We start from the raw sequence: 144,179 nt of genomic DNA, 5'->3' as shown, positions 1-144,179 counted from the left end.
GTCTGTGCTCTGGAAGCCTTGGGTACTGCCTTCCAGGCATTGGGGCTGCCTCCCTCCAATCTCCATCTCCATCTTGTCCTGTTACTTCTCTTCTGCCTCTTATAAGGACACTTGCCATTGGTTTATCACCCACCTGTGATCCACGAAGATCCCTGACTTACTTACATCCACATAGCCCCTTTTTCCAAATAAGGTCACATTCACAGGTCACATCCAGCCTGTAGACATATTTTTCGGGGGGCTACCATTCAACCCACTACAATACCTAACTTTTTAAAGTGCTTTCTGTAAACTGGGGACTACACGTGCTTTATGTGATCATTTAATTAAGCTAGATCCTGAAGAAGAGAGTCCCAGGCGGTTCCTACCTGGGGCCCGACGCGGTTTTCCCAAGCGGTAAGGCTGTGCACGGCCCTGCAGCTCCAGGCTTAGTGTGCAGAGGAAGTAGCTAAACACACAGAACTTGTGGATTCTCCTGGGTTCCTCTTTCACCGTCTCCCTGTGCATTATCCTTTCCCTTCTCTGCAAATGTCTGTGGTGGATCCGATGTGCTATCCAGATCTTCCTTCAAGCAAGGACTTGTGTCCCAGCCACTGTGAGTGTTGTCATCAAACAGCCTTCAGCTGTCGGCACTATTGGGTTGGCCTCAGTGCAGAGAGCCACCTCTGTAGAGATCACCTGTCCTGATGCAGGCTGCATCCAGTGGAGGATTCTATGTCCAGCAGTACATAGAATCCAGCCATTTCAACCTAATATGGGACAAGTCAATGGACCATCTCAACTCCAGACTTCCCTGTGGGGGCCGGAGAGGCTTTGAAGGGACTGTGTCACTGCCTCCGCCCCCTCTTCCACAGGAGCTGATCTCAAGGGAGCCTCCTGCCAAACACTCCACACGATAAACTCCAAATCACAGTCTGCTTTACAGAGACACCAACCTGTGCCAGTGTCGAAGGACTATCTATCCTTGGGATCATGCAATTATATGTAAAACAGATATTTTACTCCAATTAACGTTGTATTTATGTGTGATGATTCTGTTTCCCATAGGTGTCAGTAAATTATGTCCCTTGAAGTTTTAAATTATATTTTAAATTTTTTGGAGAGCTCTATAGGGCTTCGAAATTTTTCTTTTTCCTAAGACTTAGAACATGCAATTGATTCTAAGGCAATCCTCAAACTTTGAAATACTGCGTAGGTACCTGCAAAAAAAGAGCAGCAGTTTGATAGTTGCTGAAAGCTTGTTTGCTTGAAAATAATACTTTGAGCCCAGCCAGTGTGGCTCAGTGGATTGAGCATCATCCCATGGACTGAGAGGTCCTAGTTCGATTCCCAGTCAGGGCACATACCCGGGTTTTGGGCTCAATCCCCAGTAGGGGGTGTGCAGGAGGCAGTTGATAGATGGTTCTCTCTCACATCGATGTTTCTGTCTCTCTCTCTCTCTCTTTAAAAAATCAATAAAAACAGCCCTGGCCAGTTTGGCTCAGCAGTTAGAGCGTTGGCCCTTGGATCAGAGAGTCCTGGGTTCAGTTCCTGCTAAGAGCACTTACCTCTGTTGTGGTTTGTCCCCACCCCGGGTGGTGTTGTGTGGGTGGCAACTAGTCAATGTGTCTCTCTCACATCGATGTTTCTCTCTCTCTCCCCCCTTCCCGCCCACTCTATCTGAAAATAAATGCAAAAATGTCCTCGGGTGAGGATACAAACTTAATTAAATAAATAAATAATCAATAATAACATATTTTATAAAATAAAATAATTTTAAAAATAAAAAAAGGAACTAATATTTTGAGTTTTCAACTGGATTTATATCTGTCTTTGAATTTTTTATTAAGTAATTTGATGAAATTTATCAAATACTTAGCACCATCTGTGAACAAGAAATCAGAGAAGAATATAAGACAAGGAAGACTGTTGAGAAAACAGGCTTGTGGAATAAAGCAGATCCTGGCTCGAGTCTTGTCTCTAGCCCTTGCTGTCACTGAACTCTGCACCTCAGTTTCCCCATCTATCAAATGAGAGCAATGATATCTCCTCCATAGAGACCTGTGAAAGTTAAAGTAGATTCTCTACATAAAACATGTATAACAGTAAAGACGAGAAGTGCTATTTATCATTATTAGCTACCATCGGAGGCAAAGCAAATGCATACATGTACACTAAATACATTTTAGATTATGAGTCATTGCTTATAGAAAATACATGAAAAATTTTCCAAACTTATTTAAAAAGGACCCCAGGGGCTCTTTTTTTTTTGTTTTCCTTAATAGAGATACAATTACTGAGTTTTCCAACACTGAAGGTGCCATCTGAGTGAAGACCGGAATGCAGCAGGGGCGGGTGTCCCATGCCTCTCCTGGGAAGAGCATTTCAAGCAGAAGGAACAGCCAGTGCGAAATTCTGAGAGGACAACAAGACGTGCTTGCGGGCTGGCCAAGAGGTCCCATGTGGCTGGAGGAGACTAAGCAGGGTGGATGAGGTCAGAGATATAAGGGGGTGTGGACAGGTTGTATAAGGCCTGGTAGGTCATTGGGAAGAGTCTAGCTTTTGCTAAATGATTTGGGAAGCTGTTAGGAGACCTGAGCCATGGAATGACACCGAATACTGAGTTAGGGATGGAATGGAGGTGGGCAAGGCAGAAGTGGGGAGACCACCATTGAGGGGTTGCTGCAGCATCCGCGGCTGACAACAACACTTAGATCAAGGCAGTCACAGTGGGCATGGAGCATGACCAGCACCTGCTGTATCATGAATTCTGAACTGACAGAAATCGGTAATGTCTTGAGAAGAAGAGAAGAGTCAAGGATAACTCAGTTGTTTTTGTTTTTGTTTTGTTTTGTTTGTTCTGAGCAACTGAAGGAGGAAGGTTTTTTAACTAAGAAGAGGACGATGCGGAGGGAGGCAGGTTTGGGAAGGAACAGGCGTTCATGTTGGGACCCGTTAAGTAGGAAACAGCTCTGAAGCATCCAAATGAAAGTGCTGAAGGGGCAGTGAGAAGAGTCTGGAGTTAGCGAGCAGTCTGGGCTACAAATATAAATTTAGAGCCACTGGGCATATTTGGTGCTTCAAACTATAAGACTGGATGAAATCGCTGAGGAAGTGAGCAGAGAAAGGAACAGGAGATAAAAGGACAGAGCTTGGAGGCACTTCATGTTTAGGAGATGGAGAGATAACAAGAAACCGCCAAGGAACCTGAGAAGGAGCTGCCAATAAAGGACAAGGAGAACCAGGAGAGTCTGGAAATAGAGCGATGGCATGCGAGCAGGGCTTTGACAGCTGAACAGGAGTTTGTTAGGCCAGTGCAGAATCTCAGGCCCTGACCCAGATGTACTAGATCAGAGACTCTGATGATGGAGCCCTCCAGGGAATTCTGATGCCCCAAGTTTGAGAACCACTATCCTAGGCATAAATCGCCTGCCCAACATTATAATGAGGATGGAGAAGGAAACCCCCCACAATTTTTTTTACTGGAGGAGAACAATTTTAAAGACCCACTTAGTGCTCAAAGCAAATTTATAGCACATGGTACCTCATAGTACCCCCCCCCCCATATCACATCACCCTCATGCCCCACATCCCAATTTAGAAACCGTCTGTTAATTTATCATGCTCTCTGGAGAGGAGGAATGCCCCCATTTCACTGGACAGAGGGAATGCTGAGCACCAGGCATGCCAGACATTCCACTGCTGAAAAAGGGGGGGAGGTATTTCAAGGTTAGCATTACTGGGCCACGGATGCTGAAACTCGTGAGATGTGAAGCTTATTCCACCCTCCAGTTTCCAAAATTTCCTCTAGATTTTCCCAAGAGGATTCTACCACCTTCCATCCCGGCTAGAAGTTAAAATTAAGGCCAGCCCTGCAGGGCTGGCATGCCAGATGTGGGGAGGCTGTCCCCAGAAATAAGAGGGGCAGAACGCCTCCAGTCCAACCCAGAGGAGGCCAGCCCCCTCCAAGTGTCTGCAAGGATCTGGTCCCAAACTTTAAAACCCTGCGCGGAGGCACTCCATCCTAACCTCTTGCCCAGCCACTCCTGGCTAGCCTTTCAAAAAAAAAAAAAAAGTGTGCAGTTGTCTCCTCCCCGCCCAGCCCCATCCTCGCCCAGGACCAGCTGTGCAGCCGCCGGCCTCCTTAAGGACTCGGTCAGGCCCGCGGCTGCAGCAGAGCTAGCCGCGCTCTCCATTAGGCACCTTCAGCTCTACACCCAGCTCCGGGAGCCGCTTTGCAAAGTTGAGCAGCTCTAAGTGCACGCTTGGCCTCCCGACGTCTCCCTCCCCGGTGTCAGGCGCCCCCGCCTCCCACGCTCCCTTCCATTGGAAGCAGCTTGTCCCAGCCGGCTGGCAGCTTGCACCCCCTTCCCGTCCTCCGCCCTGAAGCGCGACAATGCTGTTAAGGGGCATCCTCCTGGCATTGCAAGGTGAGGCCTGGACCCGGTGTGTGTGTGTTGGGGGGAGGGGGGCGGCAAGAGGCACTCTGGTGACCCTCTCTCTCTCCTGCCGCTCCAGTGGCAGGGCTCGCGGTCCTGGGCTGAGCCATCCCGAAGATCCTTCTCCGCAGCCGCTCTTCTTGCACCCCAAGCCAAGCCTGGGGTGGCGAGGGGAGTGCGCGGCGGGTTCGTGCAATGGAAGCGCCCCGGGGTGAGGGTGGGGAGGGGAGACTGTAGTGGTCCCCTCACCTGCCCCCTCCTGCATGCCTTGCCCTCACTTTCACCAGGTAGTTTCTCAGGGGCGCCTCGACTTGGTTCAGAGGCTCCCGGGCTCGAGCCCGAACTGAAACTCGCTTTGTGCCCGCAGCCCTGCAGCTTGTGGGGGCCTCGGACCTGCCCGCTGGGTCCTGCGCCTTTGAAGAGAACACCTGTGGCTTTGACTCAGTGTTAGCGTTCCAGCCGTGGATTTTAAATGAGGAAGGTAAGGAGACTCAGTGCACCGGGGCCCGAGGTTGGTCCTTTTCCGTCCTGCAGGTTGGCTCTTTCACGTGGGAAACGTTATCTTGGAGTTAAATCCCCTTGGGAGAAAAAGTGTGCGTCACGAATCCTCCTTCCAAACCTCTGCCGTGCTGCCTGGATGGCCAAGGAAGAGATGGGGGCAGGGCGCCCTTTGTTTACCTGGCCTGTGGGTGGAAGCTCGGAGATTTTGCCCCTCCCCCCAGCACTCCATAATGAACGGGAGAAAGGAGGGGACATAGCTGATGATTGTCACCCAGGGTCTGTGTGGCGCTGGCACATCATCATCCTCTCTGGTCCTCAGTAGACATCTCTGTGAGCTAGAAAAGTTGAATGGGGCATTCTCTTCCCACCCTGCAGAAATGGTTCCATAATTCTGTGCTGGGACCTCAGTGTTTTGTTGCATGAGTCATCCTCATACTCCTGTTGTATTAATAATCCAGCACTTGGCAAAAGAGGAAACCAAATCCATGATCTTGTGCTTGAGGTCACTCAGCTGGCATGGTGGTCTTTGTCTCACCACTACACACTATTCGGGCTCTAGAGACAAGGTATAAATGTGGGGTCTTCAGATAAATCTTCTTACCCTTCATTTAGTAAAAATAAGTAGTTCTCCCATGCCCAACAGCAGGCACTGGGTGTTTCTTCTCCTTTCCTTCCTCGCTCACTTGTGGCACCCCCTTTAGAAAAGATGCCCCAGGCCATTTGGAATGGGAAAGAGCCTCCTTTAAAAAATACTGTAGCATTAAGGGGACCAGCTAGCCTCCTTCCCCTTTTCAATTGTCCTCAGGCCTCCAATCACCCAAGCTGGCTCCCTGGAGGAGGATGGCACCCAGAACCCCTGGTTAGGATGTAGGCATTGCTATCAGTTTACTCTGCCACAGTCTTCTGTTTGGGGCTTTGCATACATTAGCTTCTCTGACCCTTACAGGTTGGTGAAGGCAGCCCCATTTGTCACAGGAGGGTATCCCAGTCTTCAAATATTCAACTGGATTGTCTATGTCACATGGCATCTTTGAGTGGCCAGCTCTGAGCTGACTAGTTGGGGGAAGAAACCAGAGGGAACTTGCTCAGTAGTAATCTGGGACTAGGGTGGAAAAAAAAGAGCCACTTGCATGACCCTGAAAGTGAAAACCTTAAATATTGTGCCCTAGACACCTCTCTAGTCCTGGCCCTGAGAAAAGGAAATGAACATCACCCCTTGGTCCAGGAGCCTCAGTCCCGGAGCCCCCAGCCCAGCCCTCTGTCAGGATGGCGGCCCCCTCTCAGCTTGCTGCTGTCTGGGTCAGTGGGCATGCCACAGCCTGCTGCACTCAGCCACCTCCCAGACCCACAGGAAGTGCTCTCCACTGAGTTGGCACCTCTGCACAGTGGCGGTTAAACAGTGCCCCTTCAGGGAAAACAGGAAGGTGCTTATAGGAAAAGGTGATTATGGTTTACAGGATAATGAAGGCACTGTTGCTTTCCTGCTTCCTTTCTTTCTAACCTCTAACAGCCACTGCTTCCTGGCTCAGGGCTAGGACTACTGGTTTGGCCGGGCGAAGATCATTCATTCCCCTCCCTGCACTCCATTCGAGCAGGCAGGTTAGGCTTCAGTGGTTCCAGATCGAGTTTTTCGAAGACTAGAACTTGGACATAAATAGTCCACTCCGGAGGGGCAGTGAGTTCATTGTGTGCCAGCTGCTGTCGTTGCCTGCTGAGAAGCCACTGCTAAGAGGTTCTGTTATAAACCCCTTCATCTTACTGCAAAAAAACCTTTGAAATTGGTCCCATCTACCTCCGTGCATAGTATCCACCACAGAAAGGTGTAGGTTTCAGAGACTTTTGCCCACAGTGTTTGGAACACAAACGATGCTTTCTGTATGTCCTTGGTCAGTAGATTAATTTACAGTGGAGAGAAAAATGTCAAAGCCTAGTGAAGGGAATAATTAGAATTTCATCACAGGAGATTCAAATCTGGGGTAATTGTCTTAAATTATCTCTCCAGCTGCCCCAAATTATATTTGAGTTCCAACCCTTTAGTTTATTTCAAGTATTAGTTCTCTAAGCATCACCAACTGCGATTCCAATGTCTCTGGTTCATTGCCTTTTTGAGATATGCTTGATCTTCACTGGGCACAGGATGGGTGAGTTTGGACTGGGCAATGTGTTGGCTTGGGTTGTGTACCACAATGGGGGGCACCCCAGGGACAGGGCGTGACACCAGTACAGGTGACCAGCCCCTGCAAATCTAGCCTCCTCTGCTTCCTACTTTTGCCAATGGGTTTTTTTTTGTTTTGTTTTTTATTTTCCTCTCTGTTTTTTTGTAGAATTTTTTTTCTCTTTCCTGACTTGCCAAGACAAGAGAGATTGTGTCAGACTCAAATGTGAACTTGCTTCGACATTTTAGTTTTGAAATAAATCCAGGAAAGAAGATATCTATTTTATCCTATAAAACTCTTCTTTATTCATTCACTTCTTTGAACAATGGTCCTCAGCTGAAATCCCGACTGTTGGCTCCATCTCCCCAGTGCCAGCTGTGGGGACAGAAGGCCGCTGGGCTGAGGATTCTTAGAGAACAGAAAGTGGGACTCGCATCCAGAGAGTCACAGTTCAAATTAGTCATCAGGTGGATGTTGGCTCCACTCGAGTCTTTCGATATTTTGGTTTAGTGCCTTTAACCTAACTCCCTCAGAGGAACTGAGGAAAGGGAGGGGTAGAATCCAAATCCAGGTACTGCTCTTAATTTGGAAATTGGAAACATTTAGCCAGTGCAGTAGGGGAAGGTAGATACTGAAATGTAGCAGGCTGACAGAAGGTAAAAAATGAAATTCAAAGCACTTTCTGCAGGGAAGGCAGTGGGGGAAGGCAGTTTTTTTTCTGTAGCAGTGGGGTTAAGGTTAAAGACATTGCCAAACACAGGAAGAGTTTGGATGGTATTTGTACCACGGAGCCAAGTGCTGGTATCTGAGGCAGGGCCCGCTACAGGTTTGGCATAACCGAGGGGTGGGGGTGGGGCCACCGTAGATGCTGAAATCCCATTGTAAGCACATGTGTGTGTCTCTTTCCGACACCCCCTTTCTTCACCCAAATCCCTTCCTTCTCTATTAAGGACTCTTCTGGTCACTTGGCCATCTGAGTTTCAGTTCTGCACTCAGTCATGTGCCAGTTATTATAAATAGTGATAAATCCCGCCTGACATTGCTGAAGCCCAGCTACAGTCAAAAGTCTGGCAAGGGTCCCAAGGGGCCTTCCTGGGACAGGAGGAGCTGTCCTCCCTTCCTGCGGATTATAGCTTTTTCTTTGACCCTGGGGGGCCCACTCATCACCCCACCCTAAAACCAGCGGTTCACAAAACAATCCCTCCCCCTTTGGCCAGCTTGAACCTGTACCTCCTCTGCTTGTTAGTCTCCTGGTGCTCTCCAAGCAGGAGCACCCCCACATTGTGTAGCAGCTGGAGAGCAGCACAAGTCCGGGGTGTTCCGTGCATGTCTCTTGGAGATGGTCAGTGCCAAGAATTAAGTTCTTGCTGCAGCATCACGTGGCATTTCCCAGCCCACCCTGGCTCTGCTGCTGTCGGGTTGAGCGGCTGTCGTGCACTGTGCCTGAACACAGCACTGGTTCTGCCCTCGCTCTTCCTGGGCTCCTAAATCCTAGGTGGGCCTTAGAGGTCATCAGTGCAACATCCTTATTTTAGGGAGGAGCACACTGGGCCCAGACAGGCTGCAAGTCTCAGTCACGGGCCCAGGCAGTGCAACCTCTCGTTGGCTCTGCTCTTCACTAGTTCTTCCCTCCAGCGCTGCTCCTCATCCCAGTCTCCATCGGGCCCCGGACCCTGGAGGTTTGGTGTATTCACAACCTCTCGTTGGCTCTGCTCTTCACTAGTTCTTCCCTCCAGCGCTGCTCCTCATCCCAGTCTCCATCGGGCCCCAGACCCTGGAGGTTTGGTGTATTCACAACTTCTCGTTGGCTCTGCTCTTCACTAGTTCTTCCCTCCAGCGCTGCTCCTCATCCCAGTCTCCATCGGGCCCCGGACCCTGGAGGTTTGGTGTATTCACAACCTCTCGTTGGCTCTGCTCTTCACTAGTTCTTCCCTCCAGCGCTGCTCCTCATCCCAGTCTCCACCGGGTCCTGGACCCTGGAGGTTTGGTGTATTCATTATAACAATTCGGAAACTCTTCATCAGAGATGTAATTCTAGTGCATACATGTAAAAGAACATGGGTTCCAAAGGTATAGGCCTACCAAAGCCATAACACTACGCTCTTGGTCATACGGTGCACTTATTCACTCTTTCAGATGTGTGGGTATCCCACCTGTCTGCAGTGTTCAGCATAGAGAAAAGGGTCTGGCATGTAGTAGATGCTTAATCAAGATTTGTTGAATGAATGAATTTGCTGAATGAATAAATGAAGTATTAGATGATTAAAAAATCCATATGCTTTTTAATTCGTGCTTCTGGTTCATTCTGTACCTTCAAAGGCAGTTCCTTATCATGAGAAGCAACTTAAGCCTAGTGGTTCGTACAAACTCTAGGCTTGGATTGAATTCAGCCTCTGCCTTTTCATGCTGTGTGGCCTTGGGCAAGTTATATGTCCTCTCTGTCTCACTTTCCTCAGCTATAAAATGAAGATAATGAAAGTACCTGCCTCATAAGATTGTTGTGAAGATTGAGTACATGAATATGTGTAAGTCATAGTGAGCACTTTAGACATGTAATCTGTTATTATTCTCACTCTCACTCCCACTATTCCTAGATTTGTATTTTATCCATCATGACTTCTAATTCAGACAGCTTGCCATCACAGCTTCTGGGTAGCGGAGGAGAGTCTTTTCCTTTGATTATAGTTTGCCATTTGCTCTTCATTCCAGCCAGAGGAAGAACTTTCATTTTTTATCATTTGCCTCTCTCGTTAGCCTCTCAGGCCATCTCACTTTTGTGGGGCTGAATGAGGTATGGAGGTCAAGTAACAAGACAAAGTTCACATTTGGCTTGTAGTCTCCCAATAACTTATAATTTTTCTCTATAAAGTCTTGGCTCGGGTCGAGAGTGCTTTGCGGTGCCCCATCGCTCCTCCCCTCTCGGGGCTCGTCCCTGTGTGACCATCCAGAGGTGGTGCCTCAGTGTCAACCAGGCTCCGTGACTGATGGTGCCTGCGCCTGCCGTGAGATGCCTGGCCAAACTCATCCCTCATCTCCTGAGCTCTTTGGCAGGTCCCTCACCCTTGGCCTCCCTGTCAGTCAGTCTAGGGTCTTGAATTCTCTTGCCTGACCCTTCACTTGGAATTTAACCTGCCTGGACTGGTCATATCTGCCTGCTGCTCCCTGCCTCGACCGACCTCTCTGGCTTTTGTTCTGTCTGGCCAAACTCCCTCCTGTCAAGGCAACTCCCTCCAGTTCCAGTCTGGGTTCCTTCCTCCTCAAATTAGAGTTGCTCAATGGGAAGCCACTACCCAGCTCCTGGCCTGATCCTCAACAAAGGTGCCTGGGGATTTTTAGGATGTTTCCTTTCTTATAACTGCAGAAGTCGGCTGTGGTCACAATGTACTGGGAGGAAAAAGTGATTTCTTGTCATAAGGCTTTCTGCCTTAATTGCCATATTCCATCTCTTAGTCTTAGTCTGCAGTCACCATGTTTTGTGGATTGCATCTTAGTATTTCTAAAAGATCCTGTTTCTAAAAATAGCAGAATCTCTTCTGTAGGTCACCCCAGCAGTAATCCTGCTTTTCTTACTAAACAATACTTGATTGGTAAGAATGTGAGTGAAACCCATTTGTTTTAATAGAGGTGATATATATCTCAATAAATAGGGCCGGCAGGTAGTTGAACGTGTCTGGGACACCTTGGCCAGTCAACCCTGATTTTCATATCTGCCAATGATCCCACTGCAGAAAGAAAGTAGTGCTTAACACAGAAAAACACATTACTAGTGATCAATGAGAAACTTATTTAAGGGTAATAGGCTTTCACAGTATATCAGAAATTCCCATTATATCCATTAGGCCATACCTAATTAAGCAAAGCATAATGTCATACCTGATATCAGCAAAGCATCCCCAACCAAAACTAAACATTTATAAACAGATTCTTATATCTATGCATTAGACCAGTGGTTCTTAACTTTGGACATTAAAAACACCTAAAAATTTCTTTAAAAATAGTCATGTCCAGGCCCTACACCAAGAGATTCTGATGTTTTTGGCCCCAGATGAGGCCAGACTTGGCATTGTTCACAAAAAAGCAAACACTACAACTAAACTCCCTAGTTTTTACTAGTATGCAGCCAGGGTTGAGCACCGTGCCTTAGATTGACTGCCAACTCCCCACCTCCAGAAGTAAGAAAGAAATACTCTCCTCTTGATAACCCCTCGATGATTATTAGCTGCCCAGAGGATAGAGTGAGAAATGCCTAGCTCGCCACTTGAGACCCTTCATGATTTGCCCCAAATCCTATTTCTTCTCCGCCTTCTCATTAATTTCTAATGTGCCATTCACTAAACACCCCCTTGACTTTATGGCCTCCTTGCTCTAGTTGCATTGTTCTCAACACCTATGTTATTCTGTCCCATCTTGGCCTGTTTCAGTCCTATCCATACTTCAGGGTCCAGCTCTTTCTTGAAGCATTCCCCGAGTTCCCAGGTAAATAAACTTCTCCCTTCCCTCCCTTCTTTTACTTCTCTCCCTTCCCATGGCTCTCCTTACTTTCTTCATTTCACTTTCCATGTTGTAAATCTGATTGGTGTCACCCCTTCACCTTATCAGAGTGTTGCATTTTTCAGAACTGGAGTCATCTCCCCACCACCACCACCACACCTGACAAACAATATGTGGTATCAACAAACACTTTGAATTTAATCAATCTCTAAAGCTCTTGAAAAGCCTTGACATTTTCCCCTGTAGTAAAAGAGGTTGTGTTTAATAATCCTCCCTAGCATGGGACTTCAAAGACTTTGGAGGCCTATGTTGTAATTACCAAATATAACAGTGAAGCAGTATTTCAGCTTTCCTCACCAATATGTGGTCTATGTCATCGCTGGCATACCATGGACAAGCAGCCCTTGGGTTGTTTAGCTGTCAAGGGCTGCCTAAGTCTCTTAATCCTCTGCCATCACAAACAGTCACAAAGCAACCTCAAGAGTGACACTGCTTGATCTGAAAAGCATTTTTGGCAAAAGATTATCAGACCTTGAACTAGCTTTTGAGAGTCGTTGTTTCCAAGAACTCAAGTGTGAGACATCAGTAGTACCCACCTTGATGGGTAAAAGCCATTAGATTTATTTGTCTGCTCCCAAAAGAATCTCTTGCACAGTGATGTGACTGATGGAGAACGCATTGGATTAGGTGTGTGATTGAGTAAGATCTGCCAGGACATTTGCTTTCTCTACTTTGTGAATAAGTTATGCGTGTTTTCTGGGATTCTGAGGCTAAGATGATAAAACAAAACAAGTGGTACCATGCCATAACTTTGTGGTATATTGAATAAATCATATGTTTTACAGAAAAAGCTCCTATTATTCATTCCATCAGCAAGCATTTGAGTGTTTGCTATCCATCAGGCACTATATTAGTAGTTGGAATGCATATAGAGCCAGGAGTACATAAAAGGTCATGATCCCTGCCCTTGGTGATAGCAGAAGACCAATAGGAGGAAACATAAATCTGTAATTATGTCAGGAGCACATGGAACTGTATACTAGTCAATGATCTTCATTGCAAACAGCATAAGTTGCCTGTTTAAGCAGAAAAGGAGTTTATGGGAAGGGTGTCAGTTAGCTTTCAGAATCACCAGGAAGTCCAGAGAGCTTATATCATGGGTAATAATAAAGAGATGCAAAGTGTAGGCAATATCCTTTTGGGGGAACCATTTGTGTGACTTTGCCACTGGACATTTGTCGCTGCACTGCTAGACCTGCCTGTTCACTGTCCTGCAGACAATGAGTAGTATGTGGCCTGCTCTCCCGTCCAGCAGCTGTGAGGAGGGTGGATGTGACAGAGATAAGATTGGCACTGGGGAGGCTAGTTGGGGGCCCATCTAGTGGTCCAGCTGAGAGATGATGAGGGCTTGAAACAGGTTGGGTGAAATAGTAGGGGTTACAGGGAGGGAGTAAATAAAATGCCAAAAGGGGACTAAATTGGTAAGACTTGGTGATTGATTGCGTGGGAGCAGTAAGTCAGTGAGTGGAGAGTGACTCCCACATTTTTAGCTTGGACACTTGTTTGGTGGGGCCAACAGTTGAGAAAATTTCAAATTTTACATTTTATTTCTATTACTAGGGTAGCTGCCAGTGAGAAATGTGAAGTGAAACCCAATGAAATAGTTGCACAGTAGCTTCCTATGCAGCCAGGGTCTGTGGCCTGCAGGTAGCATGTCAGGGTACCTGCCACATACGAGTCTTATCATCACGTTGCCCTCCACAGTGATCCTGGGGGTGGTTCTTCTCAGCATTTTACAGACGAGGAAGGATGAGACACAGAGAGAGGAAGATAATATGCCCAAGGCAACACAGACCCAGGTTTCCACCCACACCCGCCTGACTCCACAGGCTTGAGCTTCACTTGGATGTAGGCTCCCTCCCATCAGTGAGTAGCGCAACCCCTTGTACTTCCAGAGGTCAGCACCAACAGAGACAGACCTGCAAGATTTATGCTTCTCTGAGGCTGGTGGGGACCCTCTGCCAAATATTTGACGTCCCCACATTCCAGCTCTCTCCCTGGGTTCCAGGCCTCGGCCACCACGCGCGTGCCTGTCATGAGCCTTAGGAATCCGACAGGCATCAAGCACAGGCAGGGAAATGTAATTTTACGTATTTTTTTTCCATAATAGATTAAAGTTTACCCTTGGAAACATTTGAAGGATTCTCTTCTCAGTCCTCAGCATAATTTTGGCAGAGCACTTCAGGGAAAATTTACAGTTTGACCTAAAATACTTTGGCAGTCCTAAGGAATACTCCTAAACTTCAAATGCATTCGTTCCTACTATGAACGAATTAGAAGAGTACTGAGATAAATGTGTTTTTTTGCAAGCTGGTTGCCCTACTTGACAAGTATTTTGGTACTTATGTATTGTTACTCTTAACAGAATGGCAATATTGCTATACAACAAAGATATATAACTTAGCTCGCTGCCGGGAGGAATTTCCATTCCTTATTTGAAGTGCTTTGGCCTCACTGCCAAGGAGAGCCAAAGTGTTATTTGGGGCCACGCTTATAACGAAATGACTTTAATATGCTCCAACTTCACGGCGAAGCTGCCTTCTTTGCTTACTAATATTTTATGACTAAGACCATTTAGTATGAATCTATAACTTAAGAAGTTGTTTTTTTTTTTAAGCTTCTACAGATTTCTTCTATTTTGTGACCTTATTAAAAATGGATAACAGACTGCTGGGAAATTTTCTTTTTTAAGTCTGTATTGACCCTGCATTAGCCAATTAGAGATTATAAGCTTTATGGAAACTTTGGCTTTTCTATTACAAATTTTGGAAATCCAGAATTAGTCTCTGAAATCATATAGTTGCTCCTGGAAACGTTTTTTTTCCTTTTGCACAAATTCTGATGAGGAAAATGTGAGTTGAACATTGTTATCTTTTTGTTGTTGTTGTTGTTTTTAAAGAATCAATGTGGAAGAACAGACCCTTTTGACTCACATTTGATATTTAGGAAGAACTAGGGGGGAAACCAGTAACATATCCTAGATTATATAGTATTAGCCTTACAGATTTTCATCTTTGTTGTCAACATAAATACTCAGAAAACTACCTACACATGGTTCTCTACTAAATGTTGTCTAATAAAAGAGAGCTGATGTCAGAGATAACACATCGATGATGCAGAGTATTGGCATGAAGCATGATGCATTTTTAATCTTGGGCTTGTGGACTGGGACTTACTTGCTTTCCATACACATATACTTTAAAGAGTGTTCAATTCAAAAGGAAAATCTGTTAAATGTAGAACATTAATCTCACATCTTTAGATCACACCCATGAGAACATATCAATAGTTACCAACAATGTTGTGTCCAAGTTTGATCCACGTGGCCTTCTAGTCTGTCAAATAGGCTACTTAGCAACTTTTGAGAGAGGACGATGGTGGCTGTGTCGTGTGACAATTGAAACAGCTAAAGTGCTGAGAAAGTTGCTCTGTTCCTCAGAATATCCCTCAAGCCTCTTCCCTCTCCACAGCTCAGCTACTCACAGCAAAAACTGCTGGAAGATGAAAAGGACGCAAAATGGTTTATATTTTTAATTAACTCCATGTATTTCTCATTTTGGTTATCAGGAAGTCATTCATAATTTTTTGACTCTATTCTTGCCATAAAATAAATGTGGAGACATTTATGAGTGATCTCTTGCTGAGCACAATATTAGCTTAGTAGTCTAAGAATTCTTAGAAAATGTAATAGGCCTTGGGAAAATAGTAATATTCACCATCATTCTATCCAAATATGCAGTGAATCACAGTCATGCACAAAAGACGCTTCGTTTGAGGCTCAAATGATCTGAAAACTATTCCTTGGAAATGTTTGATAGAAGGGAAAGGCTGAAGAGGAAACTGCAGGGATTCAGTTTCAATCTCCTTGTGGTCTCGATCACCAGCATCCAGGTGCGTTGTACATGCCATCAGCTGGGGCTTGAGGATGATGCCCGGCATGTTTTGTTTAAATATGTGCAGAATAGACATATCAATGATCATTTTTTATGTTCATCTTTTGTTGTTGTTTTTTGAAGAATCAAGATCTCATTTCAGATCTTCATTTTAAAGATATCTTTTCAGAGTTGCTAAAACAAACCCAGGGACCAAAGAGGCATTTGCAGGCATTTATTGAGCACTGGGTGATTATGTTGGCGCTGAGCTGGAAAAACTAGTAGCAAAATGAATAGTAACAATTATTCTATGTTATTAAGCCATTATTATTTGCCAAGCACTGTGCTAGATGCCTTGCATGTATAATCTCACTGAATTCTTACAGTGACCCAGCGAGGAAGCTACTCGTTACAGATGAAGAAACGGGGGTTTAGAGATCTTTTAACATTCCCAAAATAGTGGAGCCAAGTGATTGACGGAGCCTGAATTTTAACCTGCATTTGCCTCCAAAGATTAAGAAAATAATCACTCTGTTATTTTACCTCTTTTTTCCTACTCTTCCTTAACACGGGGTCTCAAGGGACCTTTGTGATAGAAATAATAATAGCAGTTATAATAATAGATAACTTTATGGAGAGATTTCTCTCATCTGTATACTGTTCTGTGTGTTTGGCGTTATTAACTAATTTAATCCTCCCAGCAGTTTAGTGAGCTGAGCCCGGGTTTCATCCTCATTTGGGGTTAAGGAAGGTGAAGCCTACAGAGGGAGGTCACAGGGATCTCAGGTGGCAGGACCGTATTTTGTAGCAGGTTTTCCGACTCCAGTCTGTGCTCTGTGAGCACACATGGCAGTGCCTCTCCCGTGCCTGGAGCCCTCCTCCCCAGACCTTCATAGCCCGCCGTCTCCTCATTCTGGGCTCAGCTGAAATGTTACCTCCCTCCCTGAACAGTTTGACCTCCCTCGGGGCTATTACCACTTCACCCCATTGTAATTCTCTCCAGAGCACATTCCGCGCTGATGTTTTTCTTTTCCATTTAATTGTCTGTCAAACTGGAAGCTTGATGAAAGCAAGGAACCTGTCTCACTCGTGTCACTGTGGGTTCTCCCACGTGCAGCCAGTGTCTGCCACCGGAAGGACACTCGGTGAGTGTTTGAAGCATGGATTAATAAATCTTAGTCACTGTATGAAGGCCAACACCCTGTCAGCGTTAGTTAAAGGAAGGCAGACTGCGGAGGAGCTGGAGCATCCTGGAGACGCTGTGTGAGTGATGCATTTCCCCGAGGGCGTGTCTAGGCAGAAGCATCAGGCAGAAAAGGTGGAGTTTTCAGTCCTGCTTTGGTCCTGCTGCTGTGGAGCAGCCAACTCTCCCTTTGTCTGCTGGTTTGAGGGAGAGTCATTACCCAGGTGCAACATAGTGTTTCCTGCTTTTGACAAATGTAGACAGCAATTCCTGCAACAAAGAAAGGGTATATAACATTTAGAACCTAAATTCTAAGATACTTTCCAATACTGAATAAGGAAGTGTATGTGTGCATGTGCGTGCAACCTTGTGTATGCCTGTATGTCTATGTGTGTTAAGGGTAAATTTGTGATCTGAGAGCTTTTTTTTTTTGAGAAAACTGGCTAGTTTCTCCGTCCTAATGGTGTGTGGATTACTCAAGCAGTTGTTCAATTTTCTTCTCTCTGCTTAAGAGATGCCCAGCTGACTCCTGACTCCTGAAATCTATCACAGAAATCAAACCCCAGGTCATGTGAAAAGCATTGACCCTCAGACCACATGGAAAACATTCTCTACTGTCATCACAGGTTTTTAAGATCCCAATGACACAGAACTCAGTGTGGAGCCCTTGAAGCAGTTTGAAAAGAAATTGTCAAATAATGGACATCCAGCCGTATTCTTCATGCATTCTTCTAAAAATGTACATAGTGCATTGCATTTCTACACCCTTCTCTCTGTGGAGGTATTGATGACCAATGTCATGGTCGAGACTGTAGATCTGTGTTCCTGGGCCCACTTAAAACCACACCTGATCTCTGCCCTTGATCATGGGCTCCCAAATGCTTTAGATACTCTGCCCTGTTTCATCTCACAACCCTCTGAAGTGGGTGACATTCCCTCGAGTTCACAAATAAGGAAGCAGAAGTCACTAGTGGTTAGGTGGTCTGCCTGATGTCACACAGTTAGAAGTGGCTGAGCTGGGGTGTGAAGGCTTGTCATGGTATGTGTCCTTCCCCATCATTCCCAAAGCACTGTCATTGCTTTTGAACCTCTCTTAAAACACTTAGCATTCTTTGCATTCTTTCATTTTATTGGCCTTATTTAAGAACATATTTTCCCCCTCCTATTATGCTATTATGATTCTGGAAGTTAGCATCCGCATCTCTCCCTTCTTTTAATCCCTTATATGCCTTAGTGAAGTGCCTGGCACATAGTAAACCAGGGCTGGGACTAGGGTGAGGCAAGTGAGGCACTCACTTTGGGTGGAAAATTTAAGGGGGCACACACATACACACACACACACAGACCTCAGTAATCAAGATACATAATATTTTAATGCACTATTTAAAAATGCAAAACTAATGCAAAAATTTCATGATGTCGAAATATCAAAATAAAGAGGCTCCAACCCTGCACTTAGCCTCCCTGGCCTATTCCCAGCCCTGCAAGGGCACTTTCAATGTGTTGAATGAATGGACTGTAGAATTGGTGTTTAGCTTGACATGAGCCAAATGTACCATTAATGATCCAATGAAATGTTACTATTCAGACCTTTTTTTTTTTTTTTTTTTTTTTTTTGCTGTCTGTCCATGACGATGTTGATTCAGCTGTACTGGTCATGCTCACCCAAGGCTGGACAAGCCACCAGAGTCCAGCTTCCCTACCAGCCTTATCAGCAGTCTACCCAACAGAGGGTGTTTCCTTAGCAGAAGTTCAGCTTTAAATTGAAAAGTGCTCTTTGGTTGTCTAAGATTCTGAAGTTCCTGGAATTGTTCTTTCATTTTGTTATTTTCCCCCTGTCTTTATTCTTGTTATTTTAAGAAATCAGAATAGTTGTTTGGATATATTTGTCTCTCCTCCACTGTCCCCACCCCTCCACCAGGGCTAGGTAGATAATAAGACTCTGAGGAAATATTTGTAAATGTATTAATTGGATAGACTGTAGGAAAAAGAAGAGTTGAATTTTGAGCATACTAAATATATATTTGAAGTCACCGTTATGTTTTTTAGCCAATAAAAAGCTTTATACCAAGCAAAAAGATCAGTAGGTTTAAGTTAAGCTGCACTTGAGTTAAGCCTGCTTTTTCCCTGATGTTTTCATTATTTGTATGTGGAACCCCAAAGACAGCCAAGTGAGGAATCTGTAAGTGAGGTGCAGTTGGCCCGTTGTTTACAGTAACAATAAGACAGGAATCTGGGGTCTACATGTACATTGCGCAGCTCCTCCTGTCAGCAACAGGCTCAGAGCACATCACCACTGTCATGGCAACTTTGGTTTCTCTCCAAAATATGTCTCCCCAAAGTCAATAGAATTAGAATGTGAAAAATAAGCTTCCAGCTTCTTTACTTGTACTTACTGCTTTTTGTTTTGTATTGTTTTGTTTATTACTTTTGAAATGTTTGAAGTCATAGACTGGTCCAGATGGAGGGATGTTGGTGGTCATCTTTATAATCCTTCCATTTTTCTGGATAAGGAGACAAAAGCCTGGAAGAGTAGAGTTCTAGAAACAGGCTAGAATGTAGGAATCTTTTAACTATATCATATTTAGGGTTTATTACTCTTTCCCTCATCCCAAAATGTACCCAATTGAATAAGAAGTATGGTCCTAGGGGGCTTGAAGTGAAGGTGTTCTACCTTCCAGATTGCGTCTGGTCTGAGACTGTATCTGTAAGATGGAATCAGCTTTACTGATTAAGTCATTTTTTAGGATATTACAGTAGACACTATTGATAAAGTTCTGATCACTACCCACAGCCTTCATCAGTGGCACCCATACAGCCATGGTCCTCTTGCTCAGACACAGCCTCCAGCAGACTGCAGGCGCTACCAGCCATCACTTCCTGTGGTTGTGCAATGAAACCTGTTCGCCTCACATGCTTTAGAAAGAAGATGCCTGTGTCCCTAGCCTCAGCAAGCTTAGAGATACAGGGCAACAACTGTGCATAGAGCCAAAGGGTCATAGATTCAGGGGGCTTTGATCTGATAAGGTGCTCAGGTGGTCCTAGGGGCTAGTCATTGCCTGGTATGGTCTTTACATGAGTTTATTATATAAAGATAGGATCTTTTAGTTGGGAAAATAATACAAGTCCAATGGGAGCTGCAGCTCTCTTAGATAACTTAAGAAACTGAAGAAATCACCTCTTGGACTCCCTTTGTGGCTCTAGTAGACCTGCCTGGGTGTGTGACTCAGCATTGTGGTGTCACCATGGCAACAGCTCCTGACCAAGAAGCTGGTTCAGAGAACCAGATCTCCACCTATCACTGTGCGTGGCCCCATCTGGGGTCTGAATGTGCTGAACCATGTGGTCTTACACAAGGCATTTATTCTAAGTCTCCTTTTCAGCATCTGTAAAATGAGAAGCGCTCCCACAAAGAACGCCGTGAGGCTCACATGAACTGCTTGAGTGGATGTACATAATAACTGGATAGCACTACACAATTGCAAGCTGTTAGAAGACTTACACAGCAAATTCTGAGTTAAGCTTGACAGTTTAACATCTTAAAAGTATGAGAGACTATAAATGTAAGGAAAATATTTATGTTAGTTGACTTGTGAATTAGGCAAAGGGCTATTTTATGAATGTTCAGGTCACACATGCTACATCTTAAAAGGCACAGAAATGATCCTGCAGTGAGGGCAGCCTGTATTCCAAGGCCCCGCCTGGAGCTTGGGATCAAGAGAAACAGCATTTATTGTGCATCTCTTCTGTGGAGGTGGGGAGCTTTGGACTGGGTAGGATTTGGATGGAGGCAGGGATCTTTCCCTTGAAAAATTACAAGCCAATAGGGAAAAGAAGGCAAACATCCAAATCCCAGGACAGACTATGATGTGTGCAACAGGAGAGATACAGAGGTCTCACAATGTCCAAAGAGTGGAGGACATTTATTAGGGGAGGAAGGGTGGGAGAAGAGGTTTCTCAGAGAGGCAGAATTTACAATTTGCTGCGATCAATGCGTAGGCTTCTGAATGTTAGGGAGGGCGAGACAGGTGCAAGGCAAAGGCACAAAGATAGTTTGTAAAATTTATTCCAGGAAAAGAGTGGTCCAATGTGATTGGAGCAAAAGTCAAAGTGAGAAAATCATCATAACTAATGCTTATTTAGTACTTACTACCTATTAAGCACCATCCTAAGGGTATTTCTGCAGGTAATTATGATAGGGACCCAATGGGATAGACATTATTGATGCCATTGTGTGGATGGGCAAAGTGGGACGCAGAGAAGTTGAATAAATTCCCCAAGGTCACCCAGCTAGTAAAAGGCTGCGGCAAGAGTTGAACTCAGTGTCATTCACAAGTCCACACTTTAAAGCCCTGTGCTATGACGCATTCCCAGGGTCTAAGAGGTGAAGAGCTGAGATGAGGTGAATTTCTCCTTTGGGGCTACACTTCTAGGGAGGTGTTAAGGAGTAGATACTAGTGTGCTCTTAATTCAATAGACCAGTGTTCCCCCAAACTGGCTACTAGTGAGACAGTAGATATTTCAGATAATACATTGACCGCCAATTATTTATTTATTTTTCTTTATTGATTTTTAGAGAGAGAGGAAGGGAGAGGGAGAGAGATAGAAACATTGATGAGAGAGAACATTGATTGGCTGCCTCCTGCATGCCCCCCACTGGGGATTGCGCCCACAATCTGGGCATGTGCCCTGACCAGGAATTGAACCGGTGACCTCTTGGTTCATGGGTCAGCTCTCAACCACTAAGTCACACTGGTCAGGCAACCACCAATTTTTGAAGTTATATATTTATTTTCATATGTACCAGAAAATCTATATTTAGCACATCAAAACCTTGAACATGGAAATTTTAACATAAATGTTGCTATATATTTTAAAATGTGTCAAATTAATGAAAACTTTAGTTAAGAAATGTGTTAAAGAAAAAGTAAATCGTAGTACAGTTGGTATAAAGATTTGTCGAAAACCGCGACAGTGGCCGTTGAACGCCGAAGTTTTAGAATGTACCGGATGGACAATGGAAAGCAATTAAAGTTGCTAGAAAAGGAAGAGGAATGTTCAGATATACTCTTTAGGAGCATTGATCCTGTCTCAACACTTAGATGGATGAGAGGGTCCAGCAGTGAGACAGATATGCAGAGTCTGATTTTAATGGACTGTATTAGTCAATGTTCAACCCAGAAAAAAAAAAAAGTCCTTTTAAGGCTTTACAGCAAGGGGACTTAGTGGAAAAAATGAATAGGGTGCAAAGGTGATGGAAGAACTGAGGAGCCAGAGCGGAGATATGGAGGCAGCCCCGGAAGCTGCTTCTCCCCTAGGCTGCAGGGACAAAGGGAAAATGTCATGTTGGAGCCCAGGTGCCAAGTGCACTGGCAGGAGCGGAAAATGCAGTGGAGCCGTGGAGACATGCAGGTGACATTACTTAAGGCAGAGGGACAGAAAGAAATATTCAAGCTTCTCCCTCTATACTACTCTCCATACTCCTCCCCCTGCACCTCCCATGGTCTGAATCCCACCTAGGAAATGCAGCCCCCGCAATACAGAGCAGGGGAGGGGGGAGGGGCAAAGTATAGATCTGAGCCAAAGAGGCCTCCGACCAGGGCTGGGGCTCTAGCCCTGTCCGCTTACAAGTAAGTATGGAGGGGCCAGTGGAACCAGGATGCCTTCTAGAGACATCTAGAGACAGAATGGATAGGATTTGGTAACTGCTTGGAAGGGGCAGGGCCTGATGGAAGGATCGTGTGTGAGAGAGAAAGAGGAATAAGCTGAAGTAAACCCAGGATTCAGCCTTTGGTTATGAATCTCCTGGATGGTATCTTCTCTTTTTTCCACACGTACTTCATCCATCTCATATGTGACATTTCATTTCCACGCACATTGGAAACATTTTTGTTCTTGGTGTACCTGTGGAGTGTTTTTTTGTTTGTTTGTTTTTGGTTTTTTTTTTACACTATAGTTGCTATTTTACTGGTCAAGTTAAAAACCCATATAATTACTGAATTTTTTTTTTTTTTTATCCTCACCCGAGGACATTTTTTTTTTTTTTTTCCATTTTTTGTACAGATAGAGTGGGAGGGAGAGAGAGAGAGAAACATCGACGTGAAGGGACACATCGAGTGGCTGCCACCCGCACGACCAACCAGGGCCGGGGACAAACTGCAACCGAGGTACATGCCCTTAGCGGGAACCGAACCCGGGTCTCTCCGGACCGCAGGCCGACGCTCTAACCGCTGAGCCAAACTGGCCAGGGCTAATTACTGAATTTTTAATGTGATTTTCCCATTACAGCACAACTTTCTTGAGTAGCTATTATCCCAGCCTGCGTACTTGGCTCGTGTATGCTAACGTAGTCTCAGGATCCCCGGTGCTCTTGTGGGTCAAACAGCCAGGGATTGTCTTTGTAAACATTCCACAGATGATGGGGTCAGAAACAAATTGTGAATTTACACAGCCTCTGACAGTTTGTTTAGAATAGGATACCTGACCAGTTTGCAACAGAAAACTGCTTTGTTCCCTGTTGACTAGCAGAGGCTCAAGTAAATCCGAAGTTGTATTTCAAGGGAGAAAACTGTGAAGGTTTCCAGCTCCTGAGATGGGGACCTTTCTGACGGCGCGTGCAGTGAGCGTCAGCCCTAATCCGTGCGGCAGCGCAGGGAAGGGAACTGTTTTGCTTTCTGGAACTTCTTGTTCCTGTAGAGTTACAGGAAAAGTTGGAGCAGAATTGCAGCCAGAAACATTTATTCTTTTGGTTGCTCTCCCCTCCTTTCCTAGGACATCATTTTCATGTCAGCATGATCTTGGCTAAAGAAGTATTTATTCCTTTTAATATTTTGCTCAACTAAGAATAACAGTCTTCGTGTGCCTTTCCGAAGCCCTGTCTGCGACGGCTGTGATGCCCCTCGGATGGGGAATTGGGTTCAAAAAGCACAAGCTGAACTTTGGAAGTAGTGTGGGGTGAGTGAAGGCTGCTGGCATTGTGTGTGGTAGAAAAGGGCCAACTATTTGGGAGGACCCACCATCACCCAAATCCTTCCTTGTCTGGTGACCCCTTAGTTTCTTGAGGTTCCTGAGAAACATGCATGCACAAATGGACATGAGCCTCGCTGCTTCTTGGGAGGACAAAGCAAAATCTAGCCTCATCCTATGGAAGGACAGGATCTTGACCACAACAGGCAGGTGGAAGAAAGAAAAGAAAGAAGCAGCGTGTATGGGCTTCTGGACTTTGAAAAGTTCTGCTATTTTTTAAAAATGGCCTTGTCATTATCATCAATTTGAAGAGTTGCCCTCTATTTTTGGAGAGTGGTTTCTTTCTCTTAATTTGGATTAATCCTTTGGAATAAGTAAGGTAAGAGATAGGGAGGTTGAGCATCAGATAGGAAAACCCACATATTGCTAGTGTAGTATATGTAGCTGTCAGTGTTGAGCGATATACAGGACTGGTGTCACTCAAAGTACAGGGCTGAGTATATAGTAGATGTTTAGTGACTTTCTACTGGTTGAATATTTGATTCATTTGAGAGACAAGAAGATCTTAGAGAAATATATTTCATAAAGAACATGGTCTTGTGGCCCAGAACTTGAGTAAATTATATTGACCTTCTTTATAGGCATTTATTTACCATAGATTCTTGACTAATACACTCACCATGGTCATATCCCATTTCTTATTTTCCTATGTTAGCAGAATACATTATTCTGCTATTTCTACACTCAATTGCCTCACCCCAATTTTAAGGTAAATATTCTGAGATTTGATATATAATGTCAATAAAAAAGTATTTCAATAAATAGTGTTGCTATTTGCAAGGTGTACAAAAAAATCATGACCAATTAAATATTTAAATATCAGTAGTCATTTCTATTAACTACTTAATGCCAAATATGCCAAGTCTAGAACTCTATAAAACTGCAGGAAATAAAAAAGGACCGAGGGGAATCCTTCAATAAACAGTAGTTTCCACTGGTCTACTGGAGTAGAAGGGCCTATTGGCACCAGTTTTGTTAGCATTACCTTGGGTTGTGTTCAGTTAACAGTGTGTGTTCTACCATACAATTTCAGCCATGTTTCCCTGTAAAGGAGACCAACTGCGAGATGAAGGAAGACTTGAAAGGTGTACTTGATTTACCTAATATGTTATAGTTTCTTTTCATGAATCAGAAAATTGCCTATTTGAATCCATGCTACCTCCCAGGGTTCAAGAATTAAGAGGTTACTCTATTTTTCTTTCTATTCAAGTAGAAATAGTTAACAAAGGAACCTAATGTGAGTCATAAGTCTAGGGGTTTTAGTGAAAACATTCTTTTTATGATACTCAGATTTCATAAGGTCAAAATACCTGCCTGTTTGATTCCTCCAAGCTGAATCGTCATGTACCATACCTACCTCCAAGGATTACCGTGAGACTGAGACAGCGGAAACAGAAACTGTTTTGTAAACCTTGATGTTATATACACACTTAAAGTATTATTTTTATGATAATAAAATAATAAAGAAAGAATTTGCAGCATACAGCCGGTGGGTAATTTCTTGCCTTAGCTCTGCTTGAAAGAGTTTCCACTTGGAGAGTGACTCATGGGGAGAGAATCAAGAGTCAGCAATTCTAGAAAGCAAGAAAAGTGACAATATTAAAGAAACTAATAACTTGGGGAGGAGCAGAAGGGGAGCTTGATAAGATTTGGTTAGAAAGAGATGAACAACGAGGCTGAAGGAAGGGACCAAAATGAGATTGACCTTTTACTTTAATTTACCAAAAAGTTCCTGGGAATACATTACAAAGTGAATTTATGCAGTACAAAGGAGGTACATCGGGAGGCTGAATTTAAAAATATGAATGTGGAATATCTAAAAGAGCCCTCATTTTGACTGTTTTAAGAGCTCCTCTTATCAAGCGCAGGGGCTCCCTCTCTGCTCCCCAAGTTATTAGTTTCTTTACTATTGTCAACTCTGCTTTCTTTCTAGAATTGCTGACTGATAATAATTTAAGAATCACTTATCATTTGGAATTATTACTATCATTAGTTAGTGTTTTGGTAAGTTCAGGAGGGTGAAAGTTGCTGACCCTCACTTGTTCATCTTGCTTTTGATTCTCTTAAACAGAACAAGGTATCACGTTTGCCTGCCCAGCAGCACCATCTCCATTTAAAACCCAGACTCAAAGAAACGTGGTTCATGATTATACTGGTCCCACCACTGTATGACTTGCATGCATAGAGCTCAGGATACCAAGGAGTAAACGCCTAGTTCTAGCTGAGGCCCCCTTTCTTCAGCATAAGTATTTAATAAGCCACCCTGAATTTTAGTCCCTTCCAAAGTAAATTATAAATTGTCTTAATTTGAGGAGTATGATACTATGTGCTAGAATATATGTGCTAGTATATATGTGCTAGAATAATAGTAGTAGCTTCATACTCATCAAGCATTTTCTGTATACCAACCTCATTTCATTCTCACAACAAATCTATGAGCTAGATATTGGTGCTATTATTATTCCCACTTTGCAGATGAGGAAATTGAGACATAGTGAAAAAGTGTAGTATTTTGCCCAAGTTAAACTCACCTGGATTTGAATCTGAGCAATCTGGGTTCTTAACCACTAGACTGTGTTGTCTCTCTAAACACTTGCCTTTCAAAACTTTTGAAATATCAGAAGGGTAATAGATATTATCTCTATCTCTGCCATATTAAAGACAAGTCTGAGATAAAGAAGTACATCAAATGTTAAAGTCGAGAGAGGCACATTTGAAGAAGAAAGGTGAAAATATCTTTTTAGTACTTTTATTGAAGAAGCAACAGAGATTTGTGTAAGGCAATGAAAAATCGGCTGTAAAAGAGTAAAGCTCTCATTTCCATGCTTAAGTATCTACAAATATGTGGTTGAAAAGGGAGAAGGCTTTCAATTCTGACCGGCCAAGTTTATTTTATTTGTAGTACTTGTACATCCTGTACCTGAAGAGCACTGAATATTTGTAATAAAGTGTCCAAGATGGTGTAAACCAAAATAAAATCAAGAGCTAGTATAAGGGCTGATTCATCCCAAGGGGAAGGCTTCCATCCAGGCAACAGGAAGTCTCCAAATGTCAGTATGGTCTCTGCAGCTCAGATACCTCCCTTAGACCCACTGGGGGACTCTTGAACTCTGGCCCTGGACCAAGGCCATTGAAGAGACCAGTTGGAGAGAACCACTCTTCAGTGATTTATAGATGGTGTGTGCAGCTCTTGAATAATGTGAATTATATACAGGGTCCTAGCAGCTTTTGAATCATGATCAAGTATAGGTGCTTCATATTTCTGGTATCAACCATGAATCTCATCTCACCAGGACAGTGGTGGGAGTGAAGTGGTTCGAGTCTCTCTCCTGGCCTGGCCAGTCCCCTCTCGTGTCATTCCAGTCCTGTTCATGTCTTATCCACATTGTTTGCTTCGACATCCTGCGTTGCTCTGGTTAGTGCCTGTTATTACTGCAGTGGGTAAACAGCCAAGGACTCTGTCAGCAGCTGCTCGAAGCTTAGCCCTTAAACTCCTAGGGTCATGGGCCCCTTGGAGAATGTGATGAAAGCCATGGATGCTCTCCCAGCAAAATATTCAGACACATAACAGTTGGTCTACAGTGTCATGAACTCTGAAACCAGCCCTGGTCTCCAGTAAGAACCCTGGCCCTAAGAGCTTGAAAGGATGTTGTTTGTGACCCAGGCTCCATCCACCTTACTTTGCCATCCCTAGGTGTGGCCCTTACCTCATAGTCGCAGGTAGTAGCCCATACTCCAGTTATTATAAGTGGATTTCAGGCAGGAAAATGGAAGGAAAAGACCATTTTTAAGGGTGCCTTCCAAAAGTCGCACATTAAACTTGGGCTGACGTGCCCCCAGCCAGGGCATTGCCTATAGGTCTGGCATTTGGCAGGATGGGGAACCCAGCAGCCCTGTGGGCTGTCCTGTAAGTGTCTCCGCTTCCCCACAAGTATGTGTGTGCCCAGGGGGAAAACATCAAATGGCAATTAAAAATCATCATGGCAGATCAAGAGATAAATCCCCCCCCCAAATGAAAAAGCTTTACATTTAATTATTTTTAAAGCACCCCCTTTTTTTTTTTTTTTTTTGCTGGTTTTTCAACAGGAGGCTCTACATTTTCACTTTTCACCAAGCCCCACAAAACATGTAGTCAGACCTGCTATGTCCCACTGGCCAGCCACTAAGAGAGACTGATAAAGACAGTCTGGGTGGCTGTGCTCAGCCCCAAATCAGGAGTTCTGCTACCGTGCAAGACGGACACCATGGATATTGGGGTTGATAACTAGCAATTTCTACCATATAAGATAACACTTAAAAAAGAATCACCAAGGACCAAGGATTATTGAAAGTGTTTGCAACTTTTAGCTCATTTAACACTAAAAACTACAGTACTGTTAGCCCCAGCTGAGATAAAAGAGCAGCATACAGAGATGAAGTCACTTGCTGCAGAACACACATTTCACAAGATGATGAAGCCAGGGTTCAAACCGGGGCAGTCTGGATTCTGAGTCCATGATCCCTGCATGGAACCATCTTTGCAGCTCAGCCTGCAAAAACTGCCACCTGTGGTTCTAATTCTTTAAGAGAGTGCCTTACAACGTTAGGTCATGGGATCACCTGTATCAGAATGGCTGCAATATGTGTTTACAGCGCAGCCTCCTAGGCTCCAGGCCAGACTACTGACTCTGAATATCTGAGGGTGGGTCACAGAATCTTCATTCCTCCAGGTGATCTTGGAACTTTAAGAAAAATTGCTCCAAAGCTTTGAGGTCCAGTACACTTCCTGGGATGAGTCTCGTGTGAGAAGTTGTGAGGAAATAGAAACTCATATTAATGCATTGGTGGCAGGAAATCAAAATACCAGGAACCGCGTGCTCCCCGAAATGACTGTCCTTATGGACTCTATTGTGAAGGGCTGGCATGGAGCGAGGGGGCAGGGAGTCAGCTCTGGCCCCTCTTAGGAAGCCCTAGGTGGTTGAAGGCTCCCTCTCTTTAGAATTAATGGAGGCACTTGGGGCCTCTCTGCCCTAGGCTATGGGTCCTGTTCACCAATTCCAGGGCAAAGAAGAACATCCCATTGCATCTCTTTGCACACAGTAAACAAGTGCGGAACGGTTCTGAGATTGTATTAACTTCTCCATCCATTCCAACCGGAAAGGCTGCTGCCTCAGCCCTGCAAGATGTAAGAGCACTTGGCCGGCTGTGCCCCTCCTCCAGCTCTGCCCTGCCCCTCTCCTCTTGAATTTGGGGCTCTCACTCCTGGTAGGGTGTTCTCTTTAGTATCTAAGATAATGTTTACACTCCTGAGTAGAAACACGAGGGAGTTTCAATAACAGACTGTTCTCTAAAAATAGTCCCTCCCGCCTCTCCCGTTAAACTGGGTGTCAGGGCTCAGCGGAGCAGTGGTTTGCTCTAGTGAAAGCAGCACCGTCCCCTGGGAGATGGTCATATATGGCTGTGAAACCTCAGCAGAGCAGACCTTGGGATTCTTCCGAGTGAGTGGGGAGAACCCCAGATGTCTGATGGACTTCTTTTCTTCGCTTAAAAAATAAGGATGGCAAAGCACTCTGGCATCAGAAAGTCGATTAAATAGTAGGTGATCTGTTAGCACAGAAATTTTGCCACTTCCTTTTGGTCCTGGAATCATTTATTCTGGGTCTGTCATGGTCCACCGTGGTTCCAGGATGTGAGGTGGTAGGGCTTGAAGCTGTATTTCCACGGCCCTTTATGTAAGATCAAAGGAGTATAAATTGACCATTGAATGAAGGAGTAGCTAGCTGATGGACAGTAGAGGTAAACTTGTCTACCCCCTTAGGCCTCACATTGGCACTTTAATGACTCTAACTTCATAGCTGATTATCATAATAAAGGCCCGCGGTGATAGCCAGGGTTCCTCTGGACCCGTGATGTCCGATGGAACTTTCTGTGATGACGGAAATGTTGTGTACCTGTGATGTTCAGTAGCCACTGGTCAAATGTAGCTATTGAGCAGCTGAGACTGAGGAACTAAACTTGTCCTTGTATTCATTTCAACTCAGTTAAATTTAAATAGCCACACTTAAATGGCTAGCAGCTACCATTTAGAGTGCATGGCTCCCCACACTTGGAATGGGAGTCAGGAATGATGATTTACAAACCCTGTCATGTTGAATTCAGATCATGATAATGTCATATTAGTGCAGTATGCATTAAATGGCCATCTTATAGAATGAATACCATTGATCCTTGCCTCACCTTTCGATGTTCTGAGAGATGTGGGTCATCCAGACTTCCTTATTGGGTTCCATGAACCAGAGATACCAATGCTAGATGTTTACTGACTGTGTCCATATGCAGGAGCCAAACCAGGGACTCAGTCCCTAGAGAGGCAGGCTGGTATGAAAGCCCTGCCCAAACAACAGAAGGTGTGAAATCATGCCTCTGCACTGTGGATGGAAACGGGGCTGCATACTAAACCTGACCAGCTCCGGGGAAGCCTGTGTGAGGGCCTTGCAAACCAAGAGACCAAAAGTAACTACAAGGATGGTCTGAACATAAAAATTCTTAACTAAAACTGGGTCAAGGTGGGTAGTCAGGTCCTAGGCCTGTAACTTCCTTGACAAAGGTCAGTCTTTATCTTAAATAAACCTGTCTTTTTGCATCTAAGATAACATGCCTTTGGAATGTCAGGAATCTCCTTTTACAGACACCTCTGGACACAACCTTCCATCAGGGCACAGAGACCACAGAACCCGTTTGTTTGTTCTCTTGTTCCCTGAATACCATCTCTCTGTGCTAGATGTTTACTGACTGTGTCAGTAAATGTTAATTGTTAACTATCCTGTACCTAGCAATGTAAAAAGAAGTATGTGTCTCTCCATTTTACTTTTTATCCAATCTCAGAGATTTTTCCCTGCTTTGTTTTCTCCTGTCTCTAATCTACCACCAATGAAACTCCCCTTGCATCTGTCCCTCTGATTCTAATGTATAAAATAAGCTGCAAAATTGCCATTCTCTGGAGCGATTTATCAATTGGTTGAGATTTTGCTTCCTGGCAATTGTCATTAGTTTGGCTCAAATGAACTCATAAAAATTCTCTACAGGTTGCGATAGCACCTGATATTCACAAGTAAGAAAACTTCGTGTGTGTGTGTGTGTGTGTGTGTGTGTGTGTGTGTGTGTGTTTCAGAATTGATTAATTTTAGGGACTTGACTCACATAAAGCCCAACTGCTTATAATTTTTACTTGCACAATTTGTGAGATAGTGACAACTGTGGGCTAATTTATTCTTACAAAACAGTCTTGAATTCAGTACAGATACCTAAAAGCAAACACTATTCAATCTGTGTATTTTACTAACCCAAACTCAGTCTGATAATTCTCTGCTACCCTTTTCCTCCCCTTTAGAGTGTTCACATGCTACCTTAGTCCCTTCATTGCTATTTCTCAAGCCACCCCCTCCTAATGTTTTCGATGCTGTTGATTAAGAAGCAATGTGTAGTTAAGCCATCCATCAGCTATATGTATTCTCATCCCCAGCCTTCACACACTTCCATCTCTAGGTCCAGGACAGATAGCTCTGGAATTTTTAAGAAATGTGTCTAGTCCTCCTTTCCTTAGTAAATCTATCTCCTTAGGATGTGGGGAGGTTGGATGGCCCAGCCTACTCCAGGTCCCCAAATCCAGTTGATCTTTACTTTTAAGATTATCCATCAGGGAATCCCAAGACTTCCAGGGTTAGCACAGAGGGAACCATCTTCCAGAATTAGGCTTCACTCCAGCCTCCACTTAGCGGGTGTGCTTTGTGGTTAAGTCCTAAAGCTGGGTCGCCATCTCTCCACTTCGGATGCAATGCCCATTAGTACTAAACCATGTTTTATTGGACCCCCTAAGGAGAAGCCCTGATATGCTTTAGACAGGTGACTGTTGGTCCACTCACCCTCCATTGTTTGCAGAACTCCTGAAAAAGTAAATTATCTTGACATAGACTGTTTTAAGTACAACTCATGGATCTAAGATGATTTTGTAATACTGGGCCACGGAAGCTCTCCAAAGGATTTATTCAAGGAACAAATTTATAACACATTATGACTTGCTATAAGAATGACATGAACTACTCTCTCCTCCTCCTGAGTGAGCTGCCCAGCAGAGGACCATGACTATAAACAGCCCTAGAGTTTCAGATCTATTGTTTTGCTGATGAGCACACATGGTCTTTGAGCACAGTGTGGGTGGTCTGCTGGGGGGTTATGAATCAAAGCCAAAGGGTTTTGTTCTCTGGTCAGCCTTCTGTGTTATTTATGACCACTTGACTAATTGCTCCTAAACTGAACATTTAATGGCCACTTCTGGGTTTTTGACAGGAAAATGGCTACTTGTTTATTCTCACATGTCACAGTACATCTGCCCTTTACAAGCAGGAGCCCCCAGCATGGACATGTGAATGGGCTCTGGGGGGAGATTTAGAGAACCTCTCATGGATCCACAGCCCTGTGCGACCTTGAGGCAGTCCTTTGGCAGGTGTGCCTTCGGCCTGCCACCAACACAAGCAAAGCACACCTGCCCTTATCTGGCTGAGTGGGTAACGTGTGCAGCTGCAATAGATTAAAACCAATGGAAGTTTGCCTGCGAATTGAGCTTCTTGGTGGTTAGATGTAATGTAACTGCAAGTGTTACTGCTAAATTTTATTCTTATTTACTTTGTGTATGTTGAAATATTTAAAATTTATCATCCATTTTTGTAGGACATTTTCCCAGTCTTCTGTTTTTGCTTTACTTCTCTATTGACTTTGTTAAATGACCATAGCACTCATGCTTTAATGACAATTTAAGTAATACAAATGTGTATAAACTTCTAATTAAGTCTCCTTCATCTTCTTATTCCATCCTTTTGAAGTAACCAGTGTTATCAATGTGGTGCACTGCATGAACCTTCCACCATTCCTATAGGTGTGCAGAAACATAAATTATTTGTATAGTTCATAGAAGCACAGATATGCCTTTCACATGCCGTGGCCACACACACACACACACACACACATTTATAATATGTACTCAAACATATGACACATTTTCAAGTTATTTTTTTTGAGAGTTGCCTACTAGCCACTATTCTGGACCTTAGTCTATTTAATAAATTCCCTGTTGCTGGCGACTATAGTTTGTCCTCTGTTTTTAAGAGGTAACGACATAAGCAAAGGTTGTTACTTAGCTTTATGATTTCTTTTTTCATATGGTTAACCTTGACCTTCACTGTCTTTTCAATTCTTTTCAATTAGGTTTGTTGTCCTTCACATGTCAGGTGATTTGTAAAAAAAAAAAAAAAAAAAATTATATATGTGTGTGTGTGTATATATATTCATCTGAAAACCTTTATTAAGAAAACAGAAGGATAAAAGTGCCTTGCTTTATGAGGGTTGGGCTTGCAAGGGTGGTTGGTTCGGTTGCGTGAGCAATGGGAGTATTGTTTGTTTACATGGTCAGTTTCCTAGGTTTCTGAGTGTCACTGCCAATCTGTGTGACTTGGCAGCCAACAGCTCTTCCTAAACTGTGTCTTGTGGCCAAATGTAAACTGAACATCGAGGAATGGAAAATATTGCAGTTTCTAAACAGTCAGGAAAATTTGAATTCCAACATGGGTCTAGTTCGTCTTTTGTGAAAAATAGTGTGGAAACACCTAAGTTTTAAAAATTCTCTTAAGTATTTGCACACAAGGAATGAGTTTGCTTTTTTTTTTTTTTTTTTTTTTAACCTGTTATTAAATGAGGAGATTTGGGGTTACTGGCTTGATTGGGTGCCCAGTGCTGGGCCTGCCTTTTACATGGTGCTTCCACACTGGACTGTGAACTCCCTGAGCTGGGCCTCTTTAGGTGTGTTTGTATGGCTGGCAGAAAGTAGGTACTCAGTAAATGTTGGTTGAGCCAAATGGATTTACATAGGGCTGAGAAGTACTGTTTTGTTTTTGTTTTTTAAAGAGTCTTGCAGAAGAGGGACTATTGGATATTTGTTTGATGCAAAGAAGGGGGCTTGGAGAAACAGAGTAAAGGAAGGGTGGCCCAGGCCCAAGATTGAGTGAGGGAGTAGGAGGAGACCAGGACAATGAGATGATGCGGTTTGCTCTAGTAACAGATGCTAAAGCAGATCTTGAGGATGTTTATCTTGGGCTTGAGAGCAATGGAAAGCCACAAGAACCTATCTGGAGGGGGAAAGAAATGGCCAAATGGAGAAGCTGACTCAGACTTCTTGTGTGTAATTGTGATTGATGACCTGGGAGGGACTGTCCTCTCCTGCCCCTCACAGGGATAAGTTCATTATACCTTGTGTTTACAGTTTCTTCTGCCAGGTTTCTATGCATCAAAGAGTATTCAGAATAGAAACAAAACTCCAATTTTTCATAGTGGGAGTTTGTCTGTGGTATGATTTGTGTTTATGTATGCATACACTACACATTTCCACAGATCAAAAAATATATAATCAGGGAGTAATGCAAAACCCTTCAAAGACAATGAAACTTCCTTCCTAGTCCTTAGCCCTCCTGACTCCCCAGGTAGCCTCCAAGACTTCAGCTCATCTTCCAAAGGCTATAGGAGCTTGTGGAGAGACTCAGCAAATTGGAGGTCCCATATTCATCATCTGAGCAAGCCCAATCCACTGGAAGACAAAGCTTCAAAAGATCATCTTTTTTGGAGGTCTTTAGACAGCAACACCTCCTCCCGGGCAGTCTAAGTTAGTTGACCAATTAAAATTGATTAACCTAACTTGCCTATTGCTGATTATACCTGTGCTGGATAGTCTTATTTGTGATGCTCTCATTTCCAAGCAAAATAAAAGATATCCTGCCAGGAAATACCAGCCTGTCCCAGCTCCGGTGAGGCCCATGAGGTGGGTGTGGTCTAGGTCTAAGCGGCGGGAGGAAAAGCAAAGCGAAGGACACATGGCTATAGAACTTTCATCTTGCTTCTTAACAGACCATAACGTGTTAAACTATAAGTGGAGTAATAATAGCAACTTGAAACGATTATTGCAAAACTCAGATAGGATGGTGTGGGTAGCGACTCTATATAAGCTGCAGAAAGTGCTGTGAAGAGTTATTTGCTCCAGAATGCAAATTTATTAGGTAAAAAAATTATTTAAGAAACTGTTTTAGCCCTGGCCGGTTTGGCTCAGCAGTTAGAGCGTCGGCCTGCGGTCCTGAGAGACCCAGGTCCGGTTCCCGCTAAGTGCATGTACCTCGGTTGCAGTTTGTCCCTGGCCCTGGTTGGGTTGTGTGGGTGGCGACCACTCAATGTGTCCCTTTCACATTGATGTTTCTTTTTCTCTCTCTCCCTCCCACTCTATCTGAACAAAATATTGAAAAATGTCTTTGGGTGAGGATAACAACAACAAGAAAAGAAACTGTCTTAAATAGCCTAGCCCCACTTTATTGTAATTTTCCCATGGAAGTCAGTCTGTAACTCACATATTAGAAAAGTATGTTTTTTAATCTAGTTTCACTGGGATTTTTATGCTTCCCCCTCAGTTGTTTCTGATTTGAAGTGTTATTATATTTTAACCATAAAAAGTATCAGGGTATATATTTTTTTCTATATATAACCTGTCCTTTTATTTTTTTAATTGATTTTTCTTTTTTTGAGAGAGAGAGAGAGAGAGAGAGAAACATTGATATGAGAGATACATCCATCAACTGCCTCTGGCATATCACTTATGGGGGATGGAGCCTGCAACCCCGGGCATGTGCCCTGACCAGGAGTCGAACTAGGACCTCTCAGTCCATGGGACGATGCTCAATCCTCTGAGCCACACCAGACAGGCTATAACCTGTTTTTTAATCTGAGAATTCAGACTGGTGGCTGGGCTTCTCTTCATCTGAAAGGCCAGTCGACAGCTCTTGCACCTTCCATCTAAGGAGCCTGCAACAAGAGGCTTAAGCACAGGGTCTGACTCTGGCATGATTACTGTAGGAGAGCTGGAAAACAGTGCCAATCAGGGAAGTTACTTTTGTTGGAAGAGAGGCAATTCCCTATTCTTTCAGACCTGTGAGCTTAAGAAACAATTTCCTCTTCCTGTTCCACTCTTGGCACTTAATACCACACCACCTGCAAATTAGAACTTCCTAATAAATTCCAACCCCTCTCCACCAGAGGTATGTTGAAAATGTCAAATATATATATATATATATACCTTTTTTTTTTAATGTACCATAGGGATATTTTAGGGGACACTAACTATCATCAGTAAAATTTCAAAGCATGTTTATCTTAGCTCATAATATCTCCCACCGAATCTGGGTGGCTCAATTAATTGGAGCATTCTCCCATACAACAAAAGGTTGTAGGTTTAATTCTTAGTCAGGGCTCATACCTAGGTTGCAGGTTCGATTCCTGGTTGAGACACATATGAGAGGTAACCAATTGATAGTTCTCTCTCTCTCTCCCTCTCTCCACCCTCCCTTCCTCTCTGACTAAAAATTAATAAACATATCTTCAGGTAAGGATAAAAAATAAATAAATAAAAAGGAAACATAGAACATTTTATCTTATGAGTAAATTAAGAATACAAATAGTTGCCCAGCTGGTGTGGCTCAGTGGTTGATCCATGTACCAAGAGGCCACCAGTTCAATTCAAGGTCAAAGCACATGCCCAGGTTGCGGGCTCAATCTCCAGTAGGGGGTGTATAGGAGGCAGCTGGTGGATGGTTCTCTCACATCGATGTTTCTATCTCTTTCTCCCTCTCCTCCCCAAAAATCAATAAAAATATATTTAAACTTTGTAAAAAATATATATATATACAAATAGTCAACATGACCAAGCTTTGAAAACTGTGGAAGTGAGCAGTGGCTACAATGATCTTTTTCCAAGATTGAGAGCAATTTTCAGATATGAATGGGTGATTTGTCCACTGTTGCCCTCCCCTTTATAGTCATATTATACCATTGATAATTTAGTAGTAAAATATGTAATTTAATATTTCCATCTTAAAATGTATATCTAAGAGATTCTCTAAGTTTAGTTTTGCAAAGTTATATTTATTTTGGACTGAATTTTTGGAAAATAGTTCACATGTCAGTATTTTGGTTGTTGTTCGTCTTATAATTAAAGCAATAATGGGCTCCATAGTTCAGTGAACTTTTTCATGCATGGGTATAATATGTCTCCTAAGCCAAAGCAAAGTCCTGTCTGATCGATCACTGATGACAGGCTATTCTATTGGGAAGCAACAACAATCACAGGCCAGAAGGGAGCTGTAACTGAAGACGAGAATGATCTTTCTCACTGACAGAAGCCAGTGAGCTCCAGGTCGGTCAGGCCTCGCATCCCATTTCCTGGGTTTCATTTCTCTTTCCCTTCTTACCCACGATTTCCTCTCTTCTACCCCTGATCACAAGCCAAAGCCTGGCCTTTCGGGACCTGAGAAAACATCTGGGACAACTGCCCAGTAGTCCCTTGAATTTATACGTATTAATATGGATTCAGTTAATGCAGAGATTCTTGAACCAGTCACAGGGGAAATGTGGAAGTTGCACAGAGAACATCTTGCTTTTATTCCAGTAATGATGAACATGTTCTGACTTTTACACTAATTAGCTGAAAGACTCTAAGAAGAGTTGAAAGAGGAGGTTGGGCTCAATGATTTCTCAAGCCTTTCCTAGTGTTAATATTTTGTCATCTCAAAGAAACCATACAAAGAAACCCAACTAGGTATCACATAAGTTTTCTCCAATATGTCAAGTCATCCTTGGCTTCAAAATACAAACCGGAGCCCTCTTCCCTTCTTCTGGTATGCTCTCAACTTACACTAGGGGGCTGGTTTTATGAAGTGGGGGAATTTGTAACTCCTAAATCTCTTACCCAGGTCCTTCATGTCCCCCCACTGCCAGATCTGACATCCCACCACCTATCTGCCACCTCCTTATGTTACATCTTGACCATAGTCTTTGGAGAGTTACCACTCACTCATGGTGACCTGACTTAATATCACCAGACAAGGAGTAAATAATGCCATGAATATCTGCTTTGTTTATAACTCTGCCTCCAGAGCCTTAGAACAGTGCCTGAGTACAGAGAAGATGCTTAATAAATATTGTTGAACTCAGACCTAGCACTACATAATCACATCTTGGACTCCGCACAGTCACAACCACACCTGGATAGGTGTCCCCAGTCACTCTCTTCTCTGTTACTATCCCACCCCATGCCCAGCCATTACTCACAAGTTGTTTATTTTTCTTTCTTCTGCTTGATTTATTTTATAAGTTAATCTACAAACAGTTCCTATTCGCTTACTTAATAATCTAAATTTCACATTTTCACTTAATGAATAAGCCATTTGGAATGAGTTTGGTTTTCCAATTATTCTTATGATTCACTGATACCATAAGGCAAATGCAGCCAAAGAACTTTGAGATAAAGGATGTTGCTTATCTCTGAACCCAAGAAACTCTTGGCTCTATCATTGAAGAGTCAACTGAAGCAAACTTTGCTCCACTATTAATAGTACTTATAGGGAAATAAAAGCTGGTAACAGATACCTGCCTGGGAGTCACACTCGGGGATTTTTTTTTTAAATCAGGAACTCTATCTGAAGTTGTCATAATAAGAAAAATAAACTTTTTTTAAATGTAGGACTTTATTACATCTAGTAAATACATAATTTATTATATCTCACTTACAAGTATAGGTACCCAAAGGGGCAATATGAAATCATAAGTGACCATTAACACATTAAACTGAACTTGTCATTCACAGCAATGTTGATCCTGGGATGAACCTCTGTTCCCAAATTAGGAAGGCTAAGGCTTTTGAAAAACAAATTATCTAAAGTTTGGCAGGACAATACTCTCCTTGCTCTTGCCTCCCACCACCATCACCCAATAACCTAGTACCGAGGGGCATGGACAGCATTCCTAGGGCTAAGTCAAACCCTTCGGTGCAATATTGCAATTGGTTCCCATAAGCTCCAGGGACCAAGTTCATTCCATCAGGAGTGGTATCAAGTGGGAAGTCAGGGTCTTAAAGGATAGAAATCTTTTGTTTCTTGGGGTCTTAGATTTTTTCAGAACACCTCTTGCCCAGGGAGCTATCCAAGGTGCTGTCTGAAACTCCCTGTCATCCAGTAGATCTGATTCTTTTGTCCCAGTGTTGACATGTATTTCTGCCTATTTTGAGCCTCACCCTTCTGCATTTGTCTAATCCTGAAACCATCTGTTTTTCCCAGTTTGGGTTCTTTCTGACTGCTACTTGCTTCCAAATTCTGAGAGGTTTTGTGACGCATTTGTAGATTGCCCTCAACTAACCCTTTGCCTGCATCTTGTCTTGACTCTGCCTAGTCTTATTTAACTCTTGTCCTCTCTTCCCCTGCCCACATCTGGACTTTGTGTATCTGTAGGATATGTCAGCAAAGTGATAGAAATCAGAAGTTTATCAATAAGAACAACTAAACCTCAAAATACATATGATTTTATTTTGTATTAATATAAATTGCCTCTTATATACTGTTAAAAAATAGTTCTCCAATGAGAAAACCTAATTATATAGAGACTAGAAGGACACATAGAAAAGTAATTTTAATTCATAATTTATCATCTTTGTTAAATTAATCATTCAACTAATGTTGGCAAGATCAATATTATTCTTGGTACATACATCTGTTATACAGACTTTAGTTGCATTCACAATCTTTACCTGAATAAAGCAAAGAAAGTTGTTTTGAGTGTAGTAGATGACTCATTCTGGCAGTTGGTGCTAAAATGTATTTTTTAAGATGTATTTTTTTTTTAAGAATTGGAACACTCCAAATTTACATATGGTGTCAAAACTTGCCTGGAAGTTAATATATTTTTAATGCAACCATAATAATTTATGTTCCCACAAAAGTGCTTTTATGTGCTCTCATAAAAATTATCTCATCTGATTTCCACTCCAATGTGCATGTTGTCTTTGTAAGAAAGAGCAAATCCACATTAGAGCGCTGTGGATGCACATCAAGTGTTGTGCAATTGGTTGTGTAACAAGCACACCACCCTCTGCCCCCTAGCTATGAAGGGACTGCCTGCCTTGAGATTTACCAGTGCTATTTGTATTCTCATTTAAGGCAGAAGTAATGACTTTATGGAACACCCTATTCCTTTTCCCAGCCCCTTGTGTGACCAATGACCCACATCTCTAAGACAATTCTGAAGATTAGGGATGCAGATCATTGCCATTAACAATATTTTTGTCTGTGAAAGGCTAATAAACTCTTCAGGGATTGAGTTCTTGACCTTGGCTTCTGACCAACTCCTAACATAGAGGCACTATGTTCTTACTGGCCCCAGCTGAGCCTTGATTCAATTTAGACTTCAGTATAAACAGAAATGGAGTGGTAAGCTAATCCATTTTAGCAGCAGAACCCATTCTTCCAACAAAACCTTGTAAGTGGTAATGGCATATAATATAGATAAAAGGTGAGTGAGTCCCACAGAAAGGAAGTCTGGGAATCTGGATCCCCATTACCTTCCCATTGTCTGAGGCACTTCAGGGCTCCACAAAGCTCTGTTCGTTCAATTTCTTTACTTTACAGATGGGGAAACTGAGACTTGGAGAAGTTAACCCACTGTTCAAGGCCACAGTAGGGGCAAAGTTGAGGCAAGACACTGGCTTCTGACCATCTTCTACTGTCCAGTTCACATCTACCTTCTCTCCTTCCTTTTTCCTGTTTCTTCATGATTGTAACCAACACATTATGCACTCACTCTGACTTCTATATTGACAAGGCTTTTTTGTCCCCAGGTAAAATATACTCTAATTCAAACTGGCTTAAACTAAAGGACTTTATTATCTACTATAAACAAAAAGTTCAGGGATACCTGGCTTCAGGGGCAACTAGGTGCTTAAAACATGCCCTCCAGTCCAATCTCCCTCTCTTCATAGATCTTGGTTCTGGCTTCTGTTGTGCTGGCTTCGTTTTCAGAGGGCCTTCTTCACAGACTCCAGCAGGTGGAGGCATCCAACATTCTTATAGCTAATAGTTTCTATGGAAAGAAAGCTTCTTTTTTCCCAGTAGCTCTAATACAAGTCTCATACTTGAGCCTATATACCTGTGTTAAACTATGTGCTCATCCCTGAACCAATCACTGTGGCCATAGGGTTTGAATTATTTGATTGGTCAAGCCTGGATCACGTGGACACTCCTGGAAGAGGGGTGTTGGGCTCAGCCCCACTCAAACCATTTGGTCTGAAAATAAGAAAGGTCAGTTTCCCCAAGGAAAAACCAAGGTGCTGTTAACCAGAATTGTGAGGGAATGGATGCTTGGAAAGGAAAAACATACATCTACTCCAACATCCTCAACTCTCAGTTGGCTTTTGAGGCTATTACTTAGAAACGGACATGAGAAGGCTCACCCAGAGCTGCCTGCCCTCCTCTGTAGACCCCCAGACTCCTCTCTATTAGAGACTTTCATTTTATCATTGCTCAATTAGGGAGCACATAGGGATTTCTTGATTTTTTTTAAAGCGTAGAATTTAAACATATCCTATATTGTTAGAAATGGTAGAAATGTCAAGCTCAGATACATTAGAGAACTTGACACATTTGAGAGTATTTGGTTTGGAGAAGATGAACTAAGGTCAGATAACTTCCAAAAAAATCTTTAAATAGTACGTAGTGCTGAAAATCTTAAGTTTCTCTGCGTCCTTCACTTTCTTTCCCCCTGGGGCAGTATACTTTTACTTACCAAGCAAGGTTGACAACTAGGTCAGCTCAGGTGTGCACTCTCGGGCATGTTCTGGGAGGGGAAGGATGCCTGTTAGGTTTCCTAGGTGAAGAAATAACAACAGTGGTGGGAGAGCGGGATCGCCTTAGGACATCACAGTGTTACTCCTGTGGTTTTGCCAGCAGGGTTCTACTTTAGGCTTCAACTAGAGGCATTATAGGAAATGAAAATTTGAAAAATTGGGTTCTTGTCTCAATTCTGCAGTAAATTGTTTGGTTGAATTTGATCAAATTTTTCATCCTCTCTGGCCCTCAGCGTCCAAGTCTTGAAAATGAAATGTTGAAAATATAATAATAACAACATTCACATAGTGTTTCCCAAAATGTATTATGCATACCATGGTGGTTCACCAGATTATTTTATGTGGCGCATGGTCATATTTTTTATTTTAATAATTATGTATATATTTTCTCTAGTTTTACTTGGATATAATTGACATAATTTATGTATATATTTTAAAATGTACTAGATTAACCAGCACAGCAATTCCCAAGTTTTATGGATAATATTGCTAAGGAACCAGCTAAGATAAATATCATATTTTTCAAAGATGAATACAGCTAAAGGAATACATTAGATAATATTAGTACTATTGGCACATGGATATGGTAGACCCCCAAAGGTGATAACATGAATTATAGAATTTGAGAAAACTCTGATATACATGACCTCAATATAAAAATTATTTGATAGAGTAGTATAATAATGATTTGACAGATATGAAACCTAGACCATGCTTTATTGAGAACTTGAATTATACCAGGCTCTGTAGTAGGTACTTTCCATCCCTTGGTTGAAATGTTATTCAGAGAAAGAACTACCTGATTCTAAAACTACCTTCTCTCTGCCAGCCACACCATCTCCCCAAGACTTGTGGCCTAACAGCAAAGTAAAACCAGGGCAGGAACTTATTATATCTTCTGGTGTCAAATCCTGGCCAGTTTTCCTCAAATTCTCAGCGCTTCCAGTTTCAGAGAGCCCTCCGGAGGCTCTTCACACCGCAGATGAAGCTGGACCCGTGAGCAGACAGAATATGGAGCTTCCGGCTTTGTCCAACTCTGCCAGTGTTCCCTGCTCTATGTCCTATCAATTCATCACGACAGTTCCAATTTTATATATATTTGAATTTTTTGCATCTTAAAATTTTTTGGTTAGCATTGGTAATCATGTGTTCTGCTAAAAATGATCTTTTCCCTAACCTCAGTTTGCCTTATGTTTACATAAATATAAACATTTTGACAACTCAGTAAGTTCTGCATTAAAAAAAAAAAGCATAAATCAAAGAACAAATGATGAACTGGGGGAACAACACATAAGACAGATATTGGGTTAATATTCTTAATACATAAAGAATTTCTGTAAATCAATAGTGAAAAACTAACAACTCAATAGTAAGATGGGCCAAGGACAATACACAAAGGAAATATCAATGGCTTTTAAGCACAGAAAAACATGTTCAACTTGACTCGTAATAAAAGAAATTCAAATGACAACTACAGTGGCATACCACAATTTTATCAAATATCAAAAAGTTTGGTAACACGCCCTGGGTTGGTGAGGGTGGGTAAAAGACTCCCATATATTGCTGCTGGGATCCTTAACTGGTACAACTTTATGGAGGAAATGTAGCAATATTTAACCAACGTCTGAATGCATTTTCTCTTTTATTCTGCATTTCCCTTTCTTGGGGCTTTCTCCCATGTTACTCAGAAATGTGGACTTAGTGATAGGTAGAAGGAAATGTATTGTGACATTGCTTTAATAGCTAAAATTCAGAGGAAATGGAGTTGTACATCACTGGAGCACTGATTAAATTATGGTACATCTATAAAATGGAAAGCTATGCAACAGCTTAAAATATGAGGTAGCCTTAGATAGATAGATAGATAGATAGATAGATAGATAGATAGATAGATAGATAGATAGATAGATCTTACATACATTCATACATACATACATACATAGATGCATACATACATAGATGCATACATAGATAGACCATGTAACAATCTCCAAGACATATTAAGTGAAAAAACTGAAAGGCTATGTCTAGATATACATTTGTGTGTGTCAGTATATGAATAAAGTATCTCTAAAAGGATGTCTCAGAAACTCAGAGTGGGAGAGCTACTTACGTTCACTGTCTTATATCTTTCAATTATGCATCATCTATTCTAAAATAATAATAGTAAGTAAATAAACATCGAGTCCACATGGAGAGTGGTCCCGGGGCCCTGAGAGACGTCACTCGTATCCTTTGCCACTCCTTCCCCTGCTTTGGCTTGGCCCCCCGCTGTGCTGGAACAGGCATCCACGGATCCGCATGCGCAGAACCTTCAGGGAGGCCTAATCACAGAGGGTTCAAAAGGGGAGGTGGGAAAAAAAACAGGTGGCGGAGAAAGGGACCACAATCTCAGCCCATTTAATCCCTGTAGAGGGTCCACAGTGACCCTCAAATTTATTAGTTTCTTTCACAGAAAAAGAATTGGTCTGGAGCCCATGGTTACCAGATAAAATACAGGAAGCCCAGTTCAATTTGGATTTTGGATAAACAACATATTTAGTGTAACTATATCCCATGCAGTACTTAGGGCATACTTAAGTATTTTTAATTGTTTCATCTGGCCATCTGCGTGGGATCCAGCACCCAGCGCTCAGCAGACAGCGTGTATTCTCGGAGCCTGGCTGCCCTGGTCTGGGAAACGAAGCAGAACTCTCTCGCTTTATGGTGGGGCTGCTATGAGACTTAAATATGCCCCGCTGCTTTGTGAATAAACGCTCTAAAATTGTAAGGAATGAACACAGTGGCTCTCAGTGTTGTTGTGATCAAAACCCTAGTCTCTGTGGCAATTGAAATCCACTCTTTTGTTTTCTACCAACTTTGCTGCGATTTCTTATGAGCCCTAGCACATAGTCATACATTTGTGTTCTTATTTAAGGAGGATTTCTAAAATATATTAACAGGAACTTCATTGTCAGTATTTATTATTCTTGGACTTAAATTTTGTCATTTTTATTTTAAGCTAGCTTTACCTTAGGTGAATGAATAGCAGGGTATACTGCTTGATTCAGTTAGTCTATATTTATTGAACATCTAGTATGTGCCCAGGCATTGGAGATAAAGAGGTGAGTGAAATAGACACAGGTCCTGCCATCACTGAGTGTGTGGTCTGGCTGGGGTTCAGCAGTTATAGAATAAACAGATATGAGTTTTCTCAAGCCTGGCTTGACTTAGAAATCACCTGGGAAGATTCTAAAAGTTCATTGTTAGAAGGGTGACCAACCAACTCAGTTGGCCCAGAATGGGGGGGTTCCCCAGAATGTGGACTGCTGTCTAGACTGTACTGAAGACCAGCGCGTCCTTTGGTGATTCCAGTGGGATCTAAGGTTGAGAACGGCTGGATCAGGAGTGGAGAGCATGTTGCCTCTTGAACTCAATAAAGACTACTTGGCAAATGAGGACTTTGCAGTGAGTGTGAATGTGGCTACTCACATAGACATGTGGAGGGTGAATTCAGGTACTAGACCAGACACCCAGGTAACGAGGTAAACCAGATGTGGAAGCAGCAGGAGTCCGGCTGGGAGTGTGCAGGACAGGGAGTGGCTCTGATTAGTATAACAGACCGCCATGCTGGAGAGCCCCACAGCCGTCTAAGTCAGGGTTTCCAAACCATCCCGGACCACAGCACAGGCTTCAGGACACCCTGTAAAGGAGACTGACTGGGAGAGAACACACGTAGTAGGTGAAATTGCCCTGGACAACAAATGACTGTAAAAAACTAGTTAGAGAACTTGGCAATTACAGTGACTTTTTATTCCTCTGTTAATAGCTGAACTTCTGTATTTAATTATGTTTGAAAAACAAAATCAGATCATTTGTTTTACAGATATTATTAGGTTTACTTTCATTTAAACTCATCTTCTGCTTGGCTGGTGTGGCTCAGTGGATTGAGTGCTGTCCCATGGACTGAGAGGTCCTGGTTCGATTCTTGGTCAGGGCATATGCCCAGTTTGCAGGTTCGAGCCACAGTGGTGGAGTGCAGAAGGCAGCCGATCAGTATATCGCTTTCACATTAATGTTTCTATCTCTCTCTCTAAAAAAAAAAAAAAAAAAAATCAATAAAAAAACATTTAAAAAGTAAACTCATCTTCCAATTATTATGTTCATACCATTGTAAATTATATCTTCTCTGTAAAGCAACAAAATGAAATGTTTATACCTCTGCAGCTATATTTTCTTTTTAAGTTGAGTATTCTTGCTTCTACTTGCTTTTATACTTTATAATCATAAAATGCAGAATTTGAAATGAGAAAGTATGAACAAAAGTTAGTATATATCCATTTATGTATAGAAATATATATTTTAAATATATTTAAATTTAGATCTATTTACCTGTACCATGGTGACATTTTCATAGGGACTCTCATTTTGTTTTGGTTTGGATGGAGCAGAAATGTGTATAAAACTCTTTCTGTTTGACAAAATCGCCTTGTATAACGCATGAGCAAAAATCTTCAGCTGCGCTCTCGGCAGTGGTACTAGCAAAACCGGTCCTCTGGAGTTAGAGTCTCTTGGGCGTCATAATAAGGAAATTTCCTTGTAACTGAGCACCTATTCCATGGAAGAAGAATACTTCTTTCCTTCCAGGCAAATTCAGGGAACCTGAAGAGTGAATTCAGTCACCCACGGTACCTCAGTGTCCTCGCCCTCCACATTTATCTTAAATAGAAGAATGTTTCTAAGTTTCCAAAGAAGATCTTCCCCACCTAGAAAGTCATGTAGTGAAAATGTGTTCTGAGAACTGATCTTCGATAAAAATAAACACTATCAGGTAACACAGCCTTTCCTTGTATTTTCATACTTTGTTAAATACTATGGGAGGTGAAAGCGACAGGAAAAGAGGAGGAGCAACAATGAGATGGATTGACTGTGCCATACAAGAAGCCATAGGCAGGCGTCGACAGGAGCTGAGCAGGGCTGTTGAGGACAGGACCTTGTAGACATCACTCATTCATAGAGTCGGAGCCGACTCAACATCATAAAACACAGAGTGGAGCTCTCTTTCCAAACATCCCAGGATCTTTAGTGGTGGGTTCATCACTGGTTTTCTGCTGGGAGTTGCTAGGGTAAACTTCTCTTCTAAAACTGGCACTGGGGCCAGCAGGGTTTAGAGCTGCACCCTGCCCAGTCCCTGTGGAAAACGGTGGAACAAACATCTGTGGCAGTGGTTTCAAATGTTGGCAGGTTGTTTACACTGGAGATTGCTTCCTGGCTTTGTTTCACTTTTGCCAGGATTAATACTCTGTAATCCTCTGAGACTACTTTTGCAGTGTTAGGCATGAAATGAGAATAATTTCCCTGTTGTCATGGGGAACCGAAGTGGCATTCAAGACGTCTCAACAATGCTGACTTTATCACTTCTCGGTGTATCGCTGATCTCTGCACTTTGGGGCTCCTCGAAATTGGAGGCTGATAAAACTATAGCTCTTTTTAATCTAGAAATGTCACACACTGGAACATTTTCTGAATGCTTCCCACAAACTCTGCATTCCAGAAAGGCAAAGAAGTGTGCATTTTAACAATCCTGACATAATGAGAATTTCTGTTTCAGTGTTAACAGTGGGAGAATATGGGAAAATATTAAGTGTGGTGTGAGTTACCAGGGAAGTTACAGCTCTCATTAAATATATTTCCTAAAGCAAGAGCACATTGAATACTTGTATGAAATGCTAAGCTAATGAGAACTCTTCGTAGTAGAAGAGTTTTAAAGTATCCTTTATAGCAAATGTAGGATAAATCTATCATCGGGAAGAAGTCTACTCATTTATTTAAACCTATCATCGGGAAGAAGTCTACCAGGAGGCAGGTAGATGTGGTCTATGCCATTATGTGCTTAAAACCCAGGGAGGAATACTCCATGTATCCTGCCTGGAGAAGGCAGTGTCTAAACAGGACCACCATGCACAGCTGTCTAGGCTTCACACTGCACCACTGTACTCCGTGGCTGTGTTAAGCTAAGACCTTAGTGAAGTGCGGGTGTAAGCTAGAAAAGGGAGGCAGGAGGTAGGGGTGGGGCATGTGAAGGAAGGGAGATGAAAGAGTATCCTAGATCAAAGAAATAGCATGTTAGAAAGCCTGGAAGCAGGAGAGGGTATGGTGCCTTAAGTTTAGAGGAACTAAAATTCTGTGGCTGCTGATTTGACTGTGAAAAGGGTGTGGTAGTTACAAATGAGGCTGGAACACCATAGCCTTCTATTTCAAGGACAGTGGGGATCGCCTCAGTGGGGACCTCAAGTGGGTGGGGCCAGGAAGTAATAGAATCCGTTTCGCATGGTAGGTACAGTGTGGAGATCAGACGAGAGTGGGGCTAGACTGAAGCAGGGAGACCTCTTGTGAGGCTATTACAATAATTCAGACCAAAGATGGTGTTCTAAACTGGAGCACTGGAGAGAACTTGGTGGAATGGATGGCTTTGAAAGAAATTTAGGACATTAAGGTATCAAGACTGATCGGATTTTGGAGAAGGAGGGAGATGGAGGAATCGATGAAGTTGTTGAGATTCCTTGAGTGGTCATTAGATAGTGGGTTCTCCATGCACTCAGATTGGAACACAGAGGAAGAGCAGGATTTGGGGGACAGAGAATAAGTTTAAGTGTCTACAGCATGTCCAAGTGGAGATGCCCAACAGGAAGTTAGATGTATGGGTCTGGAAGTTAATAAGAGATCAGGCCTGTGATACAGACTTGGGTATCACCTGCATAAAAATGAGGCTGGAAGTCTTTGACGCCCCACCACCCCCAAGTGAATCTGTAGCAGAAAACACTGAATAACAGTGGTTTAAACTGGGATTTGTTTTTCTCTTTCATAATGAAAATTGCAGAGCTTGGAAATCCAGATTGGCCAGAGGACTTCACTACATGAGCAGGAACCCAGGTCCTTCTGTGTTTCTGCCCTGCCCACAGTGGTGGCTTCCAGTCCTCAGGATCACCTGCTCAGGTGACCAGCTGTGTCCGTTTGCTGGGCCTGAGGTGTTTCCCAGAACGTGGGACTTTCCATTTTAAAACCAAACACCCCAGGCTTACTGGGATGAGTGGGTTACCCTGTCACCTCCTGATTTTAAGATAGCCACTCCAGCCCACTGCATCCACACCTCAGAGAGGAAGAAAGAGAAAGGGAGAAGGACCAGCGGCATGCCCGCTAAGTCAGGCCATCTTTAAATAGCTTTCTTGGAATCCCCACCCAACAACTTCCTCTCACATCTCTATCTAGAACTTAGCCATCAGCCATCTCTACATGCAAGGGATGGCATGACAATGACAATATCTTGGCTGGGTATATTACACCAACCCCAATCAAAGTATGGGGTGGAGAGAGTAGGAGAGATTGGATATGGGTAGGAAATGAGCAGTTCTGTCAAAGTGAGGAAGACTCGTCAGAGTAGAGAGACCAGACCCAGACCCAGTGAAATACAAACACCAGAGAGACAAAGTAGAAAATGTCAAAGAGAAGACTGACGAGTAGCAAGTAGAAGGTTAGAACTAAACCATGAGAGTGGGTGATCAAGGTACCCAGAAGAAGAATTCATTTTAAGATCAAGGGGGTGTCAAAGAGGTTAATTTTGCTCTCATGTGACTTTATAAACAAGGGCCTCCTCTAAGGTGGAAAGTGGCATGGACTTCCTATGGAAATTTTCCTCATTCCCCAAAGGCCACACACCTCAGATGTGGGAGAAAGTGCTGAGTCAATTAGAGGAAGAAGTGGGACCCTATCTGCCTGCCATGGCCTTCTCCCAGGACCAGGGCAGTGCTGATTGATGGTGATGCTGTTCAGTGAGTTTGCTCTGGGCCTCACAGTTTTCTTCACCTTGAATCTTAACATGCTGGAGGAAAACACCTCATCTGGCACTGTTAAACATCAAGGTCCCTTCCAGCCTTGGCATGTGTCTTCGGAAGTTCTGCAGTCATAAGCAAAGCTCTGGCTCTGTTGGTGAGCGGAGCAAAGTCTTACCTGTACATGAATACAGGAGAGAAATCAGTGCCCACCTGTGTTCTGGGGTGGCGCTGAAGCTCACACATGGCCCTTTGATGCTGCTCTTTAAATGCAGGCTTTCCTTTTCCTTGAGCAAAGCAGTATTTGAAACATTCCTCCCAACTAGGATCTCTTTGCTAAACTAGGGAAAGTTTCATTCTGGGAAGGGCTTCTTACCACTTGGGACAATGATAGGACTACAAAAGCTAGCACTTCTCAATTAGAGATCATTTTGCCTATCACATTTCAGGAGTGGGGCTTGACTATGAAGCACTGCAATTTCGATTTAAACTCATAGTTCTTAAATCTCATCATGTCCTTAGCCACGGAAGCATCCAGAAGCCAAGACTTTCGTGCAGTTTTATTGTATGAGAATGAGAAATTTCTTGAACTTGTGTCGTCAACTGGCGGCCTAACATGCAAGAAAAGAAGCCATTTCTGTCAAAATGTTTATTGAAAAGGGATATGCCTTGAAAAACCCTGTAGAGAGATTCTTTCTAATCCAGCAGGGAGCCTGGGAGCCTGGTGGACTTATTTATGTTGAGAAGTACGAAGCACTCTGTTGTTTGACAGCTAGAAGTCCAAATCCAGCATAGAAATGGATTACTCATAAAATGCACACATAGTACCTTCTGCTCAGTGCGTGAGTAGATATTTATGGAGACCCTGGGCCAAAACTCTCAGCTGTGCCTTGCACGTTAGGCTGATACTCACGCGTCTCTGGGCTGCCACTGTTGCCCTCGTGCTGAGTGGCTCCATAACCCTTCAACTCCATATTGTCCCACTCCCCAGAAGTATCTTCGGGGAACAATGCCTGAGGTCCTCTGAGCCCAAAACTGGGGTGAGTCTCTCTACCCACTGTCACTGACCAAAGTGCAGGTGCAGATATCTTATTCTAAATACACTGATTCTAACCATCAATTTGTTAATGTCCTTTTCGGGATAAGGATGTGTGTACCGCTATAGATCAATTATAAGATATACCGTAATGTTAGAGAACTTGACATGTATAAAACTTTTCAGATTTGAGGCATTGTGGTAGAAAAGTTAATCTGGTTATTGTGCTGTCAGCAGGAAAGTTATCTGTAGAACAGCCTACATGCGCTTCTGTATAGAAACATGCATCCCATCAGCTTCCCAGTGTAAGCTTCCCACCTATAGGAAGGTGAATACAATTATGAAAAGATAAATTAATAAAGAGACAGACAAGGAACTATTTGGAAGTAGCATGGTACAGGGGAAATACAGAGACTTGGACCTAGACCTTGGTTTACTAGCTGAGACCTTGGGTTGCTTAATTAACCTTCCTGAGTCTCTGTTTCCCCACTTGTAACGTGGTAATTCCTACCTGATAGGAACATTTGCCAGTTTTAAGGGGGAAGAACATATGTCAAAAATCCAATGCCTGCAGCACAATGAATGTGCATTCCCTTTGAATCTTTGTTTCTTAACAGATGGTTTGAGATGAATTCTTAAACTCTATGTTGATCTTCATATGATTAACATTATATTCACCTAGATATTTATTAACTAAATTACCGAGAATAATAGTGAAGTTAGAAACTTCAAACAGAAGGTGAGAATACTTTATGTATGTCATGGGAATTTGTCATTTTTCTTAATTTCAGAACACAATATTTGTCTGCCAGAGGTAATCAGTAGATTTATAAATAATTGTGAATCTTATTGATTGAGGAAAAAAATCAGATCTGAACAATCCTAAATATTTAATACTGTTTTTGGCCCATGAGGAATGCTACATCGTTTATTCTCTAATAACGCCATCAATTATTTTTGAGAATCTCTATGCCCATTACATTTCTACACATATTTTGAAATTTGACTTTTTAATTTTTGGAAAGTCTTTGATATGCAAAGAAAGTAAGATTTTTTCAAAACACAAGCTGATGGCTTATACATAATTGATGATGCAGTTCCATGGAACCTTCCCCCCTGCACGATAGGCATCTGGTTCTTTGCAAAACAAAACAAACAAACAAAGCATTTGCTAGGTGCTTTGCATGCCTTATTGACAAGGCTGATTTGATCAAATGATTGATCCCAGAAATGATTGTCATAGCTGAAACCCCGTTGGACAATGGGATGGAACAGCCTAGAAGGAACTGGGACCTAGAAAAAGATGCGCCAATAGCAGTAAAGGAGGCACTCAGTAGAATGGATCTTCTATACAGTGGGAAGAAGTTGGTATCAGAAGGGCAGGGCCGTGGGAACAGGAAGAACAAGTGTAGCAGTTAGTATCCGGAAGGTCCAATATGTGATGATGAGATAGGCTAACCATCAGGACGAGCATGCTGATCGGCTATCTGGAAAAATAAGAGCTAACATTTATTAAGAGCTTACCCTGTGCCCTTGGGTTCTGTGAAAAGTGCTTCCTTACATTCTCTTATTTGATCTTTTTTAAAACTCTGCAGCATGAGTATTTAGCATCCCCATCTTACCAATGAAGAACGTGAGTCTCAGGTAGTATAAGTAACTTGCCCAAAATGAATGATTTGTAAATGGTGTGACTGGGATTTGAACCAACATCTGGCTGGCATGATGCACTCACTTATAACCATTCCACTGTACTGCCTCCACAGGCAGGACCCAATCCAGAGAGGCAGGCAGAAGGTATTCAGGAATTGTGGTGAGAAGGTCTCCACCTGAGTTTAGACGATGAACTTCAGCCCTGGGAAGGAAGCGGCTCCCCACACACAAAAAAGAAAGAAAGAAAAAGCAGTGCCCTTGTCTCGGACTTGCAAAGCACTAAAAGCTAAACAAAATAGAGGCATCGTTATTAGACCTGGGTTATGAGGTTTCAGCCAGAATCATACCAAGGGTAAAAATGCTGAATTCTACTTTAGATAATGATTAATCCTGGGTAAGCGCCAGGGGCTTTAACTATGAGGGGGCGAACCACTGAGGATGGGCAGCCAGGAGCCCAGCCCTAAAGAGGATAAATGTATAGATTTCAACATCAAAGGGTCAGTTAAGGTGAAAAGAAGGAAGACTATTCTCACATCAGTGCTAAAAATATGCTGCTGCTCTGCTACCTGAACAAATATCAGCTCTGAACCATATTTGGAGGGGCGAAAGAAGGTAATATAAATTTCTTACTATCTCTGGAACTACTACATGATTCTTCCACCTGATGATGAGAAATAATTAACAACTAACATTACATTATATATTAAAAGTTATATATGTATATAATTTTCATCAGGTTCTCACAATATTCCCATATATATGAAATCGTATCTCACTTGAGCGTTACCTTCTAAAGTCAGCACAGAAGGTGAAAATTGGATGCTGTCAAAAGTGCCCTTGAAAGTTCCTAATCACACACTGTACACAGTATCCATGGTTTTCTATATATTATACCATTTCTTTGTACAGCACAGCCACTTTTATTTCTTTTTTTTAAATTGTATTTCTTTTTATTAATTAATTTTTGTTACAGATGTTTCTCCTTTTTCCCCCACTGATTCTCCCCTCCTCCTCCCTCCCTGCCCTTTCCCCAGTTTGTTGTCCATGTCCATTGGTTATGCATACATGCATATAAGTTTTGTGGTTTATCTCTCCCCCACCACCCCTTATTTAGGGGATTGTCAGTCTGTAGCCCACTTCCACATCTCTGGGACTACCCCCTTCCTCAGACTGTTATGTTCATTATATTCCACAGATAAGTGAGATCATATGAAACTTGTCTTTCTCTGTTTGGCTTATTTCACTTAGGATGATACTTTCCAGGTCCCTCCATGTAGTCTCAAAGGATAAGAGATCTTTCTTTCTTACAGCTGCATAGTACTCCATTGTGTATATGTACCACAGCTTTTTTATCCATTCGTCTACTGATGGACACTTGGGCTGTTTCCAGATCTTAGCTATTGTAAATAGTGCTGCTACAAACATGGGGGTACATATATTCTTTCTGATTGGTATTTTAGGCTTCTTAGGGTATATTCCTAGAAGTGGGATCACTGGGTCAAATGGAAGTTCAATTTTAATGTTTTGAGGTAACACCATATTGTTTTCCATAGTGGCTGCACCAGTCTGCATTCCCACCAGCAGTACACTAGAGTCCCCTTTTCTCCACACCCTCGCCAACACTTGTTGTTTGATGATTTGTTGATGGCGGCCATTCTGACAGGTGTGAGGTAATACCTCATTGTTGTTTTAATTTGCATCTCTCTGATGATTAGTGATGATGAGCATTTCTTCATATCTTTCTTAGCCATTTGTATGTCGTTTGGAGAGGTATCTATTTAGTTCCTCTGCTCATTTTTTAATTGGATTCTTTGTCTTCCTTTTGTGGAGTTGTATGAGCACTCTATATGTATTAGAAATTAACCCCTTATCTGATATATCATTGGCAATTATGCTCTCCCATACAGTGGGTAGCCTTTCCGTTTTGATGATTGTATCTTTCGCTGTGCAGAAGCTTTTGAGTTTGATGTAGTCCCATGTGTTCATTTTCTCCTTTGTTTCTATTGCCTTAGGTGATGTGTCAGTAAAAATTCTGCTGCGTTTGATGTCTGAAATTTTGTTGCCTACAGTCTCTTCTAGGATTTTTATGGATTCATGAGTTACATTTAAGTCTTTTATCCATGAGTTTATTCTCATGTAGGGTGTAAGTTGATGGTCTAGTTTCATTTTTCTGCAAGTAGCTGTCCAATTTTCCCAGCACCATTTATTAAAGAGGCTGTCTTTACTCCACTGTATGCTCTTGCCACCTTTGTCAAATATTAATTGAGCATATTGCCTTGGGTCCATTTGTGGGTTCTCTGTTCTGTTCCACTGGTCTATATGCCTGTTCTTGTGCCAGTACCAGGCTGTTTTGATTATGGTGGCTTTGTAGTATAACCTGAAATCTGGTATTGTAATTCCTCCAACTTTGTTCTTCCTTTTCAAGATTGTTGTGGCTATTCGAGGCCTTTTTTGGTTCCATATGAACTTTTGAAATAATTGTTCTAATTCTGTGAAGTATGCCGTTGGTATTTTGATAGGGATTGTGTTGAATCTATAGATTGCTTTGGGTAATATGGACATTTTAATGATGTTAATTCTCCTAATCCATGAACAGGGTATGTGCTTCCACTTTTATATATCTTCCTCTATTTCTTTTTTCAATGACCTGTAGTTTTCTGCGTATGGGTCCTTTATTTCTTTGGTTAAGTTTATTCCTAGGTATCTTAATTTTTTTACCCAACGGTAAATGGGATTGTTTGCTTAGTTTCTCTTTCTGTGAGTTCATCATTGGTGTATAAGAGTGCCATCGATTTCTTGACATTAATTTTGTATCCTGCTACTTTGCCAAATTCATTTATTAAGTCTAGTAAACTTTTGATGGAGTCTTTGGGGTTTTCTATGTATAGTATCATGTCATCCGCAAATAATGACAATTTCACTTCCTCCTTTCCAATTTGGATCCCTTTTATTTTTTCTTCCTGTCTGATTGCTGTAGCTAAGACTTCCAGTACTATGTTAAATAGGAGTGGTGAAAGTGGGCATCCTTGCCTTGTTCCTGTTCTTAAGGGACATGCTTTTAGTTTTTGCCCATTGAGTATGATGTTGGCTGTAGGTCTTTTATATATGGCCTTTATTATGTCTAGATATGATCCCTCTATTCCCACACTGCTGAGCGTTTTTATCAAAAATGGATGCTGGATTTTGTCGAAGGCTTTTTCAGCATCTATTGATATTATCATGTGGTTTTTATTCTTCATTTTATTTATGTGGTGTATCACATTTATGGATTTGCGAATATTGTACCAGCCTTGCATCCTGGGATGAATCCCACTTGGTCATGGTGGATAATTTTTTTGGTGTATTGCTGGATCCGATTTGCTAGTATTTTGTTCAGGATTTTGGCATCTATGTTCATCAGGGATATTGGCTTGTAGTTTTCTTTCTTTGTTATGTCTTTTTCTGGTTTTGGAATTAGAATTATGCTGGCTTCATAAAACGAGTTTGGAAGTCTTCCTTCTTCTTGAATTTTTTGACATAGTTTGAGGAGAATGGGTATTAGTTCTTCTTTGAATGTTCGGTAAAACTCCCCCGTGAAGCCATCCGGGCCTGGGCTTTTGTTTGCTGGGAGAGTCTTGATTACATCTTCAATTTCTTCTGTTGTTATTGGTCTGTTCAAGTTTTCTATCTCTTCCTGATCCAGTTTTGGGAGACTATGTATTTCTAGAAATTTGTCCATTTTGCTTAGATTGTCAAATTTGTTGCCATATAATTGTTCATAGTAGTTGTTAATGAACTTTTGTATTTCTGTGGTGCCAGTTGTTACTTCTCCTCTTTCATTTCTGATTTTGTGTATTTGGGTTCTCTCTCTTTGTTTCTTGGTGAGTCTAGCTAAGGGTCCATCAATCTTGTTTATCTTTTCGAAAAACCAGCTTTTTGTTTTATTGATCCTTTGAGTTGTTTTTTTTTTTGTTTTTCTTTTTGGTCTCTATGTCATTTATTTCTGCTCTGATCTTTACTATTTCCTTCCTTCTACTTGCTCTGGGGTTTTCTTTTTGTTTGCTCTCTAGGTTTTAAGTTGTGAGGTTAGATAGTCTATTAGAGATTTTTCTTGTTTTTTGAGGTAGGCCTGTAGTGCTCTGAACTTCCCTCTCAGAATTGCTTTCACTGCATCCCATAGATTTTGTGTTGTTGTGTCTTCATTTTCATTGGTTTCCAGGAAGTTTTTTATTTCTTCCTTGATCTCCTTGGTGACCCATTCATTGTTTAATAACATGCTATGTAGCCTCCATGTGTTGAAATGTCTTTGCATGTTCTTGTTGCAATTGATTTCTAGTTTCATGCCATTGTGATCTGAGAAGATGCTTGATATAATTTCAATTTTCTTGAACTTGTAGAGACTTAGTTTGTGCCCTAACATGTGGTCTATCTTTGAGAATGTCCCATGTGCACTTGAGAAGAATGCAAATTCTGTAGTTTTGGGGTATAATTCTCTGTAGATATCTATTAAATCCATTTGGTCTAGTGCTTCATTTAGAGTCTCTGTTTCCTTGGTAATTTTTTGTCTAGAGGAACTATCCAGTGATGTCAGCGGGGTGTTGAAGTCCCCTGCTATGATTGTATTGCTATTGATTTCTCCTTTGAAATCCTCCAGAAGTTTTTTAATATATTTTGGTGCTCCTGTATTGGGTGCATATATGTTTATCAAGGTTATATCTTCCTGTTGGATGGATCCTTTCAATATTATGTAGTGGCCTTCTTTGTCTCTAAAAAAATTATGGCCTTCATTCTGAAATCTATTTTATCAGATATGAGTATTGCTACCCCAGCTTTTTTTTATTTTTTTCCGTTTGCTTGGAAGATTTTTTTCCATCCCTTCACTTTCAAACTATGTGAGTCTTTTGTTGAGAGGTGGGTCTCTTGTAAACAACATATAGATGAGTCATCCAATCAGCTACTTTGTGTCTTTTTATGAGAGCATTCAGTCCATTTACATTTAAGGTGATTATTGATATGTACTTATTTATTGCCATTTTTGTTTAGTGTGGTTCTATTTTTCTTCCTATTTCTCCTGCTAATTACAGCAGTCCTTTTAACATTTCTTGCAGTGCTGGTTTGGTGCTAATGTATTCCCTTAGCCTTTTTTTTTTGTCTGGGAAGCTCTTTATTTGACCTTCTATTTTGAATGATAGCCTTGCTGGGTAGACTAGTCTTGGATTCAGATCCTTGTTTTTCATGACCTTGATTACTTCATGCCATTCCCTTCTGGCCTGTAGTGTTTCTGTTGAGAAGTCAGCTGAGAGCCTTATGGGGTTTCCTTTGTAGGTAACCTGTTGCTTCTCTCTTGCTGCTTTTAGGATTCTCTCTTTGATGTTAATTTTTGGCATTTTGATTACTGTGTGTCTTGGTGTGGGTATGTTTGGGTTCTTCTTACTTGGGGCTCTCTGTGCTTCTTGAACTTGAATGCCTTCTTCTTTCACTAAATGAGGGAAGTTTTCTGTCCCTATTTCTTTAAATATATTCTCTATCCCTTGCTTATTTTCTTCTTCTTCAGGGACTCCTATGATGCGAATATTACTCCGTTTCCAGTTGTCCCACAGTTCTCTTAAGCTATCTTCCTGTTTTTTAATCATTTTTTCCTTTTGGTTTCCTGATTGGTTGATTTTTTCTAGCCTGTCTTCTAATTCACTGATCCGGTCCTCAGCTTCCCCTATTCTGCTTTTTAGACCTTCTAATGTGTTTTTCATTTCTGATATGTCATTCTTCATTTCTTCCTGTTGGTTTTTAATTTCCAACTGGTTGATTTTCAACATTTCTATGTCTTTACTCATGGTGCTCATGTCCTTACACATGCTGTTGAGCTTCCTCAACATCATGGCTCTAAATTCTAGTTCTGTTAACTTGCTTAACTACACCTCATTTAGCTCATCTTCCGTAGAGGTCTCTTGTTCTTTCATTTGGCTTTTGTTTCTGTTTTTCACCATTTTTGGCTATCGCAGTGGGCTTTGGAGTCTGCCAAATTTTCTCTGTGGGTGTTGGTGTTCTGCTGTTTGTGGCTCCCTCTCCTGGGTTTGGATGAGCCAGGGAGGACCCACTTTAAACACCACCGTCAAGTCTTAGCTTTTCTGATTAGTGTTGCTAGCCCAGGGAATGGTAGTTATCCATTCCCTGTAGCTTGTTTTTTGCCTGGAGGCTATTAGTAGAGGTCACCTGAAGACCCTTGGTTTCTGAGTTGTCTGAAAAACTCCCTCAGGTGCTCAGTGTAAGAGGATTTCCCGAGGGTGGGGCAGCTGCTGGTTGTTAATGGGCCTCAATTAGCATTTCAATGGCCACCAGGTGGGATTGAATCTCTGAGGGAGGGGCCTCTGCCTCTCCCCAGGGTCCTGGGAAGGAGTAAAATGACCACAGTCCTGCGTGGCTGCACTCAGCGAAAGCTCTTAGCACCCTCCAAAACCCGAGTGTCCCCTCACAGTTCCAGTCCAGTCTGCCTTCCCTCTGCCAGAGCCCAAGGTGAGTGGCTGCTTCCAATTTAGCCTCTGTCTAGACTCTGCTTCGTGGAGCCACCTGGGACTTTTAACCCGAGGGCGCTGCTTCCAGCCAAGGGCGGCCGCGGCTGTGGCACCCGCCAAGGGCGTTGCACTCAGCAGAGACCCCAGGACTGAGCCGCGGTAGCGGGACACTGCAGAGGTGGCAGCACCTTCCAGCAGAGTCCCCTGGTCCCAGCGAGTCCATGCCAGTCCGTGCGGCACAAGCCAAGGGCTTAGCAGGCAGCAGAGTTCACAGGACTGAGCCGGGGTCGCAGCTGAGGCAGCAGCAGCGTCCCGCCGAGCCCCCTGGTCCCCGCCCAGGCCGCTTCGGACCGTGGGCTCCCGGCCCCCTCTCGCATCCTCACAAGCCTACCAGGATTGAGTCGGTGTCCCTGGTTATGTGGTCCTCCAAGGTGTCTTTCGGTTGCCCCTTCCTGAAGATTTGCCTTTATTTTCGTTGTGACTCCAGTTTGGTCCTGGGAGATGGTCTGTGTAGCTCCATTCACTCTGCCGCCATTTTTCTTCCCACTTTTATTTCTTGTGTTGAAATATATGAAATAGATTTCATGTAGTGGCTACTTACATGAAAATTTTTTCATATACATTGAGTGACTTCTTAAATATTGAATGTACATATAACAGGACTCCACTGTTTTATTATTCCTATTTTGCTGATAAGGAAATTGATGGCACAGTTAGCTTATGCATGATGAAGTTTAAAACCAAGGTTATACTTTGCAAATTCTGGATGAGGTCTGCTGCCCCACCCAGTGACCCCAGCACTATCATCATACCTGAAGGACAGTACATTCATTAGCAAATAGAATTGCAGAGATGCCAAGAAGTCCCCCAGGACTCACACCCTGACCACGCTGCCACAGTGATGGCCTGGGATTTAGACCTATCGTGCTGTGCCTTGGCTACTGGCAGCCATAGATACATTGAGCTCTAGCTGTGCAGACATGTCCAGCAATTAAGTGTGACCTCAAAGCTGAGCTCTTTGCCTCTGCCTTCACTGAGACAGAAAAGCTGTGTCCGTTACTGTTTTCTGGTGCTTGCGTGTGACTGGAAGATATGTTCAGACCCTGTGGCACGTGGAGCCTGACCTTTTTGGCAGGATGGTTTAATTATTGGTTTTGATTGCTGACTTACTTTCAAAAATATCTGTTTGGAAGTTTATGGCCCTTTTCTGACCCCTTAACAAGTTTATATCATTTCCAATAAATGTCTCTTAAATCAGTATCTGAAGAAGATCCTTTCCTCCCCTCCTGTCATCCTGTCTCCAACACTGTGGCTAGTACATTTCCCCCACACCCTGTGCTGATGTGTCATAGTGAACAATCCAATCCACGTGTGACTTCTGCTATTCTTTGCCTTTCTTATTTGCTTGTGGTTGCTTTAACATCTCTGAACCATTGTTTTCTGTTCTTATCGATTAGAAACAAAATGGAAAGTGAGTGGTGTCAGCAAGAATGGTGAATTAAGTGCTTCAAAAAATTCTGTCCCCGTAAAAGCAATGAAAACACTGGCAACAATTGTCATAATCAGCTTTTTATAAGAACTTGAAATTAACCAAAGACTCGTAACATTTGGGAGCATTTATTCAAGAAAAAGACTGAATGTCATTGAGAACAATGAGGCTTGTGTTATTTTCACTTACCCTGTTCTCATCTTGATCTTTAAATTCACATGGAAATTAAAGGGACCCAGATAATCAAAACAATCTTGAAAAAGACAATGATGTTGGAGAGCTCACACTTCCCAATTTTAAAACTTGTTACAAAGCTTTGGTAAGCAAGACTGTGTGGTACTAGTACAAAGACAGAGTGGGAACAATGGAACAGAATTGAGAGTTCAAAAATAAACCCTTTATCTATGCTCAGATGATTTTAAACAAGGGTACCAAGAGAATTTAATGGACAAAAACTAACTCAAAATAAGCCAAAGACATAAATGAAAGAGGTAAACCTATAAAACTCTTAAAATAAAACATCGGTATAAACCTTCATGACCTTAAATTAGGTAACGATTTCTTAGCCATTATACCAAAAGCACACATAATAAAAAAAAGAAAGAAAGAAAGAAAGAAAGAAAAGATAGACAATTGGACTCCATCAAATCTAAAAACTTTTGTAATTCAGAGGACACACCATCAAGAAAGTGACAAGACAACCAACAGAATGGGGAAAAAATAATTGCTAATCATGTATCTATTAAGATCTAGTGTCCAGGTTATGTAAGATTTCTCATAACTCAACAACAAAAAGAGAAATAACCCAACTTTACTACTTAGACATTGCTTCAAGGAGCATGTAAATGGCCAATAAGCACATGAAAAAATGTCATACATCATTAGCCATTAAAGAAATGCAAATCAAAAGCACAATTAGATACCACTTCACATCTACTAGGGTGGCTCTTATTTTAAAAAGTGGACAATAACAAATATTACTGAATGTTCAGAGAAATAGGATCTCTCATACATATGGACTAGTAGACATGTAAGTGTGTTGTCACTTTGATAAAACAGTTGGGCGGCTCCTCAAAAAGTTAAATACAGAGTTACTATATGACCTAACAATTCAACTCTTAGACATATACCTAGAGGAACTGAAACTTATGCCTGCATAAAAACTTTTGCACAAACGTTTATAGTGACATTATTCATAATAACCAAAAAGTGAAAACAACCCAAATGTCCATCAACTGATGAGTGGATAAATAAAAATAAAACCTGGCATATCCATAAAATGGAATATTAAGCAGCCTCATAAAAAGAATGAAATTCTGATACATGCTACAGCATGATGAACCTTGGAAGCATTATACCCAGTGAAAGAAACCAATCACAAAGGGCCACATATTATATGATTCCATTCATATGAAAATTTCAGAACAGGCAAATTCATATTGACAGATAGTACAGTACATTCGTGGTTTCCAGAGGCCAGAGAGAAGGAAAAATGAGGAATGACTGATGTGGTGGGAATGGGATTTCTTTTTGAGACAATGACGGATTCTAGAAATAGTGTAATGGTCACACAACTTTGTAACTGTACTAAAAAGGGTGTTTTTATTGTATGTAAATTGTGTCTAAGATTAAATTCCAGATATCAGTCTCACTAGGATGGAATAAATAAAATATTCCACATACCAAGAAAACCTCATTAACTCACTCATTAATAAAATGATTCTTAGTAACAACTCACCAAAAATGTTACTGATTTGTTCTAAAATAAGAATTTTATTAGTGACAGTCTAAGGTAAGGCACCATCCCTGATCTCAATCTCTCTCATTCTTCATTTTTTAAAACTTCTTTAAAATGTACCATATTCCGCCCTGGTTGGTTTGGCTCAGTGGTTGGAGCGTCGGCCTGCGGTCCAGAGAGACCCGGGTCCAGTTCCCGCTAAGGGCACGTACCTCAGTTGCAGTTTGTCCCCGGCCCTGGTTGGGTCGTGTGGGAGGCAGCCACTGGTTGTGTCCCTTTCACATCAATGTTTCTCTCTCTCTCTTTCTCTCTATTTTCCTCTCTTTCCCTCCCACTCTATCTGAACCAAAAATGGAAAAATGTCCTTGGGTGAGTATAAAAACTAAACTTAAAATGTACCATATTCCTTCTGGTTCAATTTAGCTCTAATACGACCACAAAATATACTCTGCCACTGAAGCCACAAGCAAAGGTAACAAAGAGTTTCAACTCAACTGCCAACACAGATTGATTGGTAGTGGCTATATAGAACACTGTGTTTAGAAAGACCCCAAGGCTATCCAGACTGGGCAGAAAGAGAAATGTCATGATTAATAAAATCTGTCTTGAGCTTGGCAGTGGTAGTAGAGGGGGTACCACTTGGGCTAGTCATTTTATCTAGGAAAATGTGTTATTCTGCCAGGTAGATGCAAAATCATTTGGGTAGACAAATCTTTGGATGGGTCGTAATGCAGCTAGTAGGCACATTTACACACCATGAGCTAAGAATGAATTTGAGAACTGTAATTTACATGCAAAATTCCAAAATTTTGAAGTTGTCAACACTTATGGCTGAGATGTCAAAACACACAATGGAACAGCACTAACTTTTATACTGTATAATACCAAGGTATTTTAAATGATATGTTTTATATTATATATGCTCTCAAAGGTTTTTAACGTAAGAGCATTAGCATATCTTTATAATAAAAACTGATATAGTGAGAGAGAATGTCAAAGATTTTTTTTTTTATGACTTTCACTGAAAAGTCAAGATGATCGCCAGTAGAGACTCTATAAGCGGGTTGTTCTTCCAAGTAAAACTATCTCCCCGCCCCTTTACTTGCTATAGAAGCCCACTCTTTCTTTGACAGATAAGAGCTGTCTACAGAATGAGCCCTATTTCTTTGTCACATATGGTAAAACAGTGGGTCTCAAATTGTGGCCCCAGACCAGCAGCATCAGTATCAATCACCTTCTCAGAAATGCAGTCTGTTAGAAATGCAGCCGCACCCAGATCTACTGGGTCAGACACTGTAGGAGTGTGCCCAGCAATCTGTTTAAACAAGCTGTCCAGCTGACCCTGGGCTCTAGTTTGAGAGCCACTGCTGTGAGTTGTTGCCTTCTAGAATCGGAAAGAGAAGTTGGGGAGTGCCCTAGGGAGACATGGACCTGGATGGCAGCAAAGCTGGCCTGTGATGTGAACATTCATAGGACCCAGTGGACTTTCTTTATCCATTTCTTCTTTTATACCCCATGTACCAACTCTCTACTTACTCAGAAAAGATTTGAGGTGCTCCCAGGATCTCCCCAGTCCTCATCCCCATCCCACCCACCACCAAACTGCTTAGAATCCCTTCTTTGGGGGTGGTAACAGAGTGGGGAGAGGAGGATGGCATTTATACTTTCCCTCATGTAACAATGAAGCAGTATTTTTATTCAAAACAGGATTGGTATCATGAGCCCCAGTTTAGTATGTCAAAACCCAACAGGCCCCATTGCTAGTAAACACTTGTGAAGACAGAACAGTACCTGGTTCGTGGTGACTGTTCACTGTATGTAGGAGGTAATGATGTTGGTGAAGATTACTGCAAGGGCCAAATTTCTCACAGAGGGTGCCTGGGTGCCTGGGTTGACATCTAGAAGTAGTTGCTATTTGCACCCAGTGGGTGGTTGTTATGTTAAGAAGACTGCCAGCTGGAGGTAGATCTTGATCTTAAAACCCTTCAGAGGCAAGAAGGGCTCCCTGAGGACAATGCCTTCACTGTGCCCCAACTGTGAGGATGTTCATTAGCTGAGGAGCTGCTAGCCTGTTGGTACTCGCCACAGAGACAAGGATCCTGTCTGGGATCAGCATTTGGGGCAACAAGCATGGGAGGAAGGACTAAAGAACATCAAGCAGAGCTAAGGGGCATTTCAGGGCCTTTGTAGTAAGAGTTTAGTGTTGGGGAGCCCAAAATGCAAGGGGTGGAGTGGATTGGTCACATGACAGAAGACAGCAGTTTAGATGCTGGCCACCAAATGTGCAACCTCTGAGCAAGCTTGAGACTCTGCAGGCCAGAAAGACAGTGGGTCCCTGAGACCTACAGGCAGATCAAAGCATTGCTATAGGAAGCCTATGACCAGAGTTGGATTTGGAAGGCTCAAGTTAGGGTTCTTAGTTCCAATCCTTTTTCTTTCTTTGTTTCTTTCTTTCTTTCTTTCTTTCTTTCTTTCTTTTTCTTTCTTTCTTCTCTTCTCTTCTCTTCTCTTCTCTTCTCTTCTCTTCTCTTCTCTTCTCTTCTCTTCTCTTCTCTTTTCTTTTCTTTTCTTTCATGGAAATGCTGTTCTACATCCTGGTGTGGCCAGCAGAGCACCACTTGTCAGCATTAGAAAGATAAGGGGAGAGAGGGCAGGAGGAGGGAAGAGGGATAGAGAGAGGGAAAGGAAAGATGAAGGGGAGGAGCAGGAAGTGGGAAAGGTAAGAAGACAGAAGAGAAGATAGGGAAAGAGGAGGAAGGAGGGATAGAGGAGGAAGGAGGGAATGAGGAAGGGTTAGAAGGGATGGAGGAGAAGGAATGATGATTGCTAGTCCCAGTGTGCCCACTGCTTTCCAAGCCCTGCCCTACTTGTTTTGCATGTGCTTCTCAGTTATCAGAACTGTGAGATTGGGTCATGGAAGAGTCTGGAGACACTTAAGGAGAGTCTTATTTCTAATTTAAAAAATAGGTTACAGTGAATTTTTTTCTGCCTCAGCCCCAAGATCTGAGGGAACCAAATCAATTCCATCTACTATAATGATGCCCATTAAGTGTAGATTGAATCATTAGTATGAGAGGAAGCAATGGAAGGAGAAGGTCAAGTTTACTCCAGTCTTGGGCATTTTCCCTTACTCATGCTTATGCTGTTCCTCCAGAACCTGAAGCCCATTAGGCTAGGATCTCAAACTGATATGCTTACAGGAACCAGGAAGATGAGTGAAGTGTGCAAAGTGGGTCTGGTGTAAGATGATAACAGGAAAAAGACTCTTGGTTTCAGTATCAGGAGGTAACAGGGAGTAATAGGGATTATGACAAAATGGAGCCCATGTGGCACCCTCTGGAGAGGCAGCACTACTCAGCTCCAGCCTGTTGCTGTCATATGCCATGTATAAGTGGCCTCAGTATTTCTGGACCTTCTAATGTTTCACATAAGGCAGAGATCCAGCAATCAGGTGACATTCAGAGGGCTAACAGAATGCATCTGCGGGCTGTATCTGCCCTAGGATGGACAAGACCACAGCTGTGTGTTTTTCTGAGTTCTCAACAGAAGCTTGATCCCTTCCATTTGTTCCTTTCTCTTCCCAGGCCATTACATTTATGTGGACACCTCCTTTGCCAAGCAAGGGGAGAAAGCCCTGCTGCTAAGTTCTGACTTACAGGCTGAGGAATGGAGCTGCCTCCGACTGGTCTACCAGATAACCACATCTTCAGGGTCCTCATCAGACCCCAGTCGGCTGAACCTCTACGTGAGATATGAAGATGAAAGCTTTGATCGTTTGCTTTGGTCAGCTAATGAACCTTCGGACAGCTGGCTCATAGCCAGTCTGGATTTGCAAAACAGTTCCAAGAAATTCAAGGCAAGTGGAATTTAGGAGGGTGGTACAGATCTTTTCTGTGGACTCATGCTATTCTGAGTTCTTCTGAAACTGCTGCCATTGGAGTTAGTTATCTTCTGTGTTAGAATGTGATGTTTTATAGGAGGTGCATCAGAGAAGAATATTAGAAATGGAGATTAATATGTTGTTTATTCCTTAAAAGAGCTTCTTTCTAGATATCTTTTCTGTCTATTTAAATGGGACTTCAGTACAAACCTCAATGGGGCTTAAACCAACCTCTCCAATGGAAACTTATTTCTAATGGGCTGCAAGGGAGCATTCTCATTACTTATTTTGTTTTATTCTTCTAAATTGTATGTGGTATATGCTTATGTTTTCTTCATAATGGTTTGTTTCCTGCAATTTTTTTTCTTTATTGATTTTAGAGAGAGAGGAAGGGAGAGGGAGAGAGAGACAGAAACATCCACGAGAGAGAACATCAGTTGGCCGCCTCCTGCATGCCCCCTACTGGGGACCAGGCCCACAACCTGGGCATGTGCCTTGACCAGGAATCAAACTGGCGACCCCTTGGTGCATGGGTCGACACTCATTGAGCCATACCAGCCGGGCTGTTTCCTACAAATTTTAAACAAAATATGAACATAATAAAAAGAAAACTGAAAATACTTTGAAAGAGGATGACTACTTAAAGGGCACACTCTGATTCTTTTCAAAGACAGAAGTGGTTCCGTCAGAACAACTTGGAAAAGGAAGGTAGAGAATGTATGATGAAGTTGGATGTGCAGTAGAGTAGGGAAGAGAGATGGGATCTTGATTCACTTGGCCATCAAGTGTACTGTTTAGTGAATATATGCTTTGGAGGATACAGTGGAGTCTTCATGAAAGTGTTCTCCATTCCTAATCCCCTTTTCAATTTCCTACCCCATCCCACTTCTTCAAAGAGGTTTGAAATACTCACCTGTCCTCTATGCCTGGCCAGCTTGTAGTCGCCCCCCCATCAGGTAACAGGGTGGGTCGAGGGAAGGAGCACTGAGGGTCTCAGTTCCCTATTTCACAACATCCTCTCAACAGCATATTACACCCAAAATCTACCAACATAGTTGCAAAATATTGGGCTGAAATTGCCCAAGGAAAAGCAAGTACTTTCAGAAGCAGTACCAAATGTGAACCATAACAGTGCTTCAAATAGCTCACAAATTGTCATGCTTCTGTCTGTTCAGCAATATAGAAACTACAAGTTTATTGATTTGAGCCTCCTCTGTCTTATGCAGAGACCTCCCATCACTAGTCAGATTCTGCTTTCTGCCTCCTCCTCCAAGAGATTTTTCTCCCTCTGAAACCTCTGCCCTCTGTTCCTGGTCATTCTCAGAATGGATTTCCCCCGAGACACAAGCTCCCTCTCCATCCACAGCCTGTTGATGTTACCAATGCACTGGAGAAGGTAGTGCTTGGGATAACAACAGAAGACAGCTGACTCTAAGCTTTTACTGGACATTGTGTTCCCCTCAAAGTTCTCAGTATATATGTATACACACATGCACTGTTTTAATAAAGTCCATCATAAAATTGGTATCCAATATCAGTGAGTTAAAACAATCAATCAATTTTTGCCTTGAATTGCCGATCATTTCCCCACTAACAGCTGAAATACTGAGTCAAGGAAACATGGCATTTTGAAATCTAATTCCCTTTCCCCCATATGTTGCGCAGATTTTAATAGAAGGTGTGCTGGGACAGGGAAGCGCAACCAGCATTGCACTCTTTGAAATCAAGATGACAACCGGCTACTGTATTGGTAAGTGGGTTTCATTCTCATTGCATCAGAACGTGAATCTTTTCCTAAAATCCCCTCTTGCCAGAGGAAATTGAATTCATCTTAAAGGCTAAGTATTTTATAGAATGTGCTGCACTATGCATAGTAGTTAAAATGCTTTGCTAGCTTCACTAGAATGGCGTGTTTTGTTTCCCATCTTTAGCATGGGAAGGCTCATTAGCATTTGCCTGGACTGGCTGGATTAATGAAAGACAGGTAGATGCAGCAAATGTAACCTGAGTTGTGCCTTAACCTCAATGGTCTAATAACAATAATTTCCAGTTTGCTGTAAACTCAGCTTTTGTTGCATTTGCCAAAAAAGCAGGCATCCTGTTACCTCCCTCCCTCCCTTTACTCTTTTGCTCTCCTGCACCCCATTGCCTCTGCCTTTATCATCACAGTTGTCACCTTGACTCCACTTGAGCTGGGCTGCCTGAGTGCCTGTTATGTGCCAGGTTCTGAGAGGGTGTATAGAGAAGACATACCATGTCCTTGTGGTTGCTCACCTTCTACTTGTCTGCCACTGGAGCTATTTCTACATATGATAAATACTGCAGGGGAGGGAGGAGAGGAAATCAAAGAGGACTGAGTTCAGGAGACATATTTGAGCTGGGGTTTCAAGAAGGAGTAGAGCCCTGGCCAGTATGTCTCAATGGTTAGAGCATTGGCCTGCACAACAAAGACTCATGAGTTCAATTCCTGGTCAAGGGCATATATCTGGGTTGCAGGTTCGATCCCACAGGGGCACATGCTGGAGGTAACCAGTCGATGTGTCTCTCTCACATTGATGTTTCTCTCTCCCCCACCCCATCCCTTCTACTCTCTAAAAATCAATGGAAAAAATATCCTTGGATAAGAATTAACAAAAAACAACAATAAGCAAATAAAAGAAGGAGTAGAACTTAGTCAAGTAAAGGTACTGGATAGAAAGACTCCAGTGTGGAGGAACCACAGAGCCTGCTCAGGCAAAGGCAAGAAACTCAGCAGGGAAGAGTCTGGATCCCGGCTGTGGAGCCTGGGTTAATGGATTACGTGGTTGGGAGATGCTAAATCTCAGTCTGCAAGGGAGGGCCCTGCAACTGTGGTTTTCCGATGATGACTCGGGCTGCCTCATGGAAACTTGCATTAGAAACAAGGAAAATATGGAAGAGGCAGGAGAACCCCTATAATGTGATTATGACCTTACAGAGGGGACATAATGAGGGTCTCAAATTGGGGTTGGCAATGGAATAGGAAAAGAGTGATTTTTCAGCACTGACAGTAAGTACTTGGAGGTTGATTGGCTGTGGAGAGGAAAAGAAAGAGTCAAAGACTATTCTGAATACAAAAGAGCCTTTGCTGATTCCCTGAGGCTTACTTCTGTTTTGACTTTCCAATGATGATGCTAAGGCAACTAAAGAAAACAGACTGAGAATGTGACCATTTTCTAAAGACAGTGAGTTTAGACCTAAGATCCCTTCCTTGAACCTCCCTGAAACTCCCTGTGGTGGTTGGATGGGTCTTGGACAGCTGGCTGACCTGTCAGACACTCCTGGTGGAGGACCACCTGCTGGCTCAGTCAACTCACTGACCCCACAGCCTCTGTTTTGTCACCTGTAAAATGGGGATATAATACTTCCCTCATAAGATTATTGTGGGGACTAATCATATGCTGGATATGAAGGTAATTTATATGGTGCTGGACACTCAAGAAATGTTCATTTCCCCTTTTCAAGTCATTTGATAGCTTCTGCTTTGTTTGGAAAACAAAAGGAGAGCCAATGCTTTTATCTTGTTACTTTGCATATACGCTCACCTCTCCTTCCTTTCGGAGCACTCTCTTTGCTTCTCACAGTTCCTGATCTGCAAAATGAGGTTAATAATAGTATCTACCTCATGGGGTTGTTTTGAGGATTCATTAAGTCAATTCATATACAGTGCTCAGAATAGTGCCTGGCACATGGAGGAATATTTTGCTTTTTATTTTACTCTGAGTCAGTCTTTGGCACTGAAAGTTGAGCATTGGTTAGCAGATGCTGCAGTGGAACAGTTGCTAATGAAAATCTTGAAATGTTTCAATGCTTGCTAATGTGAAAACACATTGATAACTATATCAGTCAAGGTCGTGGCAGAAAAGTGGAAACAGAGGGTCCATTCAGCCTGAGTCATTTGAGGAAAGTTCAGCAAGGAATACAAAGGTGTGCGTGGGTCATGGAAACCGGCGAGGGAGGGTTCAGTAATCAAAGACTAGTAACAGTGGTGACTCATGACCTGTCACTATCTTTAGATCTGAAGGGGCACCAGAACCTAGAGACAGTAGCTGGGTGGCGAGACCTTCTTGACATGAGCTGTGTCCCCAGTAGAGGGACACAGCCAACCCACAGAGACCTGGCAGGCAAGGGGGTGGGGATCACTGGGGAATAAACAGTCCCAAACTCATTCTGCTCCTACCTTTCATTGGACGAATACAACAGGAAGGCATAAGTCAGGGGAACCCACAGATATAATCCATACAGGTCAACCTCTGGAGGACAGAGAGGGGTGAAAAAGGGAGGGTGAATCTGAAGGGACCAATGGAAATGACCAGCACAATCACACTTCATATTTTTAATTGATTACTGGGGTCAATGGAAGCACTGGCTTGTGAGTTTCTTCTTCCTACTAAAGGAGTCTGTTGACCAGGAACAATTTATCCATGCAAACATGTCAATGCCACTAAAAGGGGGGGAGGGGAGGTCTCTTTATCATGTATCTCTTCTCTATTCAGTAGCTTCAGAAAGACCCAGAGCCTAGGATATGCCTGCCCTGCTTATTCTAACTAGGTTCTTATTTACAAAAAAAAAAAAAAAAAAGCAGATTAGCATTAGGAAGGATGCCCCTTAGCTCTAGGTATCTTGTCCACCATCAGGAGAGAAATAGATGGAAGAATGGGCTACCAGGTGCAAAAAAAGGTGGACAATAAATTTCTGGAGCTAAGAGCATAGCCCTAAACAGTGCTTTGAAACAGGATGGCTGATAAATACGGCTGGTTTGTACTAAGCCCCAGTCGTGTGTGTGGCATTGTCCTGGGAGCTGTCCCCACCTAAACAGCCCTATGAGGTTGGAACATTCCACTCCTTTCACATGTGAAGAAACGGAGGCTAAGAGAGGTGGTGAGTCTCTCTGCATGCAAGAGGGCTTGTAGGGAGAAGAACCACAGCCCAAAGGGGCAGCGATGAATTACAGTCTTGATTCATCACAGGATCCTTCTCTCCTCTTGACCAGTACTGTCCAGGGGTCCTGGTCCCAAGGTTCCAGTGAACAAAGGGAGTAAGAAACAGATGTTGATATCTAAAAGCAAACTCTGCAAGTGTGACTATATCTCCATGAGGTATGTTTTTATTTCTCTTCTGCCAGAATGTGACTTTGAAGAAAATCATCTCTGTGGCTTTGTGAACCGCTGGAACCCCAACGTGAACTGGTTTGTTGGAGGAGGAACAGCTCGGAATTCCCACTCCGTTCTCCCGCAGGATCACACCTTCAGGAATGAACTGGGTGAGCTGGGGACCAGTGGACTCCTTTCCCCAGGGTAACTGTTTCTGCCATCTCTTCCCGCCCCTTGCATTGACCTAACTTTGGCTCTGTCAACAGGGAAGGGAGGAGAGAGGAGGGTTGTTGGATCCAGGAAACCTGGTGGTAATGTAGGGAAGCATAATTCATCCGATAAGGACAAACTGCAGACATGAGAGCTATAGAGCGAAGGGGAACATTTCCATATTATGCTTTACTTTCTTATCTATTTGTTGTTCAGTACTTATTATTTCTGAAGACCAGGCTGGAATACTCTTAGGTTACTGTTCACTAGAAATAGATCCAATGATGGGAGCAAGTCCTTAAGAACATTTAAGTGGCTGGTGAGATGAACTAAGACCCAAGATTAATCCTGAATGTGGTGTGCAGCAGGGCCCCCTAGTGGCCACGAGGACTGATCCTCTGCAGAGAAAATTCGACCTTGAGGAGAAATTTTCCACTGAAGGAAGAAGACAAGGGCAAGGCAGAACCAAAGAACAAAAAAATGCCCCAGAAACTATTTGTGTAGATATATCTCGAATCACTTACATAAAAGGAGTTAAAATGGGAAAAAGACAAAATATTTTCAATTTCTTCTTTTAAAAGTAAGGCAGGTTTAGCACTTTGGAAAATGACAAAATATCAGGGTTTCCATGTGTATATCTGTATCTTGGCCCTAAAGACCCACAGCCCATTTCCACGTATGGCCACTGGAGGAAGCACGCTATAAGTGAGTTATGTGTAGAGTGAATGGTAACCATTCATGATACGTTAATCCATGAATCTGCATGAGTATTTTAAAAGACAAGTGGGTTAACTCAAAGCAACAAAATGTTCCCACCTCGTGACATCTTTACTTAAATGAAAAAAAGCAACGAACAATCTCTTGTGGTTTCACAAAGAAACTTTCTCTTAATTTATAGGAGTAAGCTAATTTTGAGATTGTTTTTCTCTCTTATTTAGCAACCAGTACAAGGAGTACAGAGAATCTTGAAAGATTGATGCATTAAAATTGCGGTAATTCTTGGCGTCCGTGTCTCCGAGGTACAGGCTTAAGTACGGGGAAGTGTTGAAGAACTTTTTCCATTCACACAAAAATTAGTTCCAAGGTTAGATCCTGTGGGTAACCAATGTTAGGATCTAACGATTATTTATTCAATGTGTCATTTTTCATCCTTAGTGAAGGTAAGGACCAGCTGGCTGGGGAGCACACATTTCTTGGAAGAGGCAACAGACCAGTAGTGTCAAGTAATTTATTTGACTATGTTACCTGAATGTAATCCTTCCTTTGAAGAGTGTATCGCCCCTCGTCCTTGCTCATTCTCACTTGTGACCACAGATATTTTGACCATATTTGTGTCAACAAGGGATAGAGGAAGAGGACGAGCTCAGAGTCCTGACGCCTGTGCTCCAGACCCAGATATCAGAGTGCCGCATTGCTTTGGGCATTATTTTGTTTTATCCTTAACTTCCCAGCGTCTTCATTAGCCTCTTTGCAAATGAGAAATTTGAATTCCATGATCTTGAAGATGTCTTTGAGGTATAATAATTTACTGTTTTTTCTTTACCTAATACTATACATCAAAATGTCCAAATTCATCACCTCTTGAGATCTATATTAAAATGTTTTGGGTCCCTCATGAGTACTTATGAGCACACTGCATTTGGCACTAGAAAAAGGGAAGTCTAAAAGGTATCAGGGGTAAGAAAAATAAGACCTGTCTTTTCTAATATCTTAACCAGAGATTTTTAAATATCTATATCAAGAGATGGGCGTAAGATGTGGTCATCCCTGAGGAGCACTAAGACTTGTTGGTAGGACACTGTCATTCCTGCCATAGGCGTGCCTGTCTCCTGTCCCTCTCCCTCTCCCCATCCCATCTTCTCCTCTCTATTTTCTTATCTTTCATCTTCTTTCTTGACTGTCCCAAGGCAGGCAACTTTGCCCACTAGCATTACTTAGTCCCTTGCTATCAATACTGAAGCCTAAAGAAGTAGCTGACCCTGGGCCTGAAGGGAAGAAATCTACAGAGAACTTTTACCTCCCTTCCAGCAACCCACCGGACTATCTAGTCAGTCCAATCAGACCCTGAGCACCAGAATGAGTTCCTTCATTCATCACTCATTCATTCATTCAGTCAGTCATTCATTCTCCCAACAAACACATAATAAGCACTTTTTATATGTCAGACATTCTTGCGAATCCTGGTGATACAAAAACAGTCACTGACCTCAAAGAGATCACAGGAACCAACTTTTCCAACCTGCTGCTTCCTAGACCACTTATTGAGAAGAATAATGTTTATATGAGGGAAGAAGGGCTCTCTGTGAGTCAAATAAACTGGGGAACTCTGAGCTAAAGAAAAATAAACAGATTTCTTTATTTTAGGACTTCTTGATGCTTTAATATCATTCTGTATTAATATATATTATGGCATTTCTCAAATTATTTAAATACTTAATTATTAAGCATTTAATACTTAATTATTAAAATTTTGTGTAAACATGCACAGTGATACATGACTAACAGAGGTACAAAATAAATGATACGGGGCCAGAAAAGTGAAAGGCTGCCTAGGATTTGGGGCTCGGGGAAGGCTTTGGAGAGGAAGTGATATCAGAACTGGAATTTGCCAGATGGATAAGGAGCAGACACGTGCAGCATATGCAAAGTTGTGTGGGCACGAGAGTGGACAGTTTATCAGCTGGCTGGAGGGTGCTGAGGATGCCAGGATGTATGATGATGGCAGAGCAGCCCCGGATCCGAGGTTAAGTTCCTGTTGACAGTAAGTGTGATGCCTGGATGCCTGCCTCCCACTTGCTCCTCCCGACTCCTCTCTCCTCTCGCTCTTTCACTCCAGTTTCTCTTCAGCGTTCGAACTAATGTTTTGCCTAAACATTAGCCAAACAGCCCCCTCATTCCCGCCCATTGCACACACATGTGCATGCATGCACACACTCACATGCATTCATACTCTTCACACCTGGACTCCTAGGTAAAACTTTCCCCTAAATATGATGGGGCTAAAAAAGATGAGTTCCAAAGATTTTTAAATATTTTATTTGAAAAACACTCTGCCCCTATGACTCAAAGGCTTGACCAGGATCATTCTTGGGAAACACACACACACACACACACACACCCTCCAAAGCTCTAACTAGGAGAAAGGTTGCCTTCCTTATTACATCTGCCTTCCACTGGGCATATTGATTTTCCCTGAGCTCTATCAATTTGGGTAGCAAAATAAAGATTAAATGGTTCAGATGTCTGCCCGCGGCAGCAGATTTTGCTCTATATAAATTCATCTCATGTTTATTCATGTACTGGAAGCAGTTTTTACCTCTGGTTTCAGGTAAAAACTGGAGACGTGAACAGCGAGGGGCCAGGGAAGCTGTGTGCCTGCTCAGGAGGGTTGGCGCCTCAGAGAGGTCGAAGGAGTCTTCCCAGGAGGGCTCTGGCCTTTATGTTGTAGAAAAGGGAACAGTGAATGTGATCTCTGAACAATAGGATGTGGGTATGAATTTTCCTTTATTCGGCTGTGTGTTTATAACAGTGAGTCAGATTTTTCAAATGAGCACCGTGTCTCCAAATTCTTGTCTAGTGATGAAAATGGCTCAAGTGCGCAGTGGGAACTGTGGCGGGACATCCTGGGAATACTGGAGCGGATGGAATATTGTCTGCTTTTCCTTTCTCAATTCTGATTCATCACATATGGATTTTTCCTCTTTTAATATTTTGTGAAGTGAAAAAAGAATCTTTCGGGAGGTCACCTACTGACAACTCAGATCATTACTGTTTCCTCCCTGCCTGAGCAAAAAGGAGATAATTGCTAGAAAACTAACAAGGGAAATCCATTTCTTGGCTGAGATTTCTTTAAATCAAACCTGCTTATGGGGCCATTCTAGAAGGAGCTGACCAAGGTTTCCAAACCTAAAATAAGGTCAGAATTATTGTATTCCATCAAAGACCCAGAGATGGATGGACCATCCTTCCATAACTCGTGACACTCTCTTCTCATTTCAGCTCACACTGAGCTCAAGTGTCGTCTTAACAGCACCTGAGCGTCGGCTCTCTGCATTGACCCTTCCGGTTCATTGCCTAAGCACTCAGGAGGGAGGCAGCCTCATCCGTGTTCCTCCCGTTGCCTTTGTGCAAGCTCTGCTGGGTCTCCTCTCCCTGTCCTTGGATGACTTGCCATTTTGCCTGGTATTAACAGCTTCCTTTTAAAGGATCAAGTTCAGTCACATCAAATTTCGAAAATCTCACCCGAGTCAAATCTTCCCGCAGGCAGAGCATGGTAGAGTAGCCCAGAGAGCGTTTGTACTCTATTTCTTCATAGGTCTCCCCCTTTAGTCTCCCCCCACTTGCTCACTGTGCTGCTCCTGGCTCATCCAGGGTTGGGGAGGCATGACGAGGGTGGGACAGAAAGGGGAAGGAAGTAGATGAAACGTTTTATGTGGCCAGAGCTGTTTAATCTGGAGTTGATGTTCTTTATACTGCAGGAGGCCGAATACTGGCCATTTCTCTCACACTATTCCCACTCCACTCTTCCCAGACGGGCGATGCACTCTCTGGGAGACCCCTTTAGTAACGGTACACCTGGCCAGCTGCTCTCTGTTGGAATTACCACCCTGCATGCATCCTTTTGAGAAAAGTCCTTCAAGGCACCGTAGTCCAGCTGCCATCTGAGTTGTCAACTTTGGCTAAGGGAAAACTCAAATCTTTGTGTCATCAAACTTTAAAAATGGAGCTCACTAACTACAAAATCCTTTGTGTCCACTCTGCCCCTACAGGTCCTCCTACCTCTTGCCTTTAGATCTAGGCAGTCGAGAGTTAGACGCCCGCCTCAGCACCCCACAAACTCCAGTTATCAATCGTCAAGTTCTCCCATTAACTCTGACCACCCTCCTCTCAAGGCCCAAGGCGATCACAGAACTGGAAACCCGAGGATGGGTGAGGATGAGGTTACATAAGTTCCCCTCTTCCACCCTCTCCGCAAGTGGTTCCCTTAAGTGTCCTCCCTTGGATGAGGGTGAGAATGGGGAAGCATTCCCTCCCCTTCACTTGGGGGGGGGGGGGCAAGGGTCAAAAAGAAACACATGGCAGGTCAGCTCCGTGACAGCTCTCTTCAAAGAAACTGTCTCCAATCTTTCTGATCCCTCTCTGGCCTTGTCATATATACAGATTGGAGGGGAGAGATGGGCTCAGTCTGGTGGATCTGGCTTAGCTGCCAGGTCTGCCAGAGTGTAGCATGTTCTACACTGAGGGTCTGCACTGCTCTTTAGAAATGGACTTCTCACCCATTGTTCTTGGCATTGAGGTCTTAGCAGGGACTAGAAGTTGCACTTCACATTCATTTACATTTATACCATTCCTGCAAACTGTATTTAAAAAAACAAACTGGAGACTGCCTGACTGGTGTGGCTCAGTGTATTGAGCAGTATCCCATGGACTGAGGGGTCCCAGTTTGACTCCTGGTCAGGGCACATGCCCGGGTTGTGGGCTCGATCCCCAGTAGGAGTCATGCAGGAGGCAGCCGATTGATGTTTCTCACATTGATGTTTCTATCTCTCTCTCACTTCCTCCCTCTCTAAAAACTCGATGAAAACATATAAAAACATTTTTTTATTTAAATAAAAAACTAGAATCTGACTCTATTATAGTAAAATTCACCCAAACCCATAGCACTAAAGGGTCATGAAGAAAACTATTGATTCACGGGCTAGGAGAGCAGGCATGATTCCTTGCTATCTCTGGGTGCTGTCTCCTCACAATGGCAGCAGACCAGGGGGTGCTTCCAGCTGGCACATGTTTCCGCAGACCAAACTCTCCCCTTGCCCGGGAGACAGCTTCTCCAGACAGCCATGACACGGATGCAGGCGTCACAAATACAGCACAAATGTGGCCGGCCGGGCGGAATCACCGCTGAGTCAGAGGGTGCCTTGGGCCCGGCAGCCAAGCCAAGGGCAATCTTTGTGGAATGCTGGTTAGCCAGACTGTTTGAAAATAAAAATTTGGGAACTTCCTTCAAAGTTCCTTTCCTAACTCAAGGGAAAATGGAGAATTAGCAGGGGCCACTGGTTCCACGTGAAACGTTGAGCTAATCCAGGGGCTGCTACAAGAAAGGGGGAAGGTCCCCTTCAGACGTGCATGTGCGGTCCCTGCCCGCCTGTCCAGAGGGGCCTCGGCTTGGGCTGGCGTCACCAAGGGTTTTGATCTTTCAACAGAATTGGAAATTGGTTGTCCCCCCCCCCCGCCCCCTGAAACTGCAGGCTTTTAGTGTATAATCCAGAATGAGGGGGAAATAGACAGGCTCCCCGTCTGAATATGACAGAGCAGCTCCAAGCGTCGGGAAGAGGCAGCAAACTTCTCAATTTTTAATCTTATGGGGCGCCCTTTGTCCCCGTCATAGGCTCTCTCATTTCCAGTTTTAAATGTAATACTTACAAATTTTGGTGGCCTACAGAATCCCCAGTAATTTGGTTGATTAGAGGATTCTGTCCACATAGGGTCTATCGATACCTAGTTTCATCCTACTCAAACTTAAAAGGATCTGATAAAAATTGCCTCTCCCAGAAATTCTGGAGGCTCTAGAACCAGATAGGAGGGTTGGCCTCACTAAAGCAGGCAGGAAAATTCTCAAAATACAACCAGCCACTAGGCATAATTTTCTAAGAACTCCAGGCTACCTTCTTCATCCCCCTTGGAAAGGTACACAGACTGGTGCACCCACCCAGCCATGTGCTCAGAGCGGATTGTACCCAACAACGACATACGCTCATCCTGGGCAGACACCTGGTGATTCCTGAATCATCCTCACCTCTTCAGCTGAGACAGTAAAGCTGAATGATGATGAGCTACCTTAGGTTTTCCAGTGAAAAACTTAGTCTTACTCAGTAAATAGTACCCAACATTGGCAACAAATGAATGATGGGAGCGGGGCGGGGAGGGGTATGTGGTCTAGTCTAGTGGTTCCATATGAGACTTGTCAGCAGTCCTATTCTTGTTCCCAGAAGCCTCTCTGACTCACTTTGGGCAGGTCACGTTGTGTTTGCTGGATGTTTTTTTGGATCTGAAATGTGATTGTGGCTCATGTGGCCTAGTGTCTTGTGCATGTGTTGTTAATGAGGGCCCTGAACTGCAAATTCAGGGATTAAGATGTTGTTCACACAGCAGGTCAGTAACCAGACTTTAAAGAAGATGGTCAGATTTCTGTCCATTGTGAGGAAGATAATGCGTAATTTCACAGGCTCTGAGACGCTTCTCTAAGCACAGTTATTGTGCACTCTGGAAGTAGCATGAATAATTTCAAGTGGATTTGTGAGCCCCTCTCACCCAGATTCACTGAGAGTCTTTGGAGGTGTTCCTTCCCCTGGGTAGAATGACTTCCCTCCTCCTGGGTCTGTCAGTGCGGGTCCTCCAAGAAGCAGACACTAAGGCGGGATTCGGTGTGAAAGAGATTCATTGGGGGAAATGACTGTGAAGGACAAAGGGGAGAGAGCTGGAGTAGCTGAGCCAGGTCAATATATCCGTTAGGCATTGAAGTCACAGTGCCTGGGAGCCATGACATTTTTAGGGAGCCATGAGAATGTTTATATGTTACTTATTTTTAAATCAAAAGAAAAAATGAACATAATAATAACAAATACAAGTGCAGCCTAGATTATATTCATCACTACACCCATGCAGTTGTGAAGTGTAATTGTTACTAAGTTCTATGGAGAAAGGGGCCATGGTGGTGAAGGTCATGGTGCACCCTTGGTGGGAGAGCCCTCAGCCCAGGATGGAAGGCTGGTGCCTGTGGAAGAGAGGGGCCAGGCTGATGGGGCGTCGCTGCAGAGCCCCGTGTCACACAGACTGGCCCTGCTCTGGCACCCTCTGTCCCTGGCTGAGAACAGCCCGGTGTGGTGAGGCCCTGGCACAGGCGCTGCTGTGGCGCCACATGTGAGCCAGCTGGAGGCTGCCAGTCGGCTGTGGTCCTTGCAGCAAGTCCACTCGAAGGAAATGTCAGCAGCCCACCTCCATGGCCCCCACAAAGAGGTATCAACTAAGCAAACCATTATAGCTCTTCTGCCCAGTCTCCCCAGTGGCATATCTTGGAAAGAGATTGTTTCATTACAAGACATATTATGTTTTAAAGGGCATTATAAGCTTCCTCTCTGGAGAATTGCTGGTTACCCGAAGGGAGGGGGATTGGGGGACTTGGTGAAAGATGGGGAAGTTGGGGAGATGAGTGAAAAAGGTGAAGGGATTAAGAAGTGCAGATTGACAGTTACAAAATAGTCACAGGTATGTGAAATACAGCATAGGGAATATAGTCAATAATATTGTAATAACTGTGTGTAGTGTCAGGGGGGCACTAGTAGCGGGGTGATCACTTAGTAAGTTATATAATGTCCAACCACTGGGTTATACACCTGAAACCAAGACAATATCGCACACCAAGTTGAAAAATTGGAAAATAATTGAAAAATAAAAAACTATTTCAAGTCAAAAAATAATTAAATAAATTTTTTTAAACACTTCCTCTCTGCCTTTGACACTCACAGAGGTCTCAGTGACAGAGGAGAGCTACAGAGGCCAGCGGCTGCCATGCGTTCTCCATCAGCAACCTGTTCTAGTGCAGGCTGGCTGGCCGCCAGCGCGGCCTCCCTCAATACCACAGGTTCTTCGACTCTGCTCAGTCTGACGTGACTCTTCCTTTAAAATCCCTCCCCAGAGGTGGCAGATCGGTTTCCAGCCTGCAGACATGTTTATCTGGCAATACAACGTTTGAACAAAAGGATGGTGAAGGGTATTATGGGTTGAATTGTATTTCCTCCAAATTCATAGGTTGAAGTTCTAACACCCAGTATTTCAGAAGGTGAACTTATTTGGAAACAGGGTCATTGCAGATATAACTGGTGAGATGAGATCAGAGATCATACTGAAGTAGGGTGGGCCCCAAGTCCAGTATAACTTGTGTCCTTATAAAAGGGGAAAATGTGGCCCTGGCCTGTTTGGCTCAGCGGTTAGAGCTTCGGCCTGCAGACCAAAGCCTCCCGGGTTCGATTTCGGCCAAGGGCACGTGTCTTGGTTGTAGTTTGTCCCCGGCCCTGGTCAGGGTCCTATGGGGGGCAGCCAAACAATGTGTCTCTCTCACATCGATGTTTCTCTCTCTCTTTCTCTCTCTCTTTCTCTCTCTCTTTCTCTCTCTCTTTCTCTCTCTCTCTCTCTCTCTCTCTCTCTCTCTCTCTCTCTCTCTCGCCTTCTCCCATTCAATCTGATATTTGAAAAAATATCCTCAGGTGAGGATTAAAAAAAACAAACGAAAAGGGGGAAATGTGGAGACAGAGCGACATGCACAGAGAAGAGCACCATGTGGACATGAAGGCAGAGGCCGGGTGATGCCAGCAAACACCAAGCTGGGAGAGAGGCCTTGGCCTGTTCCTCCTCACAGCCCTCAGAGGGTCCAGTCCTCTCCATTCCTTGATCTTGAACTTCTAGCCTCCAGAACTGTGCAACAATCCATTTCTGTCATTTAAGCCACCTCGTGTGTGGCACTTCGCTATAGCAACCCTCGCACACTAATAGGAGGATAGCATTTGAAGTGGAGAGAGTTGCCATAAAAATCTGGATTTGAGCTTCGGTGAGCATAGCCTGCGGCACCAGGTTGGACGTCAGGGCCGAGCCGGGAGCAGAGGGAAGGGCTTCAGGATGGGCTGGAGACAAGGTGGTGTGTGGCCGGCCGCTCTCACCGAGAGGATGTGGGCCTAGGGCTATCGGATTTGCTGACTCTTTCAGAGAAGCTTAGTTTCTGTTCCTCATTGCTGGTGAAATATGATTTCAAATGTTGGCAACTAATTCAGTACCCTCTTTTTTTTTCCTCCTGACCCAATCCACTTCGATCCTATCCCTGATCTAGCTGGCTCCTCAGAGGATTCGAGTTTGTGATCTCCATTCATTCGCAGTTGCATGGCTTGGTGAGATGATCTGAGAAATTATGTTTCGACAAGGAAGGTTATTCAAGGTGGGGGTGGACAATTAGCTACCAGGAGAAAGTAAGCTTTGATTTGTCCATCTTTCTCCTCCTCGTTGAGGTGAGGACCTTTCTGAGACCATATTTGTGCTTTGAATAACCACTGGTTGAGGGCCTACATCCTGGGCAAGTGTGCTAGATGCAGAGTAAGTGTCCAGTGTATGAATGCATATATTCTTCCTAATATTCTAACTGCTGTTCTGCCCGAGATGAAAGGAATTATTATTAACCAGCCATAATGTAATAAAAACAAAGATATTCAGCTGTAATTGTTCTGAGCTCGTAAACAGAAGGGCCCTTCTGCCAAAGCTCCATTGTACAGCATCCCTCCGTCGTTGCCACGTAAATAAATTCAGACAGAATCGCTCGTAATGATAGCTCCTCTTTACAGAAAAGAGAAAATGGGGAGATCATGGTATAGTACTAGAATTATTAATGGCATTATTTTATTTCATTATAATTATGTTAGGCAATTACAATGTGCCAGGTACATGCAAAGCACTTCACATACATAATCCCATTTCATACTCATATAAACCCAGTGAAAGAAGTATTTGATTCTCATTCTAGAGATTCTGGAATTGCAACCCAGAAAGATTTAGTAACTTGCTTAAGGTCACAGGGCTGGTAAGAGGTAGAGCAGGATTCGAACTCAGTTCTCAAATCCAGGCTCTTGATTCAAACTCAAATCCAGGCTCTCCCCATTTCTCAGTTTCACCAAATACCTCCCATGGAGGTCAGCCTCTGCATCCAGAGCCCACCACGAGTGGTATCACAGGTTCCACTTTCCAAATCCTAATCCTGTCTGCAGTGTTGATTGGCCTACATGTTCTATTAAAGAGGCACAACTAGTCATCCAGTATGAATTCAAAATCCTAGTTTCATTCAAAGAATATAAAATGACATTTTGTATATATTGTAAAGATGTCTGTCTATGCCTTTTTAAGAACAGAGAGTGTGCTTGGTATGTTCTTAGAAACCTTAAAACTCAAAGAAGGCTTGGAGGAGGGAGGCTTCTGGGGTAACATTCTGTTTCTTTCCACAGCTGTGTGCAGCTTGTAAAAACCCAAGCACTTTGCAGATGATACATTCACCTTTCTATATGGATGCTTACTTCAGTCAAAAGTAAGGAAAAGAAAAAGAACGATTCTTATCTTATATTTAGCAGAGCACAGGGAACCCCATGTATTTCTCTCCCAGGGACGACATTCATCAATCCACGGCCGAACGTCTTTCTTCTGTGACGCATTTGCTTCCTCTCCACCACTGCCACTGGATAATTCCCAAGTGAATCCCGGAATCCCACCATTTCATCCGAAAGTCCCCGGCCTGTCTCACGCTGCTTTCTTTCCTCTGGTTTTCAGGCCACTACATGTACGTGGACTCGGTGTACATCAAGCACTTCCAGGAGGTGGCACAGCTCATCTCCCCAGTGACCACGGCCCCCATGTCTGGCTGCCTGTCATTTTATTACCAGCTCCAGCAGGGGAATGACAATGTCTTCTCCCTTTATACTCGGGATGTGACCGGCATTTATGAGGAGATCTGGAAAACCGACAGTCCAGAGAGTCCTGTCTGGAACCTCGCTGAAGTGGAGTTCAGTGCTCCGTACCCCATGGAGGTGGGTGTCCCAGGTGGGCCCTGACCTGGCCACTCTGCAGGGTGGCAGGGGGTCGGGAGGTGCTGCAGTCTCACACTCATGCTTTCTTTTCTGCTGTGTCTCAATCTTTTTTTTTTCTTTTCCCTTCCTCAGCGCCCTCCACTTCTCTCCCTTCCTGTGTATGCCCTTCTAATTTTTTTTCTTTATTGATTTGAGAGAGGAAGGGAGAGGGAGAGAGAGAAACATCGATGAGAGAGAACATCGATTGGGTGCCTCCTGCATGCCCCCCACTGGGGATCGGGGCCACAACCAGGAATCGAACTGGCGACCACCTGGTGCATGGGTCAACAACGCTCAGCCACTGAGCCGCACCAGCCGGGCTGTATGCCCTTCTGCCTTCCTTCTTTATCACCTTCTTCTAACAAGACTGTTTTTTCTAAGGACTAATATGGAAAAACCAGTCAACCAACTAGGTGCTTGGGGCACACTCTCCCTGGGAACCGTGCACTGTGGCCATGGAAGTTCAAAGGGAGCAAAGCCTCCTGAGTGAAAGTCACTCTGGGACTCGCACTCCTGAGAGCCATTAACATCCCATGAAGGGATGTTATTAAGAAGATTATTTTCATTCCCTTATTTGTGAGGAGAATCTTTCTAGAGGAAAAAAAATACATATATTTTTTTCTCCTTTACAGTATAAATAATGCCGAAGAAATCAGAAATAAGTTTATGATTGCAGTCCGAATTTGAAACAATGGTGCTTTAGTTTTAATACTTTCTATAGTTACATGAGTGACAAATGTCCAATGCAAAAGAATTAGAAAGTTCAGGAAATCAAAACAAACTGCAACAGCCTGGGCCTACCCTGCAGAGATAAGAACTGTAACATTTTAGATTGCATCCTTGAAAGACCATTTTTCTAAGCACAGATATGAATACATATCTATATCTATGTCCATATTATATTACTTACAATAATTAAACAAAGTAGGTGAAATATTCCCATTTTTCAGAAGAGAAAAAATAAATGAAGAGTGTAGCTCTGGCCTGTTGGGCTCAGCGGTGAGAGCTTCAACCCACGGACCAAAGAGTCGAAGGTTTGATTCCGGTCTCGTACCTCGGTTGCAGTTCATCCCCGGCCCTGGTCGGGGTAACCAGTCAGTGTGGCTCTATCACATCGATGTTTCTCTCTCTCTCTCCTTCCCTCCCACTTTATCTGATGATAAATGGGGGAAAAAATCCTCAAGTGAGGGAGTAAAAAAAGAAATGGAGAGCCTAAGAAGTTGGACGTTTTTTATCTAGGTCACACAGCTGGTGAGTGCCAGGGCACTTAGAAAAGTCCCTGAACTAAAATCTGACCTAAAGCTGAAGGAGGAGGCCCAGGTCCGTCTGAGGACCCCATAGGACCTCTCGAGTCAGTGGGGCAACAGTGTGGTTGCAGGTTCGGGGCTGTAAGTGCAGTCTTAGTCACCACAGGTTGCTACCGTCCCCTATTTTTCACTTCATGCTTTCTACACTCTCTTTCCCTGTTCCCTTTATTTTTAAAAAAGTTTTTATTAATTAATTTGTTTTTGTTACAGATGTTTCTCATTTTTTCTGCATTAAGACCCTCCTCCCCTTCCCCCCACCCCATCCCCAGCTTTGTTGTCTATGTTCATTGGTCATGCATACATGCATGTAAGTTCTATGGTTTATCTCTTCCCTTCCCCCACAACCCCCCCCCTTTGAGGCTTGTCAGTCTGTACCCCACCTCTATGTCTCTGGGTTAATTTTGTTCAGCAGTTTGTTTAGTTCATTATATTCCACAAATAAGTGAGATCATGTGATATTTGTCTTTCTCTGTTTGGCTTGTTTCTTAGCATAATATAGCCTGCCACTCCCCTGACCCTCTTCAGGTCGCTGTCTGCCCCCCACAGCCCCAGAAAGAGCACAGTGCCTTCTGCAGTGTGTGTGCTAGTTCCTATCCCGAAGGCCGACCAGGCCTCAAGCTGCCCTTGCAGCCTGGTGGAAAGTTTTCTGGGAGCCTGGGTTACAAGGAGAAAGAGAAATGCACGTACTGCCTCAGAAATTGTTTTCCTTCTAGTAAAGTCAAATGAGTCACACACACACACACACACACACACACACACACACACACCACCCCTCCCTGCCCCCCGCCACTCTCTTTGTGAACGCCTTCCCTCCAAGCATATACTACTCCTTGGGCAACATTTATATGGGTGAGACATCACCAATTTTTTTTTTTTAAATCAAAGCTGAAAAGTTACAATTCTGGGCATTACTAAACTTCAATGTATATCCTTTTGATTCGCACATGTGTGGTTTGCTCTAGTAGACTGAACTCATTATATCTGTATTATTTGCTCTCTGCAATTGCCGGGAAGAGAAACATACCCTGCAGAAATCAGCGAATTTAATGTCACCGTATTCTCCAGTGAATTTTAAGAAGGAAAACAAGCATTTGAGACCCTCTTTCTGAGCAAGAGAGTGCCACATGAGCGGTGATGAGCATATTAGCATATTCTGATCCGAAATATTCTCATTTGGCCTGCTCAGTAAGATAAGTTCTGTCACTGACTTCCTTCGTTGGCTTTTGGGGACCAGTGCTAAGTGTATAAACTTCATTTGCCCCTTCTCATGTGTCCACATCTGTTCCCTTCATCCTTGCTCTGCTCCCCTTGCCAGAGGCAAACTTCCAGGGCACCTCTTGGATTTTGCCGAGTCAGGTACCAGGCCTCTGCAGGGCCATTGTTATTAAGCTGAAAGGGACCTTAGGATCTATCTTGTCCAAACTCTTTTTTTTTCCAAAAATGGAGAAACTGAGACCCAGAGGGGAGAAGGGGCCTGCTCGAGCTCATTAGTGTGTGGAAAGGCCAAGGGCCCCAGTGGGGCTTACTCCTCTGTGAAGTGCAGGGAAACCGAACCTGCTCTCTGCAAGTAGCCTGTTGTTTCTCTCACTGAAGTTCACACTGCGAATTGTCAGTTCTGTACTCGTCAGCAAGTGACATAGGTGCTTTAGCTGACACTCAGCAGAGGAGGAAAAGTTCACCAATAAAATACAACTTAGGGCTCTTCCTAAAAGAGACTGTGGGTTGAGGAGGGAGCTGCCCAAACTCCCCTATTTGGGAACATAATTCCTTAAATGCTGATAACTTGGCCTCTCCTGGCTTATTGACACATCATTTTATTTATTTATTTATTTATTTATTTATTTATTTTTAATTTTTTTATCCTCACCCGAGGACATTTTTCCATTTTTTGTTCAGATAGAGTGGGGGTGGGGGGGAGAAGAAGAGAGAGAGAGAAACATCAACGTGAAAGGAACACATCAAGTGGCTGCCACCCACACAACCAACCAGGGCCGGGGACAAACTGCAACCAAGGTACGTGCCCTTAGCAGGAACCGAACCCGGGTCTCTCTGATGCTCTAACCACTGAGCCAAACTGGCCAGGGCAATACATCACTTTAAATCATGGTTCAGAACACGTGGGCCTAACAGAAAATAGGTGAACCTGTAGCACCGTGTCGTTTTCCTCTGCAGGTTATTTTTGAAGTTGCTTTCAATGGTCCCAAAGGAGGATATGTTGCTCTGGATGATATTTCTTTCTCTCCTGTTCACTGCCAAAATCAGACAGGTAAGTGTTCTTTTAATTCTTTTCCCTCATATTTGGAAATTTGCATCTCAATGGATGCCTATGGTCAGGACTTGCCTTAATTCTTTCCAGTTTCCTTACCTTTTCTATTAGCTCATCCTGAAAAAATTATTTAACTGAATAGTCACTTTTCTGGTATATTATTCCAGAGTAAATCTAATTTTTCTGACACCACAAGCCCTTGTCAGGTGTTAAGGAGCATTCATCTTCCCTACCTATTAGGAAATGAAAATTAAAGAATACTCATTCCTTCTCGATCTTTCTCATTAATGGATATCTTGGGGTCATAGACAGGTGATGAGTAGGCAGAAAAACATCTCAAAATCTATGAAATAGAACTATAAAAATTCTTTCTGCCTGCAGATGGTTTGGCTCAGTGGTCCAAGCTCTTTGCTCACAGAGCAAAGGGTCATGAGTTCAATTCCCAGTCAAGAGCATGTACCTCAGTTGCAGGTTCAATCCCCAACCCTGGTCAGGGTACGTGTGGAAGGCAACCAATCAATGTGTCTCTCTCACAGTGATCGATCTCTCTCTCTTTCTCTCTCTCTCTTTTCCTTCCCCCCTCCTGCTCTATCTAAAATTCAATGGAAAAAATATCCTTAGATGAGAATTAAAAAAAAAACAAAGCTCTTTTCAATTTTATGTATCCAAGACCCATATCATGTTTAAAGATATTCGTATTAGGTATATATCTCTGTGATGGTTTTTTGCTAAATAGTATGTACTCATAAATTCTCTAAGTGAGACCTCAAGTTACTTTATCATGGCTAATTTTGTAATTTTCATAAACCTGGTGTGTGGAAAAGAGAAGAAATTTTTACCTTCTGGAAAAATAGGTAAGCAATCAATTCAAAGTGAATTAGAAAACACATGTTTTAAAATAAGAAGTTTGACACTGTAGTAATGATAACCCAGGTAAATGCAATTGACCTTACCTTTTAGTGACTTTGTTTCCTTGAGGGACCCCGGGAAGACACTGTAGTCTTCCCTTTTCCTTGTTGTTAATCCTCACCCAAGGATATTTTTCCATTGATTTTTAAAGAGAGTAGCAAGGGATGGGGAAAGGGGGTGGGGGTGGGGGGGGAGAGAGAGAGATCAATGTGAGAAAGACACATCAATTGGTTGCCTCCCACAAGTGCCCTGACATGGGCTGGGGATCAAACCTGCAACCCAAGTATGTGCCTTTAACCGGGAATTGAACCTGCAGCCCTTAATGATTTTTTTTTAGCGAGGGAGTGAGAGAAAGAAACATCGATGAGAGAGAACATCGATTGGCTGCCTCCTACAAACCCTCCACTGGGGATTGGGCCCACAACCCGGGCATGTGCCCCAACCAGGAATTGAACCGGTGACCTTTGGTGCATTGAACAATGCTCAGTCACTGAGCCACTCTGACTGGGCCCGACACTCTAACCACTGAACCACAACGGCCAGGACCCCATTTTCTTCTTGAGCCTTTGGGTTCTGGAGCATGGAAAGTAAATTTTTGAACTTGGCCTTTATAGTCTGGCTTTCACTTAAGATAGAATTCATCTCTAATTTAATATGGTTTCAGGTATATTCTACAAGGGGTCCAAGGAAGATAATATTTTCTACTCAGGCTAAACTGTTACCCCAAAATTAGAGAGAAACGTACCAATTTGCTAAAAATAAATATTGTTTTTACTAATTCTAATTTTTAAATAAAAGCTAGTGAAACAGAAAGAACCAGACAGGATTTAGACGTTTTCATTAAAATTACTTAATCTAAACTATAATCAAAGACTAAAAGTGTCTTCATTTGATAGAACACAGAAACCAAAATTGTTTTTCTTCTCTAAATCTGATCACTCCCTAATTCATTTCCCAGTTAATATCTCAATTATGTTAATAGTAGTTTCTTACCTTGTTATCGTTATATTTAGAAAACTTTTCTTTGTCACTAGGCGTTTACGTTGAATGTTTATATTTCCAAGTGACACGTGTGTGAGAAGAGGTGTTTATTCAGTAGCTGTGCTTGGCAGAGGGTGGGGTGAGGAGGCAGCTGGAAGGTCACTGAATCTACTGAGCCACTTTAGAAGTAATGTTTGGAAATACTTTCCCTTTTGAAAAGATTCAGAATAGTATGGGGAAGGTCTGGGGTGGGGCAGGGTTTGGTGGAGGGGGAGTCAAAAGGGAAAAAATGGGAGACATCTGTAATACTGTCAACAATAAAGATTTTAAAAAGATACAGAATATATGTGTGCTTTTTCCTACTGACTGGTGAAAAGAAAAGAAAGATTCCAGCAACATAAGGACCAAAAAAAAAAAAGGTCCTATTCCTTTAATGAGGACCATTTATTAAAAGAGCTGATGGCCCCTCCATCTGTAAAATCCAGCCCACATAAAGACCTTTCCTCCACAAGGACCCCCAGAGATTCACTTTTTAATATAGTTAGGTCAACCAAGACTCCAAATGGGTCTTCAGAACCTCCCAACATACCAATTTTGTTTTAAAATGGTTTAAACACGTGATCATAGTGCTATGCCCGGGAGCCAGAACTTTGGATTCACATCCCTGTGCTGCCACCGACAAGCTGTGTGACCTTGGGTTTGTGAAGTAACCTCTTTGCGACTGTTTTCACATTTATACAACCGGATAGAAGAATCTATTCCATAGTGTTGTCAGGAAGATGGATGCGATAAGGCTTTAGCAGACCGTGCCACACAGAAAATGCTTGGTCATGAAACAATAGTATTTAGTTAATTTTCAAACACTCCCATCCATTCCCGGGAGAACGGGCTCAGAGGAAACGAGAGAGAACCCACTCTGCCTTGATGAATGTGGAAGCCGCAGCCCGCTTTGTGCCCTTCCTTTAGCAGCTGTGAGCCAGATTCTGAGTCTTCGAAGCTGAGCCCTTTCGTTTTCATACTTCATCTTACATTTCACAGTAGTTTATGCCCTTCTGTCTCATAGCAGGGGCCAACATTTTTCCCTTTATCTTGGTTTATTCCAGACTTGTTGTCTCTGCTTTCCCCAGCTGGATCTAGCATCTTCCCTCACCTCCCTAGAAGGCCAAGACAGGAGTTATTTCAACACATGAAGCGTCTGGTTCCCACCATCTGGTTGGGCTTAGAGTTAATCTGGTTTCCCTGACCCGAGACTCATTGCAGAGTCTCAGGGGTTAAACATCAATGTCATGTTGCTCCCCAGGTATTCCCCAGGATGCTCCAGAGCACAGTGAGACCTCCCCACTCCCCCCGCCTGGAGTTCTAGCACTTCCCTTTCTAAGCAGTTTCCACTCATAAACTCCCTCCCTTCCACCATTAGATCCAGAGTCTAGTTCATAAGAATAAGCTCTCCTTTTAGGCTGTAAATCCTTGAATGCCTAACAGGTTATTCCATTCACTTCTAGGAACCCTGCCTTAATGCTCAGCCCCGTACTGAAAACTTCACTGTTCTGCCCCGTGCAGACCCAACCTCCTCTCTGAGGTCGGCCCCACCCCTATACCTGAGCCAGTGACTGGAGGGGCCTGATACTCATAAATATACTCTCAAAGGCCTAACTCCCAATCTTGATCAATCCTGTTATTCACCAGTAACAACACACCACCTGGACCTTTTGTTAAATTGAAAACCTCGCTCCAAGTGTTGCCTGGTTACAGCTGCAGTGGCCACAGCCTTTCTTAGCTCAGAGGCCCTCAAGGGTCTCCCAAGCTTGGTCACTGGCCCAGCCTCTGCTCAGTCATGATTCCTTGGTCTGGTGCCAGGTCCCTCTCTTCCCCAAGCCAGCTTCGAGCTGCCTCAACCTGCTTTGGGGCTGGCTCGAGCTAAAATAAAACTACTGTGCAAATTCATTAGCCTAAAGAGCGCACAGTAGCCCAAATCCCACAGAGGCTAAGCCTTTTAGATCTCTAGGACTGATACTGAGTTCATCTCCATGATCTCCAAGGAGCAGAGCAAAAGATGAGAAACACTTCCACCAATTCTTCTGAAACAGCAGTACCCGCCATCTGAAAGGATTATCTTCGAAGCATTTCATTTCTAAAAAGTTCAAATGTCAGAAAACAAGGGACTAACGAAATCTTACATTATAATGCTTATTGGTACCTTGCTAGGGACTTTGTTCTCTGATCAGCTACTGCTCAGGGGCTCCCTCCTGCCTGATACCTTCCTGTGCTTCGAATGCATCGACTCTCCCAGGAGCTCAGCTTTGGCCCCTTGACCAGGTGCTTCTGAATCAAGCCTGAAGGAAAGGCTGTCCCCCCACCTCTGGGGAGCTCACGTTAGGACACAGACAGGTCCCATCTTCAGCAATTAGAGACTAAGATGTTTCTGAGGGTGAGATTATGTTCTGGGTGAAAAAGATTTAGGTTCTGAGTTATGCTTTTGAGATTTTTGTTCTATCATACCTTCTCAGGATCCTGGACAAATCCATTTCTAGGACTAGATATTTAGCCAAAGAACAAAACCTCGCCCTCCTGGTTTTCTCAGTGGTTAGAACGTCGGCCCGTGGACCAGAGAGTCCCAGGTTCAGTTCCCACTAAGGGCACATGCCTTGGTTGCAGTTTGTCCCTGGCCCTGGTTGGGGTCGTGTGGGTGACAACCAGTCAATGTGTCTCTCTCACATCGATGTTTCTCTCCCTTTCTCCTTCCCGCTCTATCTGAAGATAAATGCAAAAATGTCCTCGGGTGAAGATAAATATATATATATATGTATATATAAAATCTTATCCTCAGAAAATTATTTCCTATATGACCCAGTTTGTTACCATGGTGAGAACTGATCCTTGCTTACTTTCAAGCTTTAATACCACCTCCCACCCTCTTCTACATGCCTGATAAATGGGCTATGGTTCTCTGCGGCCGCCCAGGGGTGTATTCCTTGCTCTGTATTCCTGATGAGCAATCTCACTGACCTGCCATTCTCACTGAGCGTGGCTCTGCAGAACGCCATGCCATTTTCTGAGCTACCCGGCCATCTGTAGATTTTAAATTTTCTTCTGCTTTTTCATTACTAGGTGGCAGAGGGGTGGCTGAGTCTGGAGACCATCATGGAAAAGGGTTCCCCTGGTGTCTAACCTCCATGGGGGGACGTCAAAAAACCCTTGTTTGTATGACATTGTTTTCATGTTTGAAAGGCTGTCTTCATGACCCAAAGATGCTCCCTGATGCTGACAGTCGGGTGGAGCAGCGTGAGGCTAATCCACTGGTCTTAGGGCCGAGGCTTCTCTTCACTGCCTTTCTCCGTCTGGCTCATCTGGTGCCCTTTTTGTCCATGGTGTCATCTGAGACACACTCGAGGTCCAGTTATACAGGGATGTTGTCTTCCTGTTCTTCTCTTTGTAATGTTAGTCACTTTTTTTTTTTTCTAATTTAGTGTTTTTAAAACTGGATATTTTTGTATCATTTCAAACCCAGAGAAAATTTGCAAGAATACTATCAAGGACTCCATATACTCTTCACTCAGATCTACACATTGTTAACATTTTACCACATTTACTTTATCAAGCATTAAAGAGTAGGTGGTGGACATTATGCCCCTTGACCCCTAAATACTTCGGTGTGTGATTTCTAGAACCAAATATATTCTCCAACATAATTATTAAGTTCCAGAAATTTAACACTGATAGAATGTTATCAACTGAACTATAGCTCATATGCTCATTTTCCAGTGGCCCCAGTAATGTCACTTATAGCTGTTGGTTTTCCCTGACGAGGTTGAATCTTGGACCCTGTAGCATGGGGTTGTCACACCTCTTTTGTCCCCTTAATCTGGGCCAGCTCCTCCGCCCACTTGAATGTTCTCTCGCTTTGAAAATTGATAAACTGGGAATGTACTGAGTCTTTGTCCCTAAACAGCTTGCAGTACTCAAATGTTACTCTAGAAATGGTTTTCCAGGTATTCAAAACAAGGTCCCCTCTCTCGTGTCCTAAAGCAGGGGTGGGGGATCTTTTTTCTGCCAAGGCCCTTTGGATATTTATAACATCATTCGAGGGCCATTCAAAATTATCAGCTTAGAAATTAGCCTCCCATCTTTGGTCAGGCTAATTTGGTGAGACCTGTGATGTTAGCTGGTATTGATTTCTCAGGTCTTTTTTAGCCCGCGGGCCGGACATTCCCCACCCTGCCCTGAAGGATTAGACCGGTGGGTGTCAGCATGCAGAACAGCGTCCACCCAGCTACACTGGACGTGCCCCACACTCTGGTTCACATCCCTCTGGGCTCAGAGGGCAATCTGAACAGTGAGGTTTGCAGTCACTTGTGACTAGGACCCAGTTATTCTTTAAGAAAACAAAAATATTTTCTATTCCATTTCCTCCAGCAATCTGGGACGAGATGACATTTATAAACCGAGGTAAATGATACCGGAACTCAGCAAAAGCCCAAATAACAGCAGTATGGGTGACACAATTGTTTACCTTTTGGACAATGCGATTTATACTAAGTAATGATTTTCTCTCAGCAGATCAGCTCTTACTACGAATGTCAATTATAAATAGACGGCAGCTGTGCTTCTGGCACAGAGATTGAGCAACAAGGGGAAATTATTTCTGGAAAATATTATTTCTAAAATATCTGTCTTAAAGAGAAATTAAAATTTCCTAAAATCCCTACCTTTGCTCTCTTTTCTTTTTAAATTTGTATAAAGAACTTTTAATTGTGAACAAGTATGTGAATAAATGCTCGCAGTCCTTGCGGCATGAAAGGAAATTTCTTTTGAAGTTTGTTACTTCTTTTTTGTTTATTTGTTTGTTTTGTTAATCCTCACCTGAGGATATTTTTCCATTGGTTTGTAGACAGAGTGGAAGGGAAGGAAGGAGGGAGAGAGAAACATCGATGTGAGAGAGATACATCAATTGGTTGCCTCCTGCATGTGCCCCGACCAGGGCCGGGATTGAACCTGCAACCCAGGTACATGCCCTTGACCAGAATCGAACCTAAGACCCCTCGGTCCCTGGGCCAACACTCTAACCATTGAGCCAAACCAGCCAGGGCCATTTCTTTATTTTTGTACAGAACATTTCCATCCCTTTAGGGAGGAAAAGAACAATTTTCCTACCAGCTGATAGGCTGGTTTGATGCTAACCTGTCAGGACGCTATTAGGGTAAAAATATTTTGATGTGCTTTACTTGTCCGGTCTCCCCTGGCACAATGGGTACATCTTTGTCAATCAGTTGGTGTAGTCCTCAGAGAGCCTTGGGTCAAGCTCGCTTTAACTAGGGTTCTCCTTTGCTTAGAGCTTCCTTTCAGTGCCTTGGAAGCAAGCTGCAACTTTGAGGAAGATCTCTGCAACTTTTACCAAGATAAAGAAGGTCCGGGCTGGACTCGGGTGAAAGTGAAACCAAACATGTATCGGGCTGGCGACCACACTTCAGGCTTAGGTAAGCCGGGCATCCGCCTGCGTGGGGCTTGGGGAGGAGGGCGGTGGGGAGGTGCGGAAGACAGGGTAGTGTTCATGCCTTATTTCACACCAAGACACCAACTTTTTTTTTTTTAAGGCACCTGTAAAGAAGCAAAGATAATTGGTCATCTTGTATTTGACCATTTTTTAAAACCGGAATTCAAGTTGCTGGGCTAGCCAATTAGTTAATAGCCAAAACTTTAAAATAATCTTGCTCTTCACTTTCAATGGAGAAGTACCTTTAAAAAGCTATTAGAGTCCAATTATATGAAATATTCAGAATAGGCAAATTTATACACAAAAAGGCCAGTGGTTGCCACAGGCCGGGAGGGGGAAATGGGGAGTCACTGTTTCATGGGCATAGAATTTCCTGTGGGGGCGATGGAAATGTTCTGGAACCAAATAGTGGTAGTGGTCGGACAGCGTAGTGAATGTACTAGATGCCACTGAATTGTGCACTTGAAAATGATTGAAATGGTAAATTTTATGCTATGGGTATTTTACTGCACTAAAGTCTATATTGTGGGGAATGGAAGCTATTGGAAATGTTGAGTGGCTACTTGATGGATATACCTACAAGGATCCCTCAAAAACCAGTCTGAGCTCCCTACGTAAGGATTACCTATACTTCAGCGGCCTCCCTCGTGACGCTCACTCCAGCTGACACTGGTGGAAAGGGCTGGTTTGCAAGGGGTTAGTGTCTCGTTTATCTACTTGACAATTACGCATACACTGGACATCGGGGTGAATTTACCAAAGAGCTGACGAAGCTTAGGTTTCAGGGCCCGTCCCATGCGTGGGCCCCGGGGAAAGCCTGGAAAGGGGCCTTTGCAACAGTGTACTTGTAATTTTGTATTCTTTCCCTAGAGGTTGCTTAACCTGTAGAAATACAGGCCCTACAAAACCCTATTCTGACCTTGGCCAGGCCAACTCCTGGGGGAACAATAGTGAGCAAGTGAGATGTGAAGCTTGTCCTCTCGGGCTGACAGTCGTCTCAGTGGACAGGAGAGACATTAGACAAGTATGCACACAAATAAACTCATAATTATAACCTGTGGTAAGTGCAATAAAAGAAATGAATGAGCTCTGAGAGGGAATAGAGGAAAGAAACTAATATTGGTTGGGGACTCAGGGAATCCATTTCCGAGGGAAGTGGGCCTGAGCCAGGAGAGGGGGAGCCATCAGGCAGAGGGGGGTTATCTGTGGAGACCTCGAGTTTGGAAAGAGCTGGACGCTCCAAGGAATCGGAAGGTTCGTGTGGCTGCACCATGAGGAGGAGACCGGAGGAAGATGAAGTTGGAGAGGGAGATGGAGCATGAGGGTAGCAGGCCAGGACAAGCATTTGTGATTTTATTCTAAAGGAGATGAGAAGCCACTGGAAGATGTTAAATAGAGAAGAGAATGATTACATGTAGGTTGCAGAAAGATTGTTGGCTATTGTATGGTCACCTGGATTTGTTTGCTTGGGCTGCCATAACAGAACACCACAGACTGGTGATTTAAACAACAGAAAGATATTTTCTCCCAGTTCTGGAGGTTGGAAGTCCAAGACCAAGGTGCTGTCAGGGTTGGTTTCTTGTGAGAACTCCTTCCTGGCATGCAGATGGCATCTTCTCAGTGTGTCCTCGTGTGGTCTTTCCTCCAGGTGTACAAGCGGAGAGAGATCTCTGGTGTCTCTTCCTCTTCTTATGACATCAGTCCTATAGGATTAAGGCCCCACCTTTATAACCTCATTTACCTTAATTTCCTCCTTAAAAGTTCTTTCTCCAAATACAGTCACGTCGGGGGTTAGGGCTTCAACATATGCATATACGATTTAGTTCATAGTACCACTGCTGTGAAATAACCATAGAACTTTTTGCCAAATGGGTTAAATAATTGGGTAAAACTCAAACATGTAGCAAAGACTGAGGCACCAAAAAAAAAAAAAATTTAAAGGGGGAGGAGCAGAAAAGAAAAAATGTAGAATACAGCAGGTCCTAAAATAACCGTCATTTCATTCAAGGTCCTTTTGTTATAGTGTTGATGAGATGCCCTAGGAACCTAACTCTCCTTTACATCAATTAGCGTACAGTAAAATTGGTTTCTTAATGCGTCTTTTCACTTAAGTCACAGAACCTATTGATGACCTTAAGTGAGGACTTTCTATATTATTATTTTCTCTTCTGCCCAGGCTTTCTAACATACATAGACCTGTTTTAAGCTTACTATGGGGGTGGTAGAACAGGTGGGAGGGAGGTTCTTGATTTTATTTTTCTTTATGTTATTTAGAAGGAAGACGGGAAGAATACAGATCTTCAGCACCTGGGAAGGTCCATCTGATTTTAAACCTGCTCTTCAGGGACAGGTTTAACTTATGACCGAGAGAGTACTCGGTTCTGCTCAGACACAGACACACACCCACCCACCCGCACACCCACCACCACCCCGACACACCGCCCACCCCAGGACCACCTGTAATCTCTCCATCTCACTGGTCACTGCAGAGAGAAGGGAAAATCTGCTCTGAGCTTTATGTTCACTATGACTCAGTACTGGGTGCTCAGTCTCCCTCAGCTGGTTGACCATGGTCATGAAAATCATAAATCCTAGTTGCCGAACATAATCTGGGCATATGCAGTTGGAAATCTATACTTGTTTATGAAGCTTACTTAGAATTGGAGAAGGTTTGTTAGCAGTATGGTATAAGTATATTCTATCACTAACCCACAAATATTAGAAAATGCTTTGCCATTTAAAGCCTATGGAAATAATATTTTGGCAAATTCCACTACTTTAACCAAATTTTCCCACTTGATTATCTTGGCTAGCTTATTTAAACTTTTCATGGCTGATACACTGACTACTGTGTCCTGTTCACAGGGTATTACTTGCTTGCCAACACAAAGTATACATCTCAGCCTGGCTACATTGGAAGGCTCTACGGTCCCTCCCTGCCAGGAAACTTGCAGTATTGTCTACGTTTTTATTATGCCATCTATGGGTTTTTAAAAATGAGTGACACCCTAGCCGTTTATATCTTTGAAGAGAACCACGTGGTTCAGGAGAAGATCTGGTCTGTGCTGGAGTCTCCAAGGGGCGTTTGGATGCAAGCAGAAATAGCCTTTAAGAAGCCTATGCCTACCAAGGTACAGTGGGACCAGCACAACCCTTTGTTCATTTGCAGTTGCTGGACTGGATTAGTGAATTTCTGTCTGATTATTTTCAACTGGTGATGTGTTCTTTTTCTTCTGTTCAAGCTCAGTCCCGCACCCACATGCTGTGCCCAGCCTTACCCAATTATATTATCCTTTAGTTCTTTCCTGTTTTCTGTGTCTCAGAATCGTGGCCACCTAGTGAGTTTGCTTATTGTCCATTTCTTAGATTCCCTGAGAATAGTTGAAAGACAGGGAATATGTTAAGAGTCCAAGTTTAGCAGCTAAACTTTAGTTTGAAGCCACAATTCATTCTCTCTCTCTCTCTCTCTCTCTCTCTCTCATGCACACACACACACACACACACACACACACACTCGCACCAGATTGACGCAATCAGGGATGCAGCAGAAATTAATGGAATTTTTGTTATACTCCACACTCTGTTTGGCAAATGTTTTAAAAGGGGGTTATAATAAGCTTTTCATTCATTCATTTGGCTTTAATTTATTTTTTCATTTATCCATTTGTTTATTTATGCCTTGATTCAACCAGCATCTATTAGGTATCTGCTCAGTGCAGGGGATATAAAGATAAATGAGGCTCAAATTCACCCTTAAGGAGATCACAGATGACAGAAAATTCAGAGACAGACACATGAGCAACGAACAACATACGCTCTCACTGTCTCACAGAAAGGCTGTCTCACAGACAAATAGAGGAGTAGGTCCACCAACTGGACATATAAAAAATAATGACCGATAGAGGCCCTACTGCACTGGTATTTGTAGGGCTAAGGTTCAGACCATGCTGGATTCTAACTCCTACCCCACCCCACCCCCTCCCCTTCCTCCCCACCCCGCTTCTACTCACAAACACATGGGTTGTTTAGGAATCTGCCTGCTTCTTTAGAGTGAGTCCCTGCTCTTACCTGACTCCGTGGAATAGGAGCAAGCCCTCCGGCAAATAAGGGTGCCTCAGAGAATGTCCCCTTTTCTTCTTAGGCTGACCTTCATCCCTCCCAGCACCTGCACACCTCCTCCCCAGCTACTTAAGGAAAAATTGGATGGAGATTCCGCAGGGGCAGGGAAGTTCTCGTAGTCTTGGAAGGACCTCCCCAGTGCCTGTGAGGAGATGGTACACTAAAAGCTCTGGACAGGTGTGTGACGGTGACCCGCAGTGTCTGCAGGTCCCTGCTGAGGAGAGCCAGCCTCTCAGAGAGTGAGAGCCCATTAGAGATGCCCGCCACAGAGGCACGCAGCAAGTACGGCAGGAAACTGAAGGTCACTAATGTTAGCCTATGCAGATAGAAATCACATACAAACAGACTTTCCCTGACCGCTTCCTTCCCTTAAACTCAAATTTCAATTCCACTTCATTTTCTGATTGTTTTCTCCCTGGTGTTCTGGTGATTTCCTCTATAATTCTAAATATTGTATTTCCACCTCCGGTTCTTGATTCATGAACCTTCACAATATTTGCTGACTCCCTGCTGTGAAAGAAAAGGAAGTTAGCTTAGTTATACCATTTCTTCTCCTTTTCTCTCTCCTCCTCACAATTTTTAGTCTATATATATATATATATATAATTTTTCCTTGCGTTTCTCTCAATTTCCTTTATAGCTTTAATCCATTTAGCCATCTATCTTTGGACCCATATATTTAGACAGTGTCTCTTAGCATCCATTATGTAAGATGAATAAATTTTGGCCCCGACATTTCCCTTCACCCCTTGGCCCCCTCCGTCCTCAGCGTCTCTCCGCTACACACGTTTGCATTATCGTGGCCCATGACATTGACATTCCTCCAGTGACGCCTCTGGCTTTCCCTGCGGCTGGGTTCCCAGGGTGGGCCCCCTTGGCATTTGGAAGATGGCCTTTGGGGTTGGGGGGCGTCCCTCATGTTACTGGGTTTTTAACATCTCCAATTAATGCAGTAACCCAAATTATTTCCACACATTTCCAAATGGCCCAGAGGTGCCATACCATCCTTGGATGAAAACCATTTGTCTGTAAAAAACCCTATCCCTCCTGCAATCCACTCTCGCCCTGCTCCGATCTGGGTTCTGCGGGCAACGGAGTTCTCGTGAGAAGGCCCTCCCCTGTAGAAACCCTTAGGCTTCCCATTACCCCTGGGGAAAGGGCTCCAACATCAGTCCCCTTCCCAGCTGCCCCTTGCTCTCTCCATCGAACAGCATTGCACCATGAGTTCCTGCAACACACTCTGCCCTCTCCTACCCTGGGTCATTGCATACCATTTCCTCTGCCTAGACTCCTCTTAATTCAATCACAGCTTAAATCTCACTTCCACAGAGAATCCTTCTCTGGCTCCAGAGATGGGTTAAGGTTCCCTGAGCACCCTAAGCCTCCCATTTATCATCTAGAAACAGTATAACAGTGACTAGCAGCACAGACACAGGAGCCTCTGGATACAAATCCTCATCCCACCACTTGCTGGTTTTTCAATCTTAGTCCGTTTTTTTTTTTAATTAAGATGTAATTGACCTTAATAGAGTAACATAACAATATAATATTAATATAATAGCATATATTTATAATAGTGTAATTATAACATGAATATATTAAATAACAATAGAATTATAATATAATGTAATATAACTAATGTTTTGTTAGTTTCAGGCATATAACATAATGATTCGATATTTGTATATACTGTAAAATGATCACCACAATGAGTCTATTTAACATCCATCACTGTACATATTAACAAAAATTTATTTTATAATGAGAACTTTTAAGGTCTACTCTCTTAGCAACTTCTAAATATACAACACAGTATTAACTTGAGTCACTATGCTGTACATGACATCCCCCTGATGCACTTATTTTACAACTGGAAGTTTGTACCTTTTGACCCCTTCATCTACTTCCTCCATCCCCTTACCCCCCATGCCCCTACTTCTGGAAACCACCAAACTGTTATCTTGGGTTTTGTTCTGTTTTGTTTTGCTTTGCTTTTTTTAGATTTCATATAAATGAGATCATGCAGTGTTTCTCTTTCTCTGTCTGGCAGATTTCACTTAGCATAATGCCCTTAGCATGGTTGTTACAAATGGCAAGATTTCATTCCTTTTTAAGGCTGATTAATATTCTCTTAGTCTGTTTTTAAATCTCTTTCTTCCTCGCTTTTCTTGTGGGAACCCAAAATCTAGAAGATACTTGGCACACAGTAGATGCTCAATAAGTCTCTATGGGATGACTGTTGGGCTCTGACTTTTGACAGTGGTTATTGACGCTCATTCTAATCATCTGGGAAGCCTTTAAAATGTTGATGCACAAAATGTTCGTTGTCCATTTCTCTTCTCTCATAAAAATATAGCCTTCCTATGGACAGGAACCTCATCAGTCTTGTTCATTTCTGTACCTACATCACTGTGCCTGGTGCAAAGTAGATCATCAGTAACATTTTGTTCAATTAATTTGGTTCAGTACCTATGTGGTCAATGAATAAATAGAAGAATAATGAAAACTGGACAAAATAACAAAGGTATTCACTTCTGAGGGCTGGTAAGTGGCAGGGCTAGGATTTGAACCATGGTCTATCCAACACTGAAGATTGCCCTTTGGAGCAGTTTTTCTTTGGGTGCTCAAAGTTTTTATCCTTGGGGAGGGCTTGTTCTTGTGAGGCTGGAGAAAGTAAGACTCCCCCACTTGCCTTGGGGCATAGACACCTTCTGTTATTTTATTTAATTCTAACAACATTCCTGTAAGGAAAGCAGTGTATCTTTATTTAGTGCCTTGGGCATCCTAGAATGCAGAGTAAGACTAACCCAAGGTCATGTTCAACTCGAAATGAATGTCTAGGCTCAGAGCTTATTGCACTATTGTGGGAAGAACCTTCCTTGCCTCTGTTTTATGTCCTCACCACCCCATTCCTAATGCCAGTCAAGTGTGATTGATTAGGGCCCAACCCAGGGCTTCATTTCACACCCCTCCCCTAGCTCAAAAGCCATGTATTTAAATTTTGACCTAGCCTAATCATGATGCCAATTTTCACTAGTGGAAATGTTTAGTAGATATGTTTGCATATGCTGCATAGTCAAAGTAATAACATCAACAATCCCTTACATTTGTATTGCTTATTAGTATGACCTGCTTTTGTAAACATTGTTTTCACCTTTCAGTGAGTTGCCCTGGTGAAACCAGAGCTGAGCTGAATGAGGGGCAGCCTGGACAGAGCCGGAAAGAAGTTAAAACTTTCAGCCTCTCTTGTCTTGCTTCTCCTTCCTCACTCCTAACACCCACGTGCTATTGCTGTGCCTTCCCAGATGCCTTCACTCTGGATGTTTCTTTTCCTTCCCCCCTGTTATTTCTTACCCTGCCTGTTTGAAGCACAATGGGCTGATTCAACTAACGACTCCTTTCTGTCTCCCCTAGAGTGTCTACTGTTTGCTGGAAACAATAATATATAGCTCTCTTTAAAGAACGATAGCAGTGGTAAGGATTTCCCAGACCTTTCTAGCAAAGTAGCTATATGATGTTGTCACATCTACAGACAACAACAGTAACTTTTATTGAACACTTTCCCTGTGCCAGGCACCATACTAAACATTCATCTGATGCTATAGCACCCTAGGAAGGAAAGCATTATAGCCCCATTTAACAGATGCAAAAAGCTTGGGCAGAAAACTAAAGACCTTGTTTAACAGCACATGGCTATTAGGTGGCAAAGCTGAGAGGTAAATCCAGGTCTTTTTGACTCCAGAATTCATGCTTTTTTAAAAAATTACAGTTGATATTCAATAATAGTGTCATGTATACAGCATTGTGGTTAGACATTTGTATACCTTACAAGGTGATTTCCCCAATAAGTCTAGTACCACCTGGCACCACACATAGTTATTATAAGAATATTGACTATATTTCCTACACTGTACTTGACATCGCCGTGACTATACTGTAGCTGCCGATGTGTACTTCTTAATCCCTTCACCTCTTTAGCCATATGCTTTTTTTTTTCCTCACCCGAGGATATTTTTCCATTTTTTGTACAGATAGAGTGGGAGGGAGAGAGAGAGAAACATCGATGTGAAAGGGACACATCGAGTGGCTGCCACCCGCACGACCAACCAGGGCCGGGGACAAACTGCAACCGAAGTACGTGCCCTTAGCGGGAACCGAACCCGGGTCTCTCCGGACCGCAGGCCGACACTCTAACCGCTGAGCCAAACTGGCCAGGGCTAGCCATATGCTTTTTATACTGTGCCTGTGTGCCTCCCACGCCTCTCCTGATTGACATGGACCGTATAGGACAGGTGAGAGTGGGGGCCCAGCTCTAACTCAAGATTCCTAAAAATGCCTGGGGCTTTGGTACTGATGCTGAGTTGTTCTGTTTTAGGAATAACGTTGGCTCCTAGGAGGGGCCAGAATTCAAGGTGGTTCCGTACAGATGAGGGAGAGCTTTGTGGGGAGAGAGAAATACACAGAGTGCATCCGGGCCTAGGCTGTGGGCTCTGTGCCACTTGTGCCGTGTAGGTTGGGCTAGTTATGAAAACTCTCTGAGCCTCACCTTTCTGATGTAAAAGGGGTAATGAGTAGTACCCACCTCACAGGATTATGGTGAAGAACAAATGAGATGCATCAGGCAAAGCTCTTAGCATGTACCTGGCACCATAGTTAGCATTTATTGAATATAGCTGGAGGGAGGGAGGAAGCGATGGAGAGAAGATGGATGACAGAGAGACTAAAGAATTGTTTTTCTAGGTCCTGATCCTCATAAGCTTTCATAGGTAAAATACCTTTAGTACGTGGATATTTGTGCACGTTGATTTTGGTTGTGACGTATTCTGTAAAAAAAAAACCAAGTCAGACTTAAATCTTTATTTTAATAGTTCTAGACTGACTTAATGAAGAGCTGCTTTTACACAACCCTGGATAGCCCAAAATAATGTTTTTAATGTTTCAGAAACATTTTGACAGGCAGGAATCATGAATTGGTTTTCTTGATTGGTTTTTCTCCAGCACATTACTAAATAGCAGGTAATCAAGAATTACATGGAGACTTGAGTACACCAGAGAGGACAATGAAGAGAGGCAACAATTCACTCCAAATTGCTTTTCCTTAAAAGCCAGATGCCAGAAGAGACTAGAGAGTCATTGTCAGAAATTCCCTAACGATGGAGTAGAATCACCAGCTTCCATGTGTTTAAATCCTTTGTTCAGCATGGTGCTTGGTCCATAGTGCACATATTAGGTTCTGCAATATCTCCTGGCCTGAAGCTAGTTTTCCCTTTAACAAAGATTTTTAAGTGATCTGTTCATTGGAAGCACTGAGAGGAACTCAATGTTTTGTTCACTAAAATATTTCTTTGGAAAAAAAAAAATGTTAAGTGGCCAAAAATGAGAGAATGGCCAGGCATTCTGTTTCATCTAGGTCTGGCTTAATCATCAGCTCAGCAGTCATTAAAACCTTCATGGGAAACCCTTCTAAATCTACTTTTTTTTTTATCCTCACCTGAGGGCATTTTTGCATTTATCTTCAGATAGAGCAGGAGGGAGAGAAGGAGGAAGAGAGAAAGAGAAACATCGACGTGAGAGAGACACATCGAGTGGTTGCCACCCACACAATCCCAACCTGGGCTGGGGACAAACTGCAACTGAGGTACATGCCCTTAGCCGGAACCAAACCCAGGACTCTCCAGTCTGCAGGCTGACACTCTAACCACTGAAAACCGGCCAGGGCTTAAGTCTACATTTTACTCTGTTATGGGATTAAAAAAGAAACAAACTTCAAAAGTCATTTATGCATTTGGAGAAAAACCCCATCTGGCCAATCTGAAAAAATATAAATACTTTTTTTTTTCCATTAGGCAAGAAACTTTTGTCAGTGCTTCTCAGAGAATGTCCCATGAGGTACAAATTTCTTGAGTTTTCTATTGAAAAAGGGTTCTGTAGTCAAATGAGTTGGGGAAATTTTGCATACTAGATCTTCCAACGCACACATGAAGAGCCATAATGCAGAGTAACATATCAGAAACTCAGGTAAGGGCTACATTAAAGAATCCTGTTTAATGCCCTGGCCAGTTTGGCTCAGCGGTTAGAGTGTTGGCCTGTGGTCCAGAGAGACCCGGGTTCAGTTCCCGCTAAGGACGCATACCTCCGTTACAGTTTGTCCACGGCCCTGGTTGCTTGTGTGGGTGGCAGTCACTTGATGTGTCCCTTTCACATCGATGATTCCCTCTCTCTCTCTTCCTCTCTCTCCCTCCCACTCTATCTGAACAAAAAAAATGTCCTCGGGTTAGGATAAAAAAAAAAAAGAATCCTGTTTAAGATGTCAGTTCCCTCAAAGTATGTGACACAGAACCCTTATCTGATGTAGGTCTTTTTAGCATCATTTACTATCATAGCATTGAATGCATTATATTGAAGTTGTCTATTTACCTGCCTATCTTACACTAATCAGACTCTAAGCTTCTGGAGAACAGATATCTGTGTCTTATTTATTTTTTATTTCTAATGCAAACACAATTTCTGGAACAGAGCGACTACTCAGTAAATAAGGAAGAAAACTAAACTGTCAAAAATGATGTGTGCTCATGGCAAGGAAGAATAACATAAATCTATCAAAGGAAGAAGGAAGATTAAATGTTTCTGCCTTTGGGTCATATAAAACACAATCCCTATAGCCCAACACCTGAACAATTTGTTCTGTAAGAAATTTTTGTGTGAACACTTAAAAGCAAGAATATCCTGACAGCATGGATATAAACACACATAGACACCTACATGCCAAGTCTAGTTTGGAACTTTTTATGATTGTATTTATTAAAACCCAAAACTGACCCTTCCCTTTGGTAAAACCACCCATCCTTACATCACGCCATTCTTTTACCTGAAGACTGATGTGAGATGCTGCCAACCTTCTCAATTTTCCTGACCCTTTCCCTGTTCCCCCAACACAGCTTTCCAGCCTCGATTCTGTGCTTGTGGTCAATGGTGTGCTCACTTCCACGTGGCTCTCTCTCCACCCCCAGGCCCTTCTGGCTTCTTCTACCTTGGTCCTCTTAACCCTGGGAACCCTGAGCCGCTCCTCTCATCTTCTCCCCCCACCCCAACCCTTCTGAGCACAGCTGGAGAAAATGAGACTAATGAATCTCCTCTGTTTCCTTCATGCTGCTGAGAAAGACTTTTCATTCATCTCATCTCTAGTTGACTTCCCTTCTGATTCCCACTCAGATGTTCAGATCCATTTTTATTCACAAGTTTCCAACTTGATTCTCCCTGCCTCATTCTTAGAATGTGACCTCATCAGTTCATCTCCCAAAGGATGAAGGCATTCAGCACAAGCTCCCTCAATTCTATTCCCCTCTGAATCCTCACCTGCCTCTCTTTGTTACCTGATGAATCCGACAAAACCAGCCGATCCATCTATGCCTTTGATCTCACCCTCCTTCCTCCTCTGGGAGCTTATTTTATAAATTATTCTTTCTCTTGTAAATCTTCAATCCCCATTAGTCCTTTGCACACTGCCAACATATATGTTGGTCATACAAATGAACAACAACCCTTCCTTTCACCTTCATGCCCGTTTAAGCTGCCATCCTATTTCATTATTTTTTCTTCAAACTTCTTGAAAAATGCATCTTCAATTACTGTATAAGATCCAGTGCAGTTTCTCATTCCCCAAATCCTTGCCTCTGACCTCTGCCTTCCTCCCTCAAAGGATTGATCCCATTGATCTCGCTACAGGAATCATCATGCCTGAGACCATCCTGTCCTCTCAATGTCCATCTCTAGTGCCCTATCTCTTTGAATTGATTATCAGTCGTTAACTTGTGTTTCACTTGTTAGAAAGAGATTTGTATGATAAAAGGTCCTGTATCTGGAATAGAAAGACTTGCCTTCGAGTCTGACTCTGGCATTAGCTATGTAGGTGAGAATGTCATGTCACCTCTCTTTGAAATAAGGACCTGTTTTGTTGTTGTTGTTAATCCTCACCAGAGGATATTTTTTTCCACTGATTTTTAGAGAGAGTGGAAGGGAGGGAGGGAGGGGGAGAGAGAGAGAGAGAGAGAGAGAGAGAGAGAGAGAGAGAGAGAGATGTGAAAGAGACACATTGATTGGTTGCCTCCTGCATGCGCTCTTACTGGGGCCAGGAATGGAACCTGCAACCCAGGTACATGCCCTTGACCAGGAATCAAACCCATAACCCTTTGGTGCATGGGCTGATGCTCTAACCATTGTGCAACACCGGTCAGGGCAAGGACCTGTTTTAAGAGAGCTGCTAAGTCTCTTCTACCTCCTGTTTCATGTTTAGGCATCTTAATGTCAGGAACTGACTTTTAACATTGTGCAGCCCAGTCCTTGGGAATAGCTTTCTCTCTTTCTTTATTTCCTCTTACAATAATCTCCTTTTAGGAAAAAAAAAAAAAATCAGTGAAATTTAAGTCTTTGATTTGGATTTCTGCTTTTAAAAATATCCCTTTTAACTTTGCCCCTTAATAATAAAAATTTGACTAAATGTAAAATCTCTCGGGTTCTGAAATACATAATGGTAATACTTGGAAATTCATCAAGTAGAAGAGCAGGTCTAATAAGTTTCTGGAGAAATATAAATAGGTGGCTGTTTAATAACAAGACACCTGGCTATGGGAGGATTAAGGAACCAGAAAACCAATGCGTAGACAAGATACATGAGAATAGATAAGTTTCCTATCATGTTTCATGATGTCTGGGAACACTAGGAAGGAGTTGCTCTGGGATACGAATGCCCCAGCATAACTAAAGCAGAGCAACTGAGTACAAAGCAGAAATAGCAAGAGCATTCATTACTGACAAGATAATCAGTACATACAGAACAGAGTGGGGTGGTTCCATACACAAAGCATGGAAAATTATACTATTAAGTGGAATAGGTTTTAACATGAAAATGAATGGAAGGGCTAAGTATGGAAAAGGAGCCTACACTGGGTTTTGTACTTTTTCATTTTCTTTCAGGTGTTTGCCGAGGGCTTCTGTGTTTCATGTCAGTTTACGGGGAAATGACTGGAAAGACTGATGAGCACAACTGGTTGCTAATACAGCCTACATGGGTGTAGTGTGCATGTCACTGCATTCTTTCAGGACTTTCTCGAGGAATTGATTTCATGGGCTATTGCTGATTACCACATTTGTTCTCCTCAATACCGTGGAGATATCCGAAAGGACAGAAAGGCATTCTTTCCCCATAGTTTTATGAATAAGCTTAATTAAGCCATCATTTATTCCAAGGATTTTTTTTAAACCTGAAAACCCTACATTTCACCACACTTCTAAATTTCTAATCTTGTTATTTCACAGCCTTAAAGTGGTTACATATTTAGGGATTCTTTTTCCAAGTTTGTTGGATGAGGCAATGTTAGTTTTTGATATTCACATTGAGATTCTTTGGGGATCTTCTGGTTTTCTGAGCTTATACACTAGACAAGTGTTTCTGAGCTCAAAGACCAGGAAACTATAAACTTAAATCACTGGGAAATTGGCAGTTCACACATTAATAAAGACTCTCGGCTTTCACCTGGGGAAGAATACAGTACATTATTTCCTTTTGTCTAGATAGCCCCATCTTTTTCTCCTTTTCTTGTAGGACTTCCTCTGGCTATTTTCTGCTCTATCTTTTCAGTATCTACCTCCAGTAGAAGCTTCTCTCTATGGCATCTCCCACCATACCACTGATGGGCCGTGAGCTTCTATTTTCTGTTCAATGGCATATTACACGTGTATCTGTACAGTGCTCAAGGAGGCATTTCTCTTTGTGGCCTGCCTGGTTCATCTCAGTCTTCAAGATATTTGGTTCTCTTTCATTTATCAGTGGGGAGCCCCCTGCATCCCCATATGTTACTGGTGGAAGTGGAGTTCTTGGGGTGCCTCAGAGAAAGGAATTTCCTGAGGCCCCCATGGGAAGATGAGGTATTGTGGAAAGCTTTATTAATGATATAAAATTAAGGGGGTTCCCTTCCGTGGTCCCATGTCCCTCCGTCTCACCATGGAAAATGTCCAGTTACATGTGGGTCTGCTTAAAGCAACATGGCCATGGAGGTGAGTGTGGGTCACACTCACCCACGTGCTAGCCCACCACGTGGCCTGACAGACCCCACACGCAATGGACTGCAGCTGGAGCACAGGCTAACCTAGCCAGACGCTGGACTGGACTGTGCTTTCCTATGGAGCAGAGACTCTGGGCAGTGGCCTTCATTCTGGCCCTGCTGAAGATAAGATTGGACGTTTTCCAATCTTATGTCTCCAATGGTGAGACAGGACGGGAACCCCATTAATTTCACATCATCAATACAGCTTTCCATGAGGCCTCATCCCCACATGGGGGGCCTCAGGAAATTCTTTTCCCCATGGCACCCCAAGAACTCCACTTCCACTGGTAACAGATGGAGATGCAGAGAGCACCCCACCAATAACACTTTAGTGTCATTCTCCAAATAAGGATTGCCAAATAAACATATCTGAAAGGCAAATGTCAAAATCAAGAAAAAAATGTTTGCAACATATATGACAAACTTAATACAGCTAATATATAAATCTACTCTAATAAATCCATAAGCAAACGGTGAACTAAGCAATAGGAGAGTGGGAAATGGATATATAGAGAAATAAAAAAGAATAAAGACTGCTGGAAGATAAATGCACAGACATATCCAACCTCATTTATAATAAAAAAATTTAATAACAAAATAGCACATTTGTCTATCAAATGGATTAAAAATATTTTAAATATAATACTCTGGAGTGTGATATTTATATTAGTTGCTGTATTCAAAAATACTGTTTGTATTTTTCTTTTTATCAATTAAAAAGAAATATTCCAAGTTAGACCAAAAATATATATATAAATATATGTTATACATATAAATATGGAAATATATTATGTATATATTAAATATATATATATAATATTACCCTGGGAGGGTGAGGATGCAAGGAAATAGGTATCTTCATAATCTCTAGTGTGAGGGTAAATTGATAAAACATTTCTAGATGACAATTCAGTTACATGAAAAAAAAGAAAGCCCCCAAACATGCATACCTTTTGCTATAAGAATTGTACTTATAGGGTTTATCACAAGGAAATAATAATGGTTTAGCTACCAAAATTCATCTTAGTAATAATTGTAATATTAAGAAATTATGAACTGCTCAGTTATCTATCAGTAGGGGTTGATTAAATAAGTTGTGGCATAGCTAAAAAGGGTTTCGTGTTATGTAAGCTTTAGCCACAGCCCTTCTTCAAGACAAGAATCTATGCTTTGCCTTGGGACTCAGTAAAAATAAAGCCAACAACTTACATGACAACAGACATGAGTAAAGCATTCAGTGCTCCGGTGTGGGTATTAGCAGGGCACTGCTCAAGTGTCTGCTGTCTCTCCTGATCCTGAAGAAGTTCATCCAGGGCAGGAATGAGCTCTTGAGGGTCAAGACAAAGACTTAGAATCTTCCTTTTGTGCTGTTTATTGATTGCTGTCTGTCTGTCTTCTAGGAGGATTGACATTTTTATATCTTCATCCAAGTGAGCCACAAGAATAGTTCTGTATTATGATGTCCATCCTTGGACTTGACAATTAAATTGGTTATTACATCACATCACATCACATCACATCAATCAGGAAAGTATTTGGCCAGGGAGGTGGGCCAGAGGTAAACCCCATTAATGTCCACCCAATAGTGTCTTTTTCAGACCCCCTGCCCCCCTGAGGAGAGTATGTAAAAAGGATGAAGATATTCATATCTATTTTCCTTCCATTATGATGAAAGGTTTATGAGATCATTGGATTGAATAATGTCCTCATTATTAGGGTGTGGAATTAGACTCTAAAACACCAAAAATAATACCATCTAACCTTTGTGTCCTGTTCATTTTTTCAGAGGCTTTTCATATTTATTTTTTATTTGGATTTCTCAATATTAATTGTGTGGGATTAGGTATCTGTGCCCCACAATGAGAAGAGTGTGAACTTGGCAATCAGACAAACCGTGTTCCCAAAACAAAAGAAAGGAAGTTAAAATGGGTACAATTGTAGATAAGGTTGTAGGTGTGGATGTAGAGATTTGAGAGGATTCTTTCTTGTGGACTTAAATTTTCAGTGTGGGACGGGAGGTAAGGTCATCAGCTGAGGGAAAGAAGGACATCACTGAGGTGAAGGAACACCTGCTTCAGAAAGGAGACGTTACTGAGAGGAGAGGTTGAACTATGCTGTATATTTCATGGCTGGGTCTGTAGCTGGCTATTGTGTGACCTTGAGCTTATATCACAGGGGACTTTTCCTCATTCCTCATTCTAAAAAAAATGACTAATTCTGATGTCTCTTCTGGAAACTTCCCCCCCTTTACAGTGACCAAAAGGTTCAAGAATGAATGTAGATTTCTTAAATAAGTGAGTTGAGAGATCCAATTATTAACCACTGCAAAGTAACAATGAAAAACTTTGGCTGTATATCTGTGCGTCTACCACAGCGTGTGCACCTCAGAATGGAAGGCTCCTGTGAGCAGAAAGACTTAAGCTGGGAGAAGCTGGAAGCTGCTCAATCCTTTGTTGCCTGTCAAAGCCAAAGGCTGAATTAAGTCAGATGAAACTTAAAAAGGAAAAAACAAAACAGATGGGTCATTTAAGAAAAAAAAGAGTTGGTCAGCTAAAGACATTTAAAAACACATGTCAGTCTGCCTTTTATGGGTTCTGAAGGCTAAATATAGTTTCTGCAGGAGGCATGTTATTACAGTTCAGCAACTATTTCCCAAAACATGGCAGTGATTCTAAAAATGCTGAAGTCTCATAATCATTTTTCTAGATAGAGTTCCTCTTAGTCTGTCTTTAGGGATTTGTGAAAATTTTGTCCCTTTGGCCAAGTGTCTTAATATTTGAATTTTTGTTGTTTTGCTTTGTGTTTTTGTATTTTTTAAATTCTATTGCAACGTGTTGTCTAAGTTAAATGAGTACAATTTTATTATATAGTATATCCTGCAATTGTGTCAATAGCATCTTTATGAAAAGCTCTGGAATGTCACTGACTGGATTATAGTCATTTTGTGAATAATTATTCCATCCACTCTGTAGTGGCCATATCCAAATTTATCTATGCAAGTGATTTCAAAGGATTTTAACCTCATTCATCGAAAAGTTAAATTTAACCCAGAATCAACCTTCTGGTAAATTGTTGAGGTCCACCACTTATAATAAGAGCCTAACTAGGTTCGTTTTGCAAGCGTGGATAATTTATGGTATTGTTGGCATGGGATTGAAATGCTCCTATGTGAAGGCAGAAGGTCATTTCTGGAAACTATCATTCACATACTAATTATAGGCCTAACTGGAGCTTTTCAGTTGGTAAAGTAGGTGGTGAACTAACCCAACAACCTGGCCAACCAAGTTAACCAGCAGGCCATGGAAACTAAAATACAGTGGAGGGTGTGGGGGGCAAGGGGGAGACAGTGAAAAGCCAGTCAGTATAGCCAATGTTTAATTCTTTAACACAGATAATCCTTTCTAACTGCACAACAAAGGTTTGTGGTTGTCTATTCCACACCTCGCCTCAAAGCTTGATTTCCTCCCTCCCTCAGCAAAATCCTTAAACCATGAGATGCCATAAAGTTAAAATCAGTAACCCTAATTCTTTTAAAAATCCAGTCTGACTTGGTTTGGGAAAAGAAGTTCCTGACACATCTATTTCTCTGCGTTTTCTTTCCCAGGTGCTCCAACCAGGGGCTTTGACGGCGTTTACTGAGCTGGGGGCAGTCTAGCCCCTCTGGCTAACACAGTCTTGTGGTTGGGTTTCTATACAGACCCTCTCTTCACCCCACTGCGTCCTCCACATCCCCCAAAAAAACTTTAGAAAAGAGTTTAAAATGACATCCTCTGAGGAAACTTTGCTCAATTACTTTTTAGATTCATGTTGTTTTGAGGGAGTAGATCATTCTTTTTCAAAGGGGAGAAAGATGAAAACAAAGACAAGGTTCTATTGCCCTTCCTCAGCATGAGTTTTCTGAAGCAGGAAATTGGAGCAGTAAAGCCCTGATAATCTCAGGGACGATTATTCAGTTCAAGTGGTAGTGCATCTCCCTTGCTTTTTGACTCCTGTGGCTTTTGTTTCCAGGGCTTGAGGATATTTCATTCCTTACTCTAACCACCACCCCGTGATGTGCAGGAGAGAATACCAACTCAACCTAGTCCACTTTTAAAACAAACAACTGTTCTGTTCTGGCGCAGGAGAATAAATAGTTTAAGATTGACAGCGAATCCGAAAATGAGGTAACAGATCTGAAAGTGCCCAACACAGGGAGGACGCAGAACAGGAATTTAGTAAGTGGGATTTTATAATCTGCATAGCGGTTTTCTACCACCCTTGACCAGTGATTCTCAACCAGAGGACATTTTGCCTTCAACCCCAAGAGACATTTGGCAATGTCTGGAGACATTTTTTCTTAATTAGATAGAGTGGGAAGGAGAGAGAGAGAGAAACATTGATGTGAGAGAGACACATTAATTTGCCTCCCGCATGACCCCAACCGGGGTCTGGAATCGAACCTGCAACTGAGATGTGTGCCCTTGGCCCGGAATTAAACCTGAGGCCCTTCTGTCCACAGGTCAACACTCTAGCCACTGAGCCAAACTGGACAGGGTTGGAGACATTTTTTATTGTTATGACTTGGGGGTGATATGGTATTTAGCAATATTGCTATCAGCTTGCTACATCATGAACTACCCTTAAATAACCTGTCCACCTCAAGTAGCCCTCACAGTGTAACATGGCAGTAACAGATAGGAGCTGACATTATCAGCATTATTAATAGCAGGGTGGAAAACCCAATGTGTAAAACCAAACACACATTTGGTTGCTACTTAACATTCTACAATGCATAGGGGAATCCCCTACAACAAAGAATTGTCTGGAGCAAAATACCAAAACGGCTGACATTGGAACACCCTACTGTAGACAAATGAGCATGTACAATGTCTACTTTTAGAATAATGCAAAATAAGTTAGGAAATATTGTTGATCCTTACTTGACTATATTTAAAAGTATTTACAAATATGTTTCTGTAGCTCTCCATTCATTGCCTATTTCCAAAGTTAGTCTAGGTAAGATTCCTCAACAATGAATATTCTCTATCAAACAAAAATGTTCAAGTATCACCAGTACCTAAAACCTGGAACCTTTAGTACAATGAAAAAATTTATTTACACCAATCTAATTTGCCTTTAGATTTTAAGAAATTTTACTTTGTCTCTCTTCTTCTCCCCTCTCAAATAGATATTAATATGCACTCAAGTTGCCTAGGATTTCCCCCTCAAACCCCCACCCCCCATCTTTAGAACTATCCCACTTGCTTTGAAATACTGCCTAAGATGGAATAAACACTCTTTTTTAAAAGGATCTATAAATACACAAGAGGTTGATTCCTCAAGAATTTAGAGCATAGCCAATTCCATTCTTGTCACATTCTTAACTGGACCCAGGGACAGAGTTCTTAAGAACAGACCAAGATGTTTGGCTTTCCCTTTGTCCTGTGTCAACCAGGCCCCATCATCAGCTTGTTATGTCATGAACTACCCTAAAATAACCTCTCCACCTCAAATAGCCCTCACAGTGTAAGATATCCGCACAAGAGTCGGAGCTGACATTATCAGCAATACTAATAGCAAGGTGGAAAATCCAATGTGTCAAACCAAACAAGCTGATCTTGTGTTTCTTTTGTATGTTGGGATACTGATAGACAACTGCCAAACCAGTCTGAGGTCTGAGGCCATAGTTTAAATCTAGTCCTTAGCTGACTGACTGTGAATCTTTTATCAGACAGAACAAGTGGTATGGCTAGTAATCTACATATGGAAAGAGTTCTAAGATAAGAACAACCTAGTGGCCAATGGTTGTCCAGAACATCTTTAGCATTTTGCTTAACCCACTGTGGCAGGTCACAGATTGCTTGGAATGTTCAAAAGGAGCCAGGAAGTTCTATCCACCGGAACTTTCTGCAGTGAAAAAATGTTATGTATCTGCTGTGTCCAGTTCAGTTGGCCACTAGCACTATGTGGCTGTTGAGCACTTGACATGTGACTAGTGTAACTGAAGGAATGCATTTTTAATTTTACTTAGTCCTAGTGATATCATAATAAACGATGCCAGTCTAGGATACATCAACTCATTATTCCACATCTTAACTATAGATATTCTGATTCCTTTTCCTACTTAAAAAATTATAAATATAACAAAACTATAGAATGTTTAGAAAATAGGGGAAATTCTGTTTACTACCCCTAATTTTACAAGCCTAACATAATTGTTATGAATTTCATCAATTTTCAAGGTTTTTTCCTATGTATTTTTAGATGAGTTAGATATTTTATTTTTACTTATTATTACCAGCTTTTAAACTTAAAATTATGAAAGTTTCTATATTACTAAATAACATTTATAAGCTTTCAGAGCTAATGATTGCCTGTTTCTTAGATTATGGTAGCACAGTTTATTTCCTCTATTTTTGAAAAATTTGGATTGTTTCATTTATTTGGTTTTATGGTTATTATAAAACAAAGCCATAGTAAACATATGAAAGCATGTTAATATTTCTTCACTTTAGGATACAATTCCACGCCAAATGTTTGATTTTTATTCAGGTAATAACAAATCATTTCACTACCACAGATTCAATTTGCAAAAGTGCTTTTCACTATTCTTGTGAAAAATAGACTTTCAAGGTTCCAAAAGGATAGAAAGCCAAGACTTTTCTCTCTGCATCACAATTAATTGAATAAATTATAAGGCAATTTGTATTCCTTCCCATATAACAATAAAAACTGCTAATAAAATATAACTGCATTCAGGGTTGATGACACAGACCTTTGTTTTGCAGACAAAGTTCTCAGTCATAAATCCTGTAAGTAAAATATATCACATGTTCAGATAATTTTCACTCTAGAATTTCTAAAGATGAGAAAATTAACAGGGTTAAATATTTTTTAATTTTGTTCCCCATAAATTTATGTAGTTATATATTGTCAGATCTCTAAACTACATTTTTGTAATTTAAAGTGATATACATATAGTCCAAGTAAACTTTCCCACATCTTACAATTAGTAATTATGCTGAAGACCTTGGTTTAATTTTATATTTTGCATACTGGAAAACTGTCATGTGGTTTTTTATAAATTCATTTTAAATACTATATTCTGATGGCTATGATCATCAAAAAACAAAGGGACCATACTGATCACACAGATGAATTTAATATATAACATACTAAAATTATAAGCTAAAAAAATCAAGTGTTCTCATTATTTATCATTTTGATTTCAGCTTCTGTTCTCTCCCTTTGTCTTTATTTGAGTTAAAATTTATATTTGAGAGATTGAATGTGGATTGCATAAACTTGTGCTAATTAAACATCACATTATACCTGTGAAACAGCTTTGTAAACCACAAGGTACAGTACAGTGGAAATCTAAATGTTTTGAAAAGTGCTCTTTGTTCATCCTGTATGTGAAAAGTAGCCTTTAAAATTGGCTTAATGAAAACAAAGCTGATATTTTTTTCTCTCTTGCAAAATGAAGTTAATAATTTATGGAATAGATTTGTTTTTTCTTCACATACAATAGTAAAAAGTGTTTGGTCTGATAAAATAACTGCATTTAGGGCTTTCATTAGTGTTACCATCCCAGGGATGTAGATCTTTTTTTTTTTTTAATGGAACATAAGTCCCCAGATGGCAAATCACTGGGACTTTGTTCACAATGTGAATGAAGCCCAGTGCCAGAAAATCACTTCCAAAAAAATCAATAGTGTTTGTACTGGAAATGTTTGCAAAAATGCTTGGAATACCATCAACTCTATATGTACTTTGTGGATTTTCTGAGGAAAATATTTAAAACTTGATGGGTTTTCCTTTGCCACCCAATTAACCTCTTGCTTTCCTGTCTCAATTCTTTACACAAACTAATTTAGCATTATTATACACAATATTTCATTACAAGCTTCACTCTACTTTAAAAAATAATAGTAATTCCAAGGTTATACATACGCAGTGCACCGTTACTCAAGCCACCGTGGTCTTTTGTTCCTATGGACAATGAAGAGGTGTGTCTGTCCTTTGTTTCTGCACACCTATTGTGCTAAGTAAATCCCAGGTTGGAAGAATTTCCCATTTTTACTCAACAGAATTCATAGTTTTATTTTTCTGATTTCAGGTGGTTTTCATGAGCCTGTGCAAAAGTTTTTGGGATTGTGGACTTGTAGCCCTGGATGATATTACGGTAGAATTGGGAAGCTGCTGGTCTCCAGGTAATGATGGCCGTCAGTTCTGCTCTCTTTGTCTGCCTGGCCTATTCATGACATTGCTGGTTTCTCTAAGAACATACGACAGACGTTTAATTTGTGCTAGTCTATCCTTTGCTTTTCTTTCCGGAAATGCCTTTCTACAGAGCTGTGGAATTGAGAAATGAAGACTCAGATGCAGTGTGTGACTTTGTCCATATGACTTGACCCCTGTATCTTCATCTGTAAGAGAGGTAGTAATACCTACCTGAATATTTGGGATAATACATAGAAATTCTCCAGTGTAGGACCTGGCACAAAACGATGCTTTAAAAACAAATATCTTACCCTGGCCAGTTCGGCTCAGCGGTTGGAGTGCTAGCCTGCAGACCAGAGAGTCCCAGGTTCGGTTCCCTCTAGGGGCATGTACCAAAAAAAAAAAAAAAAAAAAAAGAAAGAAAGAAAGAAAGAAAAACAAATATCTCCTATTATATTTTTATTGTCATTGTCAAATGCAGATTTTCAAGCAATATTGATAAAATTTTTATTACACAAATAGTATACTAAACATATACAAGGTGGGGGAAAGTAGGTTTATAGATGTTCATATGGAAAATTATATAATAATTAATAGATAATAATATAAGAATAGCCCTGGCCAGTTTGGCTTAGTGGTTAGAGCATTGGCCCATGGACCAGAGAGTCCCAGGTTCAGTTTCTGCTAAGGGCACGTACCTCGGTTGCAGTTTGTCCCCAGCCCTGATTGGGGTCATGTGGGTGGCAACCACTCGATGTGTCTCTCTAACATCGGAGTTTCTCTCTCTTCCTACCTCTCTCCCTCCCACTCTATCTGAAGATAAATGCAAGAATGTCCTCAGGTGAGAATTTAAAAAAATATATGTGTGTGTGTATGTGTGTGTGTGTGTGTACGAATAAACTCTTATTCACATACTCACAACTGTAAACCTAACTTTGTCCCACCTTATAATTTTAAAATGATAATAAATTAAATATTTTCTAAGTGAATTAAATGACAACAGAACAATGGGCCAAGCATTGATGATGATAACAAAATAAAGGTGGTGGCTATGTGTTGGGCATTATGTGTAATGAGATAAAGGACAGATACCTCAACCCAGATCATTGGTCTGTATCTGCTGATTACCACAGCATTCTAAATCATGGGGTTTCCATTTGTTTAACAAACAGGCAAATTGTGGTAGCAATCTGGCACTGGAGAATAATTTCATGTTTATTTAATTAAAAGACAATTTGTTTTTAGTCCCTTGACTTGCGGGACACTGCAAAGACAAGACAAAGAACAAGATAAAAATCTCTGTCCATCCGATGTGGCTCAGTAGTTGAGCGTCAACCCATGCACCAAGAGGTCGCCAGTTCAATTCCCAGTCAGAGCACATGCCCAGGTTGTGGGCCAAATCCCCAGTGGGGGGCATGCAGCAGACTGCCAATTCATGTTCTCCCTCATCAATGTTTCTTTCTCTTTCCCTCTCCCTTCCTCGCTCTCTAAAAATCAATAAAGAAAAAAATAGATAAAAATCTCCACTCTCATGGTGTACAAAAGGGAATGAGGCCTCATTATTTTGTACCGTATACTAAAATAAAATAATTATCATGCAAGAGATATGAAGTGCAGCCTATTTGTTAGAGAAATTGCTAAGAATCTGAATGTGGAAGGTACAACCAGTTCAACCAAAAGAGAAGTCTCCCATAAGTTCGGAGGTGGCACCATTCTAACAATAATAATTATTAAAGTTATTGAAGATAGCATCCAAACACATAAAATTTGTTTATTGTTTTTTGTTAATCCTCACCCAAGGATATTTTTCCATTGATTTTTAGAGAGAGTAGAAGGGAGGAGAGTGAGAGAGAAAGAGACATTGATGTGAGAGAGACACATCAATTGGGAAACATGCTCCGCCTGGGGCTGGGGAATCGAACCTGCAACCTAGGTACATGCCCTTGACTGGGAATTGAACCCATGACCCTTCAGTGTGCGGGCCACCAGTCTATCCATTGAACCACACCAGCCAAGTCATAAAATCTGTTTTTAGAAATGGAAAATAGGGCTTCAAGTGGCAAAACTCCAAATTTTAATATTAAGTTAGCTAGTATTTATTTAGAACCCCATGTTCTAAAAACTTTACATACATCATCTCATTTAATCTTCACAACCCGGGAGGTGGATAATTAACATCCCCACATTACAGGTAAGAATGCTGATGCACAGAAAACTTGAGTAACCTGCTCCACACAAATCAAGCTGGGCCCCTAGAGCACTTTTAGTTCTCTTTCTTTCTTCTCCTCCTCCAAAGCAACTATGGAGTTGTTCTGAGGACTCCCTTTACCCATCCTGAATTTCTGAAAATAGCTCCTGCATTATGAATTTTATTATTCACCTCATTTTCATAAAGGCAGTAGACTTCCAATTTTCAGAATTTGTTAAACTCATTCACATGAATAAATTCACAAGTCAAAGAAAAGTTCTTTCTCAAAGTAGCCCAATAGTTCTGGATCCAGATTTCTATTGTTCTCTGCCTCTAATGGCAGAACCCATGGAGGAGTCCAGGCTCTAACTGGAGGCAACAGGTGGTGGGCTGCCAATGGGGGGCTGGCAAGCTCCCTCTTCATCTGCACGGCATATGGGCAGACATGCCAAGTGGGCTATCAGAGAGCCACGGAAGACGTATTCATTGAAAGTGCCTCGGCCCTGGCCGGTTTGGCTCAGCGGTTAGAGTGTCGGCCTGCGGTCCAGAGAGACCCGGGTTCGGTTACCGCTAAGGGCATGTACTTCGGTTGCAGTTTGTCCCCGGCTGGGTCGTGTGGGTGGCAGCCAGTCGATGTGTCCCTTTCACGTCGATGTTTCTCTCTCTCTCTCTTCCTCCTGCTCTGTCTGAATAAAAAATGGAAAAATGTCCTCAGTGAGGATAAAAAAATAAATAAAAATAAATAAATTAAAAAAAGAAAGTGCCCCAGAAGCTGCAACACCTGCTATTTCTTTGCAGGGAAGCTTCCACCTCCACCTGGAGAGTGTACCTTCGAACAAGATGAATGTGCATTTACTCAGGAGAGAAGAAACCGGAGCAGCTGGCATAGGAGGAGGGGAGAAACTCCCACTTCCTACACCGGACCCAAGGGAGACCACACTACTGGGGTAGGTGAGTTACGCCACATGGTGCCGTTTCCTAAGGAAACCTATAATCTCATTCTAGGGGTAGTCACTGCATTTTGTCATGTGCAAATTTGTTTTGTGTCTACAATGTACTACAAATGTAACTCTACACACATGGGATAAATAATTCAATATGTGCATTTAAAATTGTTCTTTCAATTTATTACGTTACTTATATATCTTGCGGCAAAGAGGAGTTAAATGGGCTTACAAAGATATGCACATGAAAATAATTTAATTCGTAGTCAGTTAAAAATAGAGAATGACAAAGTTTAAAAAAAAAAAATGGTGATTTAAACTGGAGCCAGGACTAAAGCCTAGTTACTGGCAGACAGGGGAGGAGACATACATGCTTGATCCACCCTTTCTAGCAGCTGAAACAAAGATGGAAGGCTCATCTATTCATACCCTTAATGATTTGCAATTCGTTAAGATGCTTTATTACCCATCATATAGTCAACGTAGGTAAATGTTTTATGTGTATTGGAAAATAATGTACATTTTGTTATTGTTGTTGCATGTAGTGGTCTGTATACATTTTGATTATATGGAGCTCCTAATTATGTTCCTATTTTCTTTCTTTTTACTGATTTTTTTATCTGTTCATTTGAGAGGTATTTTAGTTTCCCATTATGATTGTGAATTCATTTGTTTCTCCTTTTAGTTCCATCAGTTCTTGCTTGCATATACTATTTTGGACCTATGTTATTAGGCATATGCAAGTGTACAATTCTTATACCTTCTTGGTGAATAAGACATATTATTATTATGAAATGTCCCCTTATCTCTAGCCATGCTTCTTATTTTAGAGTCTACTTTGCCTAATATTAGCATTGCTTCACCAACTCTGTTACTAGTGTTTATATTTCTTTGTCTATCCTTTTACTTTCAAACTTTCTGTATACCTTTTTTTTTTTTTAATATGGCTCATATATGTGGCAATAATTGAGTTTTATAATTTATCCAGTCCCATAATCTTGTCTTTTAATTGGAGTATTTGGGTCATTCATATTTAATGTAATTACTGATACATTTGGACTTATATTTACTTTCTTATTATTCTAATTTATCCTCTATTCACCTGTTTTATTTTACAGTATTTTTTACTAGTCTTATTCTTTTAAAATTTAGTATACTATTTGTCTTGCACTTTATTTCTATATATTTTAAATCTCAGATTTAAAGTTAAAAGCTAACCATTCTTAGAAAGATTTAGTCATTTTTCTTGAATACTCATTGCATGCCTTTAGTTAATTTCCAGAGTTCCAAAAGAGTTGATTTGACTTTTTTTTTTGGCCAGTGTTCTCATTGCTTTTACAGAGAAGCAGATTTTCAGAGGTCCTTACTCTGCTATTCTGAAAACTTCCCCGATTCATTACTTTTTAATAGATTCAAGTTCTTTGGCAAAATTCTCCATCTTATCATCTACTTCTTGAATGTTTTCAAAGCTCATAACATTAAATTATTAATCATAGTTATTTTATAGCCTTTGAGTGATAACTTCATATCTGTGTCACCTGTGGTTATTTCTACTGTTTTCCCCTCTGTGGCTCTGTTTCTTAAAATATATGTTATTTTAATTGAATATCAGACATTGTGAGTAAAAAATTATGGAATTCTTGGTGATGGTTTTTTCCTCCAGAGAGGATTCAACCTGTTCTTTAACAGCCGGCCAGAGTAAGGCAGCTCACCTCAGTCCAATCAACTTGAGGTGGTGTTGCAGTTCTGTTTGCTGGGTTGACCTCTGGTTCTCCTCTGCACCTAGAGGTTTAATTAGGAGACCTTCTCGATAGTATATCCTAAACTGTAATTTGTGTCTCCAAAAATGAATGAGAGTGCTAAAAACTTATTTTGCCTTTGTTTTCTTGCCCTTTGCCCTCTGAAGCTTAAGAATTTGGCACATGCCTCAAGGGATGTCTCTGGTATTATATTTTCCATCATCATTTATTTAAGAACATGATTAGTATACGATACTCAAAATTTGAAGGCATTTACTCTTTTCTTCTGTACTACAACCAACCAGTCATAGTGTTTTGTATGAAATCTTTGTCTCTGACTTCTTTCAACTGTATTCTTTTGTTGATATTTCTGGCTGTTCTACCCAAAGTCTTGCTGTATTTGCGATTATGTTTTTATATGGTGTTCTATTCTTTGGCGAGGGGTAGTATGAGAAGGTAATAAAATTTACATTTATACTGCCTTTGGCTATAAACTGCTTGAGAGACTATGTAATTTTCTCCTTCTTTCTAACTCTCAATTTTGAGTGATAAATGTTGGGGACAACTATCATAGCAATAAAGTACTAGATATGTCTTTTTTTATTTATCATGAACACCACTTAACAATCACCTTGTATTTTTAATAAGGTTATTTATATGGTAAATGTAATGTTGCTAAGATGAATGTCACTAGAATTTCTCCTCAACAGGGAATATAGTCTACAATAATAAGAAAATTTTAATTGACTCAACAACTTAGTAACCGTTCATAGATTGATAGGATGCTGCAGGTAGACAGGATCTTATAAATCAGCTAAGGCACATACATATTTTAAATATTAAAACTCTGAAACTCATTCAAAGAATTTTGGGGTTTTGTTTTGTTTGGTTGGTTAATCCTTACCTGAGGGTATCTTTCCACTGATTTTTAGATAGAGTGGAAGGGAGAGAGGGCGAGAGCAAGAGAGAGAAACATCGATGTGACAGAGACACATCGATTGATTGCCTCCCACATGACCCGACTGGGGCCGGGGATTGAACCTGCAACTCAGGTATGTGCCCTTGACCAAGACTCAAACCTTCAACCCTTCGGTTCATGGGCCATCAATCACTCTAACCACTGAGCCAAACTGGCCAGGGCATCAAGGGAGTTTTAAGTATTCTCTGTGTGGATCCAGCTATAGCAACAGAAAGCCTGTCTGTGATTAGATGTACAATTTAAACAATAATGAGATTATATCTAAAAAAAAAAAAGAGAGAGATCTATTACCTGCTTTGTTGATTTAGTGCTATTTTTATATTTAGTCTTTAACAATCTCTTCTATATCTCGTTTTCAAATACAGGCAGTAAAATAATGGCAGGATACAAAAATGGCAGAACTTCCTATACTATACATTAGTAAAGTAATAGGTTCAAACTGGACCAGCAACATAGTATCTTTCTCCTTAATGACTGGAAGGTGTTTGTTTGGTGTTGATGATAATAGAATCCATTTGGAGTGCAATGCGTTCTGGGACTTTCTAAGGATATACCTGTACTTATAGACTGTATTTTACCTTTTCTCTCCCAAACCTTAAAGCCTATCAATTTATACTTGGAAAATACATACCAGAAGAAACTAGAAAGAGGAGAGGTATTCAAAGCTGATTTATAGACAACTTCACTAGATGGTCAGTAATATAGGCTCATTAAATAAAAAGAGAAGCTCAGAAAAGCCACCATTTAGACATGACAGTTTATTGTGTGTCTATCAAAATCAACACATTATCATATGTAGCAATTCAAAAGGAACTGTAGTTCCTGACTTACTAACTGGAGGTGCAATAATAAACCTTTCCAAATTCTAAGGTGTAGCTCAGTGTAGTCAGTGGAAAGACCAGTTGCTGAAGAGTGAGCCGACTCTACCACTTGCTGTGCCTGCATAACCTAGGGTATGGTCACATAACTTTTCTGAGCTTTGGTTTCCTCATGTGTAAAACCAAGATAACAATGGATATCCTGCTGATCTCTTAGGGTTGCTATGATGATTAACCGAGGTTACATTTGTGAAAAAACTTGATACTGTAAGAGCTCCAATCAAATGAATGGCATCACTATTTTTATAACTAGTATTTTATAAAATATCATGTTCATCTCTGGGATTCTTTCTTGGACTCATTGTTCTGTGTCAATGGTGCTTTTATGAATAGAAAATCATAGCTATGACTACAAGGAAAATGACTTAGTAGTTTGGTAGATCTTAAATTAATATTTTCCAAACTACCGCTGGGTAACTCAAGTGGTAGGTGGATATTTTTAAAAATTTGATAGTAATATCCATGTAAAAGAAAAATATATAATTAATACATCAAAACCATTATTTCATGATTTATAGCTTGTTTCTTTTCCATGCTAATAAGTTTCCTATTTGAGTAAATGTATTTGAGTAATAAAAATGCACTCTATTTGATCTGGCCAGTTTGGCTTAGCAGTTAGAGCATTGGCCCACAAACCAAAGAGTTGTGGGTTCAATTCTGGTCAAGGGCACATACCTTGGTTGCGGTTTGTCTCTGGCTTTGGTCAGGGTCGTGCAGGAGGCAACTGGTCAATGGGTCCCTCTCATGTCAGTGTTTCTCTCTCTCTCCTACCCTCCCACTCTATCTGAAGATAAATAGAAAAATATCCTCTGGTGAGGATTTTTTTTTAAATGGACTCTATTTAAAGGAAATTGTTAAATGAATAATAGTGTAGGTAGTATGAGGATAGACAAAAATATTACCATCAAAATGGCATTTGTATCACTAAACTTTGGGAAACATTTTCAATGTTTAAGTCAGTCATCTAGTAGACCAAGTCATTCTAGTCACTAGTAGAACAACGAAGACAAAAAAACAAAAAAAAATCTAGCCCCATCATTTGGCTCCTTCTTTAATAAAATAATAAAAGCATTAGTAACAAAAGGATCTCAAATTGTATCAAGATGGTCTGGACTCCACAAGATCTGTGCACCCATTTCCTGCCACCGTCTACTTGAGTAGCTCTGTCCTAGCAGAATCAGTATTCAAGTTGCTATTTCTTTACAAGACATAAAGACAAGTCTTAACAAATTTCCCTGGGTTTCATTGACTATTGAAATTTTATTAACATTTATTTGATATCATGCTGTCAGAATTATTTTTAAACAATTGCTTTGGTTACCCAGCTCTTGACAGAAATTTTGTGGCCAAGAGATAGTAGAATGTTTAAATCAACAGATAACTATCCAGGTTAATAAGAAAATGACTTCCATGTAACATTTCCTAGCTCACTGAGTTCACCAGTAAATAGATCAAAAGTCAAATCTTTCCTTTCTCCTCCCCACAACTACATCCTAGAAAACAGATATTCATCATTTTCTTAACAATTTCCAGAGAAAAAGACACCATCAGTTTCTCTTCTGGCACTGTTTAGTGTTTCAATACATCTTCTGTGTTTCTGGCTATTAAATTCTCTTCCAACGTGCTACTAAATAAAGGTAGAAGTCATTTCTAAGAACACTCCCTTCTTGTGTGATAGAAATATCGACATTATATTAAAATGCCAAATGACATATATTTATATATGGCTTGTGCTTTCAGACAAAAGAAAATCAAAACTACATATTTACTGTGTTAGATATATAGCTGAAATGTAATAGTAGTTTAATTTAAATCCTTGTCTTTTAAGAATTTTCATAGTTGATAGACTTGATGATGCTACCCAATTAGTTTGTAACCATCTGATTAGCTCCAGATGATCAAAATCTCCAGTGTCCTTCAATCTTTCAATGACTTATCACACTAGTTTCTGATAATGTCAGATCCTACTCACATAGAGAAGGCTTCTATAACAAGCTTTTTTAAAAATTGTGGTAAAATATGCATAATATAAAATTTACTATTTTTAAGTGTATAATAGTAGCCTTAAATCCATTCGCATGGTTGTATAAGCATCACCACTATACTGCACCTGCAGAACTTCTTTATTTTGCCAAACTGAAACTTTGTACCCATTAAACAATAACTTCTCATTTATGACAAGCTTTAAAGGTCATTTAAAAGGTATGATAAAAACCATCTTAGAGACACATTTAGCTGTTGTTCTTCCTAAAGATGTCTTTTTCCCCCTGGGTGTTTAGAATCCTCTTCCAGCTAAATGAGTACAGCTAACTGTTCGTTCCATAAGGCCTCGCACAGGCCACCCGGGCTCCTTCCCAGCCCTGGAGAAAGGGGGCTGAGAGGACGAAGGAACAGCTGCTTCACTGTTCCAAATTATGAATATAGTGTGTGTCTCAACAGTTGCTGGGCAAAGAACAGATGGGACCCTGATCTCCCAATAGACCCACTGGAACCCCTGTCTTGAATGTTAAACAATGACCCACAGAAAGAAAGTGATTTGTTTTCTCCAGTTAAAAATCCTTTCCACAGACTGGAATCCTTCACGTGCAGGAACACGTGAGCTGGTCTGAGGTTTCAACGCTGGGGCTCTCTGGCTTGCATCCAGAGCTTTTGTTTGCTGAGACAGACAGCATTTGGAGTGGTAATGTGGCAAAGCATGTCAACACACGGGGTTTTTCTCTGCTTTCCAAACACATGTGAGGCAGACTGGCTCTCCATGAAGCTCTGATCTTTTCTGGGGAAAGGAAATGTCACATGCAAGTCAAAAAGAAAAACATGCTCGGACTGAAGAGGAATAATTGGTTTGTGTATCAGAGGGACAAATTCTGATCAGCTGACAAACATGTTACGATTATTTGTAGGTATAGATGTTGGTCTAGATTGGTCTAAATCAGTACTGCTTTATGGAACACACATATGTGCTTAAAATAGAAACTATATCCTTGAAGGGTTTTTGGAAAGGCCAACATTATTCAAGAAAAGTAGGCTGGTGTCAGTGCCCCAGAAAGGTGATTGTGCTGAGCTTCCCCTGCGGTTACCCCTCTCCCACATGCAGCACAATTACGCAGATCAGACAGCTCAGGAGATTCCGTTCACGTTTCATGGCACTGAACACAGAGATCTCTGCAATTGGAAACCTTAGGTAATGGCTTCAGCCAGATACCCAAGACGCAGAGGTGCCTGAGGTGAATGTATTACTAAAGTAATGTTTCATGCATTTGGGGCTAAGTGGTCAGTGCAATGTGTTCAAAGAAAAAATGTCATTGGATAATCCTAGAGGTAGTTAGGGCTTTTCCTCTCTCTTCCAAGACCTCAGACCAGTTCTGGCTGGGACTCATTGTTATCACTGGACAAAAGACCCTTCTTGGGTCATCTCTCGCTCCTGATGGATCCATTGCTTTCTCTGAATTGTGAATAATCTTTATGTTTCAGGCTCCAATAGTCTCTACTTTCCATTTTTCCAGTGACAGCATCTTTCAGAGGAACCTTCCCCTCCCCTGCCCCAATTGAGTGTTTCATCTTTTGCCAAGGTTCTTTATACTTAGGATTCTCAAAACCAGGTACAAAGTCATTTTTCTTTGACTTCTTATTTCCCTAAGAATTATTTTTTGGAGGAAATGTTTTTTAGGTTAAACATGCATTAAGATAGGGTTTCGATCCACTGTGTTACTAATTTATGTATAGAATAGAATGGGATATCTTTGTATGTAGTTAGGTGATAAGCCATGGTCATTTCATGCTTTGACTTTATTTTCCATGGAATTAAATTAAATTAAATTAAATATAACCATCTATTTGGATTATGTATATCTGTATTTGTTTATATCTAGTCTAGCTTAAGTTAGGAAATCATAAGGAAAAGAACAATAACCCTGGCCGGTTTGGTTCAGCAGTTAGAGCGTAGGCCTGCGGTCCAGAGAGACCCGGGTTTGGTTCCTGATAAGGGCACGTACCTCAGTTGTGGTTTGTCCCCGGCCCTGGTTGGGTCGTGCGGGTGGCAGCCACTCGATGTGTCCCTTTCACGTCGATGTTTCTCTCTCTCTCTCCCTCCCACTCTATCTGAACAAAAAATGGAAAAAATGTCCTCGGGTGAGGATAAAAAAAAGAAAAAGAACAATAAAAGTGGCTTTCATTGCTGATAGCACAAACACCACAGTACTTCTCATGTAGCAATTTTCTTGCCAATGAAGTTAAAGAATTAGCGTATGTTTGATTGGTTAAAAAAGATACATTAAATGGTATGAAACTGGTTTGAGAACATTTGCTTTAATATGATTTTAATTTATCAAAACTTAGATGTGTGCTAGTTTTGCCTTAGAGCAACCTAGTCAAGTTCATGTCTCATTGCCAAGGCTCTCACACCGTGGAGTGACTCGGTAGAGCCATGGGATCTGCAGATGGTCAAAGTGATTTGTGTCTTAGAGCTATAGAAAACATGTATTTATTTGTTCATTCAAATATTTTTTTGAGCATCTACTATGTTCTGGACACTGTTCTAGGACCAAGGCAGAGCAGTGAAGTGAACCAGGAAAAATCTCTGCTTTTGTGTGTTCTAGAGGGGGGAGACAGACAGACATAAAAAATAAGAAAAGTTATATAGTACAGTAGCCCTCGTTTATCACAATTAATTAGTTCCAGACCCTACTGTGATAAATGAATTTCTGTGAAGTAGAATTCTTCATTTATAAATCAAATATTTTCACAGAGCATAGAAAGCCTGTTTACGACCTTCTAAATACATTTTTTAACATTATTAGAGCCCTCTAGACATGAAATAACACCCTTTAGTCACCATTACACTTGTATTACCCAATACATTACACCAAATAAGAGAAAATAAGACATATTATATGTTACAAATATTATATTATTATTATTGTACATTTAATTACACACAACCACTAACCTATGAAAATAGCGCAACTTGTTCAATGATGAAGCAATGTAGAGATGTACTGACAGCAAAGAAGAGCAAGGTTACTGCTCCTCTGAAGGCACGATCTCAGTAGGAGAGTCTTCAGATGGTGCAGTATCTTCAGCAGGTGCGTTATCATCTTCTTCCGCTGAAGGAGCACTAGGAGTAGGCGGTGGGTGTCTGGGTGCGCAGCTGAAGAACATCGTGATGGGCAGTTGCTGGCGCTGTCTTTTCAGGTGCATGAGGAGGCTTTTGTAGGGTTCTATCACTCCATCAAGTGCATTCCAGAACCACAATGCATGCAACATTTGTGGGTCCCATTCGCCAGTCATGTCCTGTACTACCTTAATAGTTCTCATGACTTGCGAGAGACGCTCAAGTGTAAGGCCAACTTCCTCCTCCTGACCCCCAGGAACCTCTGGCTGCTCTTCCTCCTCCTCACTCGCAAACTTAGTCATCTCCACCAGATCCTCGTCAGTTCAGGGATCCAAATGTGTCTCCAGCAGCTCATCCACGTCATCGTGGGTCATATCCGTGAAACCTTCTCCTCCCAGCATCCAGGCTAGCCTAACTGCCTTATCCACTGCCGAGTCGCTTTTATCCTCTGGGGTGAATCCTCTGTAGCCATGGACAATTTCAGGCCACAACATCTTCCAGCTGGCCTTCACGGTCTCCGTCTTTATGTCCTTCAACGTGGCCTGGATGTTCTCAGACAGGTCACGATAGTATACTGCCCCCAGTACTCCTTCAGCAACAGGTTCTCCTCAAGGTCCATGCCTTCGACGAGGTGCTGCAGGGTGTTTCGCCTGTAGAGGGCCTTGAAAGCGCAAATAACACCTTGATCCATGGGCTGGATCAGCGAAGCGGTGTTGGGAGGAAGGAACTTGATTCGCACATTGTGGTAGGATAGGTCTTGCGCATGACCTCCAACATTGTCCATGAGGAGAAGGACATTAAACTCGAGTCCCTTCTCCATGAGATACAGCTTTACTTGGGGGAGGAAGCACTCGTGGAACCAGTCCGATGGCAGCTGCTTCGTGATCCAGCCCTTGTCGTCGTGCATCCAATGCACTGGCAGCAGGTTCTTGTTTTTATTCTTTAGGGCCCTAGGGTTCTTGGCCTGTAGATAAGGGCAGGCTTGAGCAAAAATCCCTCAGCATTTCCACACATAACGATAGTCATGCGATCCTTATACGCACTGAAGCCACGGACCTTGGCCTCCTTGAAAATGAATGTCCGGGAGGACATTCTTTTCGAGAACAGTCCTGTTTCATCCATATTGAACACCTGTTCTGGATGATACTCGCCCCCCGCCAAGGATCTTCTGGAACCTGTTGTTCACAGAGTCCTCTGCTGCAGGCTGGTCAGTACAGGCAGCTTCTCTGTGGAGAACGACACTCTTCAGATGATACCTTTTCCGGAACTTCTCGAACCAACCCTTGCTCGCCGTGAAATCCATGAACATTGCAGAAGAGGGTCCTGTTTGAGGTTCGTCCACCGTAAAGCACTAATAGAGCTGCCTCGCCTTCTCCCGGGAGGACCAGCGAATCCAACGGAATGATTTCCTTGTGGCTGTCGCTGATCCAAATGGCTAGGGCAGACTCCGTTTTCACTATGAACTTATTACGACTTGTCACGACACACTTTGCTTCCTTGTTGACAGAGACAGTAGCCCAAGTTGCACAGATGCTCTTTTCATCTTTACGGATGGAGCGAACGGTAGACTCATTCAAGTCATAATGGCAGGCAACCTCCACATTTCTTGCCATCTTTGATCATATCCAAGAGTTTCACCTTCTCCTGGATGGTAAGCATCTTCCTCCAGCAGTTTCATCGTCAGAAGGCTTAGAAGCAGCAGCACATTTAAGAGCTACCGTGGGGCTTAGATAAAAGTTCTCAGAAATCGCAAACACGTACAAGAACAAAGATGCTTTTGATACATAGCTATGTGTGCATGAGAGAAACAAACTTGAATGAGGCTGAGCCAATCAGTGGCCAGGATAGGAAGAGGATAGGATAGCCAGTCAGTGAACAGCACGCTCTGACTGGCTTGGTTTCACCACACCCAATTTTTTGGAAAAAAGTTATTGCCCACACACAGGGAGTGGTCGAGCAATTGCACCTGGCGTTGAAGGATTTGCAGGTGTGCTTAAATATATAAGCCTACAGTCCATACAGACAGTAATTTTAACTTTAATTGTAATACAGTGGTGATAATTGACTCAGACAATCGAGTGCACGCTGTATCATTTTCACTGTCTCAATCAACTTTTTAATGAATATATTTGAAAAAACCATGATTGAGTGAAGCTGCGAAAGTCGAACCATGAAGTTGCGAGAAACAACTGTATGTTAAGAGGCAATTACGTGCTATGGAAAATAATAAATTAGGGACTAAGGAATGAGGTGTGCCAGAGGAGGGAGATTGCAGTTTGAAATAGTGTAGTCAGAATAGGCCTAATAGAAAAGGTAATAACTGAGCAAAGACTTAGAAGTGAGAGAGTGAGACCTGAGATCATAGAGGGGAAAGCCATTCCAGGCAGAGGGTTAGCACATGCAAAGGCCCTGAGGTGGTAGCATACCTACCATTCCAGGCCAGTGTGGCCACGCTACACAGAGTAAGGAGAAAGATAGTAGGAGATGGAGGTAGTAGGCAGCAGAGAGGTAAGAGAATAGGTGAGAATTAGAGTATAGGGCCCTAAAGGTAATTGTCAGGCCTTCAGCTTTTGCTCTGAGTGAAATGCTGAGTCAATGGAAGGTTTTGAACAGAGGAGTAGTAAGATATAGCTTTTGTTTAGAAGGTTCGCCATAGATACTATGTTGAGGTTAGATTGTAGAGAACAAGGGTAGAAGCAAGCGGACTAGTTGGAAAGTGTTGCATTCATCCAAATGAGAAATGATAGTGGCTCAGCCCCGAAGGAAGCACTAGAAGCAGGGAGAAGGAAAATGACTGGACTCTAGGCACATTTTGAAGGTAGAGCCAACAGAATCCTGACAGCTTGGATGTGGAGAGTGAGAGGAGGCAAGGAGTAGTGCAAGACTCCCAGGTTTGGGCCTGGCCAACCAGAAAGGGTGGAGTAAGTTTTAAGGTAAAGTTGTTAGGAGTTTAGTTTTGAACATGCTCAGTTGGAGATGTCTATTTGACAATAAGTGGAGATATCCATCAGGCAGTTTGAATGAACAAATCTGGATTTCAGCAAGGAAGCTGGAAATTTAAACTTGAGAAATGACAACATATGTAGCATTTAAATCCTTGAAACAAGATGAGATCAAAGGAGTGAGATAGAGAAGTACAAGAACTGGGACTTGGAGCACCTCCAGGTGAACAGATCAGAGAAGAAAGGTTAACTAGCAAAGGAGTGACCAGGGAAATGGGAGAAAACCCAGGAGAGTACAGTGTTCTGCAAGCCAATGTAAGAAAGTATTTCTAGGAGGCAGAAGTGACCTAGTATGTGCAATGTACTGATGGCACATGAATGGCAAGGACTGAGCATTGATGATTGGTGTTGGTAATGAGGATGTGATCGGTGAGCACTCCAGAAGCATGGACAGTATTTTTCCTAATATTTTTTCAAAGCAGATCATGGGGATGACTAGGTGCAAAGAAGGCCACATCCCAGGGCTCCAATGGTCCAGTTTCGCAGGTGATAACTTGACTGGGAGAAGGTGTTGCATAGTGCACACAATTTTATAAAACCAACTTGGGCAGCACTCTGTCTCCTACCCTTTTAACGGTTTATAGGGACTTCTCAGGTCTGTGTTTGTGGAAATGATAAATATGTGTTCAGAGAGCATAATTCATTAGACCAGGATCCCAGAGACAACAAATATTAGAGTGAAAACTTGAACCCCGATCAACCTGACTGCAAAAGCTATGCTTTCTCCCCTAAACCAATGTCTGGAAGCTCCACAATATTGTCCATGAATTAATAGAATAAATTCTGAAATGTTAATCACCACATCAGTGGTATAATACTAGTATATCAATTACCTCCTGTATATGAAACTGAATTATAAATTATTAAATGGAAAAAATTATTTTTATCATCTAAATTTTGTAGCATATTTATTCTCCTTGGATTATGCCTATTCTCCAAAATGATAATATCCTTTATCAGTACTGTAGTCAAGTCATCCATTCACTCTAATTTGTTTCCAGGAACATTACTCAAAAGAGAAAGAAGAGAATATAATGTGCGTCTTTTTTAATGATACCTGGTTTTACATTGCTCTCAAGGCTACTACATGTACATCGAGGCCTCCCACATGGTGTATGGACAAAAGGCACGCCTCTCGTCTGGGCCTCTGCGAGGAGTCACCAGAAAGCACTGCTTGACCTTTTTCTACCACATGTATGGAGCAGGGACCGGCCTGCTGAGTGTTTATTTGAAAAAAGAAGGTGACAGGGAAGAGGTCCTCTTATGGAGACGAAGAGGCGAACAGAGCATTTCCTGGCTCCGAGCGCTGATTGAGTACAGCTGTGAGAGGCAACATCAGGTAAGCCAAAAGAGATAAGACACAAGCAACGGGAAACATTCCTGCAAGCTTCTGATGTTCTTTCTGTTTCTTGCTACCTAAGAGAATGTTTTGTTCTCTTTCAGGGTCAAAGATAAAGGCAGTACTTGTTTAAGAGTAAACATAATTAGTCTATATTGATTAAATCTAAGCGGTGAATGGGAACTTAGGCAGGGAGAGATAGCTTTGGGTATTTATGCATAAAGTGATTTTTGCAGCTCAAAGATGAAAGTGTGTCTGTTTTTGCCTTGTAGTTTATCAGTGTCAAGTACATTCTATGTGTCCTGCAAATCTCTAAAACAGTCTCCCTTTCTTCTAAGCATGCCGTCACCTAATTCGTTGTTGCAGCTGCATCGTTCACTCATCTTTATCCACATCCAGGGGCTTGTGTTGTAAGCCTACATCTACCAGAGTATATGGTCCAGAGTAGATTTTTAAGCTTCTGTCCACATAGATGTGGAAGAAACTGGGAGTCTTGAGCCTAAGCCCTGGGTCTCTCCCTGGATCTTCTCATGTACCGCAGAAGACCTTCATCCTACAGGATCCCAGTTGTAAGGGACTCTGAGCGGTGATCAGATTGAGCCTTTTACATTCCAATAGATGAGGCTGAGCAGCCAGTCTAGTCTAGAGATCAGCAGGGGCCTCCTGACAACCACTGATTTCACCTGCCCTCCTCCCACCCCATGAGCCAAAGCTTCAGATGGCCCTGGGGAAACAACCTTCAGACCCTGGACTGCGCCTGAACTTGCTCTGAGGAGCTCTCACTCAGGTGTGACCTTCAGCTAAAAACCCCACTTACTCCTCATGCTGGCTTCTGGCTGATAAACCTCCTGGCCCAGTACCTCTTAACTTTAACCACAGGCTGCTTGGTCTAAGTCTAAATCTTCCTGGGAAGAGGTACCAAAAATAAGGACTTTATTTTATACCACCTACAACCACAACTTTTCTAAAGATCTAAATGGAGAGGAATTGTAGAAGCTCAGGTGGCTAGGTTGCAGTGCCACCTAGGGCGCACCATTGCAGAACAAATGACAGAGGGAAGGGGTGCCAGTATCCACGAATGGCCATTATCCCAGCATGGATAAAACTGCCTAGAAATTTAGTAAAGAATAACAGATTGCCCCAAAGATTATTCTGATGTGTCGGTTTACAGAAGGAAAGTGGATCACTCAGGAGCTTACTGATAGAATTGGCCATCATTCAGAGGCGATGGAGTAATTTTGTTAGGCTATTAGGGCACCATACTCTATTCAGATGTTTTCAAAGGGTGGCCCTGAGACCAGCAGCACGTTCACCTGAAATCACTCTCACCTGAAATGCATATTCCCAGGCCCCACTTCAGAACTCCTGACAAGAAACTCTGGGGAGGGGGCCCAGAAATGTGTGTCTTAACAAGCTCTTCTGGTGATTCTGACTTATGCTAAAGATGGAGAATTTCTGCTCTGGATCAAATGAATCTGAGTTTCTCTGGTGGAGCCTGAGTATTAATGTTTTTTTAAAACCCCCTAATGGTGTTGATGCACAAGAGTTCTAGGATTTATCTTCTGGGGAATGTGTGACTTCTCAGCATCTGAGCCCAGGGGGTTGGGTACAGGGCCTTGCATCCCTTAGACTTGCAGGGTGGCTGGTTCTTTGAAATGTTTTTTGAGCACAGAGTAATGAGGCATCTAGGGTGGCACCTTGGGGTGTTCAAGTTCAAAGGGTACAGAATCACCTAACAAATTTACAGCTCACAGTCTGGAAGGAAACCTCCAGCTCATTCTCTTTGGCTTAGAATGAAACAGATGTACATCTGCCATGAGAAATTTTCTTCTGGATTTAGTGATTCTCTCAGGTTTCCCAAACGACTATGTGGAGACTGAATTACTTTCCTCAAAACATCCTACTGTCTGCCCTGGCCTGTTTGGCTCAGCAGTTAGAGCATTGGCCTGCGGACCAAAGAGTCACAGGTTCAACTCCTGTCAGGGGCATGTACCTCAGTTGCTGTTTGTCCCTGGCCCTGGTCTGGGTTATGTGGGAGGCAACAAATCGATGTGGCTCTCTCACATCAATTTTTTTTCTCTCTCTCTCTCTCCCTCCCTCCCACTCTATCAGAAGATAAATAGAAAAATACCGGGTGAGGATTAAAAAAAAAAAATCCCAGTGTCTAATAAAACACAGACACACCCATGTGCAGAGAGACTGGCCATCTTCTATGTGCCAGGCACTTACAGTGCTAAGAGCTGTACTCAGGTTCTTCCGATTGATCTTACAGCTCCTCTCTGCAGATGGCGAAACTAGAGATCCAGCTGGTAAGTGGCAAAGTGACAATCTAAACTCAGACTGGGCTGGTTCCAAAGTTTATATCTCTAAGTCACTGTTCTACACTCCCTTCCACCGTAAAAGTTCCAAAATGTACTCATTCCCCAGATTTTATAAGAACTGGGTGACCTTGGAGAAATCTCATCCTCTCTGAGACTGTTTATGTATTTTCAAAATGGGATTCCTGCCACCATGTTATCACCAGAGTTAGAGTGAGGGTCAAATAAGATTATGTATGTGAAAGGGTTTTACAAACTTTAAAGTATCAAAATATTAAAAGATATTGTTTCTAGCCCTGGCCGGTTTGGCTCAGCGGTTAGAGCATTTGCCTTTGGTCTGGAGAGACCCGGGTTCGGTTCCCGCTAAGGGCATGTACCTCGGTTGCAGTTTGTCCCCGGCCCTCGTTGGGTCGTACGGGTGGCAGCCACTTGATGTGTCCCTTTCACGTCGATGTTTCTCTCTCTCTCCCCCTCCCCCCCACTCTATGTGAACAACAACAAAATGGAAAAATGTCCTCGGGTGAGGATTTAAAAAAAAAAGATATTGTTTAAAAAATATATATTCCCTCCAAACTTCTCTGGTCTCTAATTCACATCACCATGACAGACCTGGTATTCTCCATAGCTATATCAGGTGTCCGGACCGAGTTCCTGTAGTACAAGGTCAAAACATCTCAATTTTAATAAATATTTATTGACCACTTGCTAGTCTGGTAAATGTGTACGTCGTCAGTGGGGGTAGGTCAGTGGAGATGGTTTTTAAAATGCTGTAGTACTGCTGTGATTTGAGACTCATCCTCTAGGGAAAATACATGGGTGGCCTCAGATGACATTCCAATCATCAGATTATCCTTGTGGAAAAGAAATGTAGCAGAATCTTAATCATGTTCTTTCCTAAGGGCTTTATTACAATGTTAAGCAGACCTGACTTTGCTATTGATCAAAAACACAAAATGATTTTATTTCCTTTGAATTCTTTGCTTACATGTCCTCCTCTGCTCGCAGGTGTTTTCCTCTCTGGTTTCTTATAGTTCGATGCCAGGGAGAGAAAGTGTTACACAGATTCTTCACTCGCTGAAATATGGACACCATTCATATTTATCATGCTGCCTAACATTTACTAGGAATTATTGTGTGCCGGGTTCTCAAATAAGACCAGGTGTCCAAATTTTTTTGTTCATGGTACCTTTTGTCTCAGTAAGTTTTTTCTAGTGCTCCTAGACCAAAAGAAAGACCTAATAGGTTCATTTATTTTGTAGTTGGGTTCAAGCAACTTAATAAGAATTTATGTTCTAATATTTAGTAGCCATTTTTAAAATATTTAAATTGAAAAAAATATATTGTTGTCTTATTCTTCAATAACCACAATTGTTTACTAGTAGGATATATATCTATAATACAAGGGGGAAATCACAATCCTATAAAAGTTACTACTTAAGTATTAAAGAAATTCAAAGGAGAAGGTTTTATGAAATCAAGTGTTTTAACCCATCCATAGACTATTAAGAATATAATCTCATCAAGTAATTTGTCTATTACATTTTACATTGCAGACTTGATGGTCAAAGATAGGTGTTTTTGTTTTTCAGAAAACCCAAATGCTTGTTAGCTACACTCATATATCCTCCTATCTAGATATGTTAGGACTTTTTTTTTATTCTTTACAATGACAATGATCCTTGTTTAGAGGCGTCTCCTTAGAATTTTATTAATGTTATTTTGCCACATTTCTGTTATTAAAGCTTCTTTGAGTCATTAATTTCTAGTTTCATATGCCTATTAATTACCCACTCTCTATGCTTTGATTTGCTTTTATAACAAACTAGTCCAATGGGGAGTCATTTGCTCACAAAATGAGTAAAGAAAATGAGTCTTCTGGATACTTTTTATTACCCACAGCCTCCCTGGTGTATTCAGTGGTTTATTAACCATTGTTGGGCTGCCTTAGAGATTATAATGTAATTGATTTACCCTAGAATCTGAATATTTGGTTAGTTATTTTCTTCTTAGAATCTAAAATCATAAAACTGATTTCCTCATCTTCCGGGCTTTCTTGGATGCCATGGTATTTAACATGATAAGTGAAACATTGTCATTTTGGTAAATTTAATTGTTATGCTTTGCTGTTCATACATGGATCTCATCAGTCATATTAAATTTTTCCACCTATGCAGCTGTAAGAAAGAAAGATCTCTTGTCCTTTGAGATGACATGGGGGGACCTAGAGAGTATTATCCTAAGCAAAACAAGCCAAGCAGAGAAAGACAAATGTCACATGATCTCACTTATTTGTGGAATATAATGAACATAACAGTCTGAGGAATGGGGTAGTCCCAGAGACGTGGAAGTGGGGTACAGACTGACAATTCCCAGAAGAGGTGGGGGGGGGGGAAATAAACCACAGAACTTATATGCATGTATGCATGAACAATGGACATGGACCAGAAAGCTGGGGACAGGGCGGGGGCGGGGAGTATCAGTGGGGGAAAAAGGAGAAACATCTGTAACAATAATTAATTAATTTAAAAAATGTGACTTTAGAAGGAAAGAGGACTGATTTTAAAGAGTGACAAACTTATTAATGGTCTTTAACTGTAAAGTAAATGAAAAAACTCTAGGAGAGGTTATCTAGGGTAACAGGAAAGACCTTTGACTTAAAATACACAATTCTTATGTACTTCTTTCCCTATCATCTAAAAAAAAAAAGACTGTTTTTACTCTAGAATGAGAATTAATCAGAGTCCTTTTCACAACTGTAATCTTTACCTTTTAATAATCTTCATTTAAGAAATAATAAATAAAAAATTAATTAAAATATAAAAAAAAAATTCTTCCACCTAGCACATGGATCAAAGGTAGATTTATGGAGAGCCTAAGGAAGCTTAAGTTTCGGGGCCCATCACTTCCACAGGCCCTGAGTGCTAGGAGTGGAGCATTCTAGGTGGGGAGGACAAACCAGGTCAGCACCAGGAAGCGTTTCAAGGAAATTCCCTAAAGAGATCTCAGAGGAAAGGGACCTGCATCTCCAATCTCCAGTCATTTGTTGTGAATTTCTTTAAATTCCAAAAAAGTATTCCCTTTTGTACCTAAATCTGAATTTGTGATTTTGTACTCTTTTTCCCAGCGAGCCTTAAGAAAAATCTAAGCTTCTAGACCCATACAACCTGGATCTGTTCCTGACCAGTCTTGTTTTATCTAAATTCAAACTTTTTTATTATTAAATTATATTTCTAAATCCAAACTCTGTTATTTTTCAGATAATTTTTGAAGCCATTCAGGGAGTGTCAATAAGAAGTGATATTGCCATTGATGATGTTAAGTTTCAAGCAGGACCCTGTGCAGGTAACAGTATTTTTTCTCTATATAAGCTTGATTGAGAGGGAATTTTGCAACAATCTCAAATTATAAGAATGCAAATTAAGTATTTTTCTACAATAAAAATAAAGAAAACGATTATTGTCTATTTCTCTCCTAACAGACATGGAAGACGTATCTCAGCAATCATCGGGATATTCTGAGGATTTAAATGAAATTGAGTATTAAGAAATAACCTGAATTGGATTTACTAAACAAAAGCCATACCTCTTCAATCAAAATGAGAACAAAATAAATGAATACTGGACAGTCTTAACTATTTCATAAGTTATAAAATGACTTCAGAGCACTCTTCTTCATTGCTTTTGCAAAAAATACTGACTCAGGGCTTTTTCTTTTTTTCATATGACAACTGTTACTAGCAGTACAGGCTGATGGTTTTACATAGATTGTTCATCTTAATTTTGGTACCAGTTAAAAATACAAATGAACAATATTGTAGCCATTTTTAAAGTATACAAATAAAGGGCACAATCAAAATGAGATGTGCTCACTTAAATCTGCATTCAGTGAATGTATTGGGAGGAGAATATGTCTGTGGGTGTCTTTCAAATTTTAAATATCATAAGTATTTTTAAAGAAAGAATGTGGGGTGTCAGTAATATCTGCAAAATGAATGCAGTTTTTTATGGTAACAAGTTAGTCTAAGAATATAAAGTCTTATTTTCTATGTTTTATTCATAGAAATGGAGTATTAATTTTTAAATATTTTTACTATATGTGATAAAGGTTTTTCATGAGTGTCCCAGGGTAAGTCAGTATTAATTAATGCTGTATTACAAGGCAATGCTACCTTCTTTTCCCCCTTTAAACTACTTTTGAAAGTCACTATGAACACATGGATAGAAACTGCACTCTTTTTTTTTGTAAAGCAAGCTTGAAAATAATGACTATATACACATGTTCAAGAATTTTTTAAATGTGTTAAACAATTTTATTGATTTTTATAACAAATGTTTTGTTAAGATTTTGAGTAATATAAATTCCAGCAGATTTAATAAACTACTGCTTTTCTTTTACATGTTTAGAAAAGTGTATATACATGTTTATATACCTAAACAGCTGTTGTGAAATTATAAAATTACCTAATAAAAGAAATTTCAGATAAACTTACAAAATCTTTTCACTGGCAATGAACTCATTTCTACATTGTTTTTTGTTGTCAGAATATCTTTATTACTTAACTACAGATTCTAATTTGAATCTACTCTGCCACAATTAACTGCTTCTTAAGCCTTGACATAAGCACTGCAACACTGATGGGATAATTAATTTGAAAGTGTGTTTTATTTCACATTAACAATCTCAATTTCCCCCAAAATTTTCTTTTTAGAGTATAAACTGTATGAAGATAAGGATTCCAGCTTGTTTTGTTTACTCTTGTAGTCTCAGTACCCAGAAGAATGTCTGGTGTAGAGCAGGGTTTTTTTTTTTTGGTACGTGCTTCTAGCGGGAACCAAACCCAGGACTCTCCGGTCCGAAGGCTGACGCTCCAACCGCTGAGCCAAAACGGCCAGGGCTATAGTAGGTTTTAACAAATAAATACTTGCATGGATGGGTGGATGGATAAATTTAACCCTTTCAACATCCTCCTAGATGGAGATATTATCCCTTTTCAAAGATTAAGAAGCCAAGCCTCACCCTGGCCGGTTTGACTCAGCGGTTGGAGCGTCGGTATGCGGACCAGAGAGTCCTGGGTTCGGTTCCCGCTAGGGGCACGTACCAATAAATAAATAAATAAATAAATAAATAAATAAATAAATAAATAAATAAAAAAGACTTTACTTTGGAAAAAAAAAAAGCCAAGGCTCAGAAGAGTGAAAAAATAACGTCAGATTCCACAAAGCTCATACCTCTTACTGCTTTGTGTGGCCAAAAACCCATTGTTCTGATGTATTTGAGAGCATTTCCCACTAAAGGTCAAAACCATAAATTAATCTGTGAAGAGCATTATACTTCCCTAAACACCACATTATTTAGAAAACAAAAAATACTCAACTATACACAATAAACATTATGAGGTTTATGGAAAAAAGAAAATAAACATAATAAAGCAAAATTTTGTAAACCAAATCCTTTTCATTCATGATGATTAAATTATTATAACAAGGAAATCCCTAAATAGAGTTGAATCATTGGGGGAGGAAGACTTCAAAATGTTGACCAGTTCAACAGCATACTAGACAGTATAATTTCCTCAAAGTATAATTCCTGTCCAAAGCTTAGTTATATCTGCTGAATAAAGAAATAAAGATTGTGTCGCTAGGACCTAGTATCTAGTGTATAGTAAGAGATTTATAATATGATGTGAATAAATGAATCCTTGCTTATGGATTACATAAATCCGTAGTAATAATCATAGCTAACATTTATTGAATACTTACTATGTTCAGACATTGTTCGAAGAGCTTTACTTGAATTCACTCATATCATCATTCTGATAACAATCCATGACGTAGATCCAGTAATATTTCCATTATAAATAGGGAAAGTGAATCTGTTCAAGTACAGCAGCTAGTGTAGGGCCTAGTTTTGAACCTGGGTCTGTTTTACTGTCAAACTGGTGCTCTAATCCTTATAAGACTGCCTTCTGAACCTAACTCTCCTGACAACTCCATCCACAATACTATTGTAAACTCTAAGGAAAGGCTCCAAGTGTTTTCATTCAAGAGAATTTATTGGCTACCAAAATTGCCCCAAAGATTGCCAAACCAGATATACTGCTTGGGACACCAGCTTTGAGACTTGTGAGGGTGGGAGGAGGTGGTAACGAGTTATTGACTCGGGGCAGAAAGGAAGGAGGTAATTATTACCAGCTGTTGCTCAGAAACCACCTGAAGTTTCTATAAGAGAAGAGAGGAGGTGGAAGGTGAGCAGATTCATTTACCCTTCCTCATGTTCGCTCCTTTTTCAGGATTTGCCTTTGGGATGCTTCTCTACCATTTCCAGGTCCCCTTTAGCATTCATTTTTTTTTTTTTTTTATCCTCACCGAGGACATTTTTGCATTCATCTTCAGACAGAGAGGGAGGAAGAGAGCGAGAGAGAAACATCAATGTGAGAGAGATATATCGACTGGTTGCTACCCACACAAACCCGACCAGGGCCAAGGACGAACCACAACCGAGGCACATGCCCTTAGCAGGAACTGAACCCAGGTCTCTCTGGTCCACAGGCCGATGCTCCAACCACTGAGCCAAACCGACCAGGGCTGGCATTCATTTTAACTATATTTCACCTGGATGGAAATATGGAAGGATAGTAAGCACAGTATAGTTTTCTCAGGTTCAGAAATGCTCTAGGGGGAAGACAAGACATACTAACAGGTACTGCTTAACATTTAAACCCAGTGTTTGCATTTGTTTCAATTTTCACCTAAACACACAAGTGTTTCAGATAGAAACTACTTTTTCACACGGTTGCCTTCTCTCCTATAATTTGCTGTCTGTGTTGGAGATTTTGTATATATAGAAGGGAGTGAAAAGAGGAACCTGAGAAAATAGTGGCTGTGATGCAAGGTCTGGTTTAATATGGAAGAAGAAAAGGTTCAGCAAAGACTTGTTGAGAGCCCTGGCCGGTTTGGCTCAGCGGTTGGAGCGTCAGCCTGCGGTACAGAGAGACCTGGGTTCGGTTCCCACTAAGGGCACGTACCTCGGTTGCAGTTTGTCCCCGGCCCTGGTTGGTCGTGCGGGTGGCAGCCACTCGATGTGTCCCTTCACATCGATGTTTTTCTCTCTCTCTCTTCCTCTCTCTCCCTCCCGTTCTATCTGAACAAAAGATGGAAAAATGTCCTCGGGTGAGGATAAAAAAAAAAAAAAAAAAAGACTTGTTGAGAAATCTATGCCCCAGGCATTATACCAAGTGTGGGGGTCACAAAGACGTTCACATATTAGTGAGCAAAACAGAGATCTAAACCTATCAGCACAATCAGAGTGCTAAGTACCACGAGGTCACATGCTTAGGGTGCTATGAGAGGGCCTAGGAGGAGCACCTGACCAGGGAGGGCAGGGCCAGCTTCCTGGTGGAAGTCTGGGCAGAGCAATCAATGGAGACCTGCTAACATGGACTCTGGCTTATTTCCAGACAGGGACATGCTTTCCTGCACAATTTAACTAGAACTGGAGGGTAAATAAAAGAGTTTTCGTAACTGATCATTCTAATGTGGTGGCATTTTTATCATGTGGATCACCAGAAAGAGGTGATACAGCATAGTGATTAAGATGGTTTCTGGATTCAGGCTGTTTCAGTTTAAATCCTGGTGTTGCTGCTACAGGCTTTGTGACAGAGGGCAAGTCACTTATACCTTTTGTGACTAATATTCCTAGTATGCAAAGTGGGGCAAATACTTGACTCTACTTCTTTGAGTGGTTGTAAAGATTAAATGCAAATAGCCCTAGCTGTTTTTGCTCAGTGGTTAGAGCATCAGCCTGAGAACCAGAAGGTCCCGGGTTCGATTCCAGCCAAGGGCATGTACCTCGGTTGCAGTTTGCAGGTGGTAACCAATCGATGTATCTCTCTCACATTGATGTTTCTCTCTCTCCCTCTCTCTCTCCCCCTCCCACTCTGTCTGAAGATAAATGTAAAAAATATATATCCTCAGTAAGGATTTAAAAAAAAGATTAAATGCAAATAATACATGCAAGCATTTCGTGTCTGACACACAAGAGCCATTCAAGTTTATATTATAAGGTTTGAGTGACACTTTTGGATAAGTCACAGTTATTTTTGTGTATTCTTTCTCTACAAAGGAATTGTGAGTTTATAGTGCCATCTTAAGGATAAAGCAACCATATAATCTTGTCCTTTTATCAACTTTTTCTTATTACTAACAATGCAAGGCTTATTTTAACCAGTACCTGCGCAATGCCTTCCCCTTTGCTCTTCCTAGTCCAGCCATTATTAATGGTTTTTCTGTGCTACTTACCCTGTATGTATACCCCTAGCAAAATTTATCATGCTAAACCTAACTTCTTGTTTTCATGTCCATCTCCTTAAGAATGGTCACCTAGTGGTGTACTCCCACCGCCTAGCATACTCAACAAGTCTGGATTAAGTAAACAAAAGCTCGATAATAGCATTTAATTTAATACAAATATGTATGTAGATTTAAAAAATAATCACAAGGCATATAGTTCTCTTTGGTCCATCAAAATGTCATGGCCTGAAAATCCACACACTAAAACTTTAACATGAAAATATGTCCCTGACCAGTGATATACTTGGGGTGCCTGGTAAAAAAAAACAATATATATATATATATATATATATATATATATATATAAACCTCCCTTAGAGGGTCATGCACCCAATCCAGGCTGCACAATTTTCCCACAAAACTGCAGGGAAGGACTCACAATAAAAAATTATAAAATGTTTAGTAAGAAAGTCCACTAGAAGCTTTCAACAGAAAGCAAAATTAGATTCCCAAGACTTCATAGGATGGAATTTTTTTTAGACATTTTAACTATTTTAAAAAAATGATTAGAGACCCCACCCCCGAAAAAGGCATTGAAATCATTAAAAAAAAAAAAAAAAAAAAGGCAATACTCGATGAAAAACAAGCAGGTAAATTTTAAAGGGAACCAAATAGAACTTCTAACATGAAAAATACAGTCATTAAAATTAAAAACTCAGTGGAAAAGGCAAATATCTAATTAGATACATCTAATAGAAGAGAGATGGTGAGCTAGAATACAAGATAATAAACCAGGATGCACTATAGAGAGAGATAAAAAAGTAAAAAATATAAAGGACACAATGAATGAGACTACCTAGTGTATTAAAATAAGAGCTCCAGCCCTGGCTGGTTTGGCTCAGCAGTTAGAGCATCAGTCCGAGGTCTGACGAGTCTCGGGTTTGAGTCTGGTCCAGGACATGTACCTGGATTGCAGGTTTGATCCCAGCCCTCGTAGGGGCACGTGCAGGAGGCAACCAATCGATGTGTCTCTTTCATATTGATGTTTCTCTCTCTTTCCCTTCCTCCCTCCCTCCCTTCCACTCTCTTTAAAAATCAATGGACAAATATCTTCAGGTAAGGATTAAAAATAATAATAATAAAATAAAATAAGAGATCCAGAAAGAGAGAATGTGGGAGAGGGTATATACAAAGGCAGAATATTTGAGACTGTTTCAGAATTTCATATGCCTAAAAATGCTCAAAATCAGGAATTCCAACAAATTCTGAGCAATATAAGTCAAAATAAATCCATACCTCGATGCATCATTATGAAATTATGGAATGTCAAGGGCAAAGAGATTTAAATGTAACTAGAATGAAAAGACAGATGAACTACAGAGGAATAAAAATTAAAACAAAATCAAACATCTCAATCATGAGGAAAGTGTCAATACAGTGGAATAATATTTTTAACATGATGAGAGAAAATATTGTCAACTGGGAATTTTATCATTCAAAACAGCAAAATA

The 144,179-nt window shown here is 41.8% G+C and overlaps 1 protein-coding gene across 1 annotated transcript; it reads left to right on the top strand.

Annotated features, from left to right (window-relative positions):
- The first annotated feature begins 67,201 nt into the window (after window positions 1-67,201).
- MAMDC2 (MAM domain containing 2) lies at window positions 67,202-138,858 on the top strand. The gene is made up of 11 exons (XM_036261069.1): window positions 67,202-67,280; window positions 70,674-70,811; window positions 82,210-82,466; window positions 85,985-86,078; window positions 93,299-93,442; window positions 96,325-96,590; window positions 115,780-115,873; window positions 118,870-119,022; window positions 131,803-132,062; window positions 137,638-137,722; window positions 137,859-138,858. Exons 1-11 carry the CDS (start codon window positions 67,259-67,261, stop codon window positions 137,921-137,923), a joined length of 1,578 nt encoding a protein of 525 aa, XP_036116962.1. The 5' UTR covers window positions 67,202-67,258; the 3' UTR covers window positions 137,924-138,858.
- The last annotated feature ends 5,321 nt before the right edge of the window (window positions 138,859-144,179 follow it).

The sequence above is a fragment of the Molossus molossus genome, unplaced genomic scaffold, assembly GCF_014108415.1.
Source record: "Molossus molossus isolate mMolMol1 unplaced genomic scaffold, mMolMol1.p scaffold_m16_p_14, whole genome shotgun sequence".
NCBI lineage: Eukaryota > Metazoa > Chordata > Mammalia > Chiroptera > Molossidae > Molossus > Molossus molossus.
The sequence above is the reverse complement of the archived record's forward strand: the minus strand, read 5'-3'. Positions and strand labels throughout refer to the sequence as shown.

Coding starts and splice junctions, on each gene's coding strand:
- MAMDC2 (XM_036261069.1), top strand. CDS start 67,259: ATGACAACCGGCTACTGTATTG. Junction 96,591..115,779: donor AGAAGCCTATGCCTACCAAG/GTACAGTGGGAC, acceptor TTCTGATTTCAG/GTGGTTTTCATGAGCCTGTG. Junction 115,874..118,869: donor GGGAAGCTGCTGGTCTCCAG/GTAATGATGGCC, acceptor ATTTCTTTGCAG/GGAAGCTTCCACCTCCACCT.